This window comes from Parasteatoda tepidariorum, chromosome 10, assembly GCF_982258835.1.
Source record: "Parasteatoda tepidariorum strain Cologne lab strain chromosome 10, Ptep-v5.0, whole genome shotgun sequence".
NCBI classification, from domain to species: Eukaryota; Metazoa; Arthropoda; class Arachnida; order Araneae; family Theridiidae; genus Parasteatoda; species Parasteatoda tepidariorum.
This window is the reverse complement of record NC_141764.1, coordinates 10,512,818-10,656,996: the sequence shown is the minus strand read 5'-3', so window position 1 is coordinate 10,656,996 and position 144,179 is coordinate 10,512,818. Positions and strand designations below refer to the sequence as shown.

The 144,179-nt window shown below is 30.8% G+C and overlaps 1 protein-coding gene and 2 long non-coding RNA genes across 11 annotated transcripts; 1 reads left to right on the top strand and 2 right to left on the bottom strand.

Moving 5' to 3' along the window:
• Positions 1 to 26,733: 26,733 nt before the first annotated feature.
• LOC147802147 (uncharacterized) lies at positions 26,734 to 54,635 on the bottom strand. Its single transcript, XR_015430057.1, has 7 exons — positions 54,575 to 54,635; positions 53,754 to 53,934; positions 53,339 to 53,433; positions 39,898 to 40,005; positions 36,993 to 37,107; positions 34,239 to 34,280; positions 26,734 to 28,884 (listed from the first exon to the last, which is right to left on the bottom strand). It is a non-coding gene; the product is annotated as an uncharacterized LOC147802147 (long non-coding RNA).
• Positions 54,636 to 56,423: 1,788 nt separating this feature from the next.
• On the top strand, positions 56,424 to 86,122 carry LOC122272470 (uncharacterized). 9 transcript variants are annotated; one of them, XR_015429544.1, is made up of 8 exons: positions 56,424 to 58,120; positions 66,126 to 66,188; positions 67,655 to 67,757; positions 69,150 to 69,273; positions 73,368 to 73,446; positions 73,529 to 73,578; positions 76,699 to 76,847; positions 85,822 to 86,122. XR_015429544.1 is itself a non-coding variant. In XM_087152626.1 (8 exons), the coding sequence occupies exons 6-8, from the start codon at positions 73,461 to 73,463 to the stop codon at positions 85,981 to 85,983; spliced, it is 342 nt and encodes a 113-aa protein (XP_087008752.1). In that variant the 5' UTR covers positions 56,424 to 57,987; positions 66,126 to 66,188; positions 67,655 to 67,757; positions 69,150 to 69,291; positions 72,354 to 72,482; positions 73,368 to 73,460; the 3' UTR covers positions 85,984 to 86,122. The 9 variants fall into 9 exon arrangements, 6 of the variants coding, with proteins under 6 accessions (XP_087008752.1, XP_087008748.1, XP_087008747.1 ...); XR_015429542.1 differs by having other exon boundaries at positions 69,150 to 69,291; XM_087152626.1 differs by lacking the exon at positions 73,529 to 73,578 and adding an exon at positions 72,354 to 72,482 and having other exon boundaries at positions 56,424 to 57,987; positions 69,150 to 69,291; positions 73,368 to 73,491.
• Positions 86,123 to 138,534: 52,412 nt separating this feature from the next.
• On the bottom strand, positions 138,535 to 139,552 carry LOC147802146 (uncharacterized). The gene is made up of 2 exons (XR_015429866.1): positions 139,103 to 139,552; positions 138,535 to 138,700 (listed from the first exon to the last, which is right to left on the bottom strand). It is a non-coding gene; the product is annotated as an uncharacterized LOC147802146 (long non-coding RNA).
• Positions 139,553 to 144,179: the final 4,627 nt, after the last annotated feature.

Below are 144,179 nucleotides of genomic sequence, written 5' to 3'. Positions count from 1 at the left end.
TTTTCTATATTTTAGAGGGTCCTTCAAATAGGAAATCATTTTTTTAAATTGGGAAAATAACAAATAACGGGAAAAACTGGAAAAATCCTGGAAAATTGGCTTATTTCCATTTTTTTAAAATTATTTTTACAATATATTCGACAGTTCATAACGTGTAAGGTGTTCTATGAGTAGAATCGTGCATCTTTCTTCGTTAAAGAACGCATAATGGAATAATAATGAAAAAAAAATAAATAGTCGGGGTGGGCCCGAATTTCGAAGCCGTCTAACTCCATTCAATATTAAGTTATAATTTTCAAACTCGGTCCCTAAGTAGTGATCTATGGTCCAAACATATCTGTTGGAGGAAATTTTTATATGTGAATTAGGGGGTGCAGGGGGTGCCTCAAAGTTCTATTGCATAGCTCAATGTGAGAGGACTTTTGAAGCGAAATTGTGGCAGGCTTCTCGTGTTCGAGAAGTATGGTGGTCAAGACACCGGACTGCGAGCTGACGGCGGGAGCGAGGGGGCGCAGGCTCGAATCCCAGCTTCAGCATCTTTTCGGAAATATTTCTTTTTTTTTCTTCCGCTTATTTTGCATTATATTATTTTTCAATGTGTTTTTCTATATTTTAGAAGATCCTACAAATAGGAAATAAGTTTTTTAAATTGGCAAAATGGCAAATAACAGGAAAAAACTGGAAAAATCCAGGAAAATTGGCTTATTTCCATTGCTTTAATTTATTTTTGCAATATATTCGACAGTTTATAACGTGTAAGGTGTTCTATGAGTAGAATCGTGCATCTTTCTTTGTTAAAGTACACATAATGTAATAATAATTATAATAAAAAAAAATAGTCGGGGAGTGGCTCGAATTTCGAAGCCGTCTAACTCCCTTCGATATTAAGTTATAATTTTCAAACTCGGTCCCTAAGTAGGGGTCCTAGGTCCAAATATTTTTGCAGGAGGAAATTTTTATATGTGAATTAGGGGTTGCAGGGGGTGCCTCAAAGTTCTATTGCATAGCTCAATGTGAGAGGACTTTTGAAGCGAAATTGTGGCAGGCTTCTCGTGTTCGAGTAGTATGGTGGTCAAGACAAAGGACTACGAGCCGACGGCGGGAGCGAGGGGCCGCAGGTTCGAATCCCAGCTTTAGCAACTTTTAAAAAAAATTTCTTTTTTTTTCTTCCGTTTATTTTGCATTTTATTATTTTTTCAATGTGTTTTTCTATATTTTAGAAGGTCCTACAAATAGGAAATAATTTTTGTAAATTGGAAGAATGGCAAATAACAGGAAAAAACTGGAAAAATCCAGGAAAATTGGCTTATTTCCATTGCTTTAAATTATTTTTACAATATATTCGACAGTTTATAATGCGTAAGGTGTTCTATGAGTAGAATCGTGCATCTTTCTTTGTTGAAGTACGCATAATGGAATAATAATAATAATAAAAATAATAGGCGGGGAGCGGCTCGAATTTTGAAGCCTTTAACTCCCTTCAATATTAAGTTATAATTTTCAAACTCGGTCCCTAAGTAGGGATCTACGGTCCAAACATATCTGTTGAAGGAAATTTTTATATGTGAATTAGGGGGTGCAGGGGGTGCCTCAAAGTTCTATTGCATAGCTCAATGTGAGAGGACTTTTGAAGCGAAATTGTGGCAGGCTTCTCGTCTTCGAGTAGTATGGTGGTCAAGACACCGGACTGCGAGCTGACGGCGGGAGCGAGGGGGCGCAGGCTCGAATCCCAGCTTCAGCATCTTTTCGGAAATATTTCTTTTTTTTCTTCCGCTTATTTTGCATTATATTATTTTTTCAATGTGTTTTTCTATATTTTAGAAGATCCTACAAATAGGAAATAATTTTTTTAAATTGGCAAAATATCAAATAACAGGAAAAAACTGGAAAAATCCAGGAAAATTGGCTTATTTCCATTGCTTTAATTTATTTTTGCAATATATTCGACAGTTTATAACGTGTAAGGTGTTCTATGAGTAGAATCGTGCATCTTTCTTGGTTAAGTTACACATAATGGAATAATAATAATAATAAAAAAAAATAGTCGGGGAGTGGCTCGAATTTCGAAGCCGTCTAACTCCCTTCGATATTAAGTTATAATTTTCAAACTCGGTCCCTAAGTAGTGGTCCTAGGTCCAAATATTTTTGCAGGAGGAAATTTTTATATGTGAATTAGGGGTTGCAGGGGGTGCCTCAAAGTTCTATTGCATAGCTCAATGTGAGAGGACTTTTGAAGCGAAATTGTGGCAGGCTTCTAGAGTTCGAGTAGTATGGTGGTCAAGACAAAGGACTACGAGCCGACGGCGGGAGCGAGGGGCCGCAGGTTCGAATCCCAGCTTTAGCAACTTTTAAAAAAAATTTCTTTTTTTTTCTTCCGTTTATTTTGCATTTTATTATTTTTTCAATGTGTTTTTCTATATTTTAGAAGGTCCTACAAATAGGAAATAATTTTTTTAAATTGGAAAAATGGCAAATAACAGGAAAAAACTGGAAAAATCCAGGAAAATTGGCTTATTTCCATTGCTCTAATTTATTTTTGCAATATATTCGACAGTTTATAACGTGTAAGGTGTTCTATGAGTAGAATCGTGCATCTTTCTTTGTTAAAGTACACATAATGGAATAATAATAATAATAAATAAAAAAATAGTCGGGGAGTGGCTCGAATTTCGAAGCCGTCTAACTCCCTTCGATATTAAGTTATAATTTTCAAACTCGGTCCCTAAGTAGGGGTCCTAGGTCCAAATATTTTTACTGGAGGAAATTTTTATATGTGAATTAGGGGTTGCAGGGGGTGCCTCAAAGTTCTATTGCATAGCTCAATGTGAGAGGACTTTTGAAGCGAAATTGTGGCAGGCTTCTCGTGTTCGAGTAGTATGGTGGTCAAGACAAAGGACTACGAGCCGACGGCGGGAGCGAGGGGCCGCAGGTTCGAATCCCAGCTTTAGCAACTTTTAAAAAAAATTTCCTTTTTTTTTCTTCCGTTTATTTTGCATTTTATTATTTTTTCAATGCGTTTTTCTATATTTTAGAGGGTCCTTCAAATAGGAAATAATTTTTTTAAATTGGGAAAATAACAAATAACGGGTAAAAACAGGAAAAATCCTGGAAAATTGGCTTATTTCCATTGTTTAAAATTATTTTTACAATATATTCGACAGTTTATTATGCGTAAGGTGTTCTATGAGTAGAATCGTGCATATTTCTTCGTTAAAGAACGCATAATGGAATAATAATAATAAAAAAAATAATAGGCGGGGAGTGGCTCGAATTTTGAAGCCTTTAACTCCCTTCAATATTAAGTTATAATTTTCAAACTCGGTCCCTAAGTAGGTGTCTGTGGTCCAAATATTTTTGTTGGAGGAAATTTTTATATGTGAATTAGGGGTTGCAGGGGGTGCCTCAAAATTCTATTGCATAGCTCAATGTGAGAGGACTTTTGAAGCGAAATTGTGGCAGGCTTCTCGTGTTCGAGTAGTATGGTGGTCAAGACAACGGACTGCGAGACGACGGCGGGAGCGAGGGGCCGCAGGTTCGAATCCCAGCTTTAGCAACTTTTAAAAAAAATTTCTTTTTTTTTCTTTCGTTTATTTTGCATTTTATTATTTTTTCAATGCGTTTTTCTATATTTTAGAGGGTCCTTCAAAGAGGAAATAATTTTTTTAAATTGGGGAAATAACAAATAAGGGGTAAAAACTGGAAAAATCCTGGAAAATTGGCTTATTTCCATTGTTTTAAATTATTTTTACAATATATTCGACAGTTTATTATGCGTAAGGTGTTCTATGAGTAGAATCGTGCATATTTCTTCGTTAAAGAACGCATAATGGAATAATAATAGTAGGGGTTAAGTAGGGGTCTATGGTCCAAACATATCTGTTGGAGGAAATTTTTATATGTGAATTAGGGGGTGCCTCAAAGTTCTATTGCATAGCTCAATGTGAGAAGACTTTTGAAGCGAAATTGTGGCAGGCTTCCCGTGTTCGAGAAGTATGGTGGTCAAGACATCGGACTATTAACCGACGGCAGGAGCGAGGAGGCGCAGGCTCGAATCCCAGCTTCAGCATCTTTTCGGAAATATTTCTTTTTTTTTTCTTCCGCTTATTTTGCATTATATTATTTTTTCAATGTGTTTTTCTCTATTTTAGAAGGTCCTACAAATAGGAAATAATTTTTTTAAATTGGAAAAATGGCAAATAACAAGAAAAAACTGGAAAAATCCTGGAAAATAGGCTTATTTCCATTGTTTTAAATTATTTTTACAATATATTCGACAGTTTATTATGTGTAAGGTGTTCTATGAGTAGAATCGTGCATCTTTCTTCGTTAAAGAACGCATAATGGAATAATAATGAAAAAAATAAATAAATAAATAGGCGGGGAGTGGCTCGAATTTCGAAGCCGTCTAACTCCCTTCGATATTAAGTTATAATTTTCAAACTCGGTCCCTAAGTAGGGGTCCTAGGTCCAAATATTTTTGCTGGAGGAAATTTTTATATGTGAATTAGGGGTTGCAGGGGGTGCCTCAAAGTTATATTGCATAGCTCAATGTGAGAGGACTTTCGAAGCGAAATTGTGGCAGGCTTCTCGTGTTCGAGTAGTATGGTGGTCAAGACACCGGACTACGAGCCGACGGCGGGAGCGAGGGGAAGAAGGTTCGAATCCCAGCTTTAGCAACTTTTAAAAAAAATTTCTTTTTTTTTCTTCTGTTTATTTTGCATTTTATTATTTTTTCAATGCGTTTTTCTATATTTTAGAGGGTCCTTCAAATAGGAAATAATTTTTTTAAATTGGGAAAATAACAAATAACGGGTAAAAACAGGAAAAATCCTGGAAAATTGGCTTATTTCCATTGTTTTAAATTATTTTTACAATATATTCGACAGTTTATTATGCGTAAGGTGTTCTATGAGTAGAATCGTGCATATTTCTTCGTTAAAGAAAGCATAATGGAATAATAATGAAAAAAAAATAAATAAATAGGCTGGGTGAAGCTCGAATTTCGAAGCCGTCTAACTCCTTTCAATATTAAGTTATAATTTTCAAACTCGGTCCCTAAGTAGGGGTCTATGGTCCAAACATATCTGTTGGAGGAAATTTTTATATGTGAATTAGGGGGTGCAGGGGGTGCCTCAAAGTTCTATTGCATAGCTCAATGTGAGAAGACTTTTGAAGCGAAATTGTGGCAGGCTTCCCGTGTTCGAGAAGTATGGTGGTCAAGACATCGGAGTATTAACCGACGGTTGGAGCGAGGGGGCGCAGGCTCGAATCCCAGCTTCAGCATCTTTTCGGAAATATTTCTTTTTTTTTTCTTCCGCTTATTTTGCATTATATTATTTCTTCAATGTGTTTTTCTATATTTTAGAAGGTCCTACAAATAGGAAATAATTTTTTTAAATTGGAAAAATGGCAAATAACAAGAAAAAACGGGAAAAATCAAGAAAAATTGGCTTATTTCCAAAGCCTTAAATTATTTTTACAATATATTCGACAGTTTATAATGCGTAAGGTGTTCTATGAGTAGAATCGTGCATCTTTCTTTGTTGAAGTACACATAATGGAATAATAATAAAAAAATATAATAGGCGGGGAGTGGCTCGAATTTTGAAGCCGTCTAACTCCCTTCGATATTAAGTTATAATTTTCAAACTCGGTCCCTAAGTAGGGGTCTATGGTCCAAACATATCTGTTGGAGGAAATTTTTATATGTGAATTAGGGGGTGCAGGGGGTGCCTCAAAGTTCTATTGCATAGCTCAATGTGCGAAGACTTTTGAAGCGAAATTGTGGCAGGCTTCCCGTGTTCGAGAAGTATGATGGTCAAGACATCGGACTATTAACCGACGGTTGGAGCGAGGGGGCGCAGGCTCGAATCCCAGCTTTTGCAACTTTTCAAAGAAATTTCTTTTTTTTTCTTCCGCTTATTTTGCATTTTATTATTTTTTCAATGCGTTTTTCTCTATTTTAGAGGGTCCTTCAAATAGAAAATAATTTTTTTTAATTGGGAAAATAACAAATAATGGGTAAAAACAGGAAAAATCCTGGAAAATTGGCTTATTTCCATTGTTTTAAATTATTTTTACAACATATTCGACAGTTTATTATGCGTAAGGTGTTCTATGAGTAGAATCGTGCATATTTCTTCGTTAAAGAACGCATAATGGAATAATAATGAAAAAAAAATAAATAAATAGGCGGGGTGGGGCTCGAATTTCGAAGCCGTCTAACTCCATTCAATATTAAGTTATAATTTTCAAACTCGGTCCCTAAGTAGGGGTCTATGGTCCAAACATATCTGTTGGAGGAAATTTTTATATGTGAATTAGGGGGTGCAGGGGGTGCCTCAAAGTTCTATTGCATAGCTCAATGTGAGAAGACTTTTGACGCGAAATTGTGGCAGGCTTCCCGTGTTCGAGAAGTATGGTGGTCAAGACATCGGACTATTAACCGACGGTTGGAGCGAGGGGGCGCAGGCTCGAATCCAAGCTTCAGCATCTTTTCGGAAATATTTCTTTTTTTTTCTTCCGCTTATTTTGTATTATATTATTTTTTCAATGTGTTTTTCTATATTTTAGAAGGTCCTACAAATAGGAAATAATTTTTTTAAATTGGAAAAATGGCAAATAACAGGAAAAAACTGGAAAAATCCAGGAAAATTGGCTTATTTCCATTGCTTTAAATTATTTTTACAATATATTCGACAGTTTATAATGTGTAAGGTGTTCTATGAGTAGAATCGTGCATCTTTCTTTGTTGAAGTACGCATAATGGAATAATAATAATAATAATAAAAAAAATAGGCGGGGAGTGGCTCGAATTTCGAAGCCGTCTAACTCCATTCAATATTAAGTTATAATTTTCAAACTCGGTCCCTAAGTAGGGGTCCTAGGTCCAATTATTTTTGCCGGAGGAAATTTTTATATGTGAATTAGGGGATGCAGGGGGTGCCTCAAAGTTCTATTGCATAGCTCAATGTGAGAGGACTTTTGAAGCGAAATTGTGGCAGGCTTCTCGTGTTCGAGTAGTATGGTGGTCAAGACACCGGACTACGAGCCGACGGCGGGAGCGAGGGGGAGCAGGTTCGAATCCCAGCTTTAGCAACTTTTAAAAAAAATTTCTTTTTTTTTTCTTCCGTTTATTTTGCATTTTATTATTTTTTCAATGCGTTTTTCTATATTTTAGAGGGTTCTTCAAATAGGAAATAATTTTTTTAAATTGGGGAAATAACAAATAAGGGGTAAAAACTGGAAAAATCCTAGAAAATTGGCTTATTCCCATTGTTTTAAATTATTTTTACAATATATTCGACAGTTTATTATGCGTTAGGTGTTCTATGAGTAGAATCGTGCATATTTCTTCGTTAAAGAACGCATAATGGAATAATAATGAAAAAAAATAAATAAATAGGCTGGGTGGGGCTCGAATTTCGAAGCCGTCTAACTCCTTTCAATATTAAGTTATAATTTTCAAACTCGGTCCCTAAGTAGGGGTCTATGGTCCAAACATATCTGTTGGAGGAAATTTTTATATGTGAATTAGGGGATGCAGGGGGTGCCTCAAAGTTCTATTGCATAGCTCAATGTGAGAAGACTTTTGAAGCGAAATTGTGGCAGGCTTCTCGTGTTCGAGAAGTCTGGTGGTCAAGACATCGGAGTATTAACCGACGGTTGGAGCGAGGGGGCGCAGGCTCGAATCCCAGCTTCAGCATCTTTTCGGAAATATTTCTTTTTTTTTCTTCCGCTTATTTTGCATTATATTATTTTTTCAATGTGTTTTTCTATATTTTAGAAGGTCCTACAAATAGGAAATAATTTTTTTTAAATTGGAAAAATGGCAAATAACAAGAAAAAACGGGAATAATCCAGGAAAATTGGCTTATTTCCAATGCTTTAATTTATTTTTACAATATATTCGGCAGTTTATAATGTGTAAGGTCTTCTATGAGTAGAATCGTGCATCTTTCTTTGTTAAAGTACACATAATGGAATAATAATAATAATTTAAAAAACATAGGCTGGGAGTGGCTCGAATTTCGAAGCCGTCTAACTCCCTTCGATATTAAGTTATAATTTTCAAACTCGGTCCCTAAGTAGAGGTCCTAGGTCCAAATATTTTTGCTGGAGGAAATTTTTATATGTGAATTAGGGGTTGCAGGGGGTGCCTCAAAGTTCTATTGCATAGCTCAATGTGAGAGGACTTTTGAAGCGAAATTGTGGCAGGCTTCTCGTGTTCGAGTAGTATGGTGGTCAAGACACCGGACTACGAGCCGACGGCGGGAGCGAGGGGGTGCAGGTTCGAATCCCAGCTTTAGCAACTTTTAAAAAAAATTTCTTTTTTTTTCTTCCGCTTATTTTGCATTTTATTATTTTTTCAATGCGTTTTTCTATATTTTAGAGGGTCCTTCAAATAGGAAATCATTTTTTTAAATTGGGAAAATAACAAATAACGGGAAAAACTGGAAAAATCCTGGAAAATTGGCTTATTTCCATTTTTTTAAAATTATTTTTACAATATATTCGACAGTTTATTATGCGTAAGGTGTTCTATGAGTAGAATCGTGCATATTTTTCGTTAAAGAACGCATAATGGAATAATAATGAAAAAAAAAATAAATAAATAGGCGGGGTGGGGCTCGAATTTCGAAGCCGTCTAACTCCATTCAATATTGAGTTATAATTTTCAAACTAGGTCCCTAAGTTGGGGTCTATGGTCCAAACATATCTGTTGGAGGAAATTTTTATATGTGGATTAGGGGGTGCAGGGGGTGCCTCAAAGTTCTATTGCATGGCTCAATGTGAGAAGACTTTTGAAGCGAAATTGTGGCAGGTTTCCCGTGTTCGAAAAGTATGGTGGTCAAGACATCGGACTATTAACCGACGGTTGGAGCGAGGGGGCGCCGGCTCGAATCCCAGCTTCAGCATCTTTTCGGAAATATTTCTTTTTTTTTCTTCAGCTTATTTTGCATTATATTATTTTTTCAATGTGTTTTTCTATATTTTAGAAGATCCTACAAATAGGAAATAATTTTTTTAAATTGGCAAAATGGCAAATAACAGGAAAAAACTGGAAAAATCCAGGAAAATTGGCTTATTTCCATTGCTTTAATTTATTTTTGCAATATATTCGACAGTTTATAACGTGTAAGGTGTTCTATGAGTAGAATCGTGCATCTTTCTTTGTTAAAGTACACATAATGGAATAATAATAATAATAAAAAAAAATAGTCGGGGAGTGGCTCGAATTTCGAAGCCGTCTAACTCCCTTCGATATTAAGTTATAATTTTCAAACTCGGTCCCTAAGTAGGGGTCCTAGGTCCAAATATTTTTGCAGGAGGAAATTTTTATATGTGAATTAGGGGTTGCAGGGGGTGCCTCAAAGTTCTATTGCATAGCTCAATGTGAGAGGACTTTTGAAGCGAAATTGTGGCAGACTTCTCGTGTTCGAATAGTATGGTGGTCAAGACAAAGGACTACGAGCCGACGGCGGGAGCGAGGGGCCGCAGGTTCGAATCCCAGCTTTAGCAACTTTTAAAAAAAATTTCTTTTTTTTTCTTCCGTTTATTTTGCATTTTATTATTTTTTCAATGTGTTTTTCTATATTTTAGAAGGTCCTACAAATAGGAAATAATTTTTTTGAATTGGAAGAATGGCAAATAACGGGAAAAAACTGGAAAAATCCAGGAAAATTGGCTTATTTCCATTGCTTTAAATTATTTTTACAATATATTCGACAGTTTATAATGCGTAAGGTGTTCTATGAGTAGAATCGTGCATCTTTCTTTGTTGAAGTACGCATAATGGAATAATAATAATAAAAAAAATAATAGGCGGGGAGCGGCTCGAATTTTGAAGCCTTTAACTTACTTCAATATTAAGTTATAATTTTCAAACTCGGTCCCTAAGTAGGGATCTATGGTCCAAACATATCTGTTGGAGGAAATTTTTATATGTGAATTAGGGGGTGCAGGGGGTGCCTCAAAGTTCTATTGCATAGCTCAATGTGAGAGGACTTTTGAAGCGAAATTGTGGCAGGCTTCTCGTGTTCGAGTAGTATGGTGGTCAAGACACCGGACTGCGAGCTGACGGCGGGAGCGAGGGGGCGCAGGCTCGAATCCCAGCTTCAGCATCTTTTCGGAAATATTTCTTTTTTTTCTTCCGCTTATTTTGCATTATATTATTTTTTCAATGTGTTTTTCTATATTTTAGAAGAACCTACAAAAAGGAAATAATTTTTTTAAATTGGCAAAATGGCAAATAACAGGAAAAAACAGGAAAAATCCAGGAAAATTGGCTTATTTCCATTGCTGTAATTTATTTTTGCAATATATTCGACAGTTTATAACGTGTAAGGTGTTCTATGAGTAGAATCGTGCATCTTTCTTTGTTAAAGTACACATAATGGAATAATATTAATAATAAAAAAAAAATAGTCGGGGAGTGGCTCGAATTTCGAAGCCGTCTAACTCCCTTCGATATTAAGTTATAATTTTCAAACTCGGTCCCTAAGTAGGGGTCCTAGGTCCAAATATTTTTACTGGAGGAAATTTTTATATGTGAATTAGGGGTTGCAGGGGGTGCCTCAAAGTTCTATTGCATAGCTCAATGTGAGAGGACTTTTGAAGCGAAATTGTGGCAGGCTTCTCGTGTTCGAGTAGTATGGTGGTCAAGACAAAGGACTACGAGCCGACGGCGGGAGCGAGGGGCCGCAGGTTCGAATCCCAGCTTTAGCAACTTTTAAAAAAAATTTCTTTTTTTTTCTTCCGTTTATTTTGCATTTTATTATTTTTTCAATGCGTTTTTCTATATTTTAGAGGGTCCTTCAAATAGGAAATAATTTTTTTAAATTGGGAAAATAACAAATAACGGGTAAAAACAGGAAAAATCCTGGAAAATTGGCTTATTTCCATTGTTTAAAATTATTTTTACAATATATTCGACAGTTTATTATGCGTAAGGTGTTCTATGACTAGAATCGTGCATATTTCTTCGTTAAAGAACGCATAATGGAATAATAATAACAAAAAAAATAATGGGCGGGGAGTGGCTCGAATTTTGAAGCCTTTAACTCCTTTCAATATTAAGTTATAATTTTCAAACTCGGTCCCTAAGTAGGTGTCTGTGGTCCAAATATTTTTGCTGGAGGAAATTTTTATATGTGAATTAGGGGTTGCAGGGGGTTCCTCAAAGTTCTATTGCATAGCTCAATGTGAGAGGACTTTTGAAGCGAAATTGTGGCAGGCTTCTCGTGTTCGAGTAGTATGGTGGTCAAGACACCGGACTACGAGCCGACGGCGGGAGCGAGGGGCCGCAGGTTCGAATCCCAGCTTTAGCAACTTTTAAAAAAAATTTCTTTTTTTTTCTTCCGTTTATTTTGCATTTTATTATTTTTTCAATGCGTTTTTCTATATTTTAGAGGGTCCTTCAAAGAGGAAATAATTTTTTTAAATTGGGGAAATAACAAATAAGGGGTAAAAACTGGAAAAATCCTGGAAAATTGGCTTATTTCCATTGTTTTAAATTATTTTTACAATATATTCGACAGTTTATTATGCGTAAGGTGTTCTATGAGTAGAATCGTGCATATTTCTGCGAGGGGGCGCAGGCTCGAATCCCAGCTTCAGCATCTTTTCGGAAATATTTCTTTTTTTTACTTCCGCTTATTTTGCATTATATTATTTTTTCAATGTGTTTTTCTATATTTTAGAAGGTCCTACAAATAGGAAATAATTTTTTTAAATTGGAAAATAACAAATAACGGGTAAAAACTGGAAAAATCCTGGAAAATAGGCTTATTTCCATTGTTTTAAATTATTTTTACAATATATTCGACAGTTTATTATGTGTAAGGTGTTCTATGAGTAGAATCGTGCATCTTTCTTCGTTAAAGAACGCATAATGGAATAATAATGAAAAAAATAAATAAATAAATAGGCTGGGAGGGGCTCGAATTTCGAAGCCGTCTAACTCCATTCAATATTAAGTTATAATTTTCAAACTCGGTCCCTAAGTAGGGGTCTATGGTCCAAACATATCTGTTGGAGGAAATTTTTATATGTGAATTAAGGGGTGCAGGGGTTGCCTCAAAGTTCTATTGCATAGCTCAATGTGAGAAGACTTTTGAAGCGAAATTGTGGCAGGGTTCCCGTGTTCGAGAAGTATGGTGGTCAAGACATCGGACTATTAACCGACGGCAGGAGCGAGGGGGCGCAGGCTCGAATCCCAGCTTTAGCAACTTTTAAAAAAAATTTCTTTTTTTTTCTTCCGTTTATTTTGCATTTTATTATTTTTTCAATGCGTTTTTCTATATTTTAGAAGGTCCTACAAATAGGAAATAATTTTTTTAAATTGGAAAAATGGCAAATAACAAGAAAAAACTGGAAAAATCCTGGAAAATAGGCTTATTTCCATTGTTTTAAATTATTTTTACAATATATTCGACAGTTTATTATGTGTAAGGTGTTCTATGAGTAGAATCGTGCATCTTTCTTCGTTAAAGAACGCATAATGGAATAATAATGAAAAAAATAAATAAATAAATAGGCGGGGAGTGGCTCGAATTTCGAAGCCGTCTAACTCCCTTCGATATTAAGTTATAATTTTCAAACTCGGTCCCTAAGTAGGGGTCCTAGGTCCAAATATTTTTGCTGGAGGAAATTTTTATATGTGAATTAGGGGTTGCAGGGGGTGCCTCAAAGTTCTATTGCATAGCTCAATGTGAGAGGACTTTCGGAGCGAAATTGTTGCAGGCTTCTCGTGTTCGAGTAGTATGGTGGTCAAGACACCGGACTACGAGCCGACGGCGGGAGCGAGGGGGAGCAGGTTCGAATCCCAGCTTTAGCAACTTTTAAAAAAAATTTCTTTTTTTTTCTTCCGTTCATTTTGCATTTTATTATTTTTTCAATGCGTTTTTCTACATTTTAGTGGGTCCTTCAAATAGGAAATAATTTTTTTAAATTGGGAAAATAACAAATAATGGGTAAAAACAGGAAAACTCCAGGAAAATTGGCTTATTTCCATTGTTTTAAATTATTTTTACAACATATTCGACAGTTTATTATGCGTAAGGTGTTCTATGAGTAGAATCGTGCATATTTCTTCGTTAAAGAACGCATAATGGAATAATAATGAAAAAAAAAATAAATAAATAGGCGGGGTGGGGCTCGAATTTCGAAGCCGTCTAACTCCATTCAATATTAAGTTATAATTTTCAAACTCGGTCCCTAAGTAGGGGTCTATGGTCCAAACATATCTGTTGGAGGAAATTTTTATATGTGAATTAGGGGGTGCAGGGGGTGCCTCAAAGTTCTATTGCATAGCTCAGTGTGAGAGGACTTTTGAAACGAAATTGTGGCAGGCTTCTCGTGTTCGAGTAGTATGGTGGTCAAGACACCGGACTACGAGCCGACGGCGGGAGCGAGGGGGCGGAGGTTCGAATCCCAGCTTTTGCAACTTTTAAAAAAAAATTCTTTTTTTTTCTTCCGTTTATTTTGCATTTTATTATTTTTTCAATGCGTTTTTCTCTATTTTAGAGGGTCCTTCAAATAGGAAATAATTTTTTTAAATTGGGAAAATAACAAATAATGGGTAAAAACTGGAAAAATCCTGGAAAATTGGCTTATTTCCATTGTTTTAAATTATTTTTACAACATATTCGACAGTTTATTATGCGTAAGGTGTTCTATGAGTAGAATCGTGCATATTTCTTCGTTAAAGAACGCATAATGGAATAATAATGAAAAAAAAAATAAATAAATAGGCGGGGTGGGGCTCGAATTTCGAAGCCGTCTAACTCCATTCAATATTAAGTTATAATTTTCAAACTCGGTCCCTAAGTAGGGGTCTATGGTCCAAACATATCTGTTGGAGGAAATTTTTATATGTGAATTAGGGGGTGCAGGTGGTGCCTCAAAGTTCTATTGCATAGCTCAATGTGAGAAGACTTTTGAAGCGAAATTGTGGCAGGCTTCCCGTGTTCGAGAAGTATGGTGGTCAAGACATCGGACTATTAACCGACGGTTGGAGCGAGGGGGCGCAGGCTCGAATCCAAGCTTCAGCATCTTTTCGGAAATATTTCTTTTTTTTTCTTCCGCTTATTTTCTATTATATTATTTTTTCAATGTGTTTTTCTGTATTTTAGAAAGTCCTACAAATAGGAAATAATTTTTTTAAATTGGAAAAATGGCAAATAACAGAAAAAAACTGGAAAAATCCAGGAAAATTGGCTTATTTCCATTGCTTTAAATTATTTTTACAATATATTCGACAGTTTATAATGCGTAAGGTGTTCTATGAGTAGAATCGTGCATCTTTCTTTGTTGAAGTACACATAATGGAATAATAATAAAAAAATATAATAGGCGGGGAGTGGCTCGAATTTTGAAGCCGTCTAACTCCCTTCGATATTAAGTTATAATTTTCATACTCGGTCCCTAAGTAGGGGTCTATAGTCCAAACATATCTGTTGGAGGAAATTTTTATATGTGAATTAGGGGGTGCAGGGGGTGCCTCAAAGTTCTATTGCATAGCTCAATGTGCGAAGACTTTTGAAGAGAAATTGTGGCAGGCTTCCCGTGTTCGAGTAGTATGATGGTCAAGACATCGGACTATTAACCGACGGATGGAGCGAGGGGGCGCAGGCTCGAATCCCAGCTTCAGTATCTTTTCGGAAATATTTCTTTTTTTTTTTCTTCCGCTTATTTTGCATTATATTATTTTTTCAATGTGTTTTTCTATATTTTAGAAGGTCCTACAAATAGGAAATAATTTTTTTAAATTGGAAAAATGGCAAATAACAAGAAAAAACGGGAAAAATCAAGGAAAATTGGCTTATTTCCAAAGCCTTAAATTATTTTTACAATATATTCGACAGTTTATTATGCGTAAGGTGTTCTATGAGTAGAATCGTGCATATTTCTTCGTTAAAGAACGCATAATGGAATAATAATGAAAAATAAATAAATAAATAGGCGGGGTGGGGCTCGAATTTCGAAGCCGTCTAACTCCATTCAATATTAAGTTATAATTTTCAAACTCGGTCCCTAAGTAGGGGTCTATGGTCCAAACATATCTGTTGGAGGAAATTTTTATATGTGAATTAGGGGGCGCAGGGGGTGCCTCAAAGTTCTATTGCATAGCTCAATGTGAGAGGACTTTTGAAGCGAAATTGTGGCAGGCTTCCCGTGTTCGAGAAGTATGATGGTCAAGACATCGGACTATTAACCGACGGTTGGAGCGAGGGGGCGCAGGCTCGATTCCCAGCTTCAGCATCTTTTCGGAAATATTTTTTTTCTTCTTCCGCATATTTTGCATTATATTATTTTTTCCATGTGTTTTTCTATATTTTAGAAGGTCCTACAAATAGGAAATAATTTTTTTAAATTGGAAAAACGGCAAATAACAAGAAAAAACGGGAAAAATGCAGGAAAATTGGCTTATTTCCAATGCTTTAAATTATTTTTACAATAAATTCGACAGTTTATAACGTGTAAGGTGTTTTATGAGTAGAATCGTGCATCTTTCCTTGTTAAAGTACACATAATGGAATAATAATAATAATAAAAAAAAAATAGGCGGGGAGTGGTTCGAATTTCGAAGCCGTCTAACTCCCTTCGATATTAAGTCATAATTTTCAAACTCGGTCCCTAAGTAGGGGTCCTAGGTCCAATTATTTTTGCTGGAGGAAATTTTTATATGTGAATTAGGGGATGCAGGGGGTGCCTCAAAGTTCTATTGCATAGCTCAATGTGAGAGGACTTTTGAAGCGAAATTGTGGCAGGCTTCTCGTGTTCGAGTAGTATGGTGGTCAAGACACCGGAGTACGAGCAGTCGGCGGGAGCGAGGGGGAGCAGGTTCGAATTCCAGCGTTAGCAACTTTTAAAAAAAAATTCTTTTTTTTTCTTCCGTTTATTTTGCATTTTATTATTTTTTCAATGCGTTTTTCTATATTTTAGAGGGTCCTTCAAATAGGAAATAATTTTTTTAAATTGGGGAAATAACAAATAAGGGGTAAAAACTGGAAAAATCCTGGAAAATTGGCTTATTTCCATTGTTTTAAATTATTTTTACAATATATTCGACAGTTTATTATGCGTAAGGTGTTCTATGAGTAGAATCGTGCATATTTCTTCGTTAAAGAACGCATAATGGAATAATAATGAAAATAAATAAATAAATAGGCTGGGTGGGGCTCGAATTTCGAAGCCGTCTAACTCCTTTCAATATTAAGTTATAATTTTCAAACTCGGTCCCTAAGTAGGGGTCTATGGTCCAAACATATCTGTTGGAGGAAATTTTTATATGTGAATTAGGGGGTGCAGGGGGTGCCTCAAAGTTCTATTGCATAGCTCAATGTGAGAAGACTTTTGAAGCGAAATTGTGGCTGGCTTCCCGTGTTCGAGAAGTATGGTGGTCAAGACATCGGAGTATTAACCGACGGTTGGAGCGAGGGGGCGCAGGCTCGAATCCCAGCTTCAGCATCTTTTCGGAAATATTTCTTTTTTTTACTTCCGCTTATTTTGCATTATATTATTTTTTCAATGTGTTTTTCTATATTTTAGAAGGTCCTACAAATAGGAAATAATTTTTTTAAATTGGAAAAATGGCAAATAACAAGAAAAAACGGGAAAAATCAAGGAAAATTGGCTTATTTCGAAAGCCTTAAATTATTTTTACAATATATTCGACAGTTTATAATGCGTAAGGTGTTCTATGAGTAGAATCGTGCATCTTTCTTTGTTGAAGTACACATAATGGAATAATAATAAATAAGAAAAATAATAGGCGGGGAGTGACTCGAATTTTGAAGCCGTCTAACTCCCTTCAATATTAAGTTATAATTTTCAAACTCGGTCCCTAAGTAGGGGTCTATGGTCCAAACATATCTGTTGGAGGAAATTTTTATATGTGAATTAGGGGTTGCAGGGGGTGCCTCAAAGTTCTATTGCATAGCTCAATGTGAGAGGACTTTTGAAGCGAAATTGTGGCAGGCTTCTCGTGTTCGAGTAGTATGGTGGTCAAGACACCGGACTGCGAGCCGACGGCGGGAGCGAGGGGGTGCAGGTTCGAATCCCATTTTAGCAACTTTTAAAAAAAATTTCTTTTTTTTTCTTCTGTTTATTTTGCATTTTATTATTTTTTCAATGCGTTTTTCTATATTTTAGAGGGTCCTTCAAATAGGAAATAATTTTTTTAAATTGCAAAAATAACAAATAACGGGTAAAAACTGGAAAAATCCTGGAAAATTGGCTTATTTCCATTGTTTTAAATTATTTTTACAATATATTCGACAGTTTATTATGTGTAAGGTGTTCTATGAGTAGAATCGTGCATCTTTCTTCGTTAAAGAACGCATAATGGAATAATAATGAAAAAAAAAAAAATAAATAAATAGGCTGGGTGGGGCTCGAATTTCGAAGCCGTCTAACTCAATTCAATATTAAGTTATAATTTTCAAACTCGGTTCCTAAGTAGGGGTCTATGGTCCAAACATATCTGTTGGAGGAAATTTTTATATGTGAATTAGGGGGTGCAGAGGGTGCCTCAAAGTTCTATTGTATAGCTCAATGTGAGAAGACTTTTGAAGCGAAATTGTGGCAGGTATCTTGTGTTCGAGAAGTATGGTGGTCAAGACATCGGACTATTAACCGACGGCTGGAGCGAGGCTGCGCAGGCTCGAATCCCAGCTTCAGCATCTTTTCGGAAATATTTCTTTTTTTTTCTTCCGCTTATTTTGCATTATATTATTTTTTCAATGTGTATTTCTATATTTTAGAAGGTCCTACAAATAGGAAATAATTTTTTTAAATTGGAAAAATGGCAAATAACAGGAAAAAACCAGGAAAATTGGCTTATTTCCATTGTTTTAAATTATTTTTACAATATATTCGACAGTTTATAATGCGTAAGGTGTTCTATGAGTAGAATCTTGCATCTTTCTTTGTTGAAGTACACATAATGGAATAATAATAAATAAAAAAATAATAGGCGGGGAGTGACTCGAATTTTGAAGCCGTCTAACTCCCTTCAATATTAAGTTATAATTTTCAAACTCGGTCCCTAAGTAGGGGTCTATAGTCCAAACATATCTGTTGGAGGAAATTTTTTTATGTGAATTAGGGGGTGCCTCAAAGTTCTATTGCATAGCTCAATGTGAGAAGACTTCTGAAGCGAAATTGTGGCAGGCATCTCGTGTTCGAGAAGTATGGTGGTCAAGACATCGGACTATTAACCGTCAGCTGGAGCGAGGGGGCGCAGGTTCGAATCCCAGCTTCAGCATCTTTTCGGAAATATTTCTTTTTTTTTTGTTCCGCTTATTTTGCATTATATTATTTTTTCAATGTGTTTTTCTACATTTTAGAGGGTTCTTCAAACAGGAAATAATTTTTTTAAATTGGGAAAATAACAAATAACGGGTAAAAACTGGAAAAATCCTTGAAAATTTGCTTATTTCCATTGTTGAAATTATTTTTACAATATATTCGACAGTTTCTCATGCGTAAGGTGTTCTATGAGTAAAATTGTGCATCTTTCTTCGTTAAAGAACGCATAATGGAATAATAATGAAAAAATAAATAAATAAATAGGCTTTGTGGCTCTCGAATTTCGAAGCCGTCTAACTCCATTCAATATTAAGTTATAATTTTCAAACTCGGTCCCTAAGTAGGGGTGTATGGTCCAAACATATCAGTTGGAGGAAATTTTTATATGTGAATTAGGGGTTGCAGGGGGTGCCTCAAAGTTCCATTGCATAGCTCAATGTGAGAGGACTTTTGAAGCGAAATTGTGGCAGGCTTCTCGTGTTCGAGTAGTATGGTGGTCAAAACATCGGATTACTAACCGACGGCTGGGGCGAGGTGGCGCAGGTTCGATTCCCAGCTTCAGCATCTTTTCGGAAATATTTCTTTTTTTTTCTTCTTCCGATTATTTTGCATTATATTATTTTTTCAATGTGTTTTTCTATATTTTAGAGGGTCCTACATATAGGAAATAATTTTTTTAAATTGGTAAAATGGCGAATAATGGATAAAAACAGGAAAAATTCAGGAAAATTGGCTTATTTCCATTGCTGTAATTTATTTTTGCAATATATTCGACAGTTTATAACGTGTAAGGTGCTCTATGAGTAGAATCGTGCATCTTTCATTGTTAAAGAACGCATAATGGAATAATAATAAAAAAATAAGAAATAAAATAAAATGGCGGGCTGGGGTTCGAATTTCGAAGCCGTCTGACTCTCTATAATATTAAGTTATAATTTTCAAACTCGGACCCTAAGTAGGGGTCTATGATCGAAAGATATCTGCTGCAGGAAATTTTTGTAGGTTATTTAGGGGGTGCAGGACAAAAGTTGTATTCGCTGTTACATAATTACTCGCACAAACATGCGGAAATAGAGCGTCTATCAATAATCCACAGTAAAACATTCTTATGTCTTAGAATATTTCAAAGTCACATTAAATTAATTTTGATAGACTATAATAAAATGATCACTGAGAAAGTGTCCATCCTACTAGAATATCCTCAAAGAAATTTTTATGCACGAAATATTCGTAAGTCTTAAAAATAGTCTTGAATGTATGCAGATACTGTAATTGTTTTCAATTTTTATCTGATTTAATTGTATAATCAATAATCTGAAGAATATGTAAGCAACTACTGTTAATTCCATTGTGCATAGGATTAATATTTTTTCCCCTTCAAGTTAAGAGTATTTCGTAAATTTGGCTTGAAAGTATGATATTTTATGCAACAATTAAACAGTGCGACGACTTTTATTAAACTAAAGGGAAAAAAAAGAAAAAGACATAGGGTGCTCTGTTGCTTACACGAACTTTAATTATCCGATTTAGGGGTTTGAAGTCAAAAGACACAAAAAAATGCACTTATAGTAGATTTTTGTCCTGTGTTTCATCTTCATTCTAAATAAAAATTTATAGTAAAATTGAACATAATAAAGTGAATATCGTCATGTCCAAGAGAAATGTTTTTGCATCACTCTAAGGGTGTTTTTAATTCATTTATGTTCGGTGGTGCATTGCATTCATCCAATGGTTGTAATGGGCTATTTAAGAATTTTTTTTTTCAATTACAGAATCTGAATTTATAATTTGATATCATTTTGTTGACACATTATATTTAGGAGGCCTTTTAGGTTTAGCTACAGCAAATGTTTCTTGCTCGAGTCTTTTTAAAAGAAATTAAATTTTTAAGTGTTGGTGTGCGAAGAAACTCTCTCCAACCATGCTTCTGCATGGTGTCATTCCTTCATGACTTGATTTGGGCAGTCAGTCTGTTTTGAGTCACATCTTCAGAGGTATTTTTATTTCGTTAAATGCAACAGTTGTTCTTAAGATGTGACAAGTTCGGTTAAGATGGCTATTAATATAGGATCACGCTTCTTTTTTTTTTACTTGCATGCATTTCTTAAAAGAGGGATTCTATAAATACATCTTTGCGTGTTATCAACAAAAGCATACTTTTTGTGTTCATCGAATACTTATAATATGTAAATAAATTTTAAAAGCTATCTCATTTTATAACTTTCTTTTTCAATTTATGCATCTACAAAACTAGAAATTTAATAAGTCTTTGAAATGTGAATATATTTCAGTTTTAAACTATCTTATTTTAGATGTAAATAAATACTTATTTTTTCCAGATATATAAACTCATTTTTTGCTCTTGGAGAGGCATAAAGAACCATAATTTTGCTTCATATATTGCTGTTTGAAAAATAATTATTTATCTATTCGCTATTGTGTCTAGTATTTCCTTCAACAATTAAGTACACTGTAAAAAAAACTCGGTAAATGTTTACCCAATCTTTGGTGCAAAGTTGCTAATTGCACCCTAAATTGGTTTAATGAAAAATTGTTTTATTTAGGTTGCACCATAAATTGGTAAATATGATCGAGAAATACATTCATGGCGCAATCGATTGCATCAAACTTTCGTACAATGAGAGGCACAAGCTTTAACTGTGACTGTAAATACGGTGTGGCGAAACTACCACTACGATTATTAAACATCAATTCACTAGTATATAAGACATGCTAACTTGATTCAATCACGAGGTATCTTTTGATACATTAAGGTTGGCATTGTCTAATGGTCTTTTCTCCCACATTGGTGACTTGCTGACGTGATATGATCACGACTACTTCGATATATGGTCCACATTGAACAGTTGACTTGCTATTTGTGACTGCATCATCATTGTCCTCAGGCTGTTGCTACTCAGTCTCGTCTCGATCATACACAACGTCAGCCTGCATACACTCGACTGCTAAATGCAACATAGGAGCTACTACGACAGTGAAGTTAATACACCTCTCACATTCAGCACTCAAAAAAACCTGGTGACCTTAATCCAGCTCTCCTGGTCTTTCACAAGTACAGCAACTAGTGGTATCCGTTCATCGAATTCTATTCCTGATAAAATTCTGGTGGGGGAGTATTATGGCGAAACTACCACTACGATTATTAAATTATTAATTCACTAGTATACAAGACATGCTAACTTGATTCTATCTTGAGGTATCTTTTGATACACTAAGGTTGGCATTCTCAAATGGTCTTTTCCCCCACAACGGCAATTATAAGCAGCTTAGCTTTCCGACAAATTTACGGCTGGTGAAAATTTTCTAGGTCCGTGTTTTAATTGCATTCTACCGAACAAAAAAAAATTATAATAGTAAGTACTTTCTGTTAGGATTGAAACTTTTTATCAATATCTATGCTACTGTTTTGATTTTCATGTTCGATATTGCTCATTTTCGTTTGTAATGTCACATAATTACACGAATTTTTGTCTATGGCATTCTTTAATGCTTTTGTAGTAAAATTTCAAAGTAATTATACTCCGTTTCACCTCAAGCCGTTGTTATGGAAACTGGGTTTCCTTAGGTTGGATGGGTGCACTAAGTAGGAAATAAAGTGGTCAATATTGGCGTTAAGAAAACAAAGTGCTAAATTTTTTTTATTCGCCAAGAATCTTATTGAAATTTTGATCAAAATACTGTCAAGAATAAGATTTTTTTATAGCATTTAGAAATAAGCTGATTTCTTATTGATTTAAAAAAAAAAAAAAAAAAAACAGATTTTCTTTTTAATATTTTTTAACTAAGGGAAACAAATTTTAAATGAAATAAAATATCGGTTTCAAAAAGTTAATGAAATTCTTTTTATTGAATATAAATAAAAAAAAATATTTAGATGCTCGTAATACTTTGCTTTCGATAATTATTTTTCTATGCAATCTTTTTTTTTTTGTAGATTTATGTATATTACTTTAGCCCACATTAGTATTTTGGGTGTGGGGGAAGTCAACATAAACATGAATTCAAATGTTTTCATTGATCATGAAAACGGTCATAAGTATTCTTTACAATATTAACAGTTTTTTTTTTAAATAAAAGTAATTTTTTTTGAAAAGCTATTTTTAATTACAAAAGCAATTTTTTTTTTATTCTTAAATATATCTGCTTCCATGAAACAAAAGAAATTTAGTAAAAAAGATAATCCTCTCTAACAGTATACATGTGGAGTTTTAATGCCATCAATATGAATACCGCTTGTGTGTTTATTAGCTGCCATATCCCGCCCTCTTAGACTTAACACAAACTCTTTGATCTATCCAAGTAATTATGATGTTGCTCATTTTATATTTCAACAGTTGACAGTTCCTTCTGCAATTTTTTTGCGGGATTGCTCTGCATAAAATTCAATTCGCAATTTCTCATGAGGAGAAATTCTACTAAGGTGCTTAGGCACATTTTATCAGCAAAAATAAATAAATAAAATAATAATAATATTTTAAACATCAGAACCTTCCCTTCCAGGATTTTTGTGGGTGAAAGGAGGCTTAAGATAAAAATATCGACCCCCCTCACCCGAATAAACACTTGGTCTCGAAATATTTTTCAGATAGTGAAATGTTTTAACATTTTTTTTCCACATAAGAACAACAATTTCTCAATTTTTTTGTAATATTGCATTTTAAAAATTGCAATTAAAATATGACTTACTTTGATTGATATTTCAATGTTTTAAAAAAAATGCAAGGATGCAAATTTTAAGTTCTTTCATTTCTTATACATTTTATTAGCATAAATTACAGAATTTATTATCTTCTTTCATTAGCACAAAGGCACCAACAACTTCAATGCCTCAGTCAAGAAAGAGGCTAAGGAAAAATATCGTTATAACCAGTGCCAAACCTATTGATAAAAATATTTATTCTGCTGAAATTACCAGAATTCTAGAAGGTTATAAACAGTTTTTGCAAACTTGAAAAGTTCTAGTTTCAAGAACAGCTTACAAACAAGGAATGTGTATAGTTTCAAGTTTTGAGAATGAAGAACCTGTGTTTGGCAAAACAAGTATTATTTTGTGAAAAGACTGCAAAGTTTTATTTGTGTAATCTTTTTAAATCTTGTTGTTAGTCTTTACATAAAGAGTTATCCACTGAAAAATGTGATGTAGTTAAAGTAATAGCACCAGAAAATCTATAATAATGAATATAGAATAAAAATATTGCTTTTTCTCAAATACTCACCACCATTTACTAATTTGTCAAAGAATGACAGTAATTTTTTCCAAACTGAGCTAAATTTTAATTTTTTATCAAGTCGTAAATTATGTTTGTAAAAAAAGTAATTTAGTTATATTATTTAGTTAATTCAGATGAGGCAGAGTATATCAAGAAATTTAGTATCTTATTAAAATATTTTTCAGATGATCCCAAATTTCAAAACTGAATTTTGGAATAAACATTGAGGCATATGCTAACATAATTTTTATTTTAAATTACTGTAAATTAAAAATAAGTTTGAATTGAATGCACTCTCTTAGTAACAAAAACATACTATCTATCATATTCTTGAGAGAATATTTTGTATTTTTTAATGAATGCTCTGATATGTATAAAAAGTATAACATATTTAAATTTTAAGATTTTGCATAAAAATTATTATATTTCGTCTATGTATACAAACAAAGTAATTGTAAATGAATAAATTATGTTTGAATATTGATCTGGATATTTTTTGTTACTATTTCTAAGTTATGTCATTATTTTTACATTCCTTTATTTACTTCAAATTTATTATTTCTATACACCAATGTAATTAATATTGGGATGTGTCCTTAATTACAGATTGGGGGTTGACTAATCCAATATTTGTCTACTCTTTTATAGAATTTTTTATTTGTGAAAGTAATATTTTCATTTTTAAATAATAAAAAAATGTAAAAATACATAGTAATAAGAATTTGCTTCAGCCAAAAATTAAAATTCTTTTTTATTTTCTCTTTAAAACATTAGTGGTACTAACTATATAGCGTCTGTTGGTGCTTTAACGAATGAAATGTATAAAAGAATTTTAATTTTACATATATCAACTTAAAGAAAGAAAAAAAAATTATGTAAAATAATTATATAAATATATATATTACATAACACATCTTAAATAAAAATAGTTCTTTTTTTAATTTTTATCGATTTAAATAATTAATTTATAATTTGATTTAAATTATCTTCCCTTTCTTTAACAAATATTAACTAATGATGCTAACTTTCTCTGCTTTTTGGCGCTTTAAAAATACTTAATAATGGTGCAACCCTCCTAGTTTTTAATTTCCTTCAAAACACTCATTTTTGGGGCAACCATTCTCTGCTTTTAGATTTTCTCAAAGTACCCATTTTTGGTGCAACCTTCTCTCGTTGTTTGGAGCAAGTGAAAGCACCAATTTATGTAGCCAGCAAATGAATACCAATGTTTGGAGCAACATAGCCGAAATTTTTTACAGTGTAGATAAAAGTTAGCTCTAAGAGTGCTGACGAAATGCCAATTAATATTTCGTAATTAAAAATCTGTAAAATTCAAGAAGAAAAACTAATTTTCATATAATAAATACTTATTTGTTAATAAATTATGTTGTTAAACCATATTATAATAAGCTTCATTGATTATTCTTTAATTATTATTTAAAACAGCAAGACAATAAATTAACAAATATTCTACGTTGTATTTGAAACATTTAAATCTGGTTGCATTTTTATAAAAGGTACTATTTTATTCATTTAAACTAATTATTCCCTTCATTTATTCAAGTCTTTGCTTTATATTGTTTAATATTGATATCAAATAATTAAATTTAAAATTACCATTTCTAAGCATAACATTTTGTAACTTCATGAATTTTAAAGTTTGTTTCAAATATCAGACCTATATTTTTTAGAAATATTGCATATGATAAATTATACTTTAAAATAATGTAGTTCTTTTAAAAAAAATGTCATTGAATTTTTATAATTTAACAAAAAACTATACTAATTATTTAACTCTAGAAATTTTTTTTTGAAAAAATAGGCAAATAAAAACCTGCGAAGCAGGCTTCATTTCTCAATGCCTTAAAAAAATTACTATTTTTGAAAATTTTTTTAAAACTAGCTTGAATTAAACTAATGTATATGATATTTTTAAAATATATTTTTAGTTCTGCAAATATCCCTAAATAAATTTAATTGTAACTTGAACATTGTTTTGTTGGACTTGAATGTGATTTACTTTAAATAAAGAAAATTGAAGGTTACTTGGAGAAACTGTTTCAGTGATTTTGTGTTAAGAAAATCTCCAAACACAATTGATTATGAAAAATATAGAAAAAATTAAATAAAATAAATGAAAAAGATGAAGAAAAACCATGCATACTAAAATTAAAAATTTTATTAAAAATTATAATTTATTAGCAACAAGAACAAGAAAAATACAGAACATAGTGAATCATTAAATGTTTAACAAATATAAATGCAAGAATGGAAAAAATTAAGTAAACTTAGAAGAAGGATTGAAAAAAGTTGTAACAAAAAATTTTCTAAATTAATGCTCAGAATGTTGGAGGTTTAAACAAATTACAGTCAAGGAGAGGCTTTAAAAGAATATTTATTTTTTTACTTAAATTAAATGCTCATTTTTAAGTTGGTAAAAGACAAAGTACAAGTTTTAAAATCAAAAATGCTGCAGATGTCTGGTGTAAATATATATAACTTTATAGCATAAAAGGGTAAGAGCATTTAAACATAACATACCAAAATGGTTACAACAGCTTAAGAAAGATTTCTTAAATATTTACAATAATAAAGTTAATAATTAAAATATTAAGAAATTTTCAAATTGAAAATAATAATATAAAGTAAAAACAGTACAATAAATAAATTACATAGAAAACAGAAATTTTTTAACTCTATTAAGCAAGATATAAAAAAAAAATTTAAGCATTGCTACAGAAGACAGGCAATTTTTAAGCTTAAAAATAAAAAGAAAGGAGAGTTAGAAAACAGAGTCATTAAACAAAATTAAATATACAAAAAAAAATTTTTTTTTTTTTGCAAATGAAAGTACACAATATTCAAAACAAAAAGGATTATAAATATGCTTAATAGTTAACTATATACAAGAATTAAATACAATTCTTCCTTAATGCTAAGATAATTAAGTGCTTTAAAATACAAAACTAATTTTAATTAAATAGAAGAGAATTTTATATTTTATATGATAAAAACATGTGAAGTCAAATATAATCTTAATAATGTTCAGAATGTTGTCACCGAAACAAAGCTAGTTTTATTGATGCTTAAATAAGAAAATCTAAAAGCTACATAGAAGCTATATAATGTGATAAAAATACAAAGAGAACAAGGAAAGAAAAAAAATTAAATCAGTAAAACAACTGCCAAAAATAATTATATTTATTTTAAAAATTCTTTTACATTTGTTTTAATTATTTAAAAAAAATTAAAAAGCAAGAAAACAAAATATTTAAGTCGTATAAACTCCCTGCCAGTTCACATGATTATATCCGTAAATTAGAGTGCTTTTTAATATTGTATAATATAGCAAAATATATTAAAATATATTTTGTTCTGGCTATATTAATACAATATTAAAAAGCACTCAATTTATGGACATATTCATATGTGCTGGCAGGTAGTATATATCACTTAATTTGTTTTCTTGCTATTTAATTATTCTCAGCAGTTTTTACATGTGTGTATATATATATATATATAGCACAATAAGTAAATCAATAGGTTTCAATACTGAGCATAAGCTGCAAGTATATAGAACTCGTAAAATAAGATCAAAATACAATACAAATCAACAACGGAAAACATGAAAAAAATTACAAAATAATGAAAAAAGAGAAAAAGAAAATTATTAACATTATTAAAAAAATATAATAATAAAAATCTGGAAAAAAGGAAGATATTTCTTCATCAGCTCACATGATTATGTCTGCAAAAAGGATTGCTTTTTTTATTTTTTAAGTGTTCCTCACACTATTGTATTGATATATTTTGCTTTAGCTACATTGATACAATATTAGAAAGCACTCCTTTTTGTAGATATAATTGTGCGCAGTGATGAAAAGATCATACATATATTTTTTCCACATTTCTATTAATAGCTTTAATATTTAAACTGAATAACAAATGGGCAATGTTGAATGAATAATCCAAAAGCAAAACTAGCTTATTCCTCTTCAACGTTTTCATTTATTTTTACTTGAATTGAAACCTAGGGATATGGGACTTGAATACTAGGGATATGGGACTAATCATCAATACCGATAAGACCAAATACATGCCTGTACTTGCTAAATTAAATTTTACTGAATCCTATCTGGAGATTGGTTCCCACAGGTTTCAGACTGTTCAGAATTTTACTTACCTTGGTTCAATAGTTACTGCCGACAATAACATAGACAATGAGATTCAGAGTCGACTAATTTGTTCAAATAAAGCTTTTTATTTTATGGTTTAAAACGTTTTTTCAAATCCTCTCTTTTATCAAAAAATACAAAACTTTTACTCTATAAAACATTAATTAGGCCAATACTTACCTATTGCTCTGAGACCTGGAACCTAACTCAAGCTGGTGAAAATAAAATGGCCATTTTTGAGAGAAAAGTTTTGAGGGCCATCCTTGGTGGGATAAAAATAAATAATTCCTGGAGAAGACGATATAATACTGAACTGTATGAAATCTACAGAGAGCCAGATATTGTGAAATTCATTAAAATACATTGAATGAACTGGGCAGCTCACATTTTCAGAAGGAATGATGACTCAAATTTGAAAAAAATCCTGTTACACAAACCCCTAACGAACAGGAAAAGAGGTAGACCCATTCTGAGATGGCTGGATTTAGTTGAGACTGATTTCCTTACTCTAAAGGAGAAAAACAGGCGAACAAGTGTCAAAAGTAGAGAGAAGTGGATTCGAATACAAAGGAAGGCACTGGCCCACCCTGGGCTGTCTAGCCAGATATGATGATGACGAATTGAAATCAGAACAGGTTTTTTTTACCGTCAAAATGAAATTTTAACTTTTATTATAAACTTTCATACAAATTTCAAGTAGTCAGCTGGATAAATTAGTTAAAAAATGTAATTATTTCTAACAATAAAATTTATGAGAAAAATTCAATCTAACTTAAACAAGTTTTGCAATCGAATGACTCATATAGAAAAAAGAAAACTTATTTTCGGATTAGTTAGTTATTTGTATTAAATTTTTTAAGAAGTTTGATGTAAATGTTTTTGAAAAGCATTGAATTAAAAATGGGGTAGCAAATAATAAAATATTTAAACACAGAAATGGTTGCAAGGAGAGAAGTCTCTAGCAAGATTTTAAAATAAAGTGTTAAATCATTTTTCAATTATTTTCAATACATAGTTTAAGTATTTGTTAAAAATTTCCACCTTCTCTCGATGCCTTCCTTCAATCCCAGCTACTGTGTTGGTAACCCAAGCAGGGAATTTTCTTTTTTGTGTTTGCTTCAATCAGTAACCACTAACGGCAGGGGCCATTTCTTCTTGCAGTTCTGAAAAATTCAAGAAAAATAAAATAAAACAATCAAAAAAATATTACATTTCATATCAGTTACGTTTCAAAATATTACACAGAGAGAAAATAGTAAAAAGGTAGCATGTTTCAATCTCAATCTGTTTACACTAAAAAATTGTTAAAATAATTTAAAATGCTTTAATATAGCCTTAAAAAATTCTCAAATTAGGCTGTGTTTTAGACTTTTCCCTAACCATAACTTTTAATTATTTGTGATCAATGATAAGCATACACTCTGTTTTTTAATGGCGGACATTCTGATAAAGAACAGAAAATGTTTTGATTGTATGCACAATCCATAACACATATTATTTATAATACAAACTAATGAATAAAATGACACTCAAATCAATACTTATAAAAATATGGGGGAAATATTTTTAAAAAAAATTTACGATGTATAATATGCATTTAAACATAAAATCAAATATCGCATTGAATTCTATTCATTTGAAGAAATTAAACATATTCCTATTTATTGATTTTTTAAAACACCATGAAAGTTTATTTAAGTTACAGACAAAACTAAACATAGGTTTTGCAAACCTCCTCAAAAAAAAAAAAAAAATTTCAGGTTTTTTCAAAGCACAAAGGGTCTAATTTTTATATTTTTTAAGCTTCCTGTTATAACATTAATCAAAAAGGTACTTTATGGATTTTGATTTGTAAAATACTAATCTCCAGTAGTGTACAGTACATAAATTAATAATTGTTTTATAACAGTACTCATCTTACTTTATTCTTTTATTGTTGGTAATTACTACCTTATGAGCAATTCTATGATACAAAGGACAACATAATTAAAAAGAAAAACATTTAATAAAATCCCTCCATTAACGAATTTCTTAGCTTTTATTTACTTTAGATATGAAATTTAAAAAAAAAAAACAAATTTCGTAATAATAATAATTAAAATTTTAATATCTGAACATTATTTGTCAGTAATCCGTAACATTAGTCACCGAGCTTTTCTCGATTTGCAACTTTCTCTACAATTTTATAATATGTCAATTCAAGTAAACTTTCAATATTTCTAGCTAATTTGAAATTTTTTAAAAATAAATTTAAAAAAATAATCTCATTATTGCTTATAGAAAGCAAATTAAGTGAGGAGAGAAGGAAGCATCTCAGATAATTTAAAAAAAAGTATTTATCTATGAAAAAAAGAGTTTAAAAAATAAGAAAATACCCTATAATAAAAAGTTTTTTTTCTGGCATTTTTAAAAAAATTGTAAGCAATTTTTTAAGAAATTCTATGTGTTTCTTTAACTATAAATATAAAACTTTACACAGCGATTCCATTTGAGCCCTCAGTAGAGCTGGGACAAGGGACAATTATTTTTGTCTCTTTTCTTGCCCTCAGATATGTTTAGCCTTGGAAACAAATAATATCATGTTGATATTAACATACAACATTCCATTTGTAACTAAAAGATGTAAGGCATAAGAATGAAAAATTTCAACTAAGTAATAATATCTATCTAACGAGGATTGTGCTGCTTAAATTCAATGCAGAAGTTGCGGACTAGTTGAAAAGATTTTGAAAGACCATAACCCAGTATAAGTCACACTTTCTCATCTTATTTTATATATTAATATTGATAAGTACAGTCGAACTCGTTTATAACGAGCACAAAGGGACCGTAACATGTACTCGTTAAATCCGAGTGTTCGTAATAAACGGGTCCTTAAGACAGGCGTGCAACCAGAAGAGGGGGGTGGCTTGGGAGGTTAAATGATTGAGTTTACTTAACATTTAATTAATACTTACTTACTTTAATTACATTAATTCATTTAATTAAATACTTTTCTTAATTTAATGACAACTAACCCCCTTTCCTCGCATTTCTTTATCATTTTGAAAAAAAGAGAAGACAGAAAGACTAGAAAGATGAGAAAAAAGATTGCAAGACAGAAAAATATTGCTCGCTAAAACCGGGTCTTGCTCGTTAAAAGCGACTTCTGTTTCATAGACTTAACATTGATCCAACCAAAAATTCTCGTTTCCCTCGTTAAATCCGAGTTCTCGTTAAAGCCGAGCTCGTTATAAACGAGTTCGACTGTATAAAATAATTTCAAAAATCATGCTTAAAAAATGATATAATGTATCATATTTCTTAAAATTCAATAAAATTTTGAAAATAATAAAAAGTGTAAAATTTTAGACTTAATGCAATGTCTTAAAAAATAACAAAATTTAAAATCATATGAAATACAATAAAAAACTATTTAACTATATATAATTTGTATACCATATTTTAAGTTCAGGGTTTCAAAATTTTTTATTATCCCTGCACTCAGGTTAAGAAAGGTCTAATTTTAAAATTAAGAGCTTTGGCATACAAGTAAAAACATATAAAAGCTGTGTCGTGACTATTAAGGGATAATTTAAACATATCCAATAGATAAAATTTATATTAAACAAAACCCAAGTTCGGTCAGATTAGGATTGAAGCAATGTGTATAAGAAACTAGAGAAGACAATCAATAACCATTAAATTAAAAAAATACAATTTTATTTAATAAGATATTAGCTATTATTAATAACACGAATATAGTATATTTACCAGGAGGTATTAAAAATGAGGTGAGGCAATGAGGAGGAGGCCTAGAAAATTGACAAGAGAAAAACAGTATTTAAAACATATTCTCACCATCTTCTGCGGGGGGGGGGGGGTGCTGTCTTCCTTCTCGCCTTTTTGGTCAACAGTTAGTTGTCGCCTTCCATTCGTCTTCCCTTTTTTTCTCTTCCTCGTCCTCAGGAAACCTCGGTCCCCTTTTCATTGGTTGGGGTCCTTCTCCAACGAGGGTGCTAGCTAGATCCCCACCCGCAGATTATTGGCTAAGAAACCTAAAAGAAATCAAGACCGACAGGGTCCCGACTACCTGGCGACTGCTCAGGCCTCCCTCCTTTACAATAAATCTTCTTTTAATTGCCTATGTCACTACTACATCTCACCCCTTCCTTAACAAAAAAAAAAATGTATACATAGATAATTATACTTGCTGAACAGCAATTATACTTGCAATTATACTCAATCAGCATAGAAAGGAAGGAAAAAAAATTTAACATTAAAAACATTAATTTTAAAAATTAAACACATCAACACAACTATTATCACATATAAGTTAATCTCAATCGTCTGAAAAAAAGTTAGATATCAAAGATGGAATAGCACAATCACTGTCTATCTATGATCGATAAGAGTCACTTCCCATTGACATCGTCGCTCACAAAGAATTGTCAAAACTAATTATTAGTTCAGTGAGCTGTTCACTTTTTTGTTGAATGAGTCCCTCTTTATGCTTCTCGAACCCCTTCGCGTTTTCGGTATCTTTTTCTTCTTACACACCTGCTGTACACAAAGGGTTAGACTTTCCTTCTGTCAGCCTGCACTTGATGACTCTATCCCCACCTTTCTGGACGTTCGTTGTTTCGGGCGCCGCTCACTACAGGTGCTCCATATCATCGCCAAAAGTCCTATTCAACGCTATTTCTGGGGTGTTACTTAATTGTGAATCATTTGGTTTATTATTGTTAGCCATTTTTCTTGTTATTGCGCCCACATACATGAATCTTTGCACTATTTAATTACTATATACAGAATTCGGTTAATTATACATATAAAATTAGTCACTATTTAAATAATAGTCAAATATTTTTATTCATATAAGGTAAGTATTCTATTTCTTTTCTTTAGAACATTTCCTTAAAAACAGTCAGTAAACAAACTAATCGAACATCCTCTATTCATTCTAGTTGTAAATTTTTAGTAAATTGTAATCTCAAAAAAAATTTTTTTTTACGAGTATGCATTCACATATATGAGAAAATGAAATGACTAAATAGTATAAACAATTAATTACAATAATGAACAATTCCTAACCTTCATCTCTTAACTTCTTAATCACACTACTTCAATCATCAAACATCCTTTTTAGAAAAGAAGTCACGGCACCAATTTAATGTCGTGACTATTAAGGGATAATTTAAACATATCCAATAGATAAAATTTATATTAAACAAAACCCAAGTTCGGTCAGATTAGGATTGAAGCAATGTGTATAAGAAACTAGAGAAGACAATCAATAACCATTAAATTAAAAAAATACAATTTTATTTAATAAGATATTAGCTATTATTAATAACACGAATATAGTATATTTACCAGGAGGTATTAAAAATGAGGTGAGGCAATGAGGAGGAGGCCTAGAAAATTGACAAGAGAAAAACAGTATTTAAAACATATTCTCACCATCTTCTGCGGGGGGGGGGGGGGGTGCTGTCTTCCTTCTCGCCTTTTTGGTCAACAGTTAGTTGTCGCCTTCCATTCGTCTTCCCTTTTTTTCTCTTCCTCAGGAAACCTCGGTCCCCTTTTTATTGGTTGGGGTCCTTCTCCAACGAGGGTGCTAGCTAGATCCCCACCCGCAGATTATTGGCTAAGAAACCTAAAAGAAATCAAGACCGACAGGGTCCCGACTACCTGGCGACTGCTCAGGCCTCCCTCCTTTACAATAAATCTTCTTTTAATTGCCTATGTCACTACTACAAGCTGTATTTTAAATTCCATTAAAAAATAACAGTTAACAAATGATCAAAATAGAAAATTTTGTTTACAGTTAAAATTGATATTATGCTCTAAATAGTTTGAATTGACATTCTTTTACAGAAAACCTTTTTCTATATACAATTCTAATGCTATATTGTAAATGTTTTCTTTCATCAAAAAATTAAAGCATTGAGGAATTTTTTTAATGTACTTTTACTTTAGACATGAAATATAACAGGGGGCAAAAATATAGTCCATTGGTTCAAAAATGTTCAGTATTACTGAAACACACAAAAGCAATAAATAAAATTAGGCATGAACAAAAATTCAAAGTGACTGTTTTTATTTTTCACTGCCAACATATTTAAAAAATAAAATATTTTATAAAAAACTTTTGCATAAAGAGTTCAGGAACAATTCAACTTCAAAAATAACTAAAACTGCAAAAAAATAATAATAAAACCTACAAAGTATCATAATTTCATGCAATAAAATCAAGTTGCATTTAAATTAAAAATAAATATTTGGATTCCAACTATTAAATAAACAAACACAGGAAATCACAGTAACCAGAATAACAAAATTAAAAATTATATTTTCAAAGAAGAAAAAAGAAAAAGTTAACTTTATTTATGTTATTTCAAACAATTTTTAATATTGAAAATTTTATCGAAATCTCTATCAAAAATATTTTAAATTTAGAATAGTTTTTATTAAGACAACAATACCTTAAAATAATACCTATAAACAAACAATAATACCTAAAAATGCAGATATTTACCATTTAATGACTGAGAGCCTATTGTATCCCTGTTTGCATCTCCTATAAAATTTACACAAGTTATTCATTATCTTTAAGGAAAATTTACAAAATGTAAATGTCTAATCACATTAAATGAATACATACACACTATGGGACTCTTATGAATATCAGTTTTAGAAATAGAATTACAAAATTTTAAAGTAATGTAAAAAAGTAGTTTTTCACAAAATTTAAAAGTAATTATTTTACTCTTTACAAGCAAGATTTTTTTAATTTGATTTCTATTTTAAATGCCAAAGAGTGTCATTTGTAAAAAATTATTAAATATTTAAAATAGTCTAGGTAGAAATTTATTATCCTTAATATTATTTTATTAATTTCACGTAAAATGCATCCATAATAAATCTTGAATGACTAAAAAACAATGTGATCAATAGAGGATCCAGAACCAGGTAAGTCCTGATTTACAAACTTTAACTAAACTAAATAACTGGATAAAACAATAGGTTTCTTTAATCATACACTGAAAAGGACTAGTTTAGCATTTGTGCCCGGTTCCAGAACTAACCTAATCAACTATATTCACAGTCAAAAATAAATCAAAAATTTCTTTGAAAAATTTGGCTTTAACTTGATGTATTAGTGCTAAAATTCAAAAATTTTTTGATTGAAAAACACAGCATAATACAAAGAGATATCGATATTTACCTTTTAATGATTGTTAATTAAAATCTTGGTTGATATATTCAACACATAATAAAAATGCGGACAGGATGGATATGTGATGAATTATGACATATATATATATATATATATATATATATATATATATATATATATATATATATATATATATATATATATATACATACATACATACATACATACATACAGGCACACACAGAGTGGAACCCTAATGTTACGTTTTCCGTCGGACTAGCGATAAAAAACGCATGAAGCGCGATAATGTAAAATCGACTTCTAAATCGATTTCTGACTGAGAAGAGAAAAATACACATAAATTGAGGAATTAAATAGAGGAATTAAAATAGATATAGATTGAGGAGCTTTCGTAGTTGGACAGCTGACACGGCTGATTTATCTTTTGTAGTGCAAGCTATAATTACATACTTTATTTTTGTTGACATTTAAAAAATTTGGAAATTCTCTGTTTTTTAAGACTTTTTTAATTCCCTGTATTCTTCCAGTTTTCCAGATGCTGTGGCAACCCTGACGAAAGTATTGTCATAAAAATGTTAGGTACTAATTCATACTATAATTGAAATTGTTGTTAAAATAAGATAGGAAAAATAATATTTTTAGAATTACTATTCAATGAAATTGTGGAGGATTATTTATAAATATATATCTTAAATACTATATTCTCAGTGTCAGCCTTGCTATAAACAGTTTAAAATTATTGTTTTTTTTTTTTTAAAATTGAGTTAAACTAACATTAATATATTAAACTAATGATGTTTATCAATGCAGCAAGACTTTCTCTAAGACTATAATGAAGAAAAAAAATCCAAACAAAGTCAATTAAGTTATTGATAAAAACTTGAAAAAGCCTAGAGGCTTCATTTGACACCAAAACAATTCTCTATAGTTGGTGGCAGCCTGCAAACTGAGAAAAAATAATAGAAAGCAACCTTGCCGGCAGTATCTTAATCAAAAAGTGCAGACAAAAATGTCAATATAACATTGCAAGATTGTTTCCTGGGACCATAAAACTTATGTGCGCCTTCATTGCATGGACTAAGCATATAACTTGTTACTATCAAAATGTTACATCAAAATTTCAAGAAAAAGATACAAAACCGTGTTTCACTTTTTTAAATGACTCAAAAGCCCATCTGGAGATAATTATGTATTTTTGTGGTAAAAAATTATGCAAATATAAAAATTTTAATGAAATTATACTCAATTGTATTTTAAAATAATGAGAGTAGTTCTTAAATTGAAATTGATTAAATAAAATTAAAATTGATTAAAAATATTTAAAAATCACAAATAGTAAAATTTTTATTTAAATCTAGAAGCATTTCGGTATCTCATTGGAACACCTTTATCAGAAAGACAATTTTCAGGGATTACAAAACAGAATAAATAAAAATACTAAAAAAAATGAAATAAAAAAATATTTATATGATTATATGAAATAATGAAATATTTATATGTATATAATTTCCACCTATTTACAAAATATTTGTCCAGCATTAAAATATAATAATTGTCAGTTATATTTTGCGATTAAGAAATTTTTTAATGTATAACCTCGCAAATATGCAACATTGTATTAATACTGAGCGACTTAAAAATGACTAAAAACTTTTTTATAAAAAGAATAATAAAAAGTGATACATGCACATTTTTCAAGTAAAAACTTTTTTTTTCCAACAAGTAACGGAACTTTTCCTCACATGATATTGCAATTGAAACAAATTATAAAATAATGTTTTCTAAATACCCTCAATTTGTAGTAACAATCTGAGGACAAAATCAACAGAATGACCTGATATGTAGTAGAAAGCAATGTTTTATAGTTTTAGCAATCATCAGCACCATCTGTTGATGATTTTTTAAAAATAAATTGTGAATTTGGTGAGTATAAACACTGTGTGTGTTTTTGTTGAGTGGGCTGCAGCAATTCTACATTTGTTTTATTTCAATTCCCTTTTCAAATTGTTGGTCATTTTTGGAGCTCTTAATAATAATTATAGTCATGTTTTTTGATAAAAAGTTGTCATAATAATGACTAATAATACTGACTTCAATTAAGTCCCACATGTAAACACAACCATCTTCAGATCCAGAAACTGCATGAGAATTTGTGTCATTGAGGAAACTTTCTTTCCTTTACCTCTCATTTTTATGGCCTGTGTGCCTAATTAAAAATGATACTCATTTATAATAATGGAAAAGAACTTTAACTAAAAAACTAAGTAAAAAAGTAATTTCTACATAATAATTGGTACTACTATTCCTCACAGTTGCTCAAATGAAGAGTTCCTATATAAAACATAATTCGTGAGTTACAATAAGAAGCTTTAAAATTAGCAGGGTTGCAACTCAAATCTAGAAAAAAGTTCCCCATGTTTTTCTTGTATTATACACAATATATTAAGATGAAACACAGACTCACTGTGCAAATGTGTGCTATATTAGGATAATTAACACTAGTTTTAATTGCAGGAAAAACTTAATAAGGAAATAAGAAATAGATACATACATAAAAAAAATAATAATAGAACAAATGAAATAGTATAGTATGGTTCAACTATCTTATATCTCATAGATTACACTTTGAGAGATCAACATTTTGTAAAAGAAGAAAATAAGAAATTAATATTCCCTGCATTTTTTCAGTTTGGAAGGAAAAATTCAAAATTAGTTATTTTAGATTATTTTTTATTTTCCCTGTGGAGCAGCAACCCTGATTAGGCAAAATTGGGACGAAGTTTCTCCCAAATCTTGCTTTCCTCCATTAAAGATTTTCAGTTGCACTTCAATTTTGTATTGTCAGCAGTATTTAATACTGCTGTCAATAATGCTTAATTTTTTTAGCCCTCTCCCCAACCAAGAGACACAACTATGCGAAAGTTGAATAAATTATTTATCAGCTAGCTCAGATCTTTTAATGAAGTGCCAAGTATAGCTATCATACTTTTTTGAGAATCCACTAGTTGAAGTACTCTTGTTGATGAATTTATGCTAATGACTATGAGGTAAATATTTGTTTAGTTTCTTCTTAGTAAACTTTAGCTCTCAATCAATCAGGCACAGGAAATGTAACTCCAGCTACTCTAGTTAAATATAAGGATTTAGGATAAAATAATTTTAATTTTGCTTTAACTGGGTTTGAAACTTTAAGGAAAATAGTGAATTTGGATCTAAAACGAAGAACATAGTAGAACAGCACATTAAGTGACATTTTTTAACAACAAGTTATCCCTTTTGAGAGGATGTCTTTAAAAGAAATAATTAGAAACTGTGGTTTTTTACTCTTTACAGAAATATAAGTTGACACTGAAGTGTTTTGCTATTGTGTCAGAAATTTATTTAAATGTGAAAGGGAGGGGAAAAAAATAGGTATGTGCAGTTCCTCAATTTTTACAAAAATATAAGCTGAAAATTAACGTACAGAAGGGTTTTACTATAAGAGTTAGTGCAAAAAATAATATATTGTTTATTTTTTTTCAACTAAAATATAAGGTAACAATTAATTAGGTTTATTGAAATCTTTAGTTCAAAAATAAAAAAATAAATAAAAACTTACGAGATGTATACAGCCTACAAAATATATAAAATCTTGTTAATTCTATACTGTAAGTTTACTTATTTGTATTATTTGTATGCTATCATAATTGTTATTTTTCCTTCAATAAAGCAGTTTTATTACAATAAAAGCACTCCTAAAGCCAGTATATTGGCCAAGGGATCTGCCCAGTTAAGGTGTAACAGAAATATAATTATGTTAGTGTAACAGCTTTAATTTTTTTCAAGTATTTTAAAAGTCATATATTCCACAAATATTTAATTTGTTTTGCTAATATATTTTAATTTTTTTTATGCATAGCATAGTAATAAAAACCAAATAACAAATGTTAATATATTCCTTTTATTGACTATAGTTAATAAAGGTTAAAATGATTGTTAAAAACAGATAAGTATTTTTGATTTTTTACTTAAAGAGCAAGGAGGGTTTGGTCTTTAACAAATCCAGTATCATAAACTGTAAGAAACTGTTTAAATTTGTTAAAAACTAATTATGATAGTTACTATGTAAGTCTCAGGAATATATTTAGAATATTCATTAAAATACAGGTATACACTAATGAATAAACATATACTATTAAATAATAACATAACTAAATATATTATGAATAATTATCTCAATGTAGAAAGTGTAGTTTTGAGCATAAACAAAATTTCAGCTTATCTTCACATTCTTTTTAATATCTTATAAGAAAATTCTACTCTTCTAAAGAATTTTTGAAATCTTTACGTTGAGTTATTATTATTTTAATCTTCATATTATTGAAATCAGAATGTTTTATTTCATTTTTATATTTTGCAGCATTTTTTTTTCACAACAGAATTGACAAAATCAGAAAAAAAAGCTGTAAACAGCATAAATTTTTTATATTTTGTAATTAGTAATTTAACTCTTAAACTTAGGAGTTTTAAATCAACCTATTTAATTCTATGTAAAGGAATGATGGCATATATAATTGTTAGAATGTTTAAGGTACTTTTCAATATTTAAAATGTGTTATTAAAAGTAACTTAACAATTACAGAGCTTCCAGCAAGCAGATCTTTTGTGAGCATATAGCGTTCATATATAAAGTACATTTATGTATCAAAAGAATACTTTTTTTTTTGAGAAATTTACTTTTCAATGTAAGTTTAATCTGTACAAGAAAAGTAGCAACTGAATATTTAAATACTTAAAATTACTTTCAATTAGATAATTTCAGGTGAAAATAGCAAACTTTATACTAATAAAGATATACAGTTAATTAAGTTTAAAACAGTTTTTGGATGTGACGGTTTTATCAATGGTAAAATCGTCAAAAACTTGCCAAGAAGTGAAATATAAGTAAACCTACTCAATATCTAAAGTAGTTTTAGAGTTAAAAGTTAGCAAAGTTAAAATAAATAATGATAATTACTCAGAACGCACTTCACCCCCTTCGTTATCTGTAAGTCGCAAAGTGTTGTCTAAACAGCTAGCAAGAACACACAGGCATCTTTTGTGAAGCTAACACAGTTGACTGAACCTAAAAAATATAACAACAAAATTTTTAGATCATTATAAAATTATTTAATGGAAATAATCACCTTAACAACAAAGATCATGATATTTAATGGCCTGAGTAAAACATATGAAGGTTATTAAAATTTCTTTTTACATACATAAATATATATATTTATTAGGTACAATTAAAAATAATAAAACAATTTTCCCAGTCACAAAATCAATAAAAATGTTAATATAAATGTTAATACAAGGGAGAAAAATATATGTGAAAAAAACAAAAAATACACACTTAAGACTATTTGCTTTATATTTAACTAGAAAATAATACAACATTTAAATTAATAGATTTTCTATGCCTTTCTGGAATAAAATGAAAATAATTAGTTAATTCTAACTCATGCGTATTCACACTTTGAAAAAACTGTAAAAATATTCATAGGGGGAAAAAAAGTTCTGAAGCTATTTATCATGAACTAGCTGAATGCCCATTTTTTGTACAGAGTGAAATAAAGTAAGTCATCACTTTATCAGTATTGAAACAGTCTATTGATTGAGTAAATTCAATTGATTATTCATTATTTCAATTATTTTCTAAATAATGTTCTTATGCAGCTTTTTCAATGAAGCATTATGCAACATTTTCAAGAAAAACATATTTCATATGATCAATGATTTTTATTAAGCCAGGCATAGAGACATACATATGTTATTAGTAGGTCTTAGGAATTATGGTTTCTAGTCAACAGTGGCGATCAATAAATTTTGAGTGATTATATTTTCAGCATATCAATTACGATCAATCATTTTTAATAAAAAAACTATCTAAAAAAAAGTTTTTCAATTGAATTAAAACGTAATTTATTTAATTTAATTTTTTTTTTGCCATTCATATCCGTGTTTTTCACAATCACTAGAGAAAAATCCTATTTATCCTTCTCTTTACACTGACGCGTATTCCTCGAACTTGTAATTCTGAATTTTGTTATAATATCCTGTTAAAAAAATTCAGGGTATTTGCTACATTTTAGATGTTCAAATTCATGACTTTTCATAACTTTCCATGACTAATTCCAATAATTTTTCATGACTTTCTGAGGTTACTATTTTCTCCAACAAAAACACAAATATAAATGTAAAGAAGCATTATAATAACATTAATTGAAATGATAGGTATAACCAAAACTGTTATACTCTGCATCTTCATATTTAAAGATTTTAAATTTAAGAAGTAGAGTAAAGAAAGATTTGAAGTAATAAAATAGCTGGAAAAAAAATTCAGAAGTAAAGAATTTTTTTTTCTTTTTTTCTGCAGAATTATATTTGAAAGATACTTTTCTTGTTCATCGGAAAGGAAAGAAACTTCTGGTTTCTCTGTTCTCATTTCAAATAAAAAAATTCGCTATTGACTGGCTTGCTTCAGCTAGAATTTGAAATTGATTAAAATATAAATAAACAATAAAAAAAATTCTGAAATCTCAGAAGTTTAAAGGATAATTCGCTCTAGAAGTGTTGTTTTTTTTTTCTTTCATTTTTTGAAAAAACACCATAATTTTTAAAGAACATGATAAAAACATTTTATATTTTAATAAAATATGACTGTGAGTGAGGATTTTGTAACAAATTCAGATGTTCGAAATACAATGATATTTGGGGGGGGGGGGTTGAATTCCATTTTAAAAATTAGATTTTTCGGTGACCTAAATCACTGACTTTCCATGATTTTTTCTTAAAAAATAGTAAAAATTATGACATTTCATGACAAATTTTGTTTAATACCAAAATTTATATCTTTCAATGATTTCGCATGACTTTCCAGGTGCGCAGATACCCTGAAAATAGGAATTTAAGAAGTTGTGTTGAAATCCATAAAGATAACTGCACAATTGCAATCAAAAAACCAAATGGGTTTATAATTCCCACATTTTTATTTACGTGTTTATTCTCTCAATTTTTATTTATTTATTTTATTTTTCTGACACACTGACTACCAGACACTGATTGCCAGACATTTCATAATGATTACTAGACATGAGCTTCACAGTGGATAAGGTAAGCCAGGTGCATGGGTGAGTCTAATTCTGACGACCCATGGGAGGTGTTGATTTAACAACCTTCATTGGCTTTCACTATCAAGCTTTAAGTTAATTCTTGTGGCAACATAACTACTTCTGGGTACTGCTAATTGCCCTTAAGACAAAGTTTCAGGAGTGTCATTATATTGGTAAGTAATTATTATTGTTTTATTGTATATATTTATGTAATCCTTTTATTAATTTTCATTTTTTTATGCTTGTATTACAGTTTCTTCATTATTCTTTTGTTTTTTGACCCTCTCACATTTGAGTAAGCAGGGGTCTGCCTAGGTTTTTTTTAAGAGGTACCCATTTTGTGAACATTTAAACATAATTTGTGAAAATTAAAAATTATATTAAAAAATCAACACAAAAATATTGTACAAAAATTGTCACTTCAAATAAAAATCATTTATGACAAGTAAATTTCGGTATATTTCTTCCCATATAAAAAAGATAATTTTGCTATTGCAAAATTGTGGGCTTTTAAGCCCACAATTTTGTTTACATCCAATTTTAAAATTTCATAAAAATCATTGTCTATCATTAAATTTCAACTTGAATTGAATAAAAACATGCATTTAATAGTATTAGCACTAAAAGTTACTTTCATTGAGATTATTTTCAACTAGGTCATACAGAAAAAAGTTACACAGAAAAAAAAATATTTCATAAAAAATAAAGGTCTGTTAGAATAAATTTGCAATAGTGTATAAGATAATGTTCGAATGTTTAGAATAATGTTTGAATTTTGACTTTCTGTAAAGTTTACACAGGGAGGCACTGATTGTTTCATCTTAAAAAACTCAGCGAAAAAAAAAAAGCTTGCTTTGATATTGACTGATTAGGTTTACTACATTGCAGTATCCAGGGGTGATTATGAGTCCAAGTCAAAATTCCGGAAAATTTCCCGAGTTTAAAAAAAAAAATTTCAATTGAAAAAAATTTAAACTAGGCTTTTCTAGGAGAGGTAATTAAAATTTACAAATATGTCTTACTTTCTTGAGTTTATGATTATAACTATTTACTGATAAAAAATGTATCTGGCTCTCCCTTACAAACAAAATAAATTGTGTCTAAGTTCCACTTTTGAAAATTTGATTTCCGGAAACTTCTGTGATCAATGCTTTTTTGAAACGTCTGGACCTTCGATCCCCGGAAACTTCCGGATCACTGTTAGCGAAAAATCCGGAAATCCGGATTTTTTCCGGAGCACAATCAGCCCTGAGTATCTGACCAAATGTGCTACCTTTTCGTAAAAGGCATCTGGCATAAAAGCTTCTCTTTTACCTAGATTGCAACGAGAAAGAGGTTTGCATGAGAACTTGCTTTATTAAAAGTATTTTGTGAAACTACCGTTTTTCCTAAAGTTGAATTTGTGAAGGTACCGCTTAATGTTAGTAAATATACCCTGGACAGACCCCTGGTAAATCACAAAGGGAATTTTTGTATCAGTACCTTTTCACACTAGTTACGATTGAAAATGCGCCCTAATTTGTTAAAATCTGGGTAGAGGTTTGCCCAGACATGGTTAAATTAATGTGATATAAAATAATTAATGTTAGGAAACATCCTTTTTTATCCAAGGAAAATTAATTAAAAATCTTTAACTCATTTATTCAAATCAAAACATTTGTTAATACGTAAATATCTCAAAATAACATTGCCTATTGTGTTTTTAATCAGAAGTATCTATTGATTTAAGAATTTTCTTAAATAAAATTAGAATTGAAGATTAAGGAATCTATTTTTAGAAAGTATATGCATGTTTTTTCTTTTCTTTTTTTATTAATATTTCAAGAAATCATTATCTTTCAAAATCTTTCTTAAATAAAATTAATGCCTTATATTTTATTTTTAAGCTCAACTTATAATAAGTAATAAAAGTACGGGTGAATGTACAATAAATGTAAATATAAATAGTCTCATGCCAAACGTTCAGATAAATTATAAATCAATATTGATTTATAAGTTCTAATTTTAACCAAAATACTATATAAAGATGTTTTGATTCTTATTTTTGTTAAACCTGTTCAGTGCTAAAGTTACAGAGCTTACAAATTTTAATTTGTTTTTAACGTTTTATTATAAACTAAACAAAATTATACAGCTTTTAAATCATCAATAAATTTTATCACAAACTACTCTTTATATACAAAATGTACTTTCAGCTGACATAGTTTTTACAACTTCATTATTTTATTTTTGTATTATAATATTTTACAAAATTGGCAAAAATTATAAATTGAATTTTAAATGTAATATGGAAATCAATACAGTATAAATTAAGCATTATATGTGTGGTAAATTAGTTTTAGCCATTTAAGTAATTGTTTCTTTATTCAAATATCCCGAAGTTAATTTTTATTTCTATTTTTTGTTTCAAATATATTTACTTAAAAATTCGAATTCTATTTAAAAAAATTTTAATTATTGCACAATTATTTATTGTAAGATTATTTTCATCTATTGAAAATTAAATAAAATATATTAATTATTAAAATAGTATTTGATATTTTTAATTTAAATATAATTTTATAATAAATTTAAAAAACATTTAAATTATTTCAGCAAACTCTTATAACTCCAACAGTAAATAAAAACAAAACATCTGCTTATTTCGTATGAAAAGATTCTTTTATTTATTTTTATTTTCTATATTTTATAAAGATAAATTATTTTCTTTTTTGAGTTCATTTTTTAGGATGATTTTCAAGGAGGCATTGAAACTTCACTGGTGTTGTCAGGTGACCATTTATTTTTTTCAGCTTTTAATATGTATGGACAAGTCTTAATATAAAACAATAAATTTTTAAGTGTTTTGTGTATAGCCACAAAGTTCCCAATTTTTATTTTGATTTATAAATATTTTACCTTTAAAAATATATTTTTTATTAAGAAAAAATAAGGCTTATACGCAATTACAAAAAAAGTGTTTCAATCAGATTTAGTCCCCAGTAAAATGTTGTCATTATACATCCTTGGTATTTTTGCGTTTTCTTTTGAATTTCACTTTAAATTTTGTGAGTGGTAAATTTATATCCAATTAAAGTTTTTTGTTTCTTAGCATGGTGATTATTCCTAATTTTACTATTTTTTACTGTCCATTAAAATGCATTTCATAATTTTCTTGATGGTCTAATCCATAAAAATTTAATGTTAGTAGATTCAAGTCTGAACTCATGAAATGTGATTGCATGGCAGTAAATAACATTAAACTGTCATACATATTTTCAGTTTTAAAATTACAATTTCGAATGATTTTATACTTTTTACAACATATTTTAATATTTAATTGGAATTAGAAATTAATTTAAAAGCATTATACATAAAAGTTTGAATTTAAAGTTGAAAAACTTTTTAAAAAAATCTGCAACATAATATTCATGCAAAACAAAGAAAGATTTTGTTTTCTATGACAGTGATTAGAAATAGATGCAGTACAGCTTACATCCACAACATCTAGTGATTTTAACTTCAGTTACACGAACATATTAAAAAATAAAATGTAATCTTCAATACGGGTATCAAAATTGGATGATTTTATAATAACTTATTTGAATTGCCTGACATACATGACTAGAAAAAGCCGGACATACAAATACTATGCTCCAAAATAAACAGTTTTTTATTTATTGAACCCACACAATTTTAACATAAATGAGTGAAATATTCGAAGCATTATATTTTTTCAATTTAAAATAATTTATTTTAAATTGAAATTATTAAAATAATTTAAATATATTTTTTAATTTAATATTAAAAAAATCACAAGACAAATGAAGAAAAACAGACTCCATAAATATAAACTAAAATACTAAAGGTATGTTTCAGTACAAACAGTTTGAAGAATAAAATAACTTTTTCATTACTTAATTTAGGGGTGCACAACCTTTTTGAGTGAAGGGCCACTTGCACAGCAGGTTGGCTAACGAAGGGCTGCACATGTATTTAGACATGTTAATGACAAATGTAATAATGTTTATTTAAACATTAGCGTTCCATTTTTTTTTAATCAATAAACTTAGTAATATCAATAACTTAGTAGTGTTCCATTATTAAAATTCATTCAAAAATAAAAAAACTTGATAAATTTTTTTTTTCTTGCAAAAAAAAAAATTAAAATAAACCAATTTTATCATATGAACAATAGATTTATCAAAATAAATGAACATTGAAGAAAAGAAATAATTTTTTTTATCATATCATGCAATATGAAAACTCATTTTAGAATTAAATCCTAATAAATTAAAAAAAAACTGCAATGCCCACAGAATGAAAGTAGGAAAAAGTTGAGTCGTAATTAAGTAATATAAATTCAAATTAAATATTTTAATTGAAGAAAATTTATAGGTTTTAAACAAAGGCCTAAAATAAAAACAAAACTGTTATAGTTCAAAATAAAATTCAATGCTTAATTTGTAATGTTTTTTATTATTTTATTTTATTAATTATTAGATTTTTTATAACGTAAACATTTTCCTTTTTTTATCGAAAAAGATCACTTAAGCAACAAAAAATTGAAATCTAAACTACAAACAGTGAGCAGTTTAAAAATTCACGTATTCCGCCATTTTATGAATTTCTCAAGTTGCAATAACATTGCATTTAAATTAGGGAGGGATGTAACGAGTATTTGGCCCTTCTGCGAAAAATTCAGTTGGTTGAATGATCAGTCAAATATTTGGCAGAATATTTTTTAGAAATGTATTTTTCTAAGTTTTAATTATTTTTGAATTTTTATAGATATTACTTTTTTTTTAAAAATTATAATCAGACAAGTCAATTTTGTCATTTTTTCGATACTTTGAGAATTGAGAAGGATCCATTTTTTGCAGTTTTTATTATAACCCAGCATTTTAACAGAACGTCTCATACTATTAATTTATTATCACTCTTTCCCTGCACTGTAATATAAATAAACAGTAACATAGAAAAGTGTGATTTTCAGTATTAAAGTTTTGTTTCAGGAGCTAAGAAAAATTTGTTTCTTCCGTTTTTCTTTTTTTAGTCATTTTTATTATGACTCAGCATTTTTTTAAAAATAAAGTTACAAATAAAATTTATTTTATAGCAATTGTTTTTCTTTTAAAATTATGGCTATGAGAAAAATTTAAATTGAGATTTTCGGCATAAGATTTTCACTTAAAAAATGAAGAACATTTTTTCCATCCTTTTATTTTCTTTAAATAAAAAAAACAACTTTTTTTAGACGTTTTCATTAAAACGCAGTAGTTTTTAATAGCATTTCTGTTGACTTAATTCTTTTTTCTTGGCTTTTTCTGGTAATTGAAAAACTGAGATGTTCAGCTTTAAAAAAAATTTTCAAAAATTAAGATTGATTTTCATGTTCTCTGCTTCGCTTTTCGACATTTTCAAAAACGTTCTTGATTGGCCTTATTTTTTAGAGTTAATCTATGAATACGTTTTTCCAGGAAATACTATTCTGAGCATTGAAATTTTAGTTTCAGTGTTGCTATACTGTTAAAAGATTTTGCTATTTGGCCCCAAGTGTACGGCGTTCAATAGATTTTTTCTTCTTTTTTTGCCGAATATTTGGTTTTTGATCAAATCACAATTCATTACCACATTCGACCAAATCATATTCGTTGCGGAAATAAAAACGAAGGAAAAATAACTAGGATTTACTATCAAACTGTACCATAATACCGTATCAAAAAATGATTATTTGCGTGATTAACAATCACGTGTCATAATAACATCATAGTTAAATAACGGGATCGTCAAAATCACGAGGAAAAGTATAGAAATAGTTAGGAAAAAATATATTTATGCTGAACTCAGCACGAATAAAGCGCGTCAAATGCATGACTTAAAATTTGCATGTCGTAACAGAATAATTGGAATTTTTTATAATACGTGGGAACACATAGCAATAACTGCCGAGAAAAATTTTTGAAAAAAAGAAAGAATTGCAAAAAAAAGATAAAAAATCACTTAGATTTAAGATGAAATCGGTACAAATAAAGTGCAAAAAAAGTGATTATTTAAATTTGCGATCTGAAACTCGCGTCGTAATAAAAATTCGGAATTTTCAAAATCACGTAGAAAAGCGGAAATAACTGTTTAAAAAAAATCATTTATATTTACGATAAATTCGGCTTCAAGAAAGCGCGTTAAACGTACATTTGCTAAAGAATCTGTTAAAATTGATTGTGTCAAAACGTGATGACTTAAAAGGTCGATTAAAAATTGCCATTTTTTAAAAAAAAAAAATTTTGTGTTTAGAAGTTCTCGCGGGCCGCACTTCAGTAGTCGAAGGGCCGCATTTGGCCCGCGGTACGCAGGTTGTGCACCCCTAACTTAATTTAATATAATGGAGCTTTAAATTTAACAATATTCTTATTGACATATTGCAGCATTATATAAATAAAAAAAATACTTTAGATAATATTAAAAATGTAATTCGGAAATTACAATAAGGAATATAAGCATATACTGGATAAGTACAATACTGATTTATTTACACTGGTGATAGAAACCATAGATACTTTTTTCTGTAGCAAAGTGTGTTTAACAAGTAGATAAAAATAAACTTAAACTCTTTTAATAATTACATTACTTAACTAATTTTAAAAACTACAAGAACATGGAATGTCTATTTTAATTTAAATTTTTTTTAGAGACATTGACTTGCTTTATTTTACATCAGGTATAAAAAATTTCTCCCAGTGATGAAAAAAAAAAAAAAAAACCCTCAAAGAAATAGATTTTTTCCATCCTAAGTGGAAAAAACTTTTTCCAAACAAAAATATGAAATATTTAAAGAGCTTTTTTTCTGAACAGTTTATAACTGCAATTTAGTTTGAATAATAATGCTAATTTTTGTGGTTTTAATAACCTATCATTTTATACATAAGTAAAAACAAAAAGCAGAAAAAAAATCTTTAAGTTTTTCATGAATTTCTTATGAAATTAAGGGTAGCTAGCTTATCATTGCTATTTTATTTTAAAGAATATATTAAATTGTAATTTTATATTTAAAGAACAATCAAAATAACATAACTGAATTATTAATACTACTAAATCAATAAATCACATACTGAACATAGATACAATTAAAAGCCCATATTGAATTCTCAAACCTAATGATAAACTTTCTGTTACTATAAATTTAATTTGTTTTAGTTATAACACCTATTGTTGAGCAATTGTATTAGTCATTTTTATTTTATTCCGTTTTGTCCAGTTTCTTCCTGTCCTGTAAGAAATAAGCTTCTTCTGAATAAAATGTTGCCATTTAACATAGATGATTTTGTGGCAAATCATTTCTACGTAAACATTAAAAAACTGTTGATTTATGTTTATTTGAAACTACAAATTCCTAAAAGCAAGAAAGCTGAAAATTATAAAGTATGTAAGAAAACTTTTTTTTTTCATTTTGTTACAATCAAACTGGGAGTATTTATACGAATAATAGAAAATTTAATTATATATATATATATTTTAATCTTTATTTTCAAGATAACGATTTTAATTTGAAAGAATACTTTTTTTGCAAAATTATAATTCAATAATTAATTGAAATTTAAAAAAAATTAATTTAATAGTTTTATTTTATCCGAATGGTATTAATAAAAAATTTGTAATACATCCTCTTCTAGGAGCAGGGATAAAATATTATGTTAGCTTTGTTTCTTTACATTAATATTTGTTAGCTTTGTGTCTTATTGTTCATGACATAAATTTTTTTTTTCCTTTTTAAGATTTAGATTTATTTTCTTTTTAATATAAAGCTATTACCAGTACACCCTTTGCCGGACAGCTTAATACTGCTGAAGTACTGCTTATTTAATGATTTTTATATTAATTGATTCACTCTAATAGCATTCCCTTCATCCTATAAGAACTATGTATATATATATAACTAACTAACTCAGTGGCGCGACAGCCCATTAAGAGGGCCAAGGCCGACTGTGCCCATCTCAGTTTTCTTGACCTTGGGCTCTGGGGTGCAGGAGCATATGTTCCGGTCAGGTGGTCAGCCGAACGCGGAACCCCCAGTGTTAGTTCCCAAGCATGCTTGGTACTCATTTTATCGACCCACTGAAGGGATGAAAGGCTGAGTATATATATATAATTGTACTTAAAATACCACAATCAACAGACCTGAGATTAACATTAAATTCAACTTAAACAATCTATATTCAGTTTGTTTTCTGTATTGCTCAGAAGTTATATACATACACTAAGTTTTTGTAGAAAAGGTCATATAATTAAAATTAAATAAGTAAATAATTGATTTAAAGAAAGGAAAGACTTTAGTTAATACCCCTCCCCTAAAAAAGTTTTATTTAGGCAAAGTGGAAAACAGATCCTGAAAACTTTTAAAAACAAATCCAGTTTTTTTTCTTTTTTCAAGGGGTTAAAAACCTTGATACATACAAGAAAATAAATATTTTTGATCTTAACTTTCTTTTAAAAAATACTATTTTTATATTATTAATTTTATTATGTATATTACTAAAATCTATCACCTATTGTAAGCTTTTATTTTTTAATGTGATTTATGTTATACCTATTTTTCTCCCAAATAAATATGTACTACAAAGAAAATTTTATAGATATTTTTACGGTTTTTTAAAAAACTACAGTTTTCATTTCTTAAGAAAATCTATAAATTTATTTTCCCTTCCAATTGAGACTTTTTATGTTTCATTTATTTTGAAATAATGTTATAAATAACTTGTAAAATAACTATTAACCTCTATTACAATAAACTGGATTGCAATAACATGTTTATAATAAAATGAACTGCTTTAATATTTGATGATAATGCTTTTTTAAGAGTATTTTATATTTCTTTCGCATAGCTGGAAGAGATATAATTCTTTCAAGGCTTCTATTTTTAGTTTCTAAGTGGCATTTTTAAGAATTTATATACAATTAACTTTACTAAGTATGGTACAATAGGAAGCTGTTTACAAAACTTATTTTCTCATAAAATGACTTATCTAAAAACGTGGCAGAAAAAATTTAATTTGATATACATATAGAGTTGCCACAGTTGCTATTCACAACTATTTTTGACACGAAGAGACTTTTTTTGCCTGGAAAAGCAACTATTGTCAGAAAAAGAAGACTATTTGGAGACTTTTCTGTGTTCCTAGTAATGTTTTTTTTAAAACATAAATTGGGTTGACAACCTATGGCCCATGGTAACTTATTTATTTTACTAAGATCCTTATTTATGATGCATTAGCAAACTATGATTACTTCATTATATTTTTCTGGAAAGTTTCTTCTTAAATTACTGATTATAACATTCTTTTGCAATTACAGTAGAGAACCATTTATCCGGTATCCAGATAACCGGGGAAAATTTTGACCGTTTTTCCCGCCATTTTAAACTAGAACGATTATGAAAAAAAAGCGGAAATGAACTCATCCGTGAAGTTGAGTAGAGGAAAATGTAAGGAAGGGGAGAATTTTTTTCCTCGTTTACCCAGAGAAACGTCATTTCTTCTGTGACCTTGAAGGCAGGGAAGGGAGGAATGTTTTACTTTCTCCTTTAGGCCATCAATCAAGCTCAAGGGTGTGGCATGCTGATTTCGTTTTCTGTTTAATTTACGAGGGGGGTGGGGAAAACGCATTGCATGCTTATCAGTGAACAGAAGATGAAAGAGAAAAATATATTTATCTATTTGACATCGATTAATAAATATAAAATCTTTTTCTTCTGAATAAATTCAAGTGCCATATCATTTGCAAGTTTTTATTGATGTGAAATCACATCTGCTGTAATTAAATATCGTGTTTTTATCAACAAAAATAAATAAATAAAAGGAGAATTGTTTATTAATTTAAACATAGGATTATTTTATGAAGCAGATTGCAGTTTTTTTTTTCTGATTCCACTACGTTTGATTTTTTTTTTCTTTTCACGATAAATTTCGCACTCAATAAATTAATTCTTTTTATTCATAAATTATATCATTAGGTTTTTTTTTAAAATTCCGTTGACGTTGCCTTGTTCCAGGTTTCAATATTTATGCTAGTGCCTTTTTTAACTATCGTTTCGGTTTGATAATTTTCAAGTGCTCTTATTTAGATTAATAAGTTTTCCTTTTATTTTATCGTTTCCCCCGTATAATTTAGGTATGAAATATATTGCGTTATTTAACCATTGGTTTTGTTTATATTAGTTAATTTAGGAATTGTACTTATTTTTAAAAAATAAATACGAGAATTTTGTATTTATTAATCTTGTTTTTCTTGTCTAAACTTGCAAATTTTTTTATTCTTTTAAATGTTGTTTTTCTACCATTTTTTTTTCTTTTTAAAGTTAGGAGTACCTTTCTTTTTTCTCTTACTTTATGCATTATACTTTTTCCTTGTAATTCGGGTTCGATAAAACATCGACTAACGACACTTTTTGGTCGATTCAGAAAACTGGGAAATTCAGACATCCGGGATAGCGATGGTCCTGAGCATCCCGGATAATTGGTTCTCTACTGTACTTTAGTTTTTTAATTGTGCATTATGTTTTTCTAGATGCTGATCCTGTATTTTAATACAGAAAACCCTTCATATTTATATTTGAAAATACAGAACTATTTGTTAAATAAACGTATTTTATTTTCAGTTATGTTTAATATTTTGCAATGAAGTAATTTATTTAAAGAAAATTGCATTTTTTTGAAATTTACATAATAAAAAGTGATGTATTAATTTAGTTACTTCTTTTAATGTGATTTTGATACATGATAGTAGGAGTTATTAAAATTTCTCTTAAAAAGAGGGTTGCAGCTAAACCTAACATCTGCTGTCAGTCGGGAAAAAAAATGATTGCTCTAATTTATTTTTAATAATTTATTATAAATATTTTATATATTTTTAACAATTAATTATAAAAGTTTCATAGGATTGTTAAAACAAAAAGTATCTTGAATAAATTACTGATAATTACATAATTACGGACACATAACTGATTTTAAGACTATTTTTTACTGATAACAGATTTTAAGTTCTATAATTTTTCTTTTGAAAATAAACCTATTCTTTCTTTCTGTATATAAATACATTTAAATATGTTTTGAAAAAATTACTTACTTAGAGCTACTAATTATAAATGAGCAGTCTTTTGTATATCAATAAAAAAATTTCTTTAATACTTAGAGTAATTGAAGTGGATGAACCAAGTTCTTGTAATCAACTTTTTTTTATTATAGTATTTCTTTTCAAATAAATTATAACTATATCTATAAGTATCAGTAACAGGAAATGCATTGAATTATAATGTAGCTCAAAAGTACTTACCAAGATAAAAAGTTGTCTCTATCTCAACAATTCTCTTCGACTGTTACTTATATGCCAGAATTTGAAAATTTTCGAAGGACTTTTCGCTGACAAAACTGTAAAAATTTACAATAATGAAAAAATATTTAAGAATGATAGCACACTAAATTTTCAAATAAGAATTTTTCATGCATGATATTTCTGAAATTTAACTCCAATCACTTAATCAGAGAATAGATCTGTTTTAGTTAGCGGTATGAAATATTGTAACTTTAATATCAATATAAATTTATAATTATTTGATGTTCTGTAAAGACTTCTCTAAACATGTATCTTCAGAATCAACTAAAAATTAAAATAAAAAAGTAAACACAATCGGAGTTGTAAATTAATGTTTTAGTGAGGAAAAATTAAGGACTATCAAAATTTTACAAACCATGATGTAGGAAGATGGATGTAACTAACAAAACAGGTTTAGTTGTAGGTTGAAAGCATTTCTAATAATCAGGTTTTAACTTCTCCCGGAATCCAACCTGTCTTGTTTATTATATCAGTCTCAATGTACTGTGCTTTGTCAGTTTTTAATAGCATTTCTTTCCACCCTAAACACTGTGTTGCTGGAATATATAATTGTATATTAAAAAGTCAGAAAGCAAAATATATCTATATATAATCGTGTGAGCTGATAAAGATATATTTTCTCTATATTTTTAACTTACTTATTTGTTATATATATATATATAAATGTAATAAGCGAGACAACAACCTCTATGTTATCCCGCCAGATGTCGCTCGTCTGAACGAAAGGCATAGAACTTTCTTGATGCAAATGAAGAGAGTCAGTTGGAATTGTCTGTCATATTTTTTGAGCTCTGATACAGACAATAATGTCCTAGAATCTTTTGTGTATCTAAAAATTTTAATTTAAAATATAAGAAAAAAAATTTCAGCAATTTAAAAATTTTACTCACTTAACTAAACCATAAAAAGTAAATATACATTAAAATATAATGAGTAAATATTTTTATAGAAGAAAGATTTTTAAAAAAAAGCATTTCATTCTCTGATACAGATAGAGGAATCATAGAATATTTTTTTTTCATGCCAAACCTAAAATTAAAAATTATACTAAATTAAACAAAACTTATTTCAAAATTTAAATTTTTTTTTTTCAAATTATGCTTTAATACAGTGAATAAAATTATGTTTAAATGCAAGAAACAATTATTTTTACAAAAGAAAAAAGATGTAAATTACAATATTTGATGCTCTGATGCAGACAATGATGTCATAGAATCTTTTGCATCATGGGAAATCTGACATTTAAAATAGTATATAGTGAATAAAACTATGTTAAAATGCAAGAAGCAATTATTTTTACAAAAGAAAAAAGATGTAAATTAATTAATAATATTTGATGCTCTGATACAGACAATGATGTCATAGAATCCTTTGCATCATGGGAAATCTGAAACTTAAAATAGTCAAAAAACAAAATTAATTTAAAAAATTTAATAGTTTTAATCATTACATTATAATATAAAAAGTAAATATACATCATAATGTAATGAATAATTATTTTCACAAAAGATTTTTTTTAAAAAAAGCAGTTCATGCTCTGATACAGTTTTAAATTAACATATTTCTGCTGTGATGTTGACAAAGATGTCATAAAATATTTTGCATCACATGAAATTTAAAATTATTATTTCTGCTCATTTCATTATAAAATTCAAAGATAGATACAATAAAATGTATTTATTTTTACAACAAGAAGACGAATAAGGTATTTCATACTCTAATACAAAGATGTCCTTTGTATCATGCATACAAGACTTTATAACAGAAATTTCATTTTAAAAAGTAGAAACTCATTTCATTTTAATGTGTTTCAAAAGAATCATTTAAAACTTTAAGATAAAATGCTTATTTTTTTCCAAGGTCAGTTAGATATCAATGAATCTCTTATTAATTCATCTTAAATTGATTATATAAAACACATTTTACTTAGGCTTGGCAAATACCTAGTACAGAGTGTGTAGCACTCTGTACTAGGTATATAATACATGGATCATTGCACTCTGTATTATGTACAAGGTATATTAAAAATAAGCACCTTTTAAGCATTCAAAAAAAAAAAAATCATCACTCATCAACAAAAAAAAAAAATCATAATTAGGATATGTACAGAAATAAAAATTATTTCTTCCTATTGTTTAAAGTTCTTCATTCATATAATCAACAAAATGCAAAGTTATTTTCAAAGACTTTACATAATCATGATAAAATAACAAGTTACTGATATATATAGCAGAAAATTTTTTAAAAATCAAGCTTCTTTTTGCAATTTAAGATGAGTGACACAGCAAAAAAAAATCTTTATTTGAAAGAAGGACAATTAAACACTTTTTACAAACCCTCAATGGAAAAAGCACCTTTAAAGGCTCTAAAAAAACGTAAATCATTTTATAAAAATGCTATGCACCATATAGAATTTAAAATATGGCCACCAAAGAATTCTTTATAAAAAGTGTATTTTTAATAGGAATAAATTTGAAAAAACTTGAAGTAACCTTGAATCTTATTTTAAAATAATTCCTTATGAACCCAGAAGCAGAAAGTGCCTAAAACTGTGACGCACGTCGCAGAACAAACGAAGTCCTGCAGAACAATTTGTATCTTGAATAAGTGACAGTGTTTTCCTGCGAAAAGACTTTTCCTTATTGAAGATACAGATAGTCAAGTTTTTTTTAAATGATATTTGAAAAAGTAACAAATCAAGAATATTTGGTTTGGTTTAAAAAATAATGTAGCGTATCTGTGTATGATCCTGCATTTTAATAAACGAAAATATAGTATTTTAACGTAAAGTAAGACTTTTTTTTCGCCGTGAAATGCTTGCATAACATTTGTATAATTAATAAGTCCTGTTGCAGAACATTTGAAAATATTCTGCTTATGGGCTTATGAGTAAAACTATACACAAATAGCCAAAAAAGGAGAGGACAGTACTAGACTAAAGCAAAATACAATGTGGATCAAGCACAAATGAAAATGTATTTTCATATTTGAGCTTTATTTATTCACATGTTTTTTTTTTCGTTCTTTAGTAATGCCCAAATAATTTATTTAAATTAGCATACAAAGAAAATATGCTTAAAAATAAAATTTTTGTCAACTTTAAATTTCAAAGTACTTCCCCAGTAGTGGCTTCACATAAGTTCTGGTCTTTCAAGTCCTACCTTCTTCAGTAGTGATTCATTACATTTATATATATTTGTTTTATTCTCATTTAAATTTTAATTTACAACCATTAAATGTTTAAACTTTTTTGAGAAAGGTTTAAACTAAAGGTTTAAAGGTTATGCACTAAAGGTGATCATTTTCAAATACTCTGTACATACATTTACTGATATAAGTACAGAAAATATTTCTTTTGAGCCAAGTTTAAAATTAAATAGTCACAAAGTAACAAATTGTTTGTGATATTTTGTTGTTTCGAATAAAATTAATTTAATTGATTTAACAAAATTTTAAAAAAATAATAAAGAAAAGAAAACTGAAAGCAAGAAAAATAGCCTTTAAATTCATTATTTTATTAATTTGTCCATTCAAAAACAAGATAAATCACCTGAATTGGCTCACAAGATTTGCTACGGCAATCCCAAGAACAATATACGTATTTTGTTTATAAAAAAATGGGGGAACATAATTTAAAAGTGTAAGTAGAAATAAGACAATTGACAGTAAAACATAACTTCCAGAACCCCCCCCCCCTTTTTTTTTTAACATACAAAATGACATTTATGTATAATAATAAAATGAAGATTTTGTGTGTGTACATCTAACTTAGAATTGTTTGTACTAGCCTCCTGAAATTCGAACAGCGGCTGCAAAGGACAATTTTTGCCTACTTTCCTAAAAATCGCTAGGTATTTTAAAATTGGCAGATGAAAAGTTAGTGGCTTATTTCATGTTTTTTTCTTTTTCTTTTGAGAAGCACTGACTTTTTATCTGCTTCCTTTTAAACATTTTATAATAAATTCTTGCAACACATTTCCGGATAAACTGTGTATAAAATAAACATAATATCCTAAAAATTTACTGGAACTACAACAACTTGATTCTTTTAAGTTACACAAAATATTTTACTTTTTCGCAGAAAAAACATAAAATTTTTGTTTTTAAATAATTTTATCTTGAGTTATATTGTCCATTTTAAATAGAAAATGAAGCAGGCAAGCAATGTTTAAATTTCTGGGAGTCCCATTGCTGAAGAAATATATAAATAAATAAAAAGCTTTTAGTTTGAAAAAGTTTTTAGCTTAGCTCTACCAACTTTCAAACTTCCAACAGTGAATTGATTGTAAAGTTATGATGGATTGATGGGTCCACATCTCCACTGGCTGTGATCGAAAAAAAATATAACATTAATTTATAGCTTACATAGTACTGTAGTTAAAATCACTGCAATGTGTTGAAAAGCTATAAGCTCAAAATTTTGCAGCATAAAGCTCAAAAAATTTTATAATGTATTGCATAAAATAAACAAATACAAATGACGGCTGTGGAAGCTGTAACAAAGTCTTTATAAATGCCTTTGGTTTTTAAGCCGTAGTTATATAATTGAGCTCACAAACATGCAAAAAATAAGTGAAACAAACAACAAAGTAAGTAATAATTGTGGTAAAGGCAGCTTTAATGGCAAAAGCGAAATCTTAAAACTACTTTGATTCTAAGATTCCACTTTATTATGAACTTCACAAAAGCAGAAACACGAAGATTTGTTTCAGTGCGGAAAAGGTAATTTTGAACATAGGTCGAAAAATTTTCGCCGACAAATGTTTTAAGACTAAACACTGTACAATTCGTCTGCTTCCTTTTCTCCAAAATTATAACTATTTATTTATTTTTGAATGTTAATGTAATAAGTAGATTTATATCAAAGCAAATCTTGAACTCCTGTCTATTCATGATCTTGAGTACATTTTAGAATTTTTGAGCTTTATTCTTGTGAAAAATAAAATCTTGTGGTTTATTTCATGTTTAGTAATTTTTGATCCAAATGGAGTTATATAAAATTTCTAAGAAGTATATTAAAGTATCAAATTAATTTAAATATCAATAGTAGTTAAAACTATTGTTACAGCTTTATTTTACTCTATTTGTTTCTTTCTTACAGATCAACCTTTTACCAATCCTTTGTTCGATTAGCTATTTTTCAAAGTAGTAAAATTTCCTTGATTTTTTTTTTCTTTTATCCCTATATACTGTTTCAAATTTTAATAAAATTTTTCTTTTGTTTAGAAAGATTTTCCTGCAACACTAATATGTATGATGTATTTATGTATGATTGTAATATGCTTGGATGTAATCAAATTTTTTTATTTATTTAATGATTGATTATTATATACAATTTTATTCAGTACATATCAGCAACAAAAATTTTTTTGTTTCTTTTTACAGTGGATAAAAAGAATTAATTTAAGCAATTTATGGCCCATCTAACTTAAAGGCTTAGGCCGAGTTACTTACTATTAACTTAAAATGACTGTTTTTTAAACTTCAAAGTTAATATGTCATTTTCTGGCAGTCAAGATTTGGTGAATTTCCATTTTTTTTTCCTCAAGCAAATGTCAATAAACTACACTGCTGTCTGTAAGATATTATTAATAAGTGTAGCTAAAGAAGTATACAAAAAAAATTTAAGATTATTTTGAAGACTTTAAATTTGAATAAATTTTTTGGTCCGAATTGTCATGTTTCGTGAGAATCACCCATATATATATATATGTATGTATATATATATATATATATATATATATATATATATATATATATATATATAACATTTTGTAAAAAAGTTAAATATATTTTAAAATGTCTCTGCTAGACATGCTCTGCTTTGAAGATCAGATAACCACTAGGGAAACTCAAGCTCAGTCCTTCAGTCGATTTCTCTTACAATCTTTAGAATATTTTTATATTCAAATGGTAAAAGAATTGCATTTATTAAAGTGAGGCTTCTTTATTTCAATTATTTCATTATCAAACAATGGCATTCATAAGAGTGGGAACTGGGACCTTTTTTTTAAATAAAATTTCTGTATTAGTTTTTTTTAATGTTTTTTAATATCTTAGTCTTTTGTTGGGACTTTTTTTATTATAAGGACTTCATAGTGATCTGATGTACTTCTTAAAAAATTTATTTAGAGAATCATGAAGATGATTTAATTCACTTTCTGTTTTATGTAAAGTGATGAAATATTGTTAAAAGCAAATAAGAGTTAAAATGTTTAGTAAGTTAATTGCCCATTCAAAATATTTCCTAAAATACAGACTATTATTATTTTTTTTAATTCCTTTTTTTCTTACTTCTAATAATAAAAAATAATAACTTAATGTTAAATGTTTTAAAATAAATCTTTTTTTTCTATCGCACTTTGTGTCACCTTTTTTTTCTTTTTAGAACACAATTCTATAAAATATCATATACATTGAAACAAGGAACACCATAAAGAACACAGATAATTGTTCCTAGATGCAAGAACAAGCATTTTTTTCCCCCTTCAAGTTTGACTTAAAACTGCTTTAAACTTTACTTATTAATGAGATCATAATAATAATATAAAAATTGAAGGTGACCTCCCTTTTTCCTGAAGCTACTTTGTTGTCCATGGGGACTCAATACAGCATTAAAAGATTATCATTAGTGTCCACTATAATTGTATGGAAGTTTCTAAAAGTTTAACAGAAGATTAAAAGGAAAGGTATGAATGAAAAATTGAAGGAATTCACCTCTGGCTGGTTGGCCAAAAGTGGCTTATAGCGTTTTCAATTTAGCCCCTGAACTGTCTTAAATAAAAAAAATAATCATGCCATAAAAAATATTTTTCCATCTGTATTCTGCATCTATATTTTCCATCTGTATTACTGATGTAGGTAATTTGTAATTTTCTCACATTATTGGATTGCAACAATTTTGTTTTCAAAGTCTTGTTTATTATGATAGATATGATTTCAAAAATTGAAAAACAAAAGAAAATAATTATAATTGAGATCATCACATTCATCTCATACTGATTAATAACAATTTTCAATTTTTGATTAACGGTTTGAAGCAAATTTTGTTACCACTCTGCCACAAGTTTCATAAAACTGAAGCATTACATACAATTTAAAAAATGACATCTCTGTATCAAATGTTTAATCCAGGTACAGTTTTATTACTCTTATGCCCATAATTTCATAAAAATGAAGCAATAAAAATCCCCCAATATAAGTAAACAAAAGCTCAACTAAAAATATGGTATCGAGGCTGTATTTTACCGTAGCATTTCCATATTAATTTCATTAATAAAAAATCACTCTTTTACAAAATAGTAACTCTTCATAGCTACTTTACTAACTCAGGCTGACAAGCAACACTCAACTACACTATTTAATATTAAAAGCAACTTATATTCAAATTCTCTTTCTTAAATGTAATAATGCTAACATTAATACTCTTTCTCCAATCAAAAAACATTACTCCATACTCCATCTTAAAACTAAACTTTCATGATTAAATCTCTTCAGAACATGTTAAAAGCAATGCAAAACACCAATAAAACCTTAATTGCATAAATAATATTCTTATTACCACTTTCTTCATAATTTTTCCCCTTTTGTGCAATCACAAATCTATCAAATTCATCACCACAATGCTAAATATCCACTTCCAATGCAGCCTTGCCTACCTGAATATCTTCCTCTTCTCACCTTATCCTTCATTTTTTTCCATCTCTGCAATAAGCTTAAAACATCAGATCAGTTATAGTCAGATTTAGTAATAATTTAAAATTTGTCAAAGAGAGCTGCAGAGCAAATAAAAAGAAAGCTGTTTGGAATTTATTTAATTTTTCTTGATGTTAAAAATTCTATTCCAGATATTATTCTTAATCTTATTCTAGTTATCTATTAACCAAAAATTTAATTGTTTCTTTTACATTTCTTTGAGTATGCTTTTATAAATGTTTTTCTCAAAAGTATGGTTGAGAATGGATTATCCAAAGCAGTCTTGTTAATTATGCTCAGGTAAATTAAAAACTGAAATTCAGGGTTCGCACAGACTCCTTATACTCCTTGGATATAAAAAGTTTGTAAAGAATACTTGGAACTACTTAGATTTCCAAATTAGTCCTTTAAAACTCCTTAGATTGTTGCGTTGCATAGATGAGCTTACTAAGTCCGCTGATGAATTTGCTGTTCAAGCAGGGAAACAAAATGATATGACTTAGCTGTCAAAATCTAATTGTTTAAGAAAAACTGAAAAGGAAGAAAAACTGAATTGCTAGAGTTAGAAGGAAAAAAATAACAGCAAATAATTTTTATTTTACATGTTACAAGCAAACTTAATGATTTAGTGTGAAATTTTTTTTTAATATAAAATGTCTTAGATTTTCTTAAGTATTCAATTTTAAAAATATAAGATCGGAAAATTTTTGTGTTAATCTTTAACATCTCTACTATGTACTTTAACAAGATTTATTAAAATATTTGAAACTGGAAAATGTATTTATTTATGTGTAAAAGTGATAACTTTATTTATTTTTCTTGATTAAGTTTGGCAAAGTAAAAATTTATTTTAAAAGGGCTAGAAAAAAATATCTTATGCAAAATATACATTTTTGCGAGTTCTTTATAGTAACTACTTTTTTGATCTTAAAAGAAAACTGTAGGGTTATCTTTCACACAAAGATTTTAAATTTTGAACTCCTTGGATTTCTTTTTCTGATCTCTGTATGAACCCTGATATATATACATACCGTATATTCCGGCGTATAACGCACACTTTTAATACAAAAAATAACATTGGAATTTACAGGTGTGCGGTATACGCGGAATATAAAAAATTATAGATTTAAAAAATTTAACTATAAAAAAATACTTTTATTTTAAAGAAATAACATACCTTTACCTATATACTTTATTGATTTTCGTTATTACATAAATAGTTCATTATATTCGTCTTCATCATCTGTGTTACCCTCATTCATAAATAAACAGTCATCTTCTGATCCGTCCAGATTATTTGAAATGCTGCATTTTTTTAATGATTTTCTAACCATCTCATGCTTAATTTCATCCCATGCTTTTATTATCCATATGCACACTGTTTTCAAACTTGCATGAGGCATATGTCCTCCTTTGGTAAAGGTTTTCTCGCTCTCCAACATCGAAGTGTTCCACTGTTTTTTTAAATTGGCTTTAAATAATTTGTTTAAGCAGACGTCTAATGGTGTCAATCTGCCCGGAATAACTGCCATATCGGTGTTACATTCTTTCAACAATTTTTTTGTATTATCTGTAAGGTGGGACCTAAACATGCCCTACACTAAAGATATTTTTTACCCACAATTTAACACCTTTTTCGTCCATCCAGCCTTTTTTGTGGACATGAACAAAAATTCCATTTGGGAAAAGTTTTTCTCTTAAAAATAACTATTGGTTTTAGTTTCGTTCCATCCGCTAATCAAGAAAGGGCTAGGGTGAAATGAGATTTCTCATGTCCCATTGTTGTTACGTTGACAGATTTTACTCCCTTTAAATCAATTGTTTTATTACCGATCATGTCAAACATGACTGGGGTCTCATCCATATTTCCTATTTGCGAAAGTAAATATTCCTTTTTTTCCGCAGTTCTATAATATATTTTTGAAAACTTAACAATTCCAAATTTTCGTGCGCATTATATGAAGAGTATATCTTAAAATTTAAAAAAATATCTTAAAATTTAAAAAAAGTTATTAGAAATTACGGGTGCGCGTTATGCGCCGGAATATACGGTATATATACATACTCAAGTCTTATTGCTCCAATAATTTATTTTCATGTGTAAATAATAAAAATTAAGCATTTCAAAATCAAACTTTTTATTATATTTTTAGTGCATCGATTAAATATTTTTCTGTGATGCATATATAGAGTACAGTATGAGCTCAGAAATCCGGACTCCTAAAATAAGAAAACTTCTACAAATCAAACTCATTTCATTACAAAAAAAAATAATAATAATTTTGAAATCGATATTGTTTTTTAGAAGAAAAAAATACTTCTGCTCTTAATGAAAAATGATTTGGAATGGTCATATCATTCATTTAGAATGGTCAAGCCCGAGATAGGGTAAACTAACCAGTGAAGGAACACTTAAGCTTTGCTTGCCTTCTAAAAAATCATATTAATTTCAAAATTCGTAATTTTAGTTAAATGACAGTGTCAACATATTTGCAACTAACTGCAAATTAATTAAAAAACTTTTTAGAGAACTTACATAAAAGTTGTTTTAAAGTTTTGGAGGTTCCAATAACAAGTAGTAAGAAGACCAAGTGAAGGAACAGCTCTTACCAGTGAAGGAACACAAAATTTCCCAGTAAAGGAACACTTAATTTTGGTTATTTTTTAATGTTCTTTATGAATTTATATGCGATACAAATATCTAATAACAAGCCTATTCTTGAAATTATAACATACAAATACTTAGAAAATGTTAACTTTTTTTTGTAATCATGAATTGAAAAGTAAAGTGTCAACATATTAACACATACTGTTCATTCACTGAGAAATCAATGCCCAGTAAAGGAAGCTGCCTGTTCCTTCACTGGTTAGGAGTTGTTTTTTGTACTTTTAACATACTTTTGATGCAAAACATCACTAAAGGTACAAGAAAATTAAAGTTTTTTTTTCATTTTCATTAACTTAGAAAAAACCCAGTAAAGGAACACTTGTTCCTTCACTGGTTTTTCATCGTTTGGTGATCCAGTGAATAAACACCCCTTTATCTCAGTACTTGATTATGCTTTGTTTGATGCTTAAAAAAAATAAAACGTAACTTCAATAACTATATTTTGAATTCTTATTTTCGCAGTGAGAAAAATAAAACTATTACATGCAATTAATTCCAATTCAAACATATAAATACAAACACTCACCTTATAATTTTTTCAAAGAAACAAGGTGTTGCAGAGATAATAACAAATTTAAACATTTTTCCAGAGAAGTCTATGTGACCAGGTGATCCAAAACATTGTTAGATGACTTTCTATTGTTTGGTAGTAAGCTATTGTTACCAATCAATCTAAAGAAAAACTTTCAAATTCTTATTTTTAATCAATATATATATAATGTTCCTTCACTGGTTGGTTTACCCTATATCAGACTACTTAAAGCCACAGTTCGCCTGAACCAAAAATATATGACAAATAAATTAAATTTCATGAACACTGCTTTTTCTGTGAGAACTAATTTTTATACAACATTCATGATACATTGAATATTTCTTTTTTCTACTAGACATTTTTTTTCTGCAAGATTTACTGTCCTGATGACCTGTTGGAGAACAATGTCCAACACCATATATAGTACCGACAGTACTTCGAGAAACTAAGGCAAAAATTAAAGTATAAAAACAAAATTATAAGCTAAATAAAAGTCATTTGATTATTAGTTTTAACCTCACTAAGCAAAGTACCAAACAGAAGTAGCAAATTACTGTAATTTTTTATACCTTATAATTTTTAAATTTTTCAAAATCTTAATAACTGTACCAAATGTTTGTTTGAAAGTAGTAAAAAGAAGTATCTGGAGTCTATGTTAAATTTTTTTTCTGTAAATGAGTATGTGCCAGCATCTGGCCAGTCTAATATGTCTATTTTCTTCAACAGCTAGGTTAGAAAAAATATTTGCTAGCTTTGGATTTGTTCAGTCCAAGCTGTGCTGCTGACAGGCTAAACGTGGGTAGTTTTCGTGGTTAACTCACGAAAAAAAATCTGCATAAATCAAAAATCATATATCTGAAGGGGGGAGGAAATTATGACTTTTGAGAATATCTGTAATAATCTGCTTAAAACCAAATTTTCTAGAGCTATGAAATTTTGTTGTTTGCAACTAATCTACGATAATTTTTACTACTTTTTGCGTAATTTTAGAAGGAATTAATAAGAAACCAAAACAATTTGATTGAAACGACTGTATTCTTGTATGGAAATACTGTCTTGTTTTTATGGAAATTAAATCATCATCAAAATGCTGAACATTTTGTTCTTTCATGAGCAACACATCTTTCCAAGAAATAAACAAAGAGTAATTTCATTTTTTTTCTAGCTTTCAGAAAATTAACTTTCTCTCTTTATAATGTAAACTTAAATCTGTAATTTTGTGAGGGAAAGTTTTTAGTGCTTTAAGTATAGGATGCTAAAAAGGCTAATTTAACTTTAAGTTGCAACATTGGAACAATTTTATTATTTTATATTGAAGTATAAAGTTTCAATTTTCAATATAGTATTGATATCTAAATGTTACTTTTTTTATTTAATTATAAATTCATGCATAATTTTATTAATATTACATACCTGTGAAGAATTAAGACGTATGTGCATCTTAAAATTGTGCTGAAATTAAGTTTCATAAACGTCAACTAGTAGATATTTTTGTGTTTATTTATTTTTTTAAATTTTTTTTAAACCCTGAGCATATTCATAATTACACAAATATACATTTAAAAATTAGAAGATAGTGTCTACTAGCATCGAATGATTGCTTCCATATTTGATAAAAGTGGGCTTTTTCTAAATTAATACAGTTATAAGTACAAAAGAAAAATTTTTAGTTTAATTGATTCACTGTTTATTTTGTTAATACTTATTTTATATAAATATTTAATTTATTTTGAGTAATTGGAAAATGTTAATTCAAAAAATTTTGTTGTTAAGCTTTGTGTTTTTCATGTTATTAATAATCTGTTTTTAAAATACTTTTTACTTTTTTTTAGTTTTGATACAATTGACCCTACCTTGATGATGAAAGTGCTTAAAACATTGATAACTCACCAAAGGTAATGGGTCTTTTATACTTCAGATCTCATTGAAGGAGACAAATGAATATGTTTCATTTCTTTTAAATTTTAGGTGCATTCCAGCTACAAAAAACTAAGCAAGTCTGAAATTGAAAATATTGTTGGATGTATACGGAATGCCATAAATTCTATGCCTGTCTTATACATAATTTAGATAATGATTCAAATTTTAATAAACATGTGATTTTTCCATTTGTGTGCAACAAAAACACTGTGGTATTGATAGGGTTATCTTGGAGTTGACTTTTATTTTTATTGCAATTTTTAGAAATCACTTAGAAACATTAGTAAAGTCTATCATATAAAAATAAAGAAACTTTAAATTTATTCCCTTAAATGTTTTTATATTTCTAAGAGTTTTTTTTCAGTTAGCACAAAAACTTAGAGAGTGCAATACAAATGTTAGAGAGTATAGAGTGATATGAATATTGTTTATTTGTAAAGTGCAAAAGATAACTTTTTAAACTTCATGTCTATGCTGAAATGCTATGATACAATTATTACATAATGACTGAAACATTTCAGAAGCTGTTAGCGATATGTTATCTAAAACAAAAAGAAGAAGAAATATGTGAAAAATTTTAAGTTGAAATTAAATATATTTAAAGCATAAAAAATATTAGATAAAAGAAGAAAATTTTCTAAATTACTTAGTTTTTAAAATAGAAGAGAAAGAAAAAATTTCCCATTTAAAAGCGAAAAAGTAAAATTACAAAATTTATTCAATAACTTGTGTATAAAAATATCCAGATGGAAAAAAAAGAAAATATAAATAAAGTTAAAAGGAATAAAAAAATGGCTATTACAGTTGACTTTTAATTAAAGAAATTAAATGTTAACAGAAAAAGTGGATAGAAAATTTGTCTTTCTTCGTTCATTAAGCTTTTGAAATTAAAGTTATATTTTTTTCTGACGTTTAAAAAGCCACATAATATTTTTTTTGCATTTCTGTTTTAAATCAGAGTGCAAATATTATTCTTATGTAAATTTCATGGCAGTTGTAGATTCTTGTATGTTGCAATTTAAAATATTTTAAGAAAAGGTAGATTTTTCAAATTATTTTGCCAAAAATCGACCTGGGGAAAATGAGATGCTTTGTGTAATAAATTGTGTGAACTTCATGATGAGAAAAAAAAAACATGACCTTTAGGATGTTTAACACTTTATTTTGTACAATTTAGTTAATAGAATGTCTTAATTTGTAAAAATACTGCAAATATCAGAAAACAATCTTAACATATTGTGTCATGAAAAATTAATTAATATTTGAAAATTTTTCTTTCTCTTACTTTTAAGAGTTTCAATATTTATTTTCACATTAAATTTGATGTCTCTAACTGCAACTGTTTGCACTCACTCCACTCATAAAAATCCTGTGTGGATTATTAGTTTCATTTTGCTGTTAATTTTCTTTTCCTATTTTAAAATTATCACTATTTTTTTAGACTTTAAAAAGCCCTCAGCAAGAGAGTGTTTCTTCCTCTTTAGATGGGAATAAAAGGGATTCCTCTCTGTTTCATACAGTGGGAAAAATTCTTTACCCAAAGCGTAAGTTTAGTTTATTTCCTATGGGATTCAATATTAATTTTGGCACTTGCTAAATAATTTAGATGATGTTGTTTATTTTATTTAGGTGATACTTCAAATAAGTCAAATCACAACGTACTTCCTACTTGTCTAAAAATGTTTGAGAAGGATCCTTTCATTTATAATCCTGAAATAAACAATTCAGAAATAAATACTCAATTCAAATCTAAACTGCTTTCAAGTCTAAGCCACACTCCAAGTTCTTAACACGTTTTGTTTCACGCAAAAAATAGTGTAAAAGGTTTTATTGATATCAGACATAGACTTCAGGAATTGAAACCAGGATAGCCTGGTTGGTATGGCACTGCACTCAATTTCGTGAGAATGGGAGTCCGAATCCAGCCTGCCGAAGACTTTCTGTATTGCAAATGGTGACTGGTGCTGGTTAAATCTGCCAGGTCACAAAGTCTTCCATGTCCGAATAACAAATTATACTTCTGGGGTTTTGGAAAGGAGATTGATCATTCTATGATTCTGGTCAAAATTTAATTACGACATGACACAGAAGACTGCACAAGAATGCATTACACATTTTTAATTCTTAGTAATGAAGAGTAACTTAAATTCCACCATCCTTTTTACCATAGAATACGCTGTGGGATTTATTTTTAGACTATGTCAACCGTCATCTATCAAAAGGTACCTCATGATAAGAGTCAAGTTAACATGTCTTACACAATAGTGAATTGGTATTTAATATTTATAGTGGTAGTTATGCCACAACGTCTCATTTAAGAAATGATGGTTCTTTTGTACTTTCATGTGGAATTCAATATGCTCTATGTTCATTTGCACTAATGTCAAAAGAATAGGTGGACTTCCATGAAACTTTTGCTATCCATTGAATTTTTGCCTATGTAAAAAAAATTGTTTGAAAGAGCAAAAATATTTAACTCCTGTTTTTGACGTGGTTTTCTTACAAAAAATTAAACAAAAATTCCATGTTATATTGGAATGAATAATTCAACATTTATCAAAAGTAAGTTTAACTTTCATATTGAAATATACCAAAATGTTGCATATATATGAAAACATCTGATATTTTTGTTGTTTTTGAAAATATTATGATTTTTACTGCTACTGAGTGCTTTCATATTTTCATTATTTTAAAACCAAATGTTTAAAAGAGCAAAAATGCTTAACACCTAAATTTGATGTGATTTTCTTATAAAAAATTAAACAAAAATTTCATATTATATTGGAATCAACAGTTCAATTCAGATTTTCTAACTCACGTTAAAATAACATTGTGTCTATGAAATAGATGTATTGGTCGCAGTAATGACTGTATTTAATAATTATAGCCTTAATTCATTTACTGGTGTTTTCTAATCTTGTATTGTATATTTTTAGGAGGTGTTTTATATGACATCAATTTCTGCAGAATCTTTTACTTTGTTTTTGAGCGAGAATTCCCTTTGTTGATGACATTGAAGCTAACTTTGAATGTGCACTTTAGTTAAGTGATGCTGATTATGTGAGTGCTCCATGGATTGTATGTATCTTTTTTGAAACTGCTAATAATATAATTAAAAATTTTGAGAAATAGTGATCAAAGCTCTTATGTATCTTTCAGTTCACAAATGTTTGAGAACAATAACTCCCAAAATAATTCTCTTCTGAGAGCCAATCACTCTGTTTTTATAGTTACATTTGCTTAAATTTCAATGGAGTACCCATTAGCTTTTCCAAACTTTCTTCTACTCAATTTTTGCTTTAACAATTACTACTCAATTAACAATTACTAACGCTCTACTCAATTTTAACTTTACTCATTTAGAAAGTAATGTAAGAATTTCAATAGTTTTTTGAGGAGTTTTTTTAATTTAATTTGAGTTTTTTTAATGTTATATGTTCATTAAAGAAACCCTTTCGTAGAAACTTTCTTGACAAATTATTGCTTCTTAATCAATATGTTTCCTGTTAAAAAATCTGCTACTGAAAGTCATGTGACATTTGATTTATTTGCAGTACTCCACTCCCTAATTTTAGAATCACTTGTTTCTGCTGAATTTTTTTTTCTGCGTTATTTAATTTAGTTAAGGAAAATCTCTGAGCAGTATAATAAGGAGTTTTTAAAGTCACATATTCATATGTCTGATGATATGCATTACATTTTTCTTCCTTTTGAAAAACATCAAATTGGTCTTAGAGTTATTAAATTTAATTTAATCGTTATTTTCTAAAGAAAAACTTATCTTGATCATAAAAAATCATGTCGTATCGAATCATATCATAATCAGAACTTATCATAAAACTAATCACATAATTATAATTTCTTGCAGCCATGTATGTACTCTTTTGTCTGAAGACTAAATAATCTTTTCCTTTTTTTAAAAAAAATTTCAAAATATTTAATGAACAACTAATCTTAATATTTACTTTATTTATTCAATTCTTTTTTGGGGGGGGGAAGGGTTTTTCAATTAGACTCATTTATGTAATTTTGAAAAGTTAGCTGAAAATTCCTTTTTTCCATAAATAATTTATATTTATTTAAATGTAGAGAGATTTTTAACTTATAAAATAGATGGATTTTTTATTCTGACCTCCCATCACCATAACATTGCATTAGTCACATGTCAGCTGATAACAGGAGGAAACTCATTTTATTTCTATCAATCTATCTTCTTTGTAATTTCTCTGTATATTTAAAAATAACTCATCTGCTCATGTAAGTTACTAATAATCAGAGTTAGTCTTATTCCTTCAATTTATGAATTGTACTATGTGCTTTGCATTCACATTGTTTTCAAATTGCACATTATGATTTTTATTCTAGCAAATTTAGGAATTCATTGTGATTTGTATTTACATTATCCGCAATGCATTTCATTTTGACATGAATTACAAATAGAACACATCATGTTTGAGAATTTATGAATCAGTGATATAGCTGATTATAGAAAACCATAATGAAGATTAAATAGGTTTTAAATGAAATCTTTAGCAACATACTGAAGGTATGTTGCTACTATTGCCAACTAACAGGGGGAATAAATTAAGAGTATGTCATATAATTCGAATCAAGATAATTGATTTTTTTGTTATAATCAGGCATCTCCTGTTGTAAATGTTTTTATTAACCTCAATGTGAAAATAAATAAAATCCTTTTTTTTTTTAAATATTTTACTACATTTAAAAAGTAATCAGATTTAGTTTGTTAATATATACATATACACTACCCTAAAATAATGGCAGAAACACTTTCAATTTTTGACATTTTTTTAAATTTCTCAATAAATGCTTAGAAAACTATTCATTAACTTTAGAGGTGTTTAGTTTGTGCGATTTTTCTTACTTAGCAATAAAGGTTAATGCTTTCAGAGATTTGAGGGACTGACAATAAATTACAAAAGAAAACAAGTATTTTTTAAACATCCTATGAACTAAGCTTGTAACTTGTATCAATTACTTTGATTGATATTTTACTTTGAAATAGCAACACAAAATTTCCTAAACTTAGCTTAAATATTTCTGGAAATATGGACAATTTTATAAAATATATATGTTTTTGTGTTACGTTATTAACTTTAAGATTATTATATAAAATTAAGCAAATTTTTTGGAACATTTTAAAATTTATTACAAAATTATAGTTTTAAAATTTTAAATAAGTTTGACAAAAACTGCATGAAATATGAGTTTATAAAGTTATTTTTTTATACTGTAATTTTGTAAGGAATTGTATTTAGCTACTAAGGAAAAGAGATAAAAAAATTTAAATAATTAAAACTTAAAAATTTAAAACGTTTCAACTAATTTTCTAAATAATTTTTGCACTTTTTTAAAAAAATCACAAAACGACTAGAATTTTTCACAAATTTCATTTTCAAGCCACAACTGTTTTTGCCGGTGACATTTTTAATAAATATTGTTTCATAATACAAAATGAAACTTGTAGAAAAACCCTTATCGTTTTGAGCTTACTTTCGTACAAAAACTACTTAGAAAATTGCCTGAAACTTTTTAAATTTTTAAGATATTCAAATCAGAATATTTTCATTAGTTGCCAAATACAATTCACTTCAAAATTCTGAAAATGTTTTTTAAAAAATTTCTGTGCATGCGCAGTATAAAAGAACTACTTTAAATACTCATATCTTAAGCAGTTTTTATGGAAGTTTTTTGAAATATTAAATCAATAGTTTTGTAAATAATCTGAAATATCTCTAAAAATTTTGTTTACTTGTGTAGAATATTTTTAAAGTTACAGCAAAAAACATGGGACGGAGAAAAAAAGTTTTTTATATAGTTTTTCAATAATAATAACCAAAATAATCAATACAAATTAAAAGCTTCTTAATTGATTTCCTGCATAGGGTGATCAAAAATACTATTTTTCTTTTTGTAATTTATTGTTGGTGTCTCAAACTTCTGAAAGCTTTAAACTTTATTGCTAAGTATGAAAAATTTAATGAACTAAAAAACTCTGAAGTTACTAAATATAGCTCTAAGTATTTCTCGAGAAATTTTAAAAAAATGCCAAAAATTGAAAGTGAAAAAACTAAAAACTCTTCCATTACTGTAGGATTGTTTATATATATTTGTTTCAGAGTCATGACACAATGAATGATTATATGGTGTCTTTAGCATCTAGAGGTCTGATGTTCAATTTATTCTCTGTGAATAATAGGAGGTGAAGAGGACTGCACAAACCTCAGTTTTATGAAAGTTTTTCTAAGGTATAAATGAAGATTCTTTGTCCAAATTAATATTATGTAATTTTACATCTGCTTTCATTTTTTTTGTTTTTTATTAATTTATTTATTATTAATTTTTTTTTTACCTTCCAGCAAAGGCGATTTCAAAAATCTCTGTAACATGCTTTTAGAGGTGAAACTTTATTTTGATAGATACCCCCCCCCCTTTTTTTTTTCCTTCCAGGAATGAAAAATTATAAACCCAAAGTGCTTCCAAAGGCTGACCCTCTTAATAAAAAATAGCTGAACTTCACTGTACTTATGTGAGTGGTTGAAGGTTGATTGTCGTTTTGTAATATGAATTTTGTTATTTTTGTTTTCATAATATTACAATCAATGCTTCCTTGCTTGAAAATATTCATTAAATTCTATGAAAATAGTTTTTTTTTTCTTGGAAAAAAAATTATTGTTTTATTTTTTCTACTACTAAAACAGATACTTTGTCATACTGCCTCAATTCAAAAGGAACCAAAGATCATTTCAAAAGCTACTAAATCTTCAGGACATTATAGTTGGTATAAAATTTGTATGGGCATAAATAACATCATTTTTTTAATAAAGTTTCATTATGCGCAAAATCTTTTAAAATATTCTTACTATATCTTGAAATTCTCAGAGAAAATATTTCTGGAGTTAATTTTCATTATAAGGAAGCATTGATCTTTCTGGAAAGCTTTAAAGTTTTTAGACTTGTGAATTTTATGCTAGATTCCTAGATCCAGCTAAAATATTCAAAATTTACATTTATTTGTTTTTAAAATGGGTATTTATGGTTATGAATTGTTGGTAACTTTTTAATTTGTATTTTATTAGACAACTTGGATTTTTTGTAGCTTATGAATTAAGTGTTTTATATATTCTTTTCAGATTCTTCTCTTAGTATGAGACAGCTACAAGTTGACTTAGTTCCTTATCTTTCAAAATTCCAATTGAAAGATTTAAACTAGTATTAACACTTTAATGTTGTATTTGAAGAGAAAAAAAATTATAGGTAAAAAATTTTTATTTAATTTCTTTTTTTAACTTAGGTAGCACTAACGAAAGAATTAGGAAATATGAAAATAAAAAAGTTTTTTAGGTAATTAATTATAATTTTATGTTCTAATTTTTTAATTTTAATCCTTGTAGTGATACAATCTACTAATTAAGCTATATTAAGTCAATTATTCTTTGAAACAATTAAATTCTCTTCAATTTGGTTTTTATTGTTATTTATTTTGTTTTAAAACATATCAATTATATTTTAACAAAAATGTAAAATATGTTTTGAAAAAATATTTAGACTTGTCTTAAAGGTGAACACATATGATTGCTATTACTTTGTACTTGCATATTTACTATCTTTCTTTTATTCTCTAATGTAGTATATTTGCCTGTAAAATATTGTCTTTTTTGAGGAATTTTGTTTTTAGTTACTTTTTCTCGGTAACTAAACAGTACGGTAATATAATACGTGGTCCAATTTGAATACAGGGTGTTTATAAAGTCCCGGACCCATTTTGATGTTTAATAACTTATAAAATAATAACGATAGATTAAAATTAATAACATAAATGGTTAGATAGACTCAAAAAGTTTCATCACTCTTGTCAATGAACTTCCACGTGTGCCCCCATTCTTTTTTAGAGGTTTACAACAGATATGGTAGGAAGGATAGAAGATGGTGCTGATTTTCTGAAGTGCATAATGTTCTCCAACGAAGCATCCTTTCATGTTTCTGGCATTGTTAATCGCCATAATGTACGCATATGGGGATCTGAAAACCCCGTGAATACCATGAGACACAAAGGGACACCCCAAAGGTTAATGTGTGGTGTGGACTAATGCACGACCGAGTCATTGGGCCTTTCTTTTTTACAGAAAAGAGGGCCTCATTAGTCGTATACTTAGACATGTTGGAAAATTTCGTATTTCCACAACTAGAAGAGCTTCAGCCACATGTCTTTTTGCAACAAGATGGTGCACCACCTCATTGGGGTATCATCATTCGTAGTTCTTTGAATGACCATTTCCCAAGAAGATGGATTGGGCGAGGAGATCCAATTCCTTGGCCACTCAGATCACCTGATATAACGCCGCTGGTTTTATGTTTACAGGAGAATCGTGTCGAACATTGATGACCTAAAAGCCAGAGTTACAACCGCAATAGCTTCTGTGGATGCCGACATACTTGCCGCTAACCTGATGTAAAATTGACTATCGACTTGATATTCTCCGTGCGACGAAGAGGCACACGTGGAAGTTCATTGACAAGGGTCATGAAACTTTTTGAGTCTATCTAACCATTTATGTTATTAATTTTAATCTATCTTTATTATTTTATGAATTATTAAACATCAAAATGGGTCCAGAACTTTATAAACACCTTGTATTATGGACAATATTGTTATACATAATATTGACTACAAATTTCTTCATTTAAAGGCTATTACATATATACATACATTGTAACCTATAGGGCGACATTGTGGGCCCCCTATTAGGCCTATAATTATTTCCTCTTGTAGGGTTCACTAGTTTCTGGTACTGACTTCGAATTTCTTCATTTTAACGCTTTTCAAAACATTATTATATATAAAATGTTATAAATTTATTTATAACATTTTATATATAATAATGTTCTTTATAAAACATATATATAATTAATTATTTATAACATAATAAATTTATTTGTAACAAATTATAATAATAAATTTATTTATATAATTAATAAATTTATTTATATGTAATACATTCAGTTATGCTTTATTCTGTACCCATTATTTAGAATACGTACTCATTACATGACCCAGCCATACTAAAGCACCTTGCTTAGTTTTACTGTCCTTTAACAGCTTGGGCATTCCTGGACACACAATCTCACCATTCCATCAAACGATGGGTAGTGTATTGGTAATGGAGTCGAATCCCATTGTAACCATCTTTGAGATGATGTTATTTAATTTATGTTATCTATTCTTCAACTAAAGCTTATAAGCCATGACATGCAGCCAACAATAAATAACTTAATTTAACGGCAGATGTTGGAATGAAACGTTATTTTAGGCCTAGTCAGATAACGTGAACAGTTATTGAGTTGGTACTTTTCTGTCTAAACTGTCACATTATACCAACGAGGGGATAGTTTTTACCTACACCTTGTTGCCTGAATGCGATGTGGTTAGTTTGACGCTAAGATGGAATTAACGAACCTGGCCTGTCTCACAGCAATGTCCTTAGAAAATACGTCAATGGAGTACTTACATACACCTGTGCTCAAAAGACTAGTGAGTCTTTGTCAAATTTCAAGAACAGATTGTACAAGCTACGGAAGTTGACCGAAATAATATAAGAGATCAGATGAGGCTTCCTTAAATCAAATATCTTCAGTGATCACGGGGAAACGAACCAGCTACCAATTTTGCTGCATTTCAAATTTCACCCACCCCGGGCTCGTCTTAGAAAGGTTTAGTAATCCTCTATTGTAAGACATTTTTATGATTTAAAAAAGTTCTTAAATGTGGGATAGAATAAAGCACATTATATTGAGGTAGCACAATATTTTTCCAGTGTTGGGATATTGGACTTCTTAAACTTATTTTGGACAGAACACATGGATTTTACTGTCCTAAACTGACTAAAACTGTCTTATAGTGTCCAAAACCTTGAACATTGGTAAAAGGTAATTTAATTCTATATGCGTAACAATTGTAGGCATAATAATTGTATAGATTAATAAATATTTGATACTTTTTACACAATTTGCTTTAACTTGTTAAATTAGAATGATATAATAGGAAAAGATTTATACTTTGTGAATCTCCACAATTCAATGAACAACAAAAGTGAATACCTTTAAATATGACTAAATATGCTTTTAATACTGTTAGATAATGTTTTTGCATAAGGATAAATAATACAGTATTAAAAATAATAATAAACTTTTTTTAATAAAAAAAAAACTTTGGCTTAATTTTTCCTGTGCAAAAAGTAACTTTATTTTCCACAATACTTATTTTTAATTGCGACATAATTTGAATAAACAGATTTTTTTCGGGTTAAAAAAGTTTTGAGCAAGCAGATTTTAGACAGGACAATTTAAACTGTGGTTTAATCCATTTTGTCCTAAACCTTGCCAACTCAGTATTTTTCTCTAACTTTAGTAATTTTATTCTATGACATGTTATACAGAGTTTTTTTTAAATGTTTATTATTTTAGAAAAGGAAGGACATGCTGAGGAAAAAGTAAAAGTTCCTCCCCGAGTGTTCACCTGTCATTTTCGAACCACAAATGTTACCCGTGATAATGATTACATCCAGATTGTTTTGAAAATCACCAGAGGGAAATCTATATTCCTCACTCATAAGGTAATATTATTATTATTTGCAGCATTGATACAATTTAATTAGCTCTTGTAATATCTCATTCATGCGTAAAAAGTGTTTTTCAAAGGAAAAATGATTTTTGAACAAGGATGAAATTTTGAACAAGTTGCTCATTTCAGCCTAATTGTTCTGATTTTAACAAAGCTACAGTAATTTCTACCTAGGTTTGGGCGCGGTATAGCCAAACCATGGCTCTTGCGCCAAAAATTTACATCAATCAATCAAAGGAAAAAAAAATACTCTAATACAGGGTTGGGTTCCCATGGTCCTTAAAAGTCCTTAAAAACTGCTTAATTTTTATTTTAGAAAATAAGGTCCCTTAAAAGTACTTACAGGGTATCTGCGCACCTGAAAAGTCTGAATTTCGGTATTTAACAAAATTTGTCATGATTTTAACTATTTTTTTTATAAAAAAATCATGGATTTAGGTCGCCGAAAAATTTTATTTTTAAAATGGAATCCCCCCCCCCAATTTCATGGTGTTCCGAATATCTGAATTTGTAACAAAATCCCCAGAGTCATATTTTATTAAAATATAAAAAGTTTTCATCATGTTCTTTAAATATTATGGTGTTCTTTCAAAAAATGAAAGGAAAAACATAATTTCTGGAGCAAAGTATCTTTTAAACTTCTGTGATTTCAGAATTATTATAATTTTTTATTTTATTAATTTAAAATTCTAGTTGGAGCAAGCCAGTCATTGGCAAATTTTTTTTTATTCCGAAATGAAAACAGAAAAATCAGGAGTATTTCTTTCCTTTATGATGAGCGAGAAAAGTATCTTTAGAATATAATTCTGCAAAAGAAAAAAAATTTGCTCAGCTATTATTTTTTCAGCTATTTTATTGCTTCAACTCTTTCCTTACTCCGTTTTTTTTTTTAAATTTAAAATCAATAAATATGAAGATGCAGAATATAACAGTTTTGGTTATACCTATCATTTTAATTAATGTTATTATAATACTTTTTTAAATTTATTATTCTGTTTTTGTCGGAGAAAATAGTAGCTTCATTAAGTCATGAAAAGTTCTTGGAATTAGTCATGAAAAGTCATGAATTTGAAAATCTAAAGTATAGCAGATACCCTGTACTTAATTTTGGTACGAGGTTTTTAAAAGTCCTTAATTTTTCTGCATCACTATTACTTGATAGGAACAATTTTTTCAGTCTTACAAAAATATTTTTTTTTAAAAAAAGTCATTCTTTTATCACCTAGAATGAGACCATGCATTGAGGGTAGAACATTTTAGAAAGACAAACTTTTTGTCATAGCTTAATATTTAGCATGATTGGCCCACAACTGAATCTGTGATGCATGCCTAACAGCAAAATATAGAAACTTGTGTTAATAATTATTTCAATGTTTTTCTCAAATTTCTTTATTTGCCCTTTTTTTAAATGTATGAAAAAAATTGCGAATCTTGATTTCTGCTCTTAATTTTACAATTCAATTTCAATAAAATGATTAAGAATGGAATATGGTTTAGTTTCACAGATGTTGTTAACATTTAACAATCTGAAAATATTTTTTTAACAAAACACAACTCCGGTTTGCAGAAATTACCTGATCTTACTTTGGCGAACCCTGTTAATTAATGCAATTATATCAGTACATGCGTTATAATAAACTTGTTTTTTATTTGTTGATGTTTTTAAGAACTGTCACTGGTGGTATATTCGATGATAAACAATCATACTATTTTAAAGTCCTTAATTTTTCGAAGAAGTCCTTAATTTTTTCAAAAAAAAATTTGCTACTCATTTATCTGAAGACTACTCTCTGCAACAAATTGCTATCAATTATACTTCTTATTTTTTATTATTTGATTGAGTATTTGCTGAAAAAGTTTTTTAATTATTGGCTATTGTGAGTTCATTTCTCATACTTTTATTAGGAAATAATATCATCATAAAACTAACAGTTTCTGCCAACTCTTCTAGTATTAGTCTTCTTAGAAAATTTCAAACCAGAAGTATCGCGCTGTTAGTAGTTGCTGCTATTTTTCGTAGTTTGTGTTGTAGTGTGCTACTTTGTTACAAAAGTAGTGTAGTGAATAGTGCGATAAAATAAAGCAATAGTTTCTTGGCAACTTCTTTTAACGTTACTTTAGAAAAGAAACCCGGTTCTAACGTAACTCGTCCAATCAATGAAAATGACCCTGTAGCTGAGCTTTAACAGAAATTAAGTGCTTGAAAATCTTGTTAAAATATTTAAGCTAGCCATTATAAAAAATGAATAATTAATGTCACACTTTCACATACAAATACTCACTCATGAAATATTGATGCATAGCTGCCAACATGGATAGGATTTATGAAACAATAGAAATTTCATGATAATTGTTGCAAAGTTATTTTACATTTAGAAAATTTTAGGGATTTTTATAGTCATCAAAATAGAAAAACTGCAATATTTTTAAGTTATGACTAACATTAAATGAACTTGATTCTCTAAAATTAGAACTCCTCTAGCCATTCGTCTGGACTGGTGGCAGTGACTATGGTAATGAGGTATAACTATTTCAAGTAGGGTTGTGGGTTATTTGCGTAGACAAACTATATTATGCTTACTCGTATTTTTGAACAGTAATAACCATTTAATTCATCAAGGACGGTTGACTGATTTTTATAAATGAGGCTCACTTCATTATGGATTAGTAACACTTATTTAAATATTCAAGCAAGCAATAAGCTGCACAAAAATTTTATTTCAATAAGGAATTTCTAAGAAAATTTACTCAATTTTAGGGAATTTTCTAAAATGGACAAAATCCAGTATAGTATGCAGCTATGTTGATGTTATTTCTAGGGAAAGGAACTCATTTTCGGTGTACCTAATTTCTGAGAGGAAATAAAAGAGCATTAAACAACTAAAAAATTTGGAAGTATTTGATAATTTTGCATTTCTTAAAATAAATATCCACTGTCAAAAAAGACAAAAACTTGAAGGTTAAATGAACGAAAAAAATTTCGGATTTGCAAACTGGCTCATGTATACAGCAATAAATATTTTTTAATTATTACTCCCTTACATTTAATGTAAGTTCTTCTCCTTAAAGCAATGAAATAGTTACTACAATTCAAAAGTAGTTGGTAGTCACTACATTTAAAAAAAAAGTAGTTATAGTAAACTAATAAATTAATGTAGTTTTTCTGACCACTGGTGTGGATAATTTTTATGAATAAGTCAACCTAGCATTTAAATTTCAATGTCAATTAAATACTGAGTATTGTAGTTTAAACTTTCTGTTTCAGTGCTGTACAGAGATAAATTGTTAATTATAAATTATTTTTTGTAATATATTGAGCTAATTATAATAGATTTAGTTACTGAATAAATTAAGAAAACTGTCTTAAGATGCATAATAACTCCTTTTAGAAATTTTGTTTAATAACTTGGTATACATCAATGATTTTTGGGTCATTCACTACAAATAAGCTATTTTACTATTTTCAGGTAGTGATAGCTAAAAAAAATTGTGTCTAAAATTTCTAATTTTTTTGTAGTAAGATATGACAGAAGGTTCAAAAACAAGAAAAAAACATGGCTGTCACTCTTTAATATTTAAAAAATATTTTTTTTAAAGTGTAGGAATGATAATTTTTGTTTATGATAAGTTATTAAAAATAATTTTAATGAATGTATTTAATTATATGACAATCCTTTGCTTTAAAAAGTATTAAAAAAGAACAAAAATATCTTTCTTAACTAGTTATTAGAAACATAAAATCAATCCCTCACAAGTGTTATTTTTTTCTTTGTAAAGGAATGATAATAGTTAGGGAATGAGAAAATAGTGTTGTTTATACCCACAAATCGAATGAAATAGCAGTGTCTATTCTTAAACCATCCCATTAAAGGAAATTAAAACTTTCTTAAATACATTTGTAGAAAATAAATTACCTTCATAAATTTAAATGAAGGAATAAAAATGTTATCTTAACATCTGTCCAATTGGCTCATTCAGTTTCTTTTTACATCCTGTAGCCCAATTTAAATGAAATTTCTTTTGCAGTTTTCTCAGAAACATTTCAAATCACTATGAGTGTAGGAATCATGAGTTTTGAACTATTTTGCCAAATAAAAATCCATTTTTTCTTCTTCTTCGTCAGCGCAACAGCCCCTTGCGAGCCTTGGCTACCTCAAGAGCTGACAAATGCCAGCGCCTCCTATCCAGAGCAACTCCCTTCCAATTTCTTATCTTAAGGGTTTTCAAGTTATTTTCGATGTCCTTGAGCCATCTAGTAGGGGGTCTGCCCCTGGGGCGTGATCCCTCAGGATTCTCAAGGTGATGATTCTCATGGCGTTATTTTCAGAACTTCTCTATTGATGGCCCAGCCATCTCAGCCTATTAATACAGATTATTTGTAAAATTTGGGGCTGCTTATAGAGTCGGAAGAGCTCGAAGTTATTGCCCTTTCTTGAATTGCGCCAAAGATGGCTCTCAGGACTTTTCTTTCAAAGGTACAGGGGTGAGATTTTTCCGCTTTTTAGCGGATTTCCGCTTTTTTCACTTTTATCTCTTCAATTTCAGCTTTTTTTTTAATCAAAAATTCAGATTTTTCTAAAAATTTCACTTTTTTAATAAATATTCCGCTTTTTCAGAAAATTCACCGATTTTCAGAGAGAAACAGAAAATTCAAACTACATAGCTACCAATCCTTTCTCATTTTTACTTATTTTAGCTATTTTCTCCCCTTTTACTCGCAGCAGATAAGATTTTCCGAATTTTTTACCCGCCCTCCAGATAGATCCGATTTTTGTAGTTCAAACGACGCTGCTTCTGACAAGTCTTTTAGAGATCCCAAGTCTGGAATCTGCTAATATCTCGATTTTATTCACACGATTTTAATATCAAACATAGCTTTTCATATTTGCGTGTTGCAATTCTTATTCACGCGATTTGAATATTGTACGTTGCGATTCTTATTTACGAGATTTAAAAATCCTATATTGTGATTTGTATCTACGCCTTTTTAAAAACCTATGTAGCTATTCATATTCACGCAAGTTTAAAATTCAATGTCTTGATTTGCTCATGCGGTTTATAGTATCAAACATTGATTTTCGTATTTATACGTAATTTTAAAATAAGGCATTGGGATTAGCATTCACGCATTCTAAAAATTCGTAATTCTTATTTATGCAATCTAAAAATTATGCATCATGATTCGTATTTACGCGATCTAAAAATTATGAATCGTGATTTGTATTTACGCGTTTTAAAAATTTTATATCCCAGTTTGTATTTTTTCATTTTCAAAATCGTATATCTAGTTTCATATTCATGTGATTTCAAAATCCATAATTGTTATTCATATTCACGCAATTTTAAGATCAACTATCGCGATTCTTGTAAGAAGTAAAATTTTTTTTTAATTAGTTACTATAAAGGTGACTGGACTGTTTTTCTAACGACGATTATTAGTATATGTAAGTGTTACAACATCAGAGAAACTGGAAGGGAATATATTCAAAACTTACATTCTGTGCTTGCAAAGAAGAAAAAATAGGATTTGTCACAAGATGTTTGTAGATGGACTAACGACTAAATATAGCAAACATAAAAGATATAGCAAACAAAAGCAATCACTTAAAAAGGGATTTAATTTAAAAATTTTTTTTTTTGAAAAAAGTTAATTAACTCATCAACAAAATTTTATTTATAATTGCTGTTATTTATGCTATAAAATGCAAAATTCTTATCAAATAAAAAACAATTATCTAAACAGTTGCTGTTTGTCATGTAATTTTTCAAACTAAAATAGCGATTTTTGTATGTTAAGGAGTTACTATCTACTTCACTGTTATTGATATGTTTCAAAGGGCTCTAGTTAGATTAGAGTATAATATGAACATAATGATTCGGTCCATTGTTAAAGTTTTTTTTCCCAATATAATTTAAAAAATAATATTACTGATATATTTGCTATAAATCACATAACAGTATTTATTAAAAGAAATTAAATATTAATATATATTCTCAGTAGTTTTAATTTGCTAAACCAGGTAGTTTTTCAAGTAATAATTGTCTCTTATGTGAACTGAGGGAAAATATAATTTCCAGCTTTATTTTTTCAATTGGTAATTTTTATTTTCACTAAATGTTAAGTATCAATGTAATCATTTATATAATAATAGATTAGTACACAATTGTATGTCAACACATTATTTATTACCTTAAACTGTCTGCAATTATTATTAAAGGGTTGCGCTTGCGTAAAATTTACCATCGTGGAAATTCAGCTTTTTTGCCTTTTGGCTAATCTCATCCCTGAAGGTATCTAGTGTCGGCTGTATATCTGAGTTTAGGGTCCAAGTTTCGCTTCCATAAAGTAGCACAGGAAGTATGAGTGTCTTATAGAGTTTTAACTTTGTTTTTCGGCTGAGAAGATTATATCTTAGCTGTCCTCGATCCAAAGAAGCGCTTATTAGCCATTTTGATTCTATTGTCGATTTCTGCTTTAAGTATGTTTGGATCGGTAACATCAGTGCCAAGGTATTTGAATTCGTTAACCCTTTCAAAGGTATAACCATTAATATATAAAGGGCACTGTAATTTACAGTTAAGGACGAAAATTCCACAAATTTTGTCTTATCTTCGTTAATGGAAAGGCCCATATTTGTGGCAGCAGCTACGAGAGCTCGGAAAGCCTCTTTGACATCCCTTTCTGACCTTCCAGAAAATCCTTCTGAAAATTCATTGACGGACCAAAAAATTTACATAATGCATAGGTAGAATGCTACAAGCGTTGATTTTAAGGATAAAAATCGAAAAGAAAAGTATATGTATTTGTAAGATGCTAAGAGTTGCATGCGAGGAAATGAGATTTTATAGATTTCAAAATTAATGAAAAATATTAAATTCAAGTAATACTTCCATAGCTGTCAACTCTACTGGATTTTGCCAGTTTCTCCTTGTCTACTGGTATAATAAGAATTTTTCTGATTTTTGTACATTTTTGAAAATTTCCTAAAATTGAGAAGGTATTCGGAAAAAAATCCCTGGTGAAATAAATTTTTTACTCAGTTTATTGCTTGCTTGACTATTTAAATAAGTATTGCTAATACATAATGAAGCAAGCCTCACTTTTAGAAATCAGTTTAAAGCTTTTCTTTGTTCTGAAATTTTCAGATTATTTTTATACAGAACTCCCTTTTTAAATTACAAAATATTTTAATCGTCAATAATGTCTACTACTATTTAAAATTATATGTTACCATAATTAAAGAACATTTCAAATTCATCTATTGTCAACCATTTATAGTTATATTGTCAACCAATATTGCAGACCATTTATAGTTTTTAGTGTAATCAAATTTTTGTATTTTGATGACGATAAAGATCCCTAAAATTCCCTATATGTAAAATATTTTGTATACTATGCAACAGTTATGAAATTTATATTATTCCGTAAAATCAACTGGACTGTTTTCCTATCCATGTTGGCAGCTATGTACTTCAAACTTAGGGGATAATCTAAAAAGGACAATCTTCAAACAATATGGAACTACATTCATTTAGTTATAGTTAAAACTGAAGTACGTCATTTTAGTCTATTTGTGTGCAGAGAATTACCCTTTTCTCAAAAATGCTATACTACTACATTACATAACATGATTCTTGTACACAAGTTAATTTTTTATTTTTTATAAAGGGATATTAAAGACGAAGCCACTCAATATGTTGTTTCTTCTTTTATTCATTTTTCTAACTATATTTTGGGACTCAAATGCTGATAAATCATTAGTTGTTCTGTTAGATCTAATGTAACATTATTTAAAATTCATTTTAATTTCAAAAATTTAATTTCACCAGTGAATTCAACTAAAGAAGAGACAATAAACCAACAGAAAAAAACACATTTTTAAATGTGTATTTTTTGTGAACTTTTTTTTTTTCATTTCCTACTATTAGTTCACATTCTCCCCATATATCTTGTTCAAATTTTCAATTGTTAATAAAATATGTTTTATTCATCCACTCAAATTCAAATACATTTTATAAAACTTATATTGGATGACACTCGATGTTAATATAATATATATATATATATATATATATATATATATATATATATATATATATATATTAATTATATATATATATATATATATATATATTAATTATATATATATATATATATATATATATTAATTATATATATATATATATATATATATTATAGTATATATATATATATATATATATATTATAGTAGTTGACTGCAAAATCCTGAGGTTTGGTGTCTCTAATCTTAAACATAAATGGCCTTTTAAATTCTTTTTCCTTAAATTTACAAAAATATTTGTTCTGATTTTTCAGATTAGCATTTGATTCTTAAATACTTTTTTTTTTTTTTTAAGTAAATGATGTTTTGAAATTTTTATCTTCAAAAAAAATTTAGAATGATGTTATATAACACAATAGCCTTTACCTCTGCTTTAAAATTTCATTTAAAGAATAATTATTTTTCTCTTTTAAATATTTTTTCATTATTTCTTACACCTAAGCATGTTTTGTATAATATTATTAAACAAAAAAAAGTTTGATTTAATTTTTCTTTATTATTGAATTCCTTTTTTCTGATTTATAATTTTGTAGTATATTTTTTCTCTATGCCTTGTTAAAAGATTTGAAAGTTTAATGTAGGGAATACGTTTAAAATTCTAAAAAATTTGGAGAAACTTTTTGCTGTCAACCTCAAAATCTAAATAATTTTTTTTCTCTATTACATTTTTTTATCTGCACCCTATTTAGAGAGTTAATATTTTTATACTGAGAATTAATGTAGAATTTTAGTCAAAAAATTTTATTTTACAGTTAACTTCAAAGTCTTAAGTTAATTTCTTTTGAAAACTTCATTTCGATAAAATATGTAGTAATTGAATTGAAATTTTTTTTAAATATTTTACTTGTTTAAGAATATTATTTAATTTTTTAATATTGATTAGAGTGTGCAAGCAACGAAAGCAATGATAAAGATGCGATTGCACATTCAACTCCCCCTGGTGTTGGAGACGGAGGCGAAGCTTCTACCGCAAATGTGGCTTTCTCCCACCTGCCAAAAAGCCATTCAAAGTGCATTGTATTCTGGATTCTTTGAGGACTGTTGATGATATTTTGATGTTCCTCGTTTCATCCTATAATCAGTAAAAGTATATTTTAAATAAACATTATTTTATTATCAGAAATGTAAATAATAATGCTTTTATCAATATGTTCTATTGTGTAAATAAACTATATCTCAATGTAGACTCTGTCTCTCTTATTTATAATTAGTTGTGTGTAAGTTTTCTGGGAAATAAATTCAGTGTTGCCACAGGGCAACTAAAGTGCCGTTGAATTCAAGGTTGCAAAAAAACCACCTACCCGGTTAAGCCCGGGTGGCTTTTACTGGGTAAAACCCACCCTAAAGAGGGTTTTGATTAGTAAGAATATAAATAAAAAATAATCTTGTGTCAAAATAAGTTTCAAATGTGTGATGTATGTGATGCATATAACATTTTGTATTGGGATGTCAGAAGAAACTTCTTTCAGACTTTTGCATCAATTATTTGTATTAATTATTAATTACCTATATGTGAAGTCAATTCATAAAATTAAACTTAATTATTACTAGTAAAATAAGCTTTTTTGAAATAAGATACTTACTTATCCTTGCCCTCTCTTTTGAAAGAAACCCCAATAAAACATGAAAAGCCCAATAAAACCCACCTGTGTTGGGTTTTTCTGGAAAACCTGGGTATTTTGCAACCCTGGTTGAATTGCATGTCAACTGAAACCAGTATTGAATTTTCAAAGTTTCAGCTATATCCTTGTATTTGGTATCATTTTAAAGAAAATTTGTTGTAATTTATGAATTTAAAAGTTGTTTTTTGGAGTTGTGCATGATTATAGTAAAATTTATCATAAATAGAGAGCATTCATGATTTTGAGTTATTGTACCAAATAAAAACTCTATTTTAAAGAAGAATAAGTTATTAAAAATATTACGATTTTACAAATAGTTTGATTTATATTGTAAAATAAACTGTTCCCGAGTCTAATTATGCAGTGATTACCGTCAAAAAAAAATTTTTTTCTTCTTATTCTTTTAAGTTTATTTTATTCATTACGCAAAAAACTTTTTTAACTTAATATTTGGTTTTTACAATAAAGTCTATTAATACAATCATGTTATGTTATATTTTTGAAATTTGTTTTTAAAGTTTCTCATGTAACAGAGAGGGCAAAACTCAATTACACAAAAGTGATAGGTTGATAATTCAAAAGGAACTCTAGGAATGTAAACAAGTGCCAATGCATCTTGATTCAACTAGTTTAAACCAGTTTCTCCATTATAAGAGCACACTTTTTATACAAAGCTGTGCCGTTTTTATTTAATAGTGTGTTTAGTTTATAGTTAAAAGTTTTTTAAGTGAGTAATTAATATGGGGAAAACAGCAGCTGAAAGAATGAGAGAATATAGAATGTTCCAAGTAAAAAAGATATTTGTATGAAGAAACCTAAAGAATATAAAACGAAAATTTAAGAGAAAATTTAAATTTAAAAAAATAAAAAGGCACTGATGCAAGCAGAAGAAATTCAGGAAGGATATTCTCTTTATAATATTTCTTAGGCATTGAAGAAAGCTATTATAAAAGCAAACCGTGTATTACCTGTATCTCCAAGAAAACATTGTACTGTTCTATGCATACTCTGTAACCTTACTACCAAAACAAAAGAAATAGCCTCGTAACAAAGTTTCTGATGAAACAAAAAAAACTTGTAATAAATTTTTATTCATCTGATAAACTTTCTTGCCAGACTTCTGGTAGAGCTGAGTGCATGATTATCTACGAAAATGGACAGAAAGTCCGCAAAGCCAAATGTGCACCTTGATGGAAGCATATCAAGTATCAAGGCAGATGCACCAAACTTAAAAATTAGCAAAGTTTTGCTGTACTATGACCTATCCATATTTTATGCATAGGTAAACACCATATAAAATGCGTATGCGCTATTCACGAAAATGTGAATTTTCTATTAAAATCACAATTGTTTGCCTAACACTTGCATAAAATTACTAAATATAGCGACTTGCAACAATCGCTCAATTGACTTTTTATTTTATAACCGTCGTTGAACAGCAGATCCAAATTTGAGTTAACGGTTCCCAATGTTTAGCTCCATAGCCTTGTAATTTTGAATCTATTTTTCAAAATACAAGGATACTCCTCGATCAGTACCCACAGAAGTATTGATTTGTTTTGGGAACTTGGAGGACTTTGGGACCCGACATATTTAATGTACACCAGTCACCATTTAAAACACTGGGATTCTTTTGATGTTGCTGTAGATAGTTTTGCAAGTGTAAAATTGTAAGGAAAAAATTGAGTAATTAATTTTGTTGCCCAAATAACTGAAATTGAGAAAGAAACAAAGAATGCACTTTTTGTTTTTTTAAACAGGGTCTGGTAAAATAAAAACTTTCAAATATAACTACAAAGAAGTAGCATGGGTTTCAATTATAGCAGTGCTGCCAACTTCAACTTTAAATAACATAAGAGTATGATGATTTATTTTACCTTGAAATGTGATAATTAAAGAAAAAAAAATTTACAGATAGTGTTTAGGATAGTCCAAATCACAGAATTAAGCATGAATAGCAGTGCATGTCAAAAATGTGGTATTTTATTTGTCCCCTCTGCTACAACTACATATAATTAACGTACAATTTAATTATGAGGCTATTTTATGCCTATTTATTAAACACTGCACCTTAAAGTAGCATATTCTGGAAGAGTTTTTGTTTTCAAAAATATTTAATACATTTTTTAGAATGAAATGCTTGTGTGTTTTACCCTCTGTTACAATTTGAATTCAACTGCAACTATTTTCAGCATGAGGCGAGTATGGCAACTTTTTTGCATTAAAAGACTAAAAAAGAAACTGTTATCAGGAAAAGTAGACTATTGGAAGACTTTTCTATACTCCTGGCGATGTTTGTTTTTTTTTAGCATAAATTGAATTTAAAACACCAGTCACCATTTAAAACACTGGGATTCTTTTGATGTTGCTGTAAATAGTTTTGCAAGTTTAAAATAGTAATGAAAAAATTGAGTAATTAATTTTGTTGCCAAATAACTGAAATTGAGAAAGAAACAAAGAATGCTCCTAGCTATTCTATTGTTATATACAGAACACTTTATTAACGTTAAAATATCGAAAAAAATATTATAAAATAATTTGAAAGTCAACCATCGCAGGGTTTCGTACCCAGAGCCTTCGGGACTACATATCTAACTTGCCTTCAGCGCTACCAACTGTGCCACGCTTCACGTGTAAGTCCAGCGAATATTTAGATGAAAAACACCACCTCCGGTTTAGTCAACAAACTTATTTTGGCCCTTTGTGGGCCTACTAAATAGTCTATGAAACAATTCCATTGGTAAAATAGCTTGTTGCATTAAACTCTAATTTCAGGACGAGTTTGAAATTTATAGGTTAATATTATAGGGAGTTACGGGATGTGATGCGTGCGTGCCTCCTGATATGAATTTTGTCCCTTTTTCAGCCATTATTCGCGCTTTAACAAAGAAAAATAATTCTTTTCACATATAGAACACTTTATTCACTTAAAAATATTGAAAAAGAAGTTAAAAAAATAAAATAAATTAATAAATAAAAATTATCCAAAATTTATTCGTTTATTAGCTATTTTTCGCTATTTCTCAAAGAAAAAATAGTTATTTTTATAAACAGAACACTTGATTTGCGTTATAATATCGAAAAGTATTTTTAAAAAAATAATATAAAATAAATAAAAAAAAATTGAAATCGACCATCACAGGGTTTCGAACCCAGGACCTCCTTGACTACACAACAACCTTGCACACAGCGCTACCAACAGTGCCACGCTTCACATGCCAGCTTCGCGAATATTTAGTTTAATACACCTACTCCCGGTTAGTCAACAAAACTTATTTGGGCCCTTTGTGGGCCTACTAAATAGTCTATAAAAAATTTCATTGGGACAATTGTTTGTTACATTAAACTCTAATTTCAGACCGAGTTTGAAATTTATAGGCTAATATTATAGGGAGTTACGGGGTGAGATGTGTGCGTGCCTCCTGACATGACTTTTGTCCCTCTTTCAGCCATTATTCGCTCTTTAACAAAGAAAAATAATACTTTTCATATATAGAACACTTTATTCACTTAAAAATATTTTAAAAGAAGCTAAAAAAATAACATAAAATAAAATAAATGAATAAATAAAAATTATCCAAAATTTATTTGTTTATTAGCTATTATTCGCTATTTCCCAAAGAAAAAATAGTTATTTTTATATACAGAACACTTGATTCGTGTTATAATATCGAAAAGTATTTTTAAAAAAATAATATAAAATAAGTAAAAAAAATTTAAAATCGACCATTACAGGGTTTCGAACCCAGGACCTCCGGGTCTACACATCAACCTTGCACACAGCGCTACAAACAGAGCCACGCTTCACATTCCAGCTTCGCGAATATTTAGCTTAATACACCTACTCCCAGTTAGTCAACAAAACTTATTTTGGCCCTTTGTGGGCCTTCTAAATTGTATATAAAAAATTCCATTGGTACAATAGCTTGTTGCATTAAACTCTAATTTTAGGCCGAGTTTGAAATTCATAGGTTAATATTATAGGGAATTACGGGGTGTGATGGGTGCGTGCCTCCTGACTTGACTTTTGTCCCTTTTTCAGAAATTATTCGCTCTTTAACAAAGAAAAATAATTCTTTTCATATATAGAACACTTTATTCACTTAAAAATATTGAAAAAGAAGTTAAAAAAATAAAATAAAATAAATGAATAAATAAAAATTATCCAAAATTTATTCGTTTATTAGCTATTTTTCGATATTTCTCAAAGAAAAAATAGTTATTTTTATATACAGAACACTTGAATCGCGTTATAATATCGAAAAGTATTTTTAAAAAAATAATATAAAATAAATAAAAAAAATTTGAAATCGACCATCACAGGGTTTCGAACCCAAGACCTCCTTGACTACACAACAACCTTGCACACAGCGCTACCAACAGTGCCACGCTTCACATGCCAGCTTCGCGAATATTTAGCTTAATACACCTACTCCCGGTTAGTCAACAAAACTTATTTGGGCCCTTTGTGGGCCTACTAAATAGTCTATAAAAAATTTCATTGGGACAATTGTTTGTTACATTAAACTCTAATTTCAGGCCGAGTTTGAAATTTATAGGTTAATATTATAGGGAGTTACGGGGTGAGATGTGTGCGTGCCTCCTGACATGACTTTTGTCCCTCTTTCAGCCATTATTCGCTCTTTAACAAAGAAAAATGTTCACAAAGAAAAGGGCTCACAATGGGCCAAAATAGATTTTGTTAATTAACCGGAAAAAAGTTCTTTAAGCTATACATTCGTGAAAGCAACGTGCGAGGCGCGGTGTGGTTGGTAGCACCATGGGTAAAGAGGATTGTAGAGTCGATGGGGAAGGGTTCGGTCCTGGGCACTAGTTAAATTTTAATAATTTTTTTTTCTACTTAATTTATTTTATTCTTTTAAATTTATTTTTCGACACTTCAACATGAAAAAAGTCTTCTAGAAATAAAAATAACTATTCTTCTTTTGGGAAAGAGCGAATAATAACCAAAAAACGGATAAATTTCAACTCCGGAGCAACGCACACGACTCACTCCGTAACTCCCTTTATTATTAACTTATAATTTTCAAACTCTGCCAGAAATTAGAGTTTTATATACCAAACAATCGTACCCAAGGGAATATTTATACACTAATTAGGGGGCTCACAATGGGTCAAAATAGATTTTGTTAATTAACCGGAAAAAGTTCTTTAAGCTATACATTCGTGAAAGCAACGTGCGAGGCGCGGTGTGGTTGGTAGCACCATGGGTAAAGAGGATTGTAGACTCGATGGGGAGGTGTTCGGTCCTAATTAAATTTTAATAATTTTTTTCTTCTACTTATTTTGTTTTATTTTTTTAAATTTATTTTTCGACACTTCAGCATGAATAAAGTCTTCTAGAAATAAAAATAACTATTCTTCTTTTGGGAAAGAGCGAATAATAACCAAAAAACGGATAAATTTCAACTCCGGAGCTACGCACACGACTCTACTCCGTAACTTCCTTTATTATTAACTTATAATTTTCAAACTCTGCCAGAAATTAGAGTTTTATATACCAAACAATCGTACCAAAGGGAATATTTATACACTAATTAGGGGGCTCACAATGGGCCAAAATAGATTTTGTTAATTAACCGGAAAAAAGTTCTTTAAGCTATACATTCGTGAAAGCAACGTGCGAGGCGCGGTGTGGTTGGTAGCACCATGGGTAAAGAGGATTGTAGACTCGATAGGGAGGGGTTCGGTCCTGGGCACTAATTAAATTTTAATAATTTTTTTCTTCTACTTATTTTGTTTTATTTTTTTAAATTTATTTTTCGACACTTCAGCATGAATAAAGTCTTCCAGAAATAAAAATAACTATTCTTCTTTTGGGAAAGAGCGAATAATAACCAAAAAACGGATAAATTTCAACTCCGGAGCTACGCACACGACTCACTCCGTAACTCCCTTTATTATTAACTTATAATTTTCAAACTCCGCCAGAAATTAGAGCTTTATATACCAAGCAATCGTACCAAAGGGAATATTTATACACTAATTAGGGGGCTCACAATGGGCCAAAATAGATTTTGTTAATTAACCGGAAAAAAGTTCTTTAAGCTATACATTCGTGACAGCAACGTGCGAGGCGCGGTGTGGTTGGTAGCACAATGGGTAAAGAGGATTGTAGACTCGATGGGGAGGGGTTCGGTCCTGGGCACTAATTAAATTTTAATAATTTTTTTCTTCTACTTATTTTGTTTTATTTTTTTAAATTTATTTTTCGACACTTCAGCATGAATAAAGTCTTCTAGAAATAAAAATAACTATTCTTCTTTTGGGAAAGAGCGAATAATAACCAAAAAACGGATAAATTTCAACTCTGGAGCTACGCAAACGACTCCCTCCGTAACTCCATTTATTATTAACATATAATTTTCAAACTCTGCCAGAAATTAGAGTTTTATGTACCAAACAATCGTACCAAAGGGAATATTTATACAATTATTAGGAAGCTCACAATGGGCCAAAATAGATTTTGTTAATTAACCGGAAAAAAGTTCTTTAAGCTATACATTCGTGAAAGCAACGTGCGAGGCGCGGTGTGGTTGGTAGCACCATGGGAATAAAGGATTGTAGACTCGATGGGGAGGGGTTCGGTCCTGTGCACTAGTTAAATTTTAATAATTTTTTTCTTCTACTTATTTTATTTTATTTTTTTAAATTTATTTTTCGACACTTCAACATGAATAAAGTCTTCCAGAAATAAAAATAACTATTCTTCTTTTGGGAAAGAGCGAATAATAACCAAAAAACGGATAAATTTCAACTCCGGAGCTACGCACACGACTCACTCCGTAACTCCCTTTATTATTAACTTATAATTTTCAAACTCCGCCAGAAATTAGAGCTTTATATACCAAGCAATCGTACCAAAGGGAATATTTATACACTAATTAGGGGGCTCACAATGGGCCAAAATAGATTTTGTTAATTAACCGGAAAAAAGTTCTTTAAGCTATACATTCGTGACAGCAACGTGCGAGGCGCGGTGTGGTTGGTAGCACAATGGGTAAAGAGGATTGTAGACTCGATGGGGAGGGGTTCGGTCCTGGGCACTAATTAAATTTTAATAATTTTTTTCTTCTACTTATTTTGTTTTATTTTTTTAAATTTATTTTTCGACACTTCAGCATGAATAAAGTCTTCTAGAAATAAAAATAACTATTCTTCTTTTGGGAAAGAGCGAATAATAACCAAAAAACGGATAAATTTCAACTCTGGAGCTACGCAAACGACTCCCTCCGTAACTCCATTTATTATTAACATATAATTTTCAAACTCTGCCAGAAATTAGAGTTTTATGTACCAAACAATCGTACCAAAGGGAATATTTATACAATTATTAGGAAGCTCACAATGGGCCAAAATAGATTTTGTTAATTAACCGGAAAAAAGTTCTTTAAGCTATACATTCGTGAAAGCAACGTGCGAGGCGCGGTGTGGTTGGTAGCACCATGGGAATAAAGGATTGTAGACTCGATGGGGAGGGGTTCGGTCCTGTGCACTAGTTAAATTTTAATAATTTTTTTCTTCTACTTATTTTATTTTATTTTTTTAAATTTATTTTTCGACACTTCAACATGAATAAAGTCTTCTGGAAATAAAAATAACTATTCTTCTTTTGGAAAAGAGTGAATAATAACCAAAAAACGGATAAATTTCAACTCCGGAGCTACGCACACGACTCACTCCGTAACTCCCTTTATTATTAACTTATAATTTTCAAACTCTGCCAGAAATTAGAGTTTTATATACCAAACAATCGTACCAAAGGGAATATTTATACACGAATTAGGGGGCTCACAATGGGCCAAAATAGATTTTGTTAATTAACCGGAAAAAAGTTCTTTAAGCTATACATTCGTGAAAGCAACGTGCGAGGCGCTGTGTGGTTGGTAGCACCATGGGTAAAGAGGATTGTAAACTCGAAGGGGAGGGGTTCGGTCCTGGGCACTAGTTAAATTTTAATAATTTTTTTCTTCTACTTATTTTATTTTATTTTTTTAAATTTATTTTTCGACACTTCAACATGAATAAAGTCTTCTAGAAATAAAAATAACTATTCTTCTTTTGGGAAAGAGCGAATAATAACCAAAAAACGGATAAATTTCAACTCTGGAGCTACGCAAACGACTCCCTCCGTAACTCCCTTTATTATTAACATATAATTTTCAAACTCTGCCAGAAATTAGAGTTTTATATACCAAACAATCGTACCAAAGGGAATATTTATACACTTATTAGGAAGCTCACAATGGGCCAAAATAGATTTTGTTAATTAACCGGAAAAAAGTTCTTTAAGCTATACATTCGTGAAAGCAACGTGCGAGGCGCGGTGTGGTTGGTAGCACCATGGGTAAATAGGATTGTAGACTCGATGGGGAGGGGTTCGGTCCTGTGCACTAGTTAAATTTTAATAATTTTTTTCTTCTACTTATTTTATTTTATTTTTTTAAATTTAATTTTCGACACTTCAACATGAATAAAGTCTTCTGGAAATAAAAATAACTATTCTTCTTTTGGGAAAGAGTGAATAATAACCAAAAAATGGATAAATTTCAACTCCGGAGCTACGCACACGACTCACTCTGTAACTCCCTTTATTATTAACTTATAATTATCAAACTCTGCCAGAAATTAGAGTTTTATATACCAAACAATCGTACCAAAGGGAATATTTATACACTAATTAGGAGGCTCACAATGGGCCAAAATAGATTTTGTTAATTAACTGGAAAAAATTTCTTTAAGCTATACATTCGCAAAAGCAACGTGCGAGGCGCGGTGAGGTTGGTAGCACCATGGGTAAAGAGGATTGTAGACTCGATGGGGAGGGGTTCGGTCCTGGGCACTAGTTAAATTTTAATAATTTCTTTCTTCTACTTATTTTATTTTATTTTTTTAAATTTATTTTTCGACACTTCAACATGAATAAAGTCATCTGGAAATAAAAATAACTATTCTTCTTTTGGTAAAGAGCGAATAATAACCAAAAAACGGAAAAATTTCAACTCCGGAGCTACGCACACGACTCACTCCGTAACTCCCTTTATTATTAACTTATAATTTTCAAACTCTGCCAGAAATTAGAGTTTTATATACCAAACAATCGTACCAAAGGGAATATTTATACACTAATTAGGAGGCTCACAATGGGCGAAAATAGATTTTGTTAATTAACCGGAAAAAAGTTCTTTAAGCTATACATTCGTGAAAGCAACGTGCGAGGCGCGAAGTGGTTGGTAGCACCATGGATAAAGAGGATTGTAGACTCGATGGGGAGGGGTTCGGTCCTGGGCACTAGTTAAATTTTAATAATTTTTTTTCTTCTATTTATTTTGTTTTATTTTTTTAAATTTATTTTTCGACACTTCAGCATGAATAAAGTCTTCTAGAAAAAAAAATAACTATTCTTCTTTTGGGAAAGAGCGAATAATAACCAAAAAACGGATAAATTTCAACTCCGGAGCTACGCACACGACACACTCCGTAACTCCCTTTATTATTAACTTATAATTTTCAAACTCTGCCAGAAATTAGAGTTTTATATACCAAACAATCGTACCAAAGGGAATATTTATACACGAATTAGGGGGCTCACAATGGGCCAAAATAGATTTTGTTAATTAACCGGAAAAAAGTTCTTTAAGCTATACATTCATGAAAGCAACGTGCGAGGCGCGGTGTGGTTGGTAGCACCATGGGTAAAGAGGATTGTAGACTCGAAGGGGAGGGGTTCGGTCCTGGGCACTAGTTAAATTTTAATAATTTTTTTCTTCTACTTATTTTATTTTATTTTTTTAAATTTATTTTTTGACACTTCAGCATGAATAAAGTCTTCTAGAAATAAAAATAACTATTCTTCTTTTGGGAAAGAGCGAATAATAACCAAAAAACGGATAAATTTCAACTCCGGAGCTACGCACACGACACACTCCGTAACTCCCTTTATTATTAACTTATAATTTTCAAACTCTGCCAGAAATTAGAGTTTTATATACCAAACAATCGTACGAAAGGGAATATTTATACACGAATTAGGGGGCTCACAATGGGCCAAAATAGATTTTGTTAATTAACCGGAAAAAAGTTCTTTAAGCTATACATTCGTGAAAGCAACGTGCGAGGCGCGGTGTGGTTGGTAGCACCATGGGTAAAGAGGATTGTAGACTCGAAGGGGAGGGGTTCGGTCCCGGGCACTAGTTAAATTTTAATAATTTTTTTCTTCTATTTATTTTGTTTTATTTTTTTAAATTTATTTTTCGACACTTCAGCATGAATAAAGTCTTCTAGAAATAAAAATAACTATTCTTCTTTTGGGAAAGAGCGAATAATAACCAAAAAACGGATAAATTTCAACTCCGGAGCTACGCACACGACACACTCCGTAACTCCCTTTATTATTAACTTATAATTTTCAAACTCTGCCAGAAATTAGAGTTTTATATACCAAACAATCGTACGAAAGGGAATATTTATACACTAATTAGGGGGCTCACAATGGGCCAAAATAGATTTTGTTAATTAACCGGAAAAAACTTCTTTAAGCTATACATTCGTGAAAGCAACGCGCGAGGCGGGGTGTGGTTGGTAGCACCATGGGTAAAGAGGATTGTAGACTCGATGGGGAGGGGTTCGGTCCTGGGCACTAGTTAAATTTTAATAATTTTTTTCTTTTACTTATTTTCTTTTCTTTTTTTAAATTTATTTTTCGACACTTCAATATGAATAAAGTCTTCTAGAAATAAAAATAACTATTCTTCTTTTGGGAAAGAGCGAATAATAACCAAAATACGGATAAATTTCAACTCTGGAGCTACGCAAACGACTCACTCCGTAACTCATTTTATTATTAACTTATAATTTTCAAACTCTGCCAGAAATTAGAGTTTTATATACCAAACAATCGTACCAAAGGGAATATTTATACACTAATTAGGGGCTCACAATGGGCCAAAATAGATTTTGTTAATTAACCGGAAAAAAGTTCTTTAAGCTATACATTCGCGAAAGCAACGTGCGTGGCGCGGTGTGGTTGGTAGCACCATGGGTAAAGAGGATTGTAGACTCGATGGGGAGGGGTTCGGTCCTGGGCACTAGTTAAATTTTAATAATTTTTTTCTTCTACTTAATTTATTTTATTCTTTTAAATTTATTTTTCGACACTTCAACATGAATAAAGTCTTCCAGAAATAAAAATAACTATTCTTCTTTTGGGAAAGAGAGAATAATAACCAAAAAACGGATAAATTTCAACTCCGGAGCTACGCACACGACTCACTCCGTAACTCCCTTTATTATTAACTTATAATTTTCAAACTCTGCCAGAAATTAGAATTTTATATACCAAACAATCGCACCAAACGGAATATTTATACACGAATTAGGGGGCTCACAATGGGCCAAAATAGATTTTGTTAATTAACCGGAAAAAAGTTTTTTAAGCTATACATTCATGAAAGCAACGTGCGAGGCGCAGTGTGGTTGGTAGCACCATGGGTAAGGAGGATTGTAGACTCGATGGGGAGGGGTTCGGTCCTGGGCTCTAGTTAAATTTTAATAATTTTTTTCTTTACTTATTTTATTTTTTCTTTAAATTTATTTTTCGACACTTCAACATGAATAAAGTCTTCTAGAAATAAAAATAACTATTCTTCCTTTGGGAAAGAGCGAATAATAACCAAAAAACGGATAAATTTCAACTCTGGAGCTACGCACACGACTCTCTCCGTAACTCATTTTTTTATTAACTTATAATTTTCAAACTCTGCCAGAAATTAGAGTTTTATATACCAAACAATCGTACCAAAGGGAATATTTATACACTAATTAGGGGGCTCACAATGGGCCAAAATAGATTTTGTTAATTAACCGGAAAAAAGTTCTTTAAGCTATACATTCGTGAAAGCAACGTGCGAGGCGCGGTGTGGTTGGTAGCACCATGGGTAAAGAGGATTGTAGACTCGATGGGGAGGGGTTCGGTCCTGGGCACTAGTTAAATTTTAATAATTTTTTTCTTCTACTTATTTTATTTTATTTTTTTAAATTTATTTTTCGACACTTCAACATGAATAAAGTCTTCTAGAAATAAAAATAACTATTCTTCTTTTGGGAAAGAGCGAATAATAACCAAAAAACGTATAAATTTCAACTCCGGAGCTACGCACACGACTCACTCCGTAACTCCCTTTATTATTAACTTATAATTTTCAAACTCTGCCAGAAATTAGAGTTTTATATACCAAACAATCGTACCAAAGGAATATTTATACACCAATTAGGGGGCTCACAATGTGCCAAAATAGATTTTGTTAATTAACTGGAAAAAAGTTCTTTAAGCTATACATTCGTGAAAGCAACGTGCGAGGCGCGGTGTGGTTGGTAGCACCATGGGTAAAGAGGATTGTAGACACGATGGGGAGGGGTTCGGTCCGGGGCACTAATTAAATTTTTATAATTTTTTTCTTCTACTTATTTTGTTTTATTTTTTTAAATTTATTTTTCGACACTTCAGCATGAATAAAGTCTTCTAGAAATAAAAATAACTATTCTTCTTTTGGGAAAGAGCGAATAATAACCAAAAAACGGATAAATTTCAACTCCGGAGCTACGCACAAGACTCACTCCGTAACTCCCTTTATTATTAACTTATAATTTTCAAACTCTGCCAGAAATTAGAGCTTTATATACCAAGCAATCGTACCAAAGGGAATATTTATCCACTAATTTGGGGGCTCACAATGGGCCGAAATAGATTTTGTTAATTAACCGGAAAAAAGTTCTTTAAGCTATACATTCGTGAAAGCAATGTGCGAGGCGCGGTGTGGTTGGTAGCACCATGGGTAAAGAGGATTGTAGACTCGATAGGGAGGGGTTCGGTCCTGGGCACTAATTAAATTTTAATAATTTTTTTCTTCTACTTATTTTGTTTTATTTTTTTAAATTTATTTTTCGACACTTCAGCATGAATAAAGTCTTCTAGAAATAAAAATAACTATTCTTCTTTTGGGAAAGAGCGAATAATAACCAAAAAACGGATAAATTTCAACTCCGGAGCTACGCACACGACTCACTCCGTAACTCCCTTTATTATTAACTTATAATTTTCAAACTCTGCCAGAAATTAGAGTTTTATATACCAAACAATCGTACCAAAGGGAATATTTATACACTAATTAGGGGGCTCACAATGGGCCAAAATAGATTTTGTTAATTAACCGGAAAAAAGTTCTTTAAGCTATACATTCGTGAAAGCAACGTGCGAGGCGAGGCGCGGCGTGGTTGGTAGCACCATGGGTAAAGAGAATTGTAGACTCGATGGGGAGGGGATCGGTCCTGGGCACTAGTTAAATTTTAATAATTTTTTTCTTCTACTTATTTTGTTTTATTTTTTTTAATTTATTTTTCGACACTTCAGCATGAATAAAGTCTTCTAGAAATAAAAACAACTATTCTTCTTTTGGGAAAGAGCGAATAATAACCAAAAAACGGATAAATTTCAACTCCGGAGCTACGCACACGACTCACTCCGTAACTCCCTTTATTATTAACTTATAATTTTCAAACTCTGCCAGAAATTAGAGTTTTATATACCAAACAATCGTACCAAAGGGAATATTTATACACTAATTAGGGGGCTCACAATGGGCCAAAATAGATTTTGTTAATTAACCGGAAAAAAGTTCTTTAAGCTATACATTCGTGAAAGCAACGTGCGAGGCGCGGCGTGGTTGGTAGCACCATGGGTAAAGAGAATTGTAGACTCGATGGGGAGGGGTTCGGTCCTGGGCACTAGTTAAATTTTAATAATTTTTTTCTTTACTTATTTTATTTTTTCTTTAAATTTATTTTTCGACACTTCAACATGAATAAAGTCTTCTAGAAATAAAAATAACTATTCTTCCTTTGGGAAAGAGCGAATAATAACCAAAAAACGGATAAATTTCAACTCTGGAGCTACGCACACGACTCTCTCCGTAACTCATTTTTTTATTAACTTATAATTTTCAAACTCTGCCAGAAATTAGAGTTTTATATACCAAACAATCGTACCAAAGGGAATATTTATACACTAATTAGGGGGCTCACAATGGGCCAAAATAGATTTTGTTAATTAACCGGAAAAAAGTTCTTTAAGCTATACATTCGTGAAAGCAACGTGCGAGGCGCGGTGTGGTTGGTAGCACCATGGGTAAAGAGGATTGTAGACTCGATGGGGAGGGGTTCGGTCCTGGGCACTAGTTAAATTTTAATAATTTTTTTCTTCTACTTATTTTATTTTATTTTTTTAAATTTATTTTTCGACACTTCAACATGAATAAAGTCTTCTAGAAATAAAAATAACTATTCTTCTTTTGGGAAAGAGCGAATAATAACCAAAAAACGTATAAATTTCAACTCCGGAGCTACGCACACGACTCACTCCGTAACTCCCTTTATTATTAACTTATAATTTTCAAACTCTGCCAGAAATTAGAGTTTTATATACCAAACAATCGTACCAAAGGAATATTTATACACCAATTAGGGGGCTCACAATGTGCCAAAATAGATTTTGTTAATTAACTGGAAAAAAGTTCTTTAAGCTATACATTCGTGAAAGCAACGTGCGAGGCGCGGTGTGGTTGGTAGCACCATGGGTAAAGAGGATTGTAGACACGATGGGGAGGGGTTCGGTCCGGGGCACTAATTAAATTTTTATAATTTTTTTCTTCTACTTATTTTGTTTTATTTTTTTAAATTTATTTTTCGACACTTCAGCATGAATAAAGTCTTCTAGAAATAAAAATAACTATTCTTCTTTTGGGAAAGAGCGAATAATAACCAAAAAACGGATAAATTTCAACTCCGGAGCTACGCACAAGACTCACTCCGTAACTCCCTTTATTATTAACTTATAATTTTCAAACTCTGCCAGAAATTAGAGCTTTATATACCAAGCAATCGTACCAAAGGGAATATTTATCCACTAATTTGGGGGCTCACAATGGGCCGAAATAGATTTTGTTAATTAACCGGAAAAAAGTTCTTTAAGCTATACATTCGTGAAAGCAATGTGCGAGGCGCGGTGTGGTTGGTAGCACCATGGGTAAAGAGGATTGTAGACTCGATAGGGAGGGGTTCGGTCCTGGGCACTAATTAAATTTTAATAATTTTTTTCTTCTACTTATTTTGTTTTATTTTTTTAAATTTATTTTTCGACACTTCAGCATGAATAAAGTCTTCTAGAAATAAAAATAACTATTCTTCTTTTGGGAAAGAGCGAATAATAACCAAAAAACGGATAAATTTCAACTCCGGAGCTACGCACACGACTCACTCCGTAACTCCCTTTATTATTAACTTATAATTTTCAAACTCTGCCAGAAATTAGAGTTTTATATACCAAACAATCGTACCAAAGGGAATATTTATACACTAATTAGGGGGCTCACAATGGGCCAAAATAGATTTTGTTAATTAACCGGAAAAAAGTTCTTTAAGCTATACATTCGTGAAAGCAACGTGCGAGGCGAGGCGCGGCGTGGTTGGTAGCACCATGGGTAAAGAGAATTGTAGACTCGATGGGGAGGGGATCGGTCCTGGGCACTAGTTAAATTTTAATAATTTTTTTCTTCTACTTATTTTGTTTTATTTTTTTTAATTTATTTTTCGACACTTCAGCATGAATAAAGTCTTCTAGAAATAAAAACAACTATTCTTCTTTTGGGAAAGAGCGAATAATAACCAAAAAACGGATAAATTTCAACTCCGGAGCTACGCACACGACTCACTCCGTAACTCCCTTTATTATTAACTTATAATTTTCAAACTCTGCCAGAAATTAGAGTTTTATATACCAAACAATCGTACCAAAGGGAATATTTATACACTAATTAGGGGGCTCACAATGGGCCAAAATAGATTTTGTTAATTAACCGGAAAAAAGTTCTTTAAGCTATACATTCGTGAAAGCAACGTGCGAGGCGCGGCGTGGTTGGTAGCACCATGGGTAAAGAGAATTGTAGACTCGATGGGGAGGGGTTCGGTCCTGGGCACTAGTTAAATTTTAATAATTTTTTTCTTTTACTTATTTTCTTTTATTTTTTTAAATTTCTTTTTCGACACTTCAACATGAATAAAGTCTTCTAGAAATAAAAATAACTATTCTTCTTTTGGGAAAGAGCGAATAATAACCAAAAAACGAATAAATTTCAACTCTGGAGCTACGCAAACGACTCACTCCGTAACTCCCTTTATTATTAACTTATAATTTTCAAACTCTGCCAGAAATTAGAGTTTTATATACCAAACAATCGTACCAAAGGGAATATTTATACACGAATTAGGGGGCTCACAATGGGCCAAAATAGATTTTGTTAATTAACCGGAAAAAAGTTCTTTAAGCTATACATTCCTGAAAGCAACGTGCGAGGCGCGGTGTGGTTGGTAGCACCATGGGTAAAGAGGATTGTAGACTCGATGGGGAGGGGTTCGGTCCTGGGCACTAGTTAAATTTTAATAATTGTTTTCTTCTACTTATTTTATTTTATTTTTTTAAATTTATTTTTCGACACTTCAACATGAATAAAGTCTTCTAGAAATAAAAATAACTATTCTACTTTTGGGAAAGAGCGAATAATAACCGAAAAACGGATAAATTTCAACTCCGGAGCTACGCACACGACTCACTCCGTAACTCCCTTTATTATTAACTTATAATTTTCAAACTCCGCCAGAAATTAGAGCTTTATATACCAAACAATCGTACCAAAGGGAATATTTATACACTAATTAGGGGGCTCACAATGGGCCAAAATAGATTTTGTTAATTAACCGGAAAAAAGTTCTTTAAGCTATACATTCGTGAAAGCAACGTGCGAGGCGCGGTGTGGTTGGTAGCACCATGGGTAAAGAGGATTGTAGACTCGATGGGGAGGGGTTCGGTCCTGGGCACTAGTCAAATTTTAATAATTTTTTTCTTCTACTTATTTTATTTTATTTTTTTAAATTTATTTTTCGACACTTCAACATGAATAAAGTCTTCTAGAAATAAAAATAACTATTCTTCTTTTGGGAAAGAGCGAATAATAACCAAAAAACGTATAAATTTCAACTCCGGAGCTACGCACACGACTCACTCCGTAACTCCCTTTATTATTAACTTATAATTTTCAAACTCTGCCAGAAATTAGAGTTTTATATACCAAACAATCGTACCAAAGGAATATTTATACACCAATTAGGGGGCTCACAATGTGCCAAAATAGATTTTGTTAATTAACTGGAAAAAAGTTCTTTAAGCTATACATTCGTGAAAGCAACGTGCGAGGCGCGGTGTGGTTGGTAGCACCATGGGTAAAGAGGATTGTAGACACGATGGGGAGGGGTTCGGTCCGGGGCACTAATTAAATTTTTATAATTTTTTTCTTCTACTTATTTTGTTTTATTTTTTTAAATTTATTTTTCGACACTTCAGCATGAATAAAGTCTTCTAGAAATAAAAATAACTATTCTTCTTTTGGGAAAGAGCGAATAATAACCAAAAAACGGATAAATTTCAACTCCGGATCTACGCACAAGACTCACTCCGTAACTCCCTTTATTATTAGCTTATAATTTTCAAACTCTGCCAGAAATTAGAGCTTTATATACCAAGCAATCGTACCAAAGGGAATATTTATCCACTAATTTGGGGGCTCACAATGGGCCAAAATAGATTTTGTTAATTAACCGGAAAAAAGTTCTTTAAGCTATACATTCGTGAAAGCAACGTGCGAGGCGCGGTGTGGTTGGTAGCACCATGGGTAAAGCGGATTGTAGACTCGATAGGGAGGGGTTCGGTCCTGGGCACTAATTAAATTTTAATAATTTTTTTCTTCTACTTATTTTGTTTTATATTTTTAAATTTATTTTTCGACACTTCAGCATGAATAAAGTCTTCTAGAAATAAAAATAACTATTCTTCTTTTGGGAAAGAGCGAATAATAACCAAAAAACGGATAAATTTCAACTCCGGAGCTACGCACACGACTCACTCCGTAACTCCCTTTATTATTAACTTATAATTTTCAAACTCCGCCAGAAATTAGAGCTTTATATACCAAGCAATCGTACCAAAGGGAATATTTATACACTAATTAGGGGGCTCACAATGGGCCAAAATAGATTTTGTTAATTAACCGGAAAAAAGTTCTTTAAGCTATACATTCGTGAAAGCAACGTGCGAGGCGCGGTGTGGTTGGTAGCACCATGGGTAAAGAGGATTGTAGACTCGATGGGGAGGGGTTCGGTCCTGGGCACTAGTTAAATTTTAATAATTTTTTTCTTCTACTTATTTTATTTTATTTTTTTAAATTTATTTTTCGACACTTCAACATGAATAAAGTCTTCTAGAAATAAAAATAACTATTCTTCTTTTGGGAAAGAGCGAATAATAACCAAAAAACGTATAAATTTCAACTCCGGAGCTACGCACACGACTCACTCCGTAACTCCCTTTATTATTAACTTATAATTTTCAAACTCTGCCAGAAATTAGAGTTTTATATACCAAACAATCGTACCAAAGGAATATTTATACACCAATTAGGGGGCTCACAATGTGCCAAAATAGATTTTGTTAATTAACTGGAAAAAAGTTCTTTAAGCTATACATTCGTGAAAGCAACGTGCGAGGCGCGGTGTGGTTGGTAGCACCATGGGTAAAGAGGATTGTAGACACGATGGGGAGGGGTTCGGTCCGGGGCACTAATTAAATTTTTATAATTTTTTTCTTCTACTTATTTTGTTTTATTTTTTTAAATTTATTTTTCGACACTTCAGCATGAATAAAGTCTTCTAGAAATAAAAATAACTATTCTTCTTTTGGGAAAGAGCGAATAATAACCAAAAAACGGATAAATTTCAACTCCGGATCTACGCACAAGACTCACTCCGTAACTCCCTTTATTATTAACTTATAATTTTCAAACTCTGCCAGAAATTAGAGCTTTATATACCAAGCAATCGTACCAAAGGGAATATTTATCCACTAATTTGGGGGCTCACAATGGGCCAAAATAGATTTTGTTAATTAACCGGAAAAAAGTTCTTTAAGCTATACATTCGTGAAAGCAACGTGCGAGGCGCGGTGTGGTTGGTAGCACCATGGGTAAAGAGGATTGTAGACTCGATAGGGAGGGGTTCGGTCCTGGGCACTAATTAAATTTTAATAATTTTTTTCTTCTACTTATTTTGTTTTATATTTTTAAATTTATTTTTCGACACTTCAGCATGAATAAAGTCTTCTAGAAATAAAAATAACTATTCTTCTTTTGGGAAAGAGCGAATAATAACCAAAAAACGGATAAATTTCAACTCCGGAGCTACGCACACGACTCACTCCGTAACTCCCTTTATTATTAACTTATAATTTTCAAACTCCGCCAGAAATTAGAGCTTTATATACCAAGCAATCGTACCAAAGGGAATATTTATACACTAATTAGGGGGCTCACAATGGGCCAAAATAGATTTTGTTAATTAACCGGAAAAAAGTTCTTTAAGCTATACATTCGTGACAGCAACGTGCGAGGCGCGGTGTGGTTGGTAGCACCATGGGTAAAGAGGATTGTAGACTCGATGGGGAGGGGTTCGGTCCTGGGCACTAATTAAATTTTAATAATTTTTTTCTTCTACTTATTTTGTTTTATTTTTTTAAATTTATTTTTCGACACTTCAGCATGAATAAAGTCTTCTAGAAATAAAAATAACTATTCTTCTTTTGGGAAAGAGCGAATAATAACCAAAAAACGGATAAATTTCAACTCCGGAGCTACGCACACGACTCACTCCGTAACTCCCTTTATTATTAACTTATAATTTTCAAACTCTGCCAGAAATTAGAGTTTTATATACCAAACAATCGTACCAAAGGGAATATTTATACACTAATTAGGGAGCTCACAATGGGCCAAAATAGATTTTGTTAATTAACCGGAAAAAAGTTCTTTAAGCTATACATTCGTGAAAGCAACGTGCGAGGCGAGGCGCGGCGTGGTTGGTAGCACCATGGGTAAAGAGAATTGTAGACTCGATGGGGAGGGGATCGGTCCTGGGCACTAGTTAAATTTTAATAATTTTTTTCTTCTACTTATTTTGTTTTATTTTTTTTAATTTATATTTCGACACTTCAGCATGAATAAAGTCTTCTAGAAATAAAAATAACTATTCTTCTTTTGGGAAAGAGCGAATAATAACCAAAAAACGGATAAATTTCAACTCCGGAGCTACGCACACGACTCACTCCGTAACTCCCTTTATTATTAACTTATAATTTTCAAACTCTGCCAGAAATTAGAGTTTTATATACCAAACAATCGTACCAAAGGGATTATTTATACACTAATTAGGGGGCTCACAATGGGCCAAAATAGATTTTGTTAATTAACCGGAAAAAAGTTTTTTAAGCTATACATTCATGAAAGCAACGTGCGAGGCGCAGTGTGGTTGGTAGCACCATGGGTAAGGAGGATTGTAGACTCGATGGGGAGGGGTTCGGTCCTGGGCTCTAGTTAAATTTTAATAATTTTTTTCTTTACTTATTTTATTTTTTCTTTAAATTTATTTTTCGACACTTCAACATGAATAAAGTCTTCTAGAAATAAAAATAACTATTCTTCCTTTGGGAAAGAGCGAATAATAACCAAAAAACGGATAAATTTCAACTCTGGAGCTACGCACACGACTCTCTCCGTAACTCATTTTTTTATTAACTTATAATTTTCAAACTCTGCCAGAAATTAGAGTTTTATATACCAAACAATCGTACCAAAGGGAATATTTATACACTAATTAGGGGGCTCACAATGGGCCAAAATAGATTTTGTTAATTAACCGGAAAAAAGTTCTTTAAGCTATACATTCGTGAAAGCAACGTGCGAGGCGCGGTGTGGTTGGTAGCACCATGGGTAAAGAGGATTGTAGACTCGATGGGGAGGGGTTCGGTCCTGGGCACTAGTTAAATTTTAATAATTTTTTTCTTCTACTTATTTTATTTTATTTTTTTAAATTTATTTTTCGACACTTCAACATGAATAAAGTCTTCTAGAAATAAAAATAACTATTCTTCTTTTGGGAAAGAGCGAATAATAACCAAAAAACGTATAAATTTCAACTCCGGAGCTACGCACACGACTCACTCCGTAACTCCCTTTATTATTAACTTATAATTTTCAAACTCTGCCAGAAATTAGAGTTTTATATACCAAACAATCGTACCAAAGGAATATTTATACACCAATTAGGGGGCTCACAATGTGCCAAAATAGATTTTGTTAATTAACTGGAAAAAAGTTCTTTAAGCTATACATTCGTGAAAGCAACGTGCGAGGCGCGGTGTGGTTGGTAGCACCATGGGTAAAGAGGATTGAAGACACGATGGGGAGGGGTTCGGTCCGGGGCACTAATTAAATTTTTATAATTTTTTTCTTCTACTTATTTTGTTTTATTTTTTTAAATTTATTTTTCGACACTTCAGCATGAATAAAGTCTTCTAGAAATAAAAATAACTATTCTTCTTTTGGGAAAGAGCGAATAATAACCAAAAAACGGATAAATTTCAACTCCGGAGCTACGCACAAGACTCACTCCGTAACTCCCTTTATTATTAACTTATAATTTTCAAACTCTGCCAGAAATTAGAGCTTTATATACCAAGCAATCGTACCAAAGGGAATATTTATCCACTAATTTGGGGGCTCACAATGGGCCGAAATAGATTTTGTTAATTAACCGGAAAAAAGTTCTTTAAGCTATACATTCGTGAAAGCAATGTGCGAGGCGCGGTGTGGTTGGTAGCACCATGGGTAAAGAGGATTGTAGACTCGATAGGGAGGGGTTCGGTCCTGGGCACTAATTAAATTTTAATAATTTTTTTCTTCTACTTATTTTGTTTTATTTTTTTAAATTTATTTTTCGACACTTCAGCATGAATAAAGTCTTCTAGAAATAAAAATAACTATTCTTCTTTTGGGAAAGAGCGAATAATAACCAAAAAACGGATAAATTTCAACTCCGGAGCTACGCACACGACTCACTCCGTAACTCCCTTTATTATTAACTTATAATTTTCAAACTCTGCCAGAAATTAGAGTTTTATATACCAAACAATCGTACCAAAGGGAATATTTATACACTAATTAGGGGGCTCACAATGGGCCAAAATAGATTTTGTTAATTAACCGGAAAAAAGTTCTTTAAGCTATACATTCGTGAAAGCAACGTGCGAGGCGAGGCGCGGCGTGGTTGGTAGCACCATGGGTAAAGAGAATTGTAGACTCGATGGGGAGGGGATCGGTCCTGGGCACTAGTTAAATTTTAATAATTTTTTTCTTCTACTTATTTTGTTTTATTTTTTTTAATTTATTTTTCGACACTTCAGCATGAATAAAGTCTTCTAGAAATAAAAACAACTATTCTTCTTTTGGGAAAGAGCGAATAATAACCAAAAAACGGATAAATTTCAACTCCGGAGCTACGCACACGACTCACTCCGTAACTCCCTTTATTATTAACTTATAATTTTCAAACTCTGCCAGAAATTAGAGTTTTATATACCAAACAATCGTACCAAAGGGAATATTTATACACTAATTAGGGGGCTCACAATGGGCCAAAATAGATTTTGTTAATTAACCGGAAAAAAGTTCTTTAAGCTATACATTCGTGAAAGCAACGTGCGAGGCGCGGCGTGGTTGGTAGCACCATGGGTAAAGAGAATTGTAGACTCGATGGGGAGGGGTTCGGTCCTGGGCACTAGTTAAATTTTAATAATTTTTTTCTTTTACTTATTTTCTTTTATTTTTTTAAATTTCTTTTTCGACACTTCAACATGAATAAAGTCTTCTAGAAATAAAAATAACTATTCTTCTTTTGGGAAAGAGCGAATAATAACCAAAAAACGAATAAATTTCAACTCTGGAGCTACGCAAACGACTCACTCCGTAACTCCCTTTATTATTAACTTATAATTTTCAAACTCTGCCAGAAATTAGAGTTTTATATACCAAACAATCGTACCAAAGGGAATATTTATACACGAATTAGGGGGCTCACAATGGGCCAAAATAGATTTTGTTAATTAACCGGAAAAAAGTTCTTTAAGCTATACATTCCTGAAAGCAACGTGCGAGGCGCGGTGTGGTTGGTAGCACCATGGGTAAAGAGGATTGTAGACTCGATGGGGAGGGGTTCGGTCCTGGGCACTAGTTAAATTTTAATAATTGTTTTCTTCTACTTATTTTATTTTATTTTTTTAAATTTATTTTTCGACACTTCAACATGAATAAAGTCTTCTAGAAATAAAAATAACTATTCTACTTTTGGGAAAGAGCGAATAATAACCGAAAAACGGATAAATTTCAACTCCGGAGCTACGCACACGACTCACTCCGTAACTCCCTTTATTATTAACTTATAATTTTCAAACTCCGCCAGAAATTAGAGCTTTATATACCAAACAATCGTACCAAAGGGAATATTTATACACTAATTAGGGGGCTCACAATGGGCCAAAATAGATTTTGTTAATTAACCGGAAAAAAGTTCTTTAAGCTATACATTCGTGAAAGCAACGTGCGAGGCGCGGTGTGGTTGGTAGCACCATGGGTAAAGAGGATTGTAGACTCGATGGGGAGGGGTTCGGTCCTGGGCACTAGTTAAATTTTAATAATTTTTTTCTTCTACTTATTTTATTTTATTTTTTTAAATTTATTTTTCGACACTTCAACATGAATAAAGTCTTCTAGAAATAAAAATAACTATTCTTCTTTTGGGAAAGAGCGAATAATAACCAAAAAACGTATAAATTTCAACTCCGGAGCTACGCACACGACTCACTCCGTAACTCCCTTTATTATTAACTTATAATTTTCAAACTCTGCCAGAAATTAGAGTTTTATATACCAAACAATCGTACCAAAGGAATATTTATACACCAATTAGGGGGCTCACAATGTGCCAAAATAGATTTTGTTAATTAACTGGAAAAAAGTTCTTTAAGCTATACATTCGTGAAAGCAACGTGCGAGGCGCGGTGTGGTTGGTAGCACCATGGGTAAAGAGGATTGTAGACACGATGGGGAGGGGTTCGGTCCGGGGCACTAATTAAATTTTTATAATTTTTTTCTTCTACTTATTTTGTTTTATTTTTCGACACTTCAGCATGAATAAAGTCTTCTAGAAATAAAAATAACTATTCTTCTTTTGGGAAAGAGCGAATAATAACCAAAAAACGGATAAATTTCAACTCCGGATCTACGCACAAGACTCACTCCGTAACTCCCTTTATTATTAACTTATAATTTTCAAACTCTGCCAGAAATTAGAGCTTTATATACCAAGCAATCGTACCAAAGGGAATATTTATCCACTAATTTGGGGGCTCACAATGGGCCAAAATAGATTTTGTTAATTAACCGGAAAAAAGTTCTTTAAGCTATACATTCGTGAAAGCAACGTGCGAGGCGCGGTGTGGTTGGTAGCACCATGGGTAAAGAGGATTGTAGACTCGATAGGGAGGGGTTTGGTCCTGGGCACTAATTAAATTTTAATAATTTTTTTCTTCTACTTATTTTGTTTTATATTTTTAAATTTATTTTTCGACACTTCAGCATGAATAAAGTCTTCTAGAAATAAAAATAACTATTCTTCTTTTGGGAAAGAGCGAATAATAACCAAAAAACGGATAAATTTCAACTCCGGAGCTACGCACACGACTCACTCCGTAACTCCCTTTATTATTAACTTATAATTTTCAAACTCCGCCAGAAATTAGAGCTTTATATACCAAGCAATCGTACCAAAGGGAATATTTATACACTAATTAGGGGGCTCACAATGGGCCAAAATAGATTTTGTTAATTAACCGGAAAAAAATTCTTTAAGCTATACATTCGTGAAAGCAACGTGCGAGGCGCGGTGTGGTTGGTAGCACCATGGGTAAAGAGGATTGTAGACTCGATGGGGAGGGGTTCGGTCCTGGGCACTAGTTAAATTTTAATAATTTTTTTCTTCTACTTATTTTATTTTATTTTTTTAAATTTATTTTTCGACACTTCAACATGAATAAAGTCTTCTAGAAATAAAAATAACTATTCTTCTTTTGGGAAAGAGCGAATAATAACCAAAAAACGTATAAATTTCAACTCCGGAGCTACGCACACGACTCACTCCGTAACTCCCTTTATTATTAACTTATAATTTTCAAACTCTGCCAGAAATTAGAGTTTTATATACCAAACAATCGTACCAAAGGAATATTTATACACCAATTAGGGGGCTCACAATGTGCCAAAATAGATTTTGTTAATTAACTGGAAAAAAGTTCTTTAAGCTATACATTCGTGAAAGCAACGTGCGAGGCGCGGTGTGGTTGGTAGCACCATGGGTAAAGAGGATTGTAGACACGATGGGGAGGGGTTCGGTCCGGGGCACTAATTAAATTTTTATAATTTTTTTCTTCTACTTATTTTGTTTTATTTTTTTAAATTTATTTTTCGACACTTCAGCATGAATAAAGTCTTCTAGAAATAAAAATAACTATTCTTCTTTTGGGAAAGAGCGAATAATAACCAAAAAACGGATAAATTTCAACTCCGGATCTACGCACAAGACTCACTCCGTAACTCCCTTTATTATTAACTTATAATTTTCAAACTCTGCCAGAAATTAGAGCTTTATATACCAAGCAATCGTACCAAAGGGAATATTTATCCACTAATTTGGGGGCTCACAATGGGCCAAAATAGATTTTGTTAATTAACCGGAAAAAAGTTCTTTAAGCTATACATTCGTGAAAGCAACGTGCGAGGCGCGGTGTGGTTGGTAGCACCATGGGTAAAGAGGATTGTAGACTCGATAGGGAGGGGTTCGGTCCTGGGCACTAATTAAATTTTAATAATTTTTTTCTTCTACTTATTTTGTTTTATATTTTTAAATTTATTTTTCGACACTTCAGCATGAATAAAGTCTTCTAGAAATAAAAATAACTATTCTTCTTTTGGGAAAGAGCGAATAATAACCAAAAAACGGATAAATTTCAACTCCGGAGCTACGCACACGACTCACTCCGTAACTCCCTTTATTATTAACTTATAATTTTCAAACTCCGCCAGAAATTAGAGCTTTATATACCAAGCAATCGTACCAAAGGGAATATTTATACACTAATTAGGGGGCTCACAATGGGCCAAAATAGATTTTGTTAATTAACCGGAAAAAAGTTCTTTAAGCTATACATTCGTGACAGCAACGTGCGAGGCGCGGTGTGGTTGGTAGCACCATGGGTAAAGAGGATTGTAGACTCGATGGGGAGGGGTTCGGTCCTGGGCACTAATTAAATTTTAATAATTTTTTTCTTCTACTTATTTTGTTTTATTTTTTTAAATTTATTTTTCGACACTTCAGCATGAATAAAGTCTTCTAGAAATAAAAATAACTATTCTTCTTTTGGGAAAGAGCGAATAATAACCAAAAAACGGATAAATTTCAACTCCGGAGCTACGCACACGACTCACTCCGTAACTCCCTTTATTATTAACTTATAATTTTCAAACTCTGCCAGAAATTAGAGTTTTATATACCAAACAATCGTACCAAAGGGAATATTTATACACTAATTAGGGAGCTCACAATGGGCCAAAATAGATTTTGTTAATTAACCGGAAAAAAGTTCTTTAAGCTATACATTCGTGAAAGCAACGTGCGAGGCGAGGCGCGGCGTGGTTGGTAGCACCATGGGTAAAGAGAATTGTAGACTCGATGGGGAGGGGATCGGTCCTGGGCACTAGTTAAATTTTAATAATTTTTTTCTTCTACTTATTTTGTTTTATTTTTTTTAATTTATATTTCGACACTTCAGCATGAATAAAGTCTTCTAGAAATAAAAATAACTATTCTTCTTTTGGGAAAGAGCGAATAATAACCAAAAAACGGATAAATTTCAACTCCGGAGCTACGCACACGACTCACTCCGTAACTCCCTTTATTATTAACTTATAATTTTCAAACTCTGCCAGAAATTAGAGTTTTATATACCACACAATCGTACCAAAGGGATTATTTATACACTAATTAGGGGGCTCACAATGGGCCAAAATAGATTTTGTTAATTAACCGGAAAAAAGTTCTTTAAGCTATACATTCGTGAAAGCAACGTGCGAGGCGCGGCGTGGTTGGTAGCACCATGGGTAAAGAGAATTGTAGACTCGATGGGGCGGGGTTCGGTCCTGGGCACTAGTTAAATTTTAATAATTTTTTTCTTTTACTTATTTTCTTTTATTTTTTTAAATTTCTTTTTCGACACTTCAACATGAATAAAGTCTTCAAGAAATAAAAATAACTATTCTTCTTTTGGGAAAGAGCGAATAATAACCAAAAAACGAATAAATTTCAACTCTGGAGCTACGCAAACGACTCACTCCGTAACTCCCTTTATTATTAACTTATAATTTTCAAACTCTGCCAGAAATTAGAGTTTTATATACCAAACAATCGTACCAAAGGAATATTTATACACCAATTAGGGGGCTCACAATGTGCCAAAATAGATTTTGTTAATTAACTGGAAAAAAGTTCTTTAAGCTATACATTCGTGAAAGCAACGTGCGAGGCGCGGTGTGGTTGGTAGCACCATGGGTAAAGAGGATTGTAGACACGATGGGGAGGGGTTCGGTCCGGGGCACTAATTAAATTTTTATAATTTTTTTCTTCTACTTATTTTGTTTTATTTTTTTAAATTTATTTTTCGACACTTCAGCATGAATAAAGTCTTCTAGAAATAAAAATAACTATTCTTCTTTTGGGAAAGAGCGAATAATAACCAAAAAACGGATAAATTTCAACTCCGGATCTACGCACAAGACTCACTCCGTAACTCCCTTTATTATTAACTTATAATTTTCAAACTCTGCCAGAAATTAGAGCTTTATATACCAAGCAATCGTACCAAAGGGAATATTTATCCACTAATTTGGGGGCTCACAATGGGCCAAAATAGATTTTGTTAATTAACCGGAAAAAAGTTCTTTAAGCTATACATTCGTGAAAGCAACGTGCGAGGCGCGGTGTGGTTGGTAGCACCATGGGTAAAGAGGATTGTAGACTCGATAGGGAGGGGTTCGGTCCTGGGCACTAATTAAATTTTAATAATTTTTTTCTTCTACTTATTTTGTTTTATATTTTTAAATTTATTTTTCGACACTTCAGCATGAATAAAGTCTTCTAGAAATAAAAATAACTATTCTTCTTTTGGGAAAGAGCGAATAATAACCAAAAAACGGATAAATTTCAACTCCGGAGCTACGCACACGACTCACTCCGTAACTCCCTTTATTATTAACTTATAATTTTCAAACTCCGCCAGAAATTAGAGCTTTATATACCAAGCAATCGTACCAAAGGGAATATTTATACACTAATTAGGGGGCTCACAATGGGCCAAAATAGATTTTGTTAATTAACCGGAAAAAAGTTCTTTAAGCTATACATTCGTGACAGCAACGTGCGAGGCGCGGTGTGGTTGGTAGCACCATGGGTAAAGAGGATTGTAGACTCGATGGGGAGGGGTTCGGTCCTGGGCACTAATTAAATTTTAATAATTTTTTTCTTCTACTTATTTTGTTTTATTTTTTTAAATTTATTTTTCGACACTTCAGCATGAATAAAGTCTTCTAGAAATAAAAATAACTATTCTACTTTTGGGAAAGAGCGAATAATAACCAAAAAACGGATAAATTTCAACTCCGGAGCTACGCACACGACTCACTCCGTAACTCCCTTTATTATTAACTTATAATTTTCAAACTCTGCCAGAAATTAGAGTTTTATATACCAAACAATCGTACCAAAGGGAATATTTATACACTAATTAGGGAGCTCACAATGGGCCAAAATAGATTTTGTTAATTAACCGGAAAAAAGTTCTTTAAGCTATACATTCGTGAAAGCAACGTGCGAGGCGAGGCGCGGCGTGGTTGGTAGCACCATGGGTAAAGAGAATTGTAGACTCGATGGGGAGGGGATCGGTCCTGGGCACTAGTTAAATTTTAATAATTTTTTTCTTCTACTTATTTTGTTTTATTTTTTTTAATTTATATTTCGACACTTCAGCATGAATAAAGTCTTCTAGAAATAAAAATAACTATTCTTCTTTTGGGAAAGAGCGAATAATAACCAAAAAACGGATAAATTTCAACTCCGGAGCTACGCACACGACTCACTCCGTAACTCCCTTTATTATTAACTTATAATTTTCAAACTCTGCCAGAAATTAGAGTTTTATATACCAAACAATCGTACCAAAGGGATTATTTATACACTAATTAGGGGGCTCACAATGGGCCAAAATAGATTTTGTTAATTAACCGGAAAAAAGTTCTTTAAGCTATACATTCGTGAAAGCAACGTGCGAGGCGCGGCGTGGTTGGTAGCACCATGGGTAAAGAGAATTGTAGACTCGATGGGGCGGGGTTCGGTCCTGGGCACTAGTTAAATTTTAATAATTTTTTTCTTTTACTTATTTTCTTTTATTTTTTTAAATTTCTTTTTCGACACTTCAACATGAATAAAGTCTTCTAGAAATAAAAATAACTATTCTTCTTTTGGGAAAGAGCGAATAATAACCAAAAAACGAATAAATTTCAACTCTGGAGCTACGCAAACGACTCACTCCGTAACTCCCTTTATTATTAACTTATAATTTTCAAACTCTGCCAGAAATTAGAGTTTTATATACCAAACAATCGTACCAAAGGGAATATTTATACACGAATTAGGGGGCTCACAATGGGCCAAAATAGATTTTGTTAATTAACCGGAAAAAAGTTCTTTAAGCTATACATTCGTGAAAGCAACGTGCGAGGCGCGGTGTGGTTGGTAGCACCATGGGTAAAGAGTGTTGTAGACTCGATGGGGAGGGGTTCGGTCCTGGGCACTAATTAAATTTTAATAATTTTTTTCTTCTACTTATTTTATTTTATTTTTTTAAATTTATTTTTCGACACTTCAACATGAATAAAGTCTTCTAGAAATAAAAATAACTATTCTTCTTTTGGGAAAGAGCGAATAATAACCAAAAAACGGATAAATTTCAACTCTGGAGCTACGCAAACGACTCCCTCCGTAACTCCCTTTATTATTAACATATAATTTTCAAACTCTGCCAGAAATTAGAGTTTTATATACCAAACAATCGTATCAAAGGGAATATTTATACACTTATTAGGAAGCTCACAATGGGCCAAAATAGATTTTGTTAATTAACCGGAAAAAAGTTCTTTAAGCTATACATTCGTGAAAGCAACGTGCGAGGCGCGGTGTGGTTGGTAGCACCATGGGTAAATAGGATTGTAGACTCGATGGGGAGGGGTTCGGTCCTGTGCACTAGTTAAATTTTAATAATTTTTTTCTTCTACTTATTTTATTTTATTTTTTTAAATTTAATTTTCGACACTTCAACATGAATAAAGTCTTCTGGAAATAAAAATAACTATTCTTCTTTTGGGAAAGAGTGAATAATAACCAAAAAACGGATAAATTTCAACTCCGGAGCTACGCACACGACTCACTCCGTAACTCCCTTTATTATTAACTTATAATTATCAAACTCTGCCAGAAATTAGAGTTTTATATACCAAACAATCGTACCATAGGGAATATTAATACACTTATTAGGGGGCTCACAATGGGCCAAAATAGATTTTGTTAATTAACCGGAAAAAAGTTCTTTAAGCTATACATTCGTGAAAGCAACGTGCGAGGCGCGGTGTGGTTGGTAGCACCATGGGTAAAGAGGATTGTAGACTCGATGGGGAGGGGTTCGGTCCTGTGCACTAGTTAAATTTTAATAATTTTTTTCTTCTACTTATTTTATTTTATTTTTTTAAATTTATTTTTCGACACTTCAACATGAATAAAGTCATCTGGAAATAAAAATAACTATTCTTCTTTTGGTAAAGAGCGAATAACAACCAAAAAACGGAAAAATTTCAACTCCGGAGCTACGCACACGACTCACTCCGTAACTCCCTTTATTATTAACTTATAATTTTCAAACTCTGCCAGAAATTAGAGTTTTATATACCAAACAATCGTACCAAAGGGAATATTTATACACTAATTAGGAGGCTCACAATGGGCCAAAATAGATTTTGTTAATTAACCGGAAAAAAGTTCTTTAAGCTATACATTCGTGAAAGCAACGTGCGAGGCGCGAAGTGGTTGGTAGCACTATGGATTAGGAGGATTGTAGACTCGATGGGGAGGGGTTCGGTCCTGGACACTAGTTAAATTTTAATAATTTTTTTCTTCTATTTATTTTGTTTTATTTTTTTAAATTTATTTTTCGACACTTCAGCATGAATAAAGTCTTCTAGAAAAAAAAATAACTATTCTTCTTTTGGGAAAGAGCGAATAATAACCAAAAAACGGATAAATTTCAACTCCGGAGCTACGCACACGACACACTCCGTAACTCCCTTTATTATTAACTTATAATTTTCAAACTCTGCCAGAAATTAGAGTTTTATATACTAAACAATCGTACCAAAGGGAATATTTATACACGAATTAGGGGGCTCACAATGGGCCAAAATAGATTTTGTTAATTAACCGGAAAAAAGTTCTTTAAGCTATACATTCGTGAAAGCAACGTGCGAGGCGCGGTGTGGTTGGTAGCACCATGGGTAAAGAGGATTGTAGACTCGAAGGGGAGGGGTTCGGTCCTGGGCACTAGTTAAATTTTAATAATTTTTTTCTTCTACTTATTTTATTTTATTTTTTTAAATTTATTTTTCGACACTTCAGCATGAATAAAGTCTTCTAGAAATAAAAATAACTATTCTTCTTTTGGGAAAGAGCGAATAATAACCAAAAAACGGATAAATTTCAACTCCGGAGCTACGCACACGACACACTCCGTAACTCCCTTTATTATTAACTTATAATTTTCAAACTCTGCCAGAAATTAGAGTTTTATATACCAAACAATCGTACGAAAGGGAATATTTATACACGAATTAGGGGGCTCACAATGGGCCAAAATAGATTTTGTTAATTAACCGGAAAAAAGTTCTTTAAGCTATACATTCGTGAAAGCAACGTGCGAGGCGCGGTGTGGTTGGTAGCACCATGGGTAAAGAGGATTGTAGACTCGAAGGGGAGGGGTTCGGTCCCGGGCACTAGTTAAATTTTAATAATTTTTTTCTTCTATTTATTTTGTTTTATTTTTTTAAATTTATTTTTCGACACTTCAGCATGAATAAAGTCTTCTAGAAATAAAAATAACTATTCTTCTTTTGGGAAAGAGCGAATAATAACCAAAAAACGGATAAATTTCAACTCCGGAGCTACGCACACGACACACTCCGTAAATCCCTTTATTATTAACTTATAATTTTCAAACTCTGCCAGAAATTAGAGTTTTATATACCAAACAATCGTACGAAAGGGAATATTTATACACTAATTAGGGGGCTCTCAATGGGCCAAAATAGATTTTGTTAATTAACCGGAAAAAACTTCTTTAAGCTACACATTCGTGAAAGCAACGTGCGAGGCGGGGTGTGGTTGGTAGCACCATGGGTAAAGAGGATTGTAGACTCGATGGGGAGGGGTTCGGTCCTGGGCACTAGTTAAATTTTAATAATTTTTTTCTTTTACTTCTTTTCTTTTCTTTTTTTAAATTTATTTTTCGACACTTCAATATGAATAAAGTCTTCTAGAAATAAAAATAACTATTCTTCTTTTGGGAAAGAGCGAATAATAACCAAAATACGGATAAATTTCAACTCTGGAGCTACGCAAACGACTCACTCCGTAACTCCCTTTATTATTAACTTATAATTTTCAAACTCTGCCAGAAATTAGAGTTTTATATACCAAACAATCGTACCAAAGGGAATATTTATGCACTTATTAGGAAGCTCACTATGGGCCAAAATAGATTTTGCTAATTAACCGGAAAAAAGTTCTTTAAGCTATACATTCGTGAAAGCAACGTGCGAGGCGCGGTGTGGTTGGTAGCACCATGGGTAAAGAGGATTGTAGACTCGATGGGGAGGGGTTCGGTCCTGTGCACTAGTTAAATTTTAATAATTTTTTTCTTCTACTTATTTTATTTTATTTTTTTAAATTAATTTTTCGACACTTCAACATGAATAAAGTCTTCTGGAAATAAAAATAACTATTCTTCTTTTGGGAAAGAGTGAATAATAACCAAAAAACGGATAAATTTCAACTCCGGAGCTACGCACACGACTCACTCCGTAACTCCCTTTATTATTAACTTATAATTTTCAAACTCTGCCAGAAATTAGAGTTTTATATACCAAAAAATCGTACCAAAGGGAATATTTATACACAAATTAGGGGGCTGACAATGGGCCAAAATAGATTTTGTTAATTAACTGGAAAAAAGTTCTTTAAGCTATACATTCGTAAAAGCAACGTGCGAGGTGCGGTGTGGTTGGTAGCACCATGGGTAAAGAGGATTGTAGACTCGATGGGGAGGGGTTCGGTCCAGGGCACTAGTTAAATTTTAATAATTTTTTTCTTCTACTTATTTTATTTTTTTTTAAATTTATTTTTCGACACTTCAACATGAATAAAGTCTTCTAGAAATAAAAATAACTATTCTTCTTTTGGGAAAGAGAGAATAATAACCAAAAAACGGATAAATTTCAACTCCGGAGCTACGCACACGACTCACTCCGTAACTCCCTTTATTATTAACTTATAATTTTCAAACTCTGCCAGAAATTAGAGTTTTATATACCAAACAATCGTACCAAAGGAATATTTATACACTAATTAGGGGGCTCACAATGGGCCAAAATAGATTTTGTTAATTAACTGGAAAAAAGTTCTTTAAGCTATACATTCGTAAAAGCAACGTGCGAGGCGCGGTGTGGTTGGTAGCACCATGGGTAAAGAGGATTGTAGACTCGATGGGGAGGGGTTCGGTCCAGGGCACTAGTTAAATTTTAATAATTTTTTTCTTCTACTTATTTTATTTTTTTTTTAAATTTATTTTTCGACACTTCAACATGAATAAAGTCTTCTAGAAATAAAAATAACTATTCTTCTTTTGGGAAAGAGCGAATAATAACCAAAAAACGGATAAATTTCAACTCTGGAGCTACGCACACGACTCACTCCGTAACTCATTTTATTATTAACTTATAATTTTCAAACTCTGCCAGAAATTAGAGTTTTATATACCAAACAATCGTACCAAAGGGAATATTTATACACTAATTAGGGGCTCACAATGGGCCAAAATAGATTTTGTTAATTAACCGGAAAAAAGTTCTTTAAGCTATACATTCATGAAAGCAACGTGCGAGGCGCAGTGTGGTTGGTAGCACCATGGGTAAGGAGGATTGTAGACTCGATGGGGAGGGGTTCGGTCCTGGGCACTAGTTAAATTTTAATAATTTTTTTCTTTACTTATTTTATTTTTTTTTTAAATTTATTTTTCGACACTTCAACATGAATAAAGTCTTCTAGAAATATAAATAACTATTCTTCCTTTGGGAAAGAGCGAATAATAACCAAAAAACGGATAAATTTCAACTCTGGAGCTACGCACACGACTCTCTCCGTAACTCATTTTATTATTAACTTATAATTTTCAAACTCTGCCAGAAATTAGAGTTTTATATACCAAGCAATCGTACCAAAGGGAATATTTATACACTAATTAGGGGGCTCACAATGGGCCAAAATAGATTTTGTTAATTAACCGGAAAAAAGTTCTTTAAGCTATACATTCGTGAAAGCAACGTGCGAGGCGCGGTGTGATTGGTAGCACCATGGGTAAAGAGGATTGTAGACTCGATGGGGAGGGGTTCGGTCCTGGGCACTAGTTAAATTTTAATAATTTTTTTCTTCTACTTATTTTATTTTATTTTTTTAAATTTATTTTTCGACACTTCAACATGAATAAAGTCTTCTAGACATAAAAATAACTATTCTTCTTTTGGGAAAGAGCGAATAATAACCAAAAAACGGATAAATTTCAACTCTGGAGCTACGCACACGACTCACTCCGTAACTCATTTGATTATTAACTTATAATTTTCAAACTCTGCCAGAAATTAGAGTTTTATATACCAAACAATCGTACCAAAGGGAATATTTATACACTAATTAGGGGCTCACAATGGGCCAAAATAGATTTTGTTAATTAACCGGAAAAAAGTTCTTTAAGCTATACATTCGTGAAAGCAACGTGCGAGGCGCGGTGTGGTTGGTAGCACCATGGGTAAAGAGGATTGTAGACTCGATGGGGAGGGGTTCGGTCCTGGGCACTAGTTAAATTTTAATAATTTTTTTCTTCTACTTAATTTATTTTATTCTTTTAAATTTATTTTTCGACACTTCAACATGAATAAAGTCTTCTAGAAATAAAAATAACTATTCTTCTTTTGGGAAAGAGAGAATAATAACCAAAAAACGGATAAATTTCAACTCCGGAGCTACGCACACGACTCACTCCGTAACTCCCTTTATTATTAACTTATAATTTTCAAACTCTGCCAGAAATTAGAATTTTATATACCAAACAATCGCACCAAACGGAATATTTATACACGAATTAGGGGGCTCACAATGGGCCAAAATAGATTTTGTTAATTAACCGGAAAAAAGTTCTTTAAGCTATACATTCATGAAAGCAACGTGCGAGGCGCAGTGTGGTTGGTAGCACCATGGGTAAGGAGGATTGTAGACTCGATGGGGAGGGGTTTGGTCCTGGGCACTAGTTAAATTTTAATAATTTTTTTCTTCACTTATTTTATTTTTTTTTTAAATTTATTTTTCGACACTTCAACATGAATAAAGTCTTCTAGAAATATAAATAACTATTCTTCCTTTGGGAAAGAGCGAATAATAACCAAAAAACGGATAAATTTCAACTCTGGAGCTACGCACACGACTCTCTCCGTAACTCATTTTATTATTAACTTATAATTTTCAAACTCTGCCAGAAATTAGAGTTTTATATACCAAGCAATCGTACCAAAGGGAATATTTATACACTAATTAGGGGGCTCACAATGGGCCAAAATAGATTTTGTTAATTAACCGGAAAAAAGTTCTTTAAGCTATACATTCGTGAAAGCAACGTGCGAGGCGCGGTGTGATTGGTAGCACCATGGGTAAAGAGGATTGTAGACTCGATGGGGAGGGGTTCGGTCCTGGGCACTAGTTAAATTTTAATAATTTTTTTCTTCTACTTATTTTATTTTATTTTTTTAAATTTATTTTTCGACACTTCAACATGAATAAAGTCTTCTAGAAATAAAAATAACTATTCTTCTTTTGGGAAAGAGCGAATAATAACCAAAAAACGGATAAATTTCAACTCTGGAGCTACGCACACGACTCACTCCGTAACTCATTTGATTATTAACTTATAATTTTCAAACTCTGCCAGAAATTAGAGTTTTATATACCAAACAATCGTACCAAAGGGAATATTTATACACTAATTAGGGGCTCACAATGGGCCAAAATAGATTTTGTTAATTAACCGGAAAAAAGTTCTTTAAGCTATACATTCGTGAAAGCAACGTGCGAGGCGCGGTGTGGTTGGTAGCACCATGGGTAAAGAGGATTGTAGACTCGATGGGGAGGGGTTCGGTCCTGTGCACTAGTTAAATTTTAATAATTTTTTTCTTCTACTTATTTTATTTTATTTTTTTAAATTAATTTTTCGACACTTCAACATAAATAAAGTCTTCTGGAAATAAAAATAACTATTCTTCTTTTGGGAAAGAGTGAATAATAACCAAAAAACGGATAAATTTCAACTCCGGAGCTACGCACACGACTCACTCCGTAACTCCCTTTATTATTAACTTATAATTTTCAAACTCTGCCAGAAATTAGAGTTTTATATACCAAAAAATCGTACCAAAGGGAATATTTATACACAAATTAGGGGGCTGACAATGGGCCAAAATAGATTTTGTTAATTAACTGGAAAAAAGTTCTTTAAGCTATACATTCGTAAAAGCAACGTGCGAGGTGCGGTGTGGTTGGTAGCACCATGGGTAAAGAGGATTGTAGACTCGATGGGGAGGGGTTCGGTCCAGGGCACTAGTTAAATTTTAATAATTTTTTTCTTCTACTTATTTTATTTTTTTTTAAATTTATTTTTCGACACTTCAACATGAATAAAGTCTTCTAGAAATAAAAATAACTATTCTTCTTTTGGGAAAGAGAGAATAATAACCAAAAAACGGATAAATTTCAACTCCGGAGCTACGCACACGACTCACTCCGTAACTCCCTTTATTATTAACTTATAATTTTCAAACTCTGCCAGAAATTAGAGTTTTATATACCAAACAATCGTACCAAAGGAATATTTATACACTAATTAGGGGGCTCACAATGGGCCAAAATAGATTTTGTTAATTAACTGGAAAAAAGTTCTTTAAGCTATACATTCGTAAAAGCAACGTGCGAGGCGCGGTGTGGTTGGTAGCACCATGGGTAAAGAGGATTGTAGACTCGATGGGGAGGGGTTCGGCCCAGGGCACTAGTTAAATTTTAATAATTTTTTTCTTCTACTTATTTTATTTTTTTTTTTTTAAATTTATTTTTCGACACTTCAACATGAATAAAGTCTTCTAGAAATAAAAATAACTATTCTTCTTTTGGGAAAGAGCGAATAATAACCAAAAAACGGATAAATTTCAACTCTGGAGCTACGCACACGACTCACTCCGTAACTCATTTTATTATTAACTTATAATTTTAAAACTCTGCCAGAAATTAGAGTTTTATATACCAAACAATCGTACCAAAGGGAATATTTATACACTAATTAGGGGCTCACAATGGGCCAAAATAGATTTTGTTAATTAACCGGAAAAAAGTTCTTTAAGCTATACATTCGTGAAAGCAACGTGCGAGGCGCGGTGTGGTTGGTAGCACCATGGGTAAAGAGGATTGTAGACTCGATGGGGAGGGGTTCGGTCCTGGGCACTAGTTAAATTTTAATAATTTTTTTCTTCTACTTATTTTATTTTATTTTTTTAAATTTATTTTTCGACACTTCAACATGAATAAAGTCTTCTAGAAATAAAAATAACTATTCTTCTTTTGGGAAAGAGCGAATAATAACCAAAAAACGTATAAATTTCAACTCCGGAGCTACGCACACGACTCACTCCGTAACTCCCTTTATTATTAACTTATAATTTTCAAACTCTGCCAGAAATTAGAGTTTTATATACCAAACAATCGTACCAAAGGAATATTTATACACTAATTAGGGGGCTCACAATGGGCCAAAATAGATTTTGTTAATTAACTGGAAAAAAGTTCTTTAAGCTATACATTCGTAAAAGCAACGTGCGAGGCGCGGTGTGGTTGGTAGCACCATGGGTAAAGAGGATTGTAGACTCGATGGGGAGGGGTTCGGTCCAGGGCACTAGTTAAATTTTAATAATTTTTTTCTTCAACTTATTTTATTTTTTTTTTAAATTTATTTTTCGACACTTCAACATGAATAAAGTCTTCTAGAAATAAAAATAACTATTCTTCTTTTGGGAAAGAGCGAATAATAACCAAAAAACGGATAAATTTCAACTCTGGAGCTACGCACACGACTCACTCCGTAACTCATTTTATTATTAACTTATAATTTTCAAACTCTGCCAGAAATTAGAGTTTTATATACCAAACAATCGTACCAAAGGGAATATTTATACACTAATTAGGGGCTCACAATGGGCCAAAATAGATTTTGTTAATTAACCGGAAAAAAGTTCTTTAAGCTATACATTCGTGAAAGCAACGTGCGAGGCGCGGTGTGGTTGGTAGCACCATGGGTAAAGAGGATTGTAGACTCGATGGGGAGGGGTTCGGTCCTGTGCACTAGTTAAATTTTAATAATTTTTTTCTTCTACTTAATTTATTTTATTCTTTTAAATTTATTTTTCGACACTTCAACATGAATAAAGTCTTCTAGAAATAAAAATAACTATTCTTCTTTTGGGAAAGAGAGAATAATAACCAAAAAACGGATAAATTTCAACTCCGGAGCTACGCACACGACTCACTCCGTAACTCCCTTTATTATTAACTTATAATTTTCAAACTCTGCCAGAAATTAGAGTTTTATATACCAAACAATCGTACCAAAGGAATATTTATACACTAATTAGGGGGCTCACAATGGGCCAAAATAGATTTTGTTAATTAACTGGAAAAAAGTTCTTTAAGCTATACATTCGTAAAAGCAACGTGCGAGGCGCGGTGTGGTTGGTAGCACCATGGGTAAGGAGGATTGTAGACTCGATGGGGAGGGGTTCGGTCCTGGGCACTAGTTAAATTTTAATAATTTTTTTCTTTACTTATTTTATTTTTTTTTTAAATTTATTTTTCGACACTTCAACATGAATAAAGTCTTCTAGAAATATAAATAACTATTCTTCCTTTGGGAAAGAGCGAATAATAACCAAAAAACGGATAAATTTCAACTCTGGAGCTACGCACACGACTCTCTCCGTAACTCATTTTATTATTAACTTATAATTTTCAAACTCTGCCAGAAATTAGAGTTTTATATACCAAGCAATCGTACCAAAGGGAATATTTATACACTAATTAGGGGGCTCACAATGGGCCAAAATAGATTTTGTTAATTAACCGGAAAAAAGTTCTTTAAGCTATACATTCGTGAAAGCAACGTGCGAGGCGCGGTGTGGTTGGTAGCACCATGGGTAAAGAGGATTGTAGACTCGATGGGGAGGGGTACGGTCCTGGGCACTAGTTAAATTTTAATAATTTTTTTCTTCTACTTATTTTATTTTATTTTTTTAAATTTATTTTTCGACACTTCAACATGAATAAAGTCTTCTAGAAATAAAAATAACTATTCTTCTTTTGGGAAAGAGCGAATAATAACCAAAAAACGGATAAATTTTCAACTCTGGAGCTACGCACACGACTCACTCCGTAACTCATTTGATTATTAACTTATAATTTTCAAACTCTGCCAGAAATTAGAGTTTTATATACCAAACAATCGTACCAAAGGGAATATTATACACTAATTAGGGGCTCACAATGGGCCAAAATAGATTTTGTTAATTAACCGGAAAAAGTTCTTTAAGCTATACATTCGTGAAAGCAACGTGCGAGGCGCGGTGTGGTTGGTAGCACCATGGGTAAAGAGGATTGTAGACTCGATGGGGAGGGGTTCGGTCCTGGCCACTAGTTAAATTTTAATAATTTTTTTCTTCTACTTATTTTATTTTATTTTTTTAAATTTATTTTTCGACACTTCAACATGAATAAAGTCTTCTAGAAATAAAAATAACTATTCTTCTTTTGGGAAAGAGCGAATAATAACCAAAAAACGTATAAATATCAACTCCGGAGCTACGCACACGACTCACTCCGTAACTCCCTTTATTATTAACTTATATTTTCAAACTCTGCCAGAAATTAGAGTTTTATATACCAAACAATCGTACCAAAGGAATATTTATACACTAATTAGGGGGCTCACAATGGGCCAAAATAGATTTTGTTAATTAACTGGAAAAAAGTTCTTTAAGCTATACATTCGTAAAAGCAACGTGCGAGGCGCGGTGTGGTTGGTTCAGCACCATGGGTAAAGAGGATTGTAGACTCGATGGAGAGGGGTTCGGTCCAGGGCACTAGTTAAATTTTAATAATTTTTTTCTTCAACTTATTTTATTTTTTTTTTAAATTTATTTTTCGACACTTCAACATGAATAAAGTCTTCTAGAAATAAAAATAACTATTCTTCTTTTGGGAAAGAGAGAATAATAACCAAAAAACGGATAAATTTCAACTCTGGAGCTACGCACACGACTCACTCCGTAACTCATTTTATTATTAACTTATAATTTTCAAACTCTGCCAGAAATTAGAGTTTTATATACCAAACAATCGTACCAAAGGGAATATTTATACACTAATTAGGGGCTCACAATGGGCCAAAATAGATTTTGTTAATTAACCGGAAAAAAGTTCTTTAAGCTATACATTCGTGAAAGCAACGTGCGAGGCGCGGTGTGGTTGGTAGCACCATGGGTAAAGAGGATTGTAGACTCGATGGGGTGGGGTTCGGTCCTGGGCACTAGTTAAATTTTAATAATTTTTTTCTTCTACTTATTTTATTTTATTTTCTTAAATTTATTTTTCGACACTTCAACATGAATAAAGTCTTCTAGAAATAAAAATAACTATTCTTCTTTTGGGAAAGAGCGAATAATAACCAAAAAACGTATAAATTTCAACTCCGGAGCTACGCACACGACTCACTCCGTAACTCCCTTTATTATTAACTTATAATTTTCAAACTCTGCCAGAAATTAGAGTTTTATATACCAAACAATCGTACCAAAGGAATATTTATACACTAATTAGGGGGCTCACAATGGGCCAAAATAGATTTTGTTAATTAACTGGAAAAAAGTTCTTTAAGCTATACATTCGTAAAAGCAACGTGCGAGGCGCGGTGTGGTTGGTAGCACCATGGGTAAAGAGGATTGTAGACTCGATGGGGGGGGGTTCGGTCCAGGGCACTAGTTAAATTTTAATAATTTTTTTCTTCAACTTATTTTATTTTTTTTTTAAATTTATTTTTCGACACTTCAACATGAATAAAGTCTTCTAGAAATAAAAATAACTATTCTTCTTTTGGAAAGAGCGAATAATAACCAAAAAACGGATAAATTTCAACTCTGGAGCTACGCACACGACTCACTCCGTAACTCATTTTATTATTAACTTATAATTTTCAAACTCTGCCAGAAATTAGAGTTTTATATACCAAACAATCGTACGAAAGGGAATATTTATACACTAATTAGGGGGCTCACAATGGGCCAAAATAGATTTTGTTAATTAACCGGAAAAAACTTCTTTAAGCTATACATTCGTGAAAGCAACGTGCGAGGCGGGGTGTGGTTGGTAGCACCATGGGTAAAGAGGATTGTAGACTCGATGGGGAGGGGTTCGGTCCTGGGCACTAGTTAAATTTTAATAATTTTTTTCTTTTACTTCTTTTCTTTTCTTTTTTTAAATTTATTTTTCGACACTTCAATATGAATAAAGTCTTCTAGAAATAAAAATAACTATTCTTCTTTTGGGAAAGAGCGAATAATAACCAAAATACGGATAAATTTCAACTCTGGAGCTACGCAAACGACTCACTCCGTAACTCCCTTTATTATTAACTTATAATTTTCAAACTCTGCCAGAAATTAGAGTTTTATATACCAAACAATCGTACCAAAGGGAATATTTATGCACTTATTAGGAAGCTCACTATGGGCCAAAATAGATTTTGCTAATTAACCGGAAAAAAGTTCTTTAAGCTATACATTCGTGAAAGCAACGTGCGAGGCGCGGTGTGGTTGGTAGCACCATTGGTAAAGAGGATTGTAGACTCGATGGGGAGGGGTTCGGTCCTGTGCACTAGTTAAATTTTAATAATTTTTTTCTTCTACTTATTTTATTTTATTTTTTTAAATTAATTTTTCGACACTTCAACATGAATAAAGTCTTCTGGAAATAAAAATAACTATTCTTCTTTTGGGAAAGAGTGAATAATAACCAAAAAACGGATAAATTTCAACTCCGGAGCTACGCACACGAATCACTCCGTAACTCCCTTTATTATTAACTTATAATTTTCAAACTCTGCCAGAAATTAGAGTTTTATATACCAAAAAATCGTACCAAAGGGAATATTTATACACAAATTAGGGGGCTGACAATGGGCCAAAATAGATTTTGTTAATTAACTGGAAAAAAGTTCTTTAAGCTATACATTCGTAAAAGCAACGTGCGAGGCGCGGTGTGGTTGGTAGCACCATGGGTAAAGAGGATTGTAGACTCGATGGGGAGGGGTTCGGTCCAGGGCACTAGTTAAATTTTAATAATTTTTTTCTTCTACTTATTTTATTTTTTTTTTAAATTTATTTTTCGACACTTCAACATGAATAAAGTCTTCTAGAAATAAAAATAACTATTCTTCTTTTGGGAAAGAGAGAATAATAACCAAAAAACGGATAAATTTCAACTCCGGAGCTACGCACACGACTCACTCCGTAACTCCCTTTATTATTAACTTATAATTTTCAAACTCTGCCGGAAATTAGAATTTTATATACCAAACAATCGCACCAAACGGAATATTTATACACGAATTAGGGGGCTCACAATGGGCCAAAATAGATTTTGTTAATTAACCGGAAAAAAGTTCTTTAAGCTATACATTCATGAAAGCAACGTGCGAGGCGCAGTGTGGTTGGTAGCACCATGGGTAAGGAGGATTGTAGACTCGATGGGGAGGGGTTCGGTCCTGGGCACTAGTTAAATTTTAATAATTTTTTTCTTTACTTATTTTATTTTTTTTTTAAATTTATTTTTCGACACTTCAACATGAATAAAGTCTTCTAGAAATAAAAATAACTATTCTTCTTTTGGGAAAGAGCGAATAATAACCAAAAAACGTATAAATTTCAACTCCGGAGCTACGCACACGACTCACTCCGTAACTCCCTTTATTATTAACTTATAATTTTCAAACTCTGCCAGAAATTAGAGTTTTATATACCAAACAATCGTACCAAAGGGAATATTTATACACTAATTAGGGGCTCACAATGGGCCAAAATAGATTTTGTTAATTAACCGGAAAAAAGTTCTTTAAGCTATACATTCGTGAAAGCAACGTGCGTGGCGCGGTGTGGTTGGTAGCACCATGGGTAAAGAGGATTGTAGACTCGATGGGGAGGGGTTCGGTCCTGGGCACTAGTTAAATTTTAATAATTTTTTTCTTCTACTTAATTTATTTTATTCTTTTAAATTTATTTTTCGACACTTCAACATGAATAAAGTCTTCTAGAAATAAAAATAACTATTCTTCTTTTGGGAAAGAGAGAATAATAACCAAAAAACGGATAAATTTCAACTCCGGAGCTACGCACACGACTCACTCCGTAACTCCCTTTATTATTAACTTATAATTTTCAAACTCTGCCAGAAATTAGAATTTTATATACCAAACAATCGCACCAAACGGAATATTTATACACGAATTAGGGGGCTCACAATGGGCCAAAATAGATTTTGTTAATTAACCGGAAAAAAGTTCTTTAAGCTATACATTCATGAAAGCAACGTGCGAGGCGCAGTGTGGTTGGTAGCACCATGGGTAAGGAGGATTGTAGACTCGATGGGGTGGGGTTCGGTCCTGGGCACTAGTTAAATTTTAATAATTTTTTTCTTTACTTATTTTATTTTTTTTTAAATTTATTTTTCGACACTTCAACATGAATAAAGTCTTCTAGAAATAAAAATAACTATTCTTCTTTTGGGAAAGAGCGAATAATAACCAAAAAACGGATAAATTTCAACTCTGGAGCTACGCACACGACTCACTCCGTAACTCATTTTATTATTAACTTATAATTTTCAAACTCTGCCAGAAATTAGAGTTTTATATACCAAACAGTCGTACCAAAGGGAATATTTATACACTAATTAGGGGCTCACAATGGGCCAAAATAGATTTTGTTAATTAACCGGAAAAAAGTTCTTTAAGCTATACATTCGTGAAAGCAACGTGCGTGGCGCGGTGTGGTTGGTAGCACCATGGGTAAAGAGGATTGTAGACTCGATGGGGAGGGGTTCGGTCCTGGGCACTAGTTAAATTTTAATAATTTTTTTCTTTACTTATTTTATTTTTTTTTTAAATTTATTTTTCGACACTTCAACATGAATAAAGTCTTCTAGAAATAAAAATAACTATTCTTCCTTTGGGAAAGAGCGAATAATAACCAAAAAACGGATAAATTTCAACTCTGGAGCTACGCACACGACTCTCTCCGTAACTCATTTTATTATTATTTTATAATTTTCAAACTCTGCCAGAAATTAGAGTTTTATATACCAAACAATCGTACCAAAGGAATATTTATACACTAATTAGGGGGCTCACAATGGGCCAAAATAGATTTTGTTAATTAACTGGAAAAAAGTTCTTTAAGCTATACATTCGTAAAAGCAACGTGCGAGGCGCGGTGTGGTTGGTAGCACCATGGGTAAAGAGGATTGTAGACTCGATGGGGAGGGGTTCGGTCCAGGGCACTAGTTAAATTTTAATAATTTTTTTCTTCAACTTATTTTATTTTTTTTTTAAATTTATTTTTCGACACTTCAACATGAATAAAGTCTTCTAGAAATAAAAATAACTATTCTTCTTTTGGGAAAGAGCGAATAATAACCAAAAAACGTATAAATTTCAACTCTGGAGCTACGCACACGACTCACTCCGTAACTCCCTTTATTATTAACTTATAATTTTCAAACTCTGCCAGAAATTAGAGTTTTATATACCAAACAATCGTACCCAAGGAATATTTATACACTAATTAGGGGGCTCACAATGGGCCAAAATAGATTTTGTTAATTAACCGGAAAAAAGTTCTTTAAGCTATACATTCGTGAAAGCAACGTGCGTGGCGCGGTGTGGTTGGTAGCACCATGGGTAAAGAGGATTGTAGACTCGATGGGGAGGGGTTCGGTCCTGGGCACTAGTTAAATTTTAATAATTTTTTTCTTCTACTTAATTTATTTTATTCTTTTAAATTTATTTTTCGACACTTCAACATGAATAAAGTCTTCTAGAAATAAAAATAACTATTCTTCTTTTGGGAAAGAGAGAATAATAACCAAAAAACGGATAAATTTCAACTCCGGAGCTACGCACACGACTCACTCCGTAACTCCCTTTATTATTAACTTATAATTTTCAAACTCTGCCAGAAATTAGAATTTTATATACCAAACAATCGCACCAAACGGAATATTTATACACGAATTAGGGGGCTCACAATGGGCCAAAATAGATTTTGTTAATTAACCGGAAAAAAGTTCTTTAAGCTATACATTCATGAAAGCAACGTGCGAGGCGCAGTGTGGTTGGTAGCACCATGGGTAAGGAGGATTGTAGACTCGATGGGGTGGGGTTCGGTCCTGGGCACTAGTTAAATTTTAATAATTTTTTTCTTTACTTATTTTATTTTTTTTTTAAATTTATTTTTCGACACTTCAACATGAATAAAGTCTTCTAGAAATAAAAATAACTATTCTTCTTTTGGGAAAGAGCGAATAATAACCAAAAAACGGATAAATTTCAACTCTGGAGCTACGCACACGACTCACTCCGTAACTCATTTTATTATTAACTTATAATTTTCAAACTCTGCCAGAAATTAGAGTTTTATATACCAAACAGTCGTACCAAAGGGAATATTTATACACTAATTAGGGGCTCACAATGGGCCAAAATAGATTTTGTTAATTAACCGGAAAAAAGTTCTTTAAGCTATACATTCGTGAAAGCAACGTGCGTGGCGCGGTGTGGTTGGTAGCACCATGGGTAAAGAGGATTGTAGACTCGATGGGGAGGGGTTCGGTCCTGGGCACTAGTTAAATTTTAATAATTTTTTTCTTTACTTATTTTATTTTTTTTTTAAATTTATTTTTCGACACTTCAACATGAATAAAGTCTTCTAGAAATAAAAATAACTATTCTTCCTTTGGGAAAGAGCGAATAATAACCAAAAAACGGATAAATTTCAACTCTGGAGCTACGCACACGACTCTCTCCGTAACTCATTTTATTATTATTTTATAATTTTCAAACTCTGCCAGAAATTAGAGTTTTATATACCAAACAATCGTACCAAAGGAATATTTATACACTAATTAGGGGGCTCACAATGGGCCAAAATAGATTTTGTTAATTAACTGGAAAAAAGTTCTTTAAGCTATACATTCGTAAAAGCAACGTGCGAGGCGCGGTGTGGTTGGTAGCACCATGGGTAAAGAGGATTGTAGACTCGATGGGGAGGGGTTCGGTCCAGGGCACTAGTTAAATTTTAATAATTTTTTTCTTCAACTTATTTTATTTTTTTTTTAAATTTATTTTTCGACACTTCAACATGAATAAAGTCTTCTAGAAATAAAAATAACTATTCTTCTTTTGGGAAAGAGCGAATAATAACCAAAAAACGTATAAATTTCAACTCTGGAGCTACGCACACGACTCACTCCGTAACTCCCTTTATTATTAACTTATAATTTTCAAACTCTGCCAGAAATTAGAGTTTTATATACCAAACAATCGTACCCAAGGAATATTTATACACTAATTAGGGGGCTCACAATGGGCCAAAATAGATTTTGTTAATTAACCGGAAAAAAGTTCTTTAAGCTATACATTCGTGAAAGCAACGTGCGTGGCGCGGTGTGGTTGGTAGCACCATGGGTAAAGAGGATTGTAGACTCGATGGGGAGGGGTTCGGTCCTGGGCACTAGTTAAATTTTAATAATTTTTTTCTTCTACTTAATTTATTTTATTCTTTTAAATTTATTTTTCGACACTTCAACATGAATAAAGTCTTCTAGAAATAAAAATAACTATTCTTCTTTTGGGAAAGAGAGAATAATAACCAAAAAACGGATAAATTTCAACTCTGGAGCTACGCACACGACTCACTCCGTAACTCATTTTATTATTAACTTATAATTTTCAAACTCTGCCAGAAATTAGAGTTTTATATACCAAACAATCGTACCAAAGGGAATATTTATACACTAATTAGGGGCTCACAATGGGCCAAAATAGATTTTGTTAATTAACCGGAAAAAAGTTCTTTAAGCTATACATTCGTGAAAGCAACGTGCGAGGCGCGGTGTGGTTGGTAGCACCATGGGTAAAGAGGATTGTAGACTCGATGGGGAGGGGTTCGGTCCTGGGCACTAGTTAAATTTTAATAATTTTTTTCTTCTACTTATTTTATTTTATTTTTTTAAATTTATATTTCGACACTTCAACATGAATAAAGTCTTCTAGAAATAAAAATAACTATTCTTCTTTTGGGAAAGAGCGAATAATAACCAAAAAACGTATAAATTTCAACTCCGGAGCTACGCACACGACTCACTCCGTAACTCCCTTTATTATTAACTTATAATTTTCAAACTCTGCCAGAAATTAGAGTTTTATATACCAAACAATCGTACCAAAGGAATATTTATACACTAATTAGGGGGCTCACAATGGGCCAAAATAGATTTTGTTAATTAACTGGAAAAAAGTTCTTTAAGCTATACATTCGTGAAAGCAACGTGCGAGGCGCGGTGTGGTTGGTAGCACCATGGGTAAAGAGGATTGTAGACTCGATGGGGAGGGGTTCGGTCCTGGGCACTAGTTAAATTTTAATAATTTTTTTCTTCTACTTATTTTATTTTATTTTTTTAAATTTATTTTTCGACACTTCAACATGAATAAAGTCTTCTAGAAATAAAAATAACTATTCTTCTTTTGGGAAAGAGCGAATAATAACCAAAAAACGGATAAATTTCAACTCCGGAGCTACGCACACGACTCACTCCGTAACTCCCTTTATTATTAATTTATAATTTTCAAACTCTGCCAGAAATTAGAGTTTTATATACCAAACAATCGTACCGAAGGGAATATTTATACACTAATTAGGGGGCTCACAATGGGCCAAAATAGATTTTGTTAGTTAACCGAAAAAAAGTTCTTTAAGCTATACATTCGTGAAAGCAACGTGCGAGGCGCGGTGTGGTTGGTAGCACCATGGGTAAAGAGGATTGTAGACTCGATGGGGAGGGGTTCGGTCCTGGGCACTAGTTAAATTTTGATAAATTTTTTCTTCTACTTATTTTATTTTATTTTTTTAAATTCATTTTTCGACACTTCAACATGAATAAAGTCTTCTAGAAATAAAAATAACTATTCTTCTTTTGTGAAAGTGCGAATAATAACCAAAAAACGGATAAATTTCACATCCGGAGCTACGCACACGACTCACTCCGTAACTCCCTTTATTATTAACTTATAATTTTCAAACTCTGCCAGAAATTAGAGTTTTATATACCAAACAATCGTACCAAAGGGAATATTTATACGCTAATTAGGGGGCTCACAATGGGCCAAAATAGATTTTGTTAATTAACCGAAAAAAAGTTCTTTAAGCTATACATTCGTGAAAGCAACGTGCGAGGCGCGGTGTGGTTGGTAGCACCATGGGTAAAGAGGATTGTAGACTCGATGGGGAGGGGTTCGGTCCTGGGCACTAGTTAAATTTTAATAATTTTTTTCTTCTACTTATTTTATTTTATTTTTTTAAATTTATTTTTTCGACACTTCAACATGAATAAAGTCTTCTAGAAATAAAAATAACTATTCTTCTTTTGGGAAAGAGCGAATAATAACCAAAAAACGGATAAATTTCACTTCCGGAGCTACGCACACGACTCACTCCGTAACTCCCTTCATTATTAACTTATAATTTTCAAACTCTGCCAGAAATTAGAGTTTTATATACCAAACAATCGTACCTAAGGGAATATTTATACACTAATTAGGGGGCTCACAATGGACCAAAATAGATTTTGTTAATTAACCGGAAAAAAGTTCTTTAAGCTATACATTGGTGAAAGCAACGTGGGAGGCGCGGTGTGGTTGGTAGCACCACGGGTAAAGAGGATTGTAGACTCGATGGGGAGGGGTTCGGTCCTGGGCACTCGTTAAATTTTAATAATTTTTTTCTTCTACTTATTTTATTTTATTTTTTAAAATTTATTTTTCGACACTTCAACGTGAATAAAGTCTTCTAGAAATAAAAATAACTATTCTTCTTTTGGGAAAGAGCGAATAATAACCAAAAAACGGATAAATTTCAACTCCGGAGCTACGCACACGACTCACTCCGTAACTCCCTTTATTATTAACTTATAATTTTCAAACTCTGCCAGAAATTTGAGTTTTATATACCAAACAATCGTACCAAAGGGAATATTTATACACTAATTAGGGGGCTCACAATGTACCAAAATAGATTTTGTTAATTAACCGGAAAAAAGTTCTTTAAGCTATACATTCGTGAAAGCAACGTGCGAGGCGCGGTGTGGTTGGTAGCACCATGGGTAAAGAGGATTGTAGACTCGATGGGGAGGGGTTCGGTCCTGGGCATTAGTTAAATTTTAATAATTCTTTTCTTCTACTTATTTTATTTTATTTTTTAAAATTTATTTTTCGACACTTCAACATGAATAAAGTCTTCTAGAAATAAAAATAACTATTCTTCTTTTGGGAAAGAGCGAATAATAACCAAAAAACGGATAAATTTCAACTCCGGAGCTACGCACACGACTCACTCCGTAACTCCCTTTATTATTAACTTATAATTTTCAAACTCTGCCAGAAATTAGTGTTTTATATACCAAACAATCGTAGAAAAGGGAAGTTTTATACACTAATTAGGGGGCACACAATGGGCCAAAATAGATTTTGCTAATTAACCGGAAAAAAGTTCTATAAGCTATACATTCGTGAAAGCAACGTGCCAGGCCAATACCTCCTAGATGGAAGAAAGCCGAAGGACGCAAAACGATGACTCATACAGTTAGGCCCAGATTTGTTGATCACTTCTGACGATGACGGGTTTTTTTTCCTTCTGTTTCTCGACACTTTTTTGTTACTCTTCTACTAATTTTTTACCTTTACAAATTATTATTATTATTTTTTTTGTCTAGATTAAATGTTTTTAAATTGTGTAAAAATGCCTAATATATTTATTTGTTTTCAGAAATGATTAACAATAAATCAATTCCAAAAAAAATAACTGCTGTGTGAATGAAAAAAAAATTTTTTTAAGCATTAAATATCAGTTTTATTTTATAAATTGGAAAATTTTATCTAACTTATTGTTATAAAATGTATGGATTAAAAACAAAGAAATATATTTTTAAAGGGATTTTACACATTTATTATTATTATAGTTTTGACATAAAACTAAGAAAGGGGTCTAATTTTTATAATATGATACTTACATTTTTAGTAGATGTTTATTTTGGATTTTAATGATTATGTTTTGCATGTTATTAGAACTAGAGCATACGAAATAAAATAGAAATTGTTTATAAACAATGGCATAAAATGAGCTTAAAAAAATTTAGAAAATCAAATGCAGTCTTCAAACAAGGTTTAGGTAGAAAAAAAAACATATCAAAAGCATGATTATAATTTGTATTTTTTTTCCCTGTGGAAGTGTGATTGTTAGAAGTGATAAACTAAAATTAAAGTAAGCAACCTTAGATAACAAATATTTTATTAAATAGCAAATTCAAAAAACGATAAATAAAATGTAAACACAAATTTCACTGAAATATGTTAAAACTTTCAGTAACATTTAAAAAAGTATAATTTTTACCCATCACACTGATAAACTAAAATAAAGTAAGCAACTTTAGATAACAAATATTTTATTAAATAGCAAAAATTCAAAAAAATGATAAATAAAATGTAAACACAAATTTTACTGAAACTTTCAGTAACATTTAAAAAAGTATAATTTTTACCCATCACGCTGATAAACTAAAAAAAAGTAAGCAACCTTAGATAACAAATATTTTATTAAGTAGCAAATTCAAAAAATGATAAATAAAATGTATTTTCTGAAATATGTTAAACTTTTAGTAACATTTAAAAAAGTATAATTTTTACCCGTCACACTGATAAACTAAAATAAAGTAAGCAACCTTAGATAACAAATATTTTATTAAGTAGCAAATTCACAAAATTATAAATAAAATGTAAACACAAATTTTACTGAAATATGTTAAACATTCAGCAACATTTAAAAAAATATAATTTTGACCCATCACACTGATAAACTAAAATAAAGTAAGCAACCTTAGATAACAAATATTTTATTAAGTAGCAAATTCAAAAAATGATAAATAAAATGTATTTACTGAAATATGTTAAACTTTCAGTAACATTTAAAAAAGTATAATTTTTACCCGTCACACTGATAAACTAAAATAAAGTAAGCAACCTTAGATAATAAATATTTTATTAAATAGCAAATTCAAAAAATGATAAATAAAATGTAAACATAAATTTTACTGAAATATGTTTAACTTTCAGTAACATTTAAAAATAATTCTAATGTCATTTAACATCTCTTTTCTAATGTCATTTTCCTTGAAATGCATCTCACATACCTATAACAAAATGAATACAATATTTATATGTGCATTTAAAATAAATAGTACATACTATATTCATGTATGAAAAATTAATAGACTTTTGTAGAAAAATTAATAGATTTAAAGTTCATAATCAAATAAAAAAAAATTTTGCTTTAAGCAGTTACAATATATTATGGTCAAACAAAATGTTTAAAGTTTGAGCAAAAATTTAATAAAATACTAAAATTATTAATATTTTTATAAAATAAAACTCTATAAAAATAACTATATATTACAATAGTTTGCGATATGATTGATAAGAACAACTTAATTATTATAAATAATTTATCCACAATTTAAAATAATTTACTCTTAGTAAAAATATAATAAAGAAGCACAATTAAATTTTTAAAAATAAAAACAAATATTACTCACTTTAGAATTCTTTGCAACTTCAAAATCTCTTGGCATGGCGGCAAGCCATTTCTTACGTATTGGGAAATCCAAAATCTCATACTTTTGTACCATCAACTTTGTAAAATCCTCTGCAGTTTGGTACACAGCACTCATATGCAATTATTCATAACACTAAGAGTTAAATTAATGCTGACATTTATAACATTTGTAGAATAAATATAAATTTTACGAAGAACGTTGACATCAGAACACCGACGGCTGTTTACAAATTCAAATCAAAAATATTCGCCAATTGGCTGAATGCCGACACAGGTTATAATACTTCAGAATATCGCCAATGGCTCGTTTGATCAGATTCGGAGTTTTTCGTAAAAATAGCTACCCTGACTGGTTTCCCTCTGGGCCTAACTCTACTACGTCATCATCGCCTATAGTAACCCGTTGTGGGGCTTGATTCCTCTCTAGGAGGTATTGGCCAGGCGCGGTGTTGTTGGTAGCACCATGGGTAAAGAGGATTGTAGACTCGATGGGGAGGGGTCCGGTCCAGGCCCTAGTTAAATTTTAATAATTTTTTTCTTCTACTTATTTTATTTTATTTTTTTAAATTTATTTTTCGACACTTCAACATGAATAAAGTCTTCTAGAAATAAAAATAACTATTTTTCTTTCGGGAAAGAGCGAATAATAACCAAAAAACGGATAAATTTCAACTCCGGAGCTACGCATACGACTCACTCCGTAACTCCCTTTAATATTAACTTTTAATTTTCAAACTCTGCCAGAAATTAGAGTTTTATATACAAAACAATCGTACCAAAGGGAATTTTTATACACTAATTAGGGGGCACACAATGGGCCAAAATAGATTTTGTTAATTATCCGGAAAAAAGTTCGTTAAGCTATATATTCGCGAAAGCAACGTGTGAGGCGTGGTGTGGTTGTTTGCGCCATGGGCAAAGCAGATTCTAGACTCGATGGTGAGGGGTTCGGTCCTGGGCACTGGTTAAATTTTAATTTTTTTTTCTATTTATTCTATTTTATTTCTTAAAATTTATTTTTCGATATTTCAACGTGAATAAAGTGCTATATATATAAAAATAATTATTTTTCTTTGGCAAAGAGGGAATAATAGCTGAAAAATGGATAAATTTCAACTCCGGAGCTACGCACACGACTCACTCCGTAACTCCCTTTAATATTAGCTTATAATTTTCAAACTCTGCCAGAAATTAGTGTTTTATGTACCAAACAATCGTAAAAAAGGGAATTTTTAAACACTGATTAGGGGGCACACAATGGGCCAAAATAGATTTTGTTAATTAACCGGAAAAAGTTCTTTAAGCTATATATTCGTGAAAGCAACGTGTGAATCGTGGTGTGGTTGTTAGAGCCATGGGTAAAGAAGTTTTTGACTCGGTGTTCAGGGTTTCGGTCCTGGATTCGGATAATGTTTAAAAATTTTTTTTTCTATTTACTTTATTTTATTTCTTAAAATTTATTTTTCGATATTTCAACGTGAATAAAGTGTTATATATATAAAAATAATTATTTTTCTTTGGGAAAAAGGGAATAATAGCTGAAAAACGGATAAATTTCGACTCCGGAGCTTCGTACGCGATTCACTCCGTAACTCCCTTTAATATTAAATTATAATTTTCAAACTCTGCCAGAAATTAGAGTTTTATATACCAAACAATCGTAGCAAAGGAAATTTTAGTTCACTACTTAGGGGGCACATAATGGGCCAAAATAGATTTTGTTAATTAGCCAGAAGGAAGTTCTTTAAATGGATATTGGAAGGTAAGATGAAAAACATCCAAATCAGTCAGATTGTTGAAAAAATTGTATTGTTTCTTTTTATAATGGCCTTTCAATTCCTCTCTTTTTTTCTATGTCATAGTTTCCAGACAGGGGGGGGGGGATTATCGCAGTAGGCGGTGAAGCCCATATGCTCGGACCTAATAAGATTGTGGGTGATTAAGAGATGTTATGGATTTTCGGAAAATTTGGAAGATCGATCTATTCTTTATCTTAATTAAATAGACTATTTTTCAAATTTAGAAATTTGCTACTAAAAAACTATAAAGTATGCAAATATTTGTTTGTTTTTAACACTTTTTATAAAGAATTCTTGTATGTATTGGTAAGATTGTTTCTTTGTATAATTTATGTGTTTTTTCCTTCTTTGTGTGATAATTCAAAGGGATGTTCCCAAATATACTTTTCCTCACATTTTTTATTACCTCATAAAGTATATGTGATTAGATTTTTAGAAATATTTCACTCATAGTAGTACTAATAAAAAAAAACAGGCGGTGGATTGTAGGTCTACCTAATAACATTTTTATTATATTAGTAGACGCAATTCTGACTTAACGACTATCTATGTTCAACTACGTAGCCTTGTAATTTTGTACCCACCCAGAAGATAAGAAAACTCATAGATCAAGCATTGGGACAAACTAGCTTTCGCGGAGGTCTTTTTGATAAAACTAACTCGCATTTGCGTTATAGTGAGAGGAAAACGACGAAAACATCTCACCGTTAGCCCGAAGACTGAGGTATACTAACCCTTGATCCATCAACCACTGAGGATATCCTACGAGTGCACTGTGTTCGGTGCGAGTCGGGACCGGAATTCGAATCACCCATCACCTCTGGGTTTCCATACTAGGGCGTCTCATTGAGAGGTGAACGCTCTATCTACCGCAGCTCTGATAAAATTTTTCAAAATTTTAATAAATTAAAATATAAGAAAAATATTTAATTAAGTATTTAATTTAAATTTCAAAATGATTCCGCTGAATTTATTTTTGCGCAAAAACACTTGAATTATTTACTTATGATAGAACTCCAATGTTAAGCATCACTGGCTGCTGTCAGTGTGCGAGTGGGTAACCACTTTGATCAGCCTGCGTAGGGACCAAGGATGCGCCGTATCGGCCCGCGTTAAGCTATTCTACCATATAGTGCTCGACTTCGTGCGCAGGCCGTTGGCCTACCAAAGCAGGGGAGCCATCCCTTCTGCAGCGGATCAAAATTGCGATGGTTTGTCTTCGGAGCATCCTCAGGGATGTTTCCCAGACCGTCGCCAATAGCCCATTGTGTAGCTCTAATGCGACGTCAATAAAGTACCTACCTACCTGCATATGAGTTATTTTTACTAAAATTAGCAACAAAAAAAACGTTTATAATTTAAATGCATTAGCTATAAAATATATTTTCAATTATTTGAAAGAAAGGTTTCAGAAGAGCATCAAAACAAAAATGTTAAACGACTTAATATGGGACTAAAATGTTTATAACTTCATATTTAAATATTTTTATTTTTCTATACGCGGGAGCTGAAAAGTTTTTCACTTGTGAAGAGGACGGTGACCCAAAATAAGCTGGGAAGCTATGTTATACACGCTAAGAAGATTTTAGTCCCATCTTCTTCAATAAATATCGTTATATTTTTGACGGTGTTAAACATTAATTTACGACTTTTTTTGTCTTCATTTCTGACAAGGATTCTATATATATATATATATTAACCGCTTCCCTTATCAATATTTGTTGAAACAAATGCATAAAATCGACATATTTTTTTATTTCATTAATAAATACAAGGAACTGAAATAAAACATAATAAACAAGTTTTAAATTAAAATTTTATTTTTATTTATTTGTAAAAAAATATTTAATTTACTATTAGTTTGCTATCTCGAGGTATCTCGGGAAAGTGAAGAAAATTAAATAGTAGTCTTTGTATAATAGTTTTTAAAAGTGACAACACAAATTGATACTTTACAACAGCCAGTGAAGTGATGCCCCATTTGTTTTACCCTTTTTCTTCTATGTAATGTCATCAACCATCGTATAAACAATTGCACAAAACACGTTTGCAGTCCCACAATCTATCAGCAAATCTCCCTAACAAACTTTTGATCACAGCAGATTTTTTTTTTTTTACTTTTGGAAAACAAAGCGTACCGACAAATTCTGCAATGCCCGAGTTTTCTTGGGATAATAAATATTTGCAATATATACGTACCCGAGTTAACTCGGGAAAATAAATATTTGCAATATATACGTACCCGAGTTAACTCGGGATAATAAATATTTGCAATATATACGTACCCGGGTCAACTCGGGATAATAAATATTTGCAATATATACGTACCCGGGTCAACTCGGGATAATAAATATTTGCAATATATACGTACCCGAGTTAACTCGGGAAAATAAATATTTGCAATATATACGTACCCGAGTTAACTCGGGATAATAAATATTTGCAATATATACGTACCCGAGTTAACTCGGGATAATAAATATTTGCAATATATACGTACCCGGGTCAACTCGGGATAATAAATATTTGCAATATATACGTACCCGGGTCAACTCGGGATAATAAATATTTGCAATATATACGTACCCGGGTCAACTCGGGATAATAAATATTTGCAATATATACGTACCCGGGTCAACTCGGGAAAATAAATATTTGCAATATATACGTACCCGGGTCAACTCGGGATAATAAATATTTGCAATATATACGTACCCGGGTCAACTCGGGATAATAAATATTTGCAATATATACGTACCCGGGTCAACTCGGGATAATAAATATTTGCAATATATACGTACCCGGGTCAACTCGGGATAATAAATATTTGCAATATATACGTACCCGGGTCAACTCGGGAAAATAAATATTTGCAATATATACGTACCCGGGTCAACTCGGGATAATAAATATTTGCAATATATACGTACCCGGGTCAACTCGGGATAATAAATATTTGCAATATATACGTACCCGGGTCAACTCGGGATACTAAATATTTGCAATATATACGTACCCGGGTCAACTCGGGATAATAAATATTTGAAATATATACGTACCCGGGTCAACTCGGGATAATAAATATTTGCAATATATACGTACCCGGGTCAACTCGGGATAATAAATATTTGCAATATATACGTACCCGGGTCAACTCGGGATAATAAATATTTGCAATATATACGTACCCGGGTCAACTCGGGATAATAAATATTTGCAATATATACGTACCCGGGTCAACTCGGGATAATAAATATT

Excerpts from the sequence above, each read along its gene's own strand:
- LOC122272470 (XM_087152626.1), top strand. The coding sequence starts at position 73,461 with ATGTTGTATTTGAAGAGAAAAAAAATTATAG. Across the intron at positions 73,492-76,698 it reads GAAGAGAAAAAAAATTATAG|AAAAGGAAGGACATGCTGAG; the intron begins GTAAAAAATTTT and ends TTATTATTTTAG. Across the intron at positions 76,848-85,821 it reads CTATATTCCTCACTCATAAG|AGTGTGCAAGCAACGAAAGC; the intron begins GTAATATTATTA and ends AATATTGATTAG.